Source organism: Pseudorasbora parva, chromosome 6, assembly GCF_024679245.1.
Source record: "Pseudorasbora parva isolate DD20220531a chromosome 6, ASM2467924v1, whole genome shotgun sequence".
In the NCBI taxonomy this organism is placed as follows: Eukaryota; Metazoa; Chordata; class Actinopteri; order Cypriniformes; family Gobionidae; genus Pseudorasbora; species Pseudorasbora parva.
Window position 1 is genome coordinate 5,739,564 of NC_090177.1, and position 125,699 is coordinate 5,865,262.

The 125,699-nt window shown below is 41.1% G+C and overlaps 4 protein-coding genes across 8 annotated transcripts; 1 reads left to right on the top strand and 3 right to left on the bottom strand.

The window, feature by feature from the left end:
• Positions 1-7,495: 7,495 nt before the first annotated feature.
• Positions 7,496-61,391, bottom strand: LOC137078316 (E3 ubiquitin-protein ligase TRIM39-like). Of its 2 annotated transcripts, none has more exons than XM_067445499.1 (7): positions 61,283-61,391; positions 27,128-27,684; positions 23,346-23,441; positions 22,991-23,224; positions 9,430-9,580; positions 8,954-8,980; positions 7,496-8,836 (listed from the first exon to the last, which is right to left on the bottom strand). In XM_067445499.1, exons 2-7 carry the CDS (start codon positions 27,680-27,682, stop codon positions 8,292-8,294), a joined length of 1,608 nt encoding a protein of 535 aa, XP_067301600.1. In that variant the 5' UTR covers positions 27,683-27,684; positions 61,283-61,391; the 3' UTR covers positions 7,496-8,291. The 2 variants fall into 2 exon arrangements, with proteins under 2 accessions (XP_067301600.1, XP_067301601.1); XM_067445500.1 differs by lacking the exon at positions 61,283-61,391 and adding an exon at positions 29,319-29,405.
• LOC137078317 (E3 ubiquitin-protein ligase TRIM39-like) lies at positions 50,046-73,957 on the bottom strand. Of its 4 annotated transcripts, none has more exons than XM_067445502.1 (8): positions 73,819-73,957; positions 61,283-61,323; positions 58,722-59,278; positions 54,261-54,356; positions 53,903-54,136; positions 52,606-52,753; positions 51,327-51,353; positions 50,046-51,214 (listed from the first exon to the last, which is right to left on the bottom strand). In XM_067445502.1, exons 3-8 carry the CDS (start codon positions 59,274-59,276, stop codon positions 50,685-50,687), a joined length of 1,590 nt encoding a protein of 529 aa, XP_067301603.1. In that variant the 5' UTR covers positions 59,277-59,278; positions 61,283-61,323; positions 73,819-73,957; the 3' UTR covers positions 50,046-50,684. The 4 variants fall into 4 exon arrangements, with proteins under 4 accessions (XP_067301603.1, XP_067301605.1, XP_067301602.1 ...); XM_067445504.1 differs by lacking the exons at positions 61,283-61,323; positions 73,819-73,957 and adding exons at positions 59,496-59,679; positions 59,925-60,144; XM_067445501.1 differs by lacking the exon at positions 73,819-73,957 and having other exon boundaries at positions 61,283-61,416.
• A 9,651-nt stretch (positions 73,958-83,608) lies between these two features.
• anapc10 (anaphase promoting complex subunit 10) lies at positions 83,609-91,450 on the bottom strand. Its single transcript, XM_067445493.1, has 5 exons — positions 91,295-91,450; positions 90,233-90,352; positions 90,061-90,151; positions 85,742-85,862; positions 83,609-84,039 (listed from the first exon to the last, which is right to left on the bottom strand). The coding sequence occupies exons 2-5, from the start codon at positions 90,345-90,347 to the stop codon at positions 83,809-83,811; spliced, it is 558 nt and encodes a 185-aa protein (XP_067301594.1). The 5' UTR covers positions 90,348-90,352; positions 91,295-91,450; the 3' UTR covers positions 83,609-83,808.
• A 24-nt stretch (positions 91,451-91,474) lies between these two features.
• On the top strand, positions 91,475-117,949 carry abce1 (ATP-binding cassette, sub-family E (OABP), member 1). The gene is made up of 18 exons (XM_067445492.1): positions 91,475-91,625; positions 97,527-97,695; positions 97,780-97,865; positions 100,179-100,276; positions 100,351-100,468; positions 100,541-100,678; positions 104,087-104,156; positions 104,602-104,698; positions 107,378-107,467; positions 107,551-107,672; positions 108,548-108,769; positions 108,940-108,999; positions 109,431-109,489; positions 109,603-109,713; positions 111,450-111,592; positions 111,675-111,797; positions 113,898-114,009; positions 117,344-117,949. The coding sequence occupies exons 2-18, from the start codon at positions 97,593-97,595 to the stop codon at positions 117,389-117,391; spliced, it is 1,800 nt and encodes a 599-aa protein (XP_067301593.1). The 5' UTR covers positions 91,475-91,625; positions 97,527-97,592; the 3' UTR covers positions 117,392-117,949.
• Positions 117,950-125,699: the final 7,750 nt, after the last annotated feature.

The window sequence follows — 125,699 nt, forward strand, 5'->3', positions numbered from 1 at the left end:
GGTAGATCCGGGCAGAACCAAATGGCTTAAATTCTGTTTCAACCAGACCTCTAATTTCTGTTGCACCAGGATGCTGCTGGAGCGGACCACGTTTGGAAGTCCCCACACCACGGGTAAACTTAAACTCAAAATAGAAATAAATGTAAATAACAAATACAACGTAACTAATTTGTGTGCACTACAAATCAGTAACAATGTATGTCAATGTGTTGTAAAATATAAACAAATGCAAACTTAATAAAAAGATTAATGACTATTGTCTGTCTTGTGTGATTATTTTTATACTGAAATAAATGATTGCAAAAGATTAATCTTAAATGAATAAATGTGGTTTGTATTGTGTGTGTTTGTGAGGTTGTGTGTGTGTGTGTTACCACTCTTTTGTGGCCACCACTCAGGCCCTCACATTTTCCCCCTCTTCAAGAATCTCGCCCGTAGAGCGAGATAGATAGTCAGCAGTAACGTTGACTTTACCAGGCACATGTTGAATCTTGAATCGGAATGGCTGCATAGCAAGATACCATCTCGTAATTCTTCCATTAGTATCCTTCATCCTCTCCAACCACTGCAATGCTTTATGGTCAGTCTCCAAAGTAAACTCACGGCCCAGTAGATAATATCGCAAGGAATCCAAGGTCCACTTTATGGCTAGACACTCCTTTTCTACTGTTGAATAACGTACCTCTCTCGGAAACAGTTTACGGCTGATGTAAGCAACTGGTCTTCTGTTCTCTGATGGTCCTTGCAATAGGACAGCTCCTAGTCCCCTCTCAGAGGCATCAGTCTGTACTATGAAAGGTCTACTGAAGTCAGGATTGTGAAGCACACTGTCAGCTGTCAAAGCTCCCTGGATGTCCTTGAAGGCTCTCAGTCTCTCCTCAGTCCACTGCAGTTTATTTGGACAACGTGCCCCCACCATGTCAGTTAGTGGCGCAGCCCTGCTGGAAAAGTTAGGGACAAAGCGATGGTAAAATCCAGCCATACCCAAAAAAGATCGCAAGTCCTTACGTGTCTGAGGCAACACACAGTTTTCCAAGGCTTGGACTTTCTTCACCTGTGGTCGCACAACACCCTGGCCAATGACATAACCCAGGTAGTCAGTCTCTTGTTTTGCCACAGCACACTTTTTGGGGTTGATGGTGAGGCCAGCCTTCTGAAGACGGTGCAAGACTTCCTGAAGATGCTGGACATGTTCCTGCCAGGTATTACTGTAAACAACAATATCGTCAAGATAGGCTGCAGCAAAGGGTAAACCATGTAATACTTGGTCTATTAACCTCTGGAAAGTTGCCACGGCCCCATGCAGGCCAAACGGTAACACCTTAAAATGGAACAGCCCTCTTTGAGTTCTGAACGCAGTCAAGGGTCGTGACGACTGAGTCAACGGAATTTGCCAGTACCCTTTAGATAGGTCCATTGTTGTCAGGTATTTGGATTGGCCCAACCGATCAATTAAGTCACTTATGCGAGGAGTTGGGTAGGAGTCAAATTGAGATACTGAGTTCAGGTATCGAAAATCAATGCAGAACCTAATAGTCCCATCTTTCTTTGGCACAAGGACTATGGGATGACACCACTCACTATTTGAAGGCTCAATAATGCCCAAACGGAGCATAAGGTCTACCTCTTCCTGCAAAATCACCTGGAATCGCTCAGGTATCCTATAGCTCTGTCTTTTCACAACAGCATCTGGTTTCAGGATAACATCATGCTCAATCAAGTTGGTAAATCCAGGATATTCGGAAAATACTTTTGATGTAAAAAGAGATTGTACCTCTGACCGCTGGGACTCCATTAGATGGTCAAGCCCGATGTTTCCTGGAACTGGCTGTGGCAGATACTGCTCGTCCGATTCATCCTCTTCAACGCAGCGTACCATCAGTGCTTGTGCCCTTTCAGGACGGGGTACCCACTCCTTCAATAGGTTAACATGCAAGACTCGACTTGAATGATCTTGACCAGGCATACAGACTTCATAGGTTGTAGGACCCAGGCGTTTCTTGATTTCATAAGGACCCTGCCATTTAGCTAACAGTTTACTCTCCTGACTGGGCAACATGACAAGTACCTTTTTCCCAACCTCTAGATTTCTCTCTCGAGCCCGAGGGTCATACCAGTTCTTCTGCTGTTCCCTGGCTTCTGCCAAATGATTCTGAGCCAATGTGGTCATCTTCTGCAACCGCTCCCTCATTTCTAAAACATAGGAGACAACACTCGTAGGCTCTTTCCTCTCAGGACTTCCTTCCCAGACCTCCCGGAGCAGACCCAATGGGCCCCTGACATCACGGCCATACAATAGCTCGAAAGGTGAGAAACCTGTGGAAGCCTGAGGGACCTCCCGATATGCAAACAGGAGATAGGGCAACCACTGATCCCAGTCTCGACCCGTCTCAGCTACAAACTTTCTTAACATCTGCTTCAAAGTCTGGTTGAATCGCTCAGTCAGGCCATCAGTTTGAGGATGGTAGGGGGTAGTACGGAGACTCTTAATTCCTAAGAGCTGGTAGACCTGTTTCAACAAGGTAGACATGAAGTTAGTGCCCTGGTCGGTAAGAATTTCTGCAGGAAACCCAACCCTGGAGAATAACTGAATCAAGGAAGTAGCTACAGGTTTCGCTTTCACAGATCGTAATGGAAATACCTCTGGGTATCTGGTGGCATAGTCTGTTATCACCAGCATGAAGCGGTTCCCAGAGCGACTCCTTTCCACAGGACCAACGACGTCCATTCCAAGCCTCTCAAATGGAGTACCAATAATAGGAAGTGGTTGTAGCGGTGCTTTTAATGGACGCTGCAGGGAAACCTTTTGACAAACAGGACAACTTTTACAAAATTGGGCCACTTCTACTTTCAAACCAGGCCAGAAAAAATACTTTTTGATTCTTGCAGTGGTCTTGTTTTTCCCTAGGTGGCCAGCCCACGGAATTGAGTGACTCAGATGTAACACCATCTCCCGAACACACTGCGGAACCACCAGTTGTTTCTGAGCCCCAATTTCTCGATAGAGTAGACCATTCATAATCACATATCTGGCTGTATTGTCGTCTTGAGGCTTCTCTTTCACCTCTGCAGCTTTAGCAAAGCACTCCGCGAGACTGGAATCTTCCTGCTGCCTCTGCCTAATGTTGGTGGGCATCTGCAAGTTCACAGGTAAGTTAGAGGTCATTTTCAGACACCGTATGAGAAGCATACTTTACCCTCTCTCGTCTCTTTTCACTTCTAGACTTTTTCCTCTTCGGCACCCTGGCCTCAATCTCCGCTTCGAAGAAAGGTAAGGTACTTAATGTGTGTTCAATCTCCTTTGACTGATTTGCCTTTGCTCTGGTTGTCACCATGTGACATGGTCGCATTGGGTGCAACAACTCCAGCAGCACTGGTATATCTCGACCCAGAATCACAGGAAAAGACAGGTTATCAGCCACCCCCACCTCCACCAGGTAAGTCTGATCTTCTATTTTAACATACACCTTGGCGGTAGGTAGCATCCTCTCATCTCCATGTACACAGCAAATAGGTAGTTTGTTCACTGTACTGATCAAAGAGGGTGATATAAACTCTCTTCTTACCAGAGTCTGGTCACTTCCAGTGTCAATCAAAGCAGTCAATTTCTCACCATTTACCTCCACATTTGCAATTCTCAAAGAGCTTGGTGACTTTGTTACATGCCTACTAGGTATAAAGCATAGCTGTGTCAGCTGCGTGGATATCTTTGGACAATTTGGTTTAGTGTGTCCTTCTTGACCACACAGATAACATATGGGAGGTTGTTTAGGAGCAAAATTGAATTTGGCTGAAGTGGGTTTTCCCATGTAGGGCTTACCAGACCCCTCCACCTTCCTTTGTTGAAAGTGCACCACGTCAGGAGAACGGAAGTCTTTAACAGGTTTCCAAGCCCACGGCTTATTCTTTCCTCTGGCTGCAACAAACACATCTGCCAAATTCGCTGCTTCTGCTGCTGTTTTGGGATCCCTTTCCCGAATCCACACCTGGAGTTCAGGGGACAGCATTTTAAGATATTGCTCCAAAATGATGATTTCACTCACCTCCTCGACTGTTTTCGTCCTAGGCTGGATCCACTTGCCAAAGAGTTCTTTGAGACGGTTGTAGAGCTCCTTTGGACTCTCAGTTGGATCTACTGTTGAGGAACGGAACTTTTGTCGATAAGTTTCAGCATTAACATCATATTTCTTTAAAATGGCATACTTCACTTGGTCATAATCAGTAGACTCGTTCAGATCCATATTGACATAAGCTGCTCTTGCTTTACCAGTCAGCAAAGGGATTAAATGCCAAACCCAATCAGTTTTAGTCCACCTACAAGCCACAGCAATCCTTTCAAAAGTAACAATGAAGTGCTCTATATCATCAGTGTCACTCAACTTCTCCAATCGAGGTACCTGAGATAATGGTGGGCCACTATTGTCCTGATTAAAACTTTGCTGATGAGCTGAAGCCACGGAGTGTCCATCAGAATCTGAAGGATCCCTATCAGGCCTTTCCTGGGCCTCCCGGCCACCATCAGATATGCGAACATTAGGAGAGGTGCGTGCTTGAACCTCCATTTGCAAAAGACTGAACTGGTGCTGGAGAGCCTTAAAACGTTGTTCTTGATCCACCTGCTCCTGCTGTCTTGCAGTCTCCCGGCCTTCCGTCCTGGCCATATGGGCTCGGAGCAGACTGGCTAACTCAGTCACTGAAACTTCTCCTGTTGCCTTGCCTCCTTCAGCTCCTTCTGCCACATCCTGGTCCTCCTCACCTCTTTCTTCCTCTTGCTGGAAGGGTGGAGCCTTGGGCATACTTTTCTTTAAGGCACGACTCATAATAACAGGAGAAAAAAAACACAGCCACGAGGGGCAAAAAGAAAACAAACCAGCTTAGTGTCCTTGACTGACTGGAAACATCCCACCGCTGCCACCATATGTAAGGGACCAAGCAAGCCAAAGCACAAGGAACACCAGCTTTTGAATGAAAAAGCGGGTCTTTATTTTAACCCAAAAAGCATAACTTTACAAACTCATAATTTCCATATAACAAAACAACAACCAAAAAGAAAAGACAAACCAAACAGATGAGAAAGAAACAAACTAAAACAACAACCCCTCAACTGAACAAAGAAACTGCTTATAAAGGAAAAGATGGGCCCATTACAAATTAAGAGGAAAACCAATAAACTTTACATTTAACATTAAACATCAAATGAATCAAAATTTAACTCAAAGAAAGAAATGTATTCAATCAAGATCAAGGAAAGCAAAATTCAATCAAATATCATAAATATACAACTACATAAATCAATACATAAAGAAATCAAATTTTCTTTCTCCCCCGGGCAACCTCGGCAAATGGTAGATCCGGGCAGAACCAAATGGCTTAAATTCTGTTTCAACCAGACCTCTAATTTCTGTTGCACCAGGATGCTGCTGGAGCGGACCACGTTTGGAAGTCCCCACACCACGGGTAAACTTAAACTCAAAATAGAAATAAATGTAAATAACAAATACAACGTAACTAATTTGTGTGCACTACAAATCAGTAACAATGTATGTCAATGTGTTGTAAAATATAAACAAATGCAAACTTAATAAAAAGATTAATGACTATTGTCTGTCTTGTGTGATTATTTTTATACTGAAATAAATGATTGCAAAAGATTAATCTTAAATGAATAAATGTGGTTTGTATTGTGTGTGTTTGTGAGGTTGTGTGTGTGTGTGTTACCACTCTTTTGTGGCCACCACTCAGGCCCTCACACTGCTGTTGTCCTGTCCTGTCTTCTGTCCGTGCTCTCTGGAGAGTTGTTCCACCTGCCTTTGACTCTCATCACTATTGTTATCACTGCTATCATGGATTAAAAAGGAGAACTATAATGTATGGCGAAATAGCACTTCTGAGAGTACTTCGACTCGGCGCAGTAAAAAGTCCCGGCTGAAAAATCCTCCCACCCATCTCCCTATTGACAGAAATGAGAGAGTGAGGGGGAGATGTGAGGAGGATTTTTCAGCCGGGACTTTTTACAGCGCCGAGTCGAAGTACTCTCAGAAGTGCCAATCCACCGTACATTAAAGTTCTCCCTTTTAATCCGTTTAGAAAAGCGCCACTTTTTTTGTTGTGTCACCATACATGATTGTTCAACTATTGGTGTAACTGTATTTAAATAGAGGAAACGTGGAGGTGTTTGGTCGTTTCTAAAGCCTAGTTCACACTGCCCGATTTTTGCCCCGATTTTGAGTCGCCGACAGGTTTTGTGAAATCGCCGACAAATGCCCGAGATCACAGGCAAATCGGTGCTCGTGCACGCGAGTGACAATCACGCAGTATGAATGATCAAAGACGCGATCAGAGAGAATCGCCGACGAGTCGCCGACGCCGGTGAGATATTTGGCATGCTAAATATCTGGACCTGTCGGCGATTCAAACTCCTGCTGTGTGAACAGCGTTCTGACTGAAAATTACACCGACAGCCAATGAGAGCGTGAGATACAGGGCAGCAAGAGGTTCAGGGAGGAGTTATAAAGCAGAATTTCAGTATTTTAATAGATATATTTACAATTCTATGAAACAGAAACAAAGGCCAAACATTTGCACATCCAGCCACAGCAGCAGCACATTAAATAATTATTTATTTACCTCAAACTGTCTTTGCAGAACAAAATCCTGGCTCCCAGCTCTGTCTCTCCAACAATTTCTTCCGCCATAATCTTTTTTCTTTTTCTCCACAAATCAGCACACATACAATTTGAAGCAAACTTTGTGCAGTTTATCATTTTTAATAACAATTCCAAGTCTCGCGCGAGAACTCCGGTCTGACGCACGTGTGATCTCGCGTTGTTTACTTGTCACATCGCACGTGTTTGGGAAACGTAGTTTGCGCACGGGAGAGAGAGAGAGTTGTCGGCGATTCTTCCTTGTTCAGTCATGCAGTGTGAACTCCTCTGTCGTCAAACCATCGTGCAGTGTGAACACAGCAGTGACTGAATGATACCCCAGATAGTCATGCAGTGTGAATAGAGCTGTGACCCGACGAGTTTGAAAATCGTGCAGTCTGAACTAGGCTTAACTTGATCTCTGTTTGGTACCATGGCATACTGAATGAACTGGGTTTAGTGGGCTAAGCTAAATGCTATCAGATCATCACCGCGCGTCAGAGAGATTAAGTGCACGCACTGAGATGAGAGAGGTGTGTATCAACTCGTCTTAGTTTAGGGAATAACAGTTAAATATAAAAAAGCGCTGAAGTATCCCTTTGAGTCTTTGTATTTTTATAGAATATAAGACATTCTTATGAGAAAATTATTACATTCTCTTTTTACATTACATATAGTCCAAAAAGACATTAAAATGCAAATTAGAAAGGAAATGGCATTTATTGCCATGTTTACACATTTTGCATCAAGTAAAATGGTAGCCTACACCCAAAGTTTGTGTAAAAAAAATGGATTGGTGAATGAAAAAAAACCAAACAATCCCATTGTTTGTCTATTCATGGTTTTTTTTATTTCCTCAATAAAGGGGTTCTGGTTTTCTTTGTATAGTAGAATATATTGCATATAACAGGAATAAAAATTATACTCCAAACAATGACCGGAGGAAAAAAAAATCTAAATTCACAAAACCTTTTTCTGCTTCTCAGGAAGATGACATGAAAATACTAGTAACGCATCAAAGCAATGCAAAGGCAGACTAATAGATTAATGAAACATTTGTAGCAAAATATTTTTGAAATATCAATTACGGGTAAATGAGCTGCTTATCTACGTTACTCATTGAAAAGAGCTGTTATTTGTATAGTAACAATGTTTAGATCACGGACAAGAGTCATCGACACTGTAAACCGATTCTAGTCAGCAATAAAGATCCTGCATGATTTATTCATATCTCGTCTGTTTGTGCTAAAGTTTATGTAAGCAACGATTAGCAGTCTGTTTAGTTTACCTGCAATATCAGAATTGATGTCTTTATTGAAATGCTGCAGTTATTACAGTATAAACCTAAAATCCTACAAGTAATTCAGAGTGAACAGCTGGAGAGGAGAGAGAAAATGGCTTCAGAGATTTCCTTATAAAGTAACACGTAGAAACACTTTTATGTAAAAAAAAAAAAAAAGCATGTAAATATCAGTAGATTTTAAAAGCAATAGCAAAATATTAATACAAGTTAGCAGCAAACTAATGTTTGTGTTGATTAGAAATTATAGACTTATAAACTGGCCATTCAAATGTAGCCATGGTTTAAACAAATCACACGACATAACTTGTTGTGTTTTTGGTTTTTATCTAAAAACAGCAATCTTTTCAGATATGATTATATCTGACAGGTGTGATGATCATTGGGTTTAAGTTTTTACCTTTATCATCATCGCCTGGGTCAAACAATGGATAGAGTTTCTCAGTAAAAGTCTGACCAGTGATAGAGTGGAGATGAGATCTGGACATCACGTCATAAAAAGAGACCAGACCCTTCTCATAATCCACAAACACACCCACCTTCTCAGGTGTCACTCTCAGAGATAGAGAGACAGGTGGATCATCACTAACTATATATTTATCCCCATTAACCAGAGCCAGAATCCAGAGTCCATCCTCAGGACTGACATCCTCCTTCCTGTAAATGGATTCTCTGATCACTCCTAAACCCCACTCAGTCTTTCCCTTCACCTGCACCTCATAGTAAAATCTCCCTGAACTGAATCCCTGCTTTGCCAGAACACAAGTACCCTCATCAAATCTTGTTGGTTTTTTTGGGACGTTCCGCTTAATGCCTCCATGACGGACTTGTTTTTCATCATCAGACAGGATGAGAGATGGATTCGCTGTATCAGGATCCAGAGTCACATTCACTGAGAGAGATCAGACATTATCAATCAACTTCAGAACAAACATTTACAGATGTACAGTATATAATACAGATTATAAACAGAAGTATTGTGAGTGGTTGGGTGGCAACCACACTGTACCTGCAAACGTCTGTACACACTTCAACCCTGTGAACACAGATGACAATATAATGATGAATTGTGTAAATGTTACAGTGGTGTGTAAATGTTGCTCGTCCCTTAGGTTATAAAACAATGCAGATTGTGTTCATAGTAATATACTTATATTGGAGGTCTATGGACAAACATTGAGGATTTAAGAGAATGTGAAGCTTGTAGTTAATTAAAGCTCAAATAATTCTTAATACATTTCATGTATTTTTATAGTTTGCACACAGTTACATTCTTTCCATTACAGTAAGACTGCTTTAACATGAGTTTACATGGATACAACTTTACATAGAAACGGTTCGTTGTTGATAAATATAGATTACATTTTTAAAACAGTGTGATCCTTTACAAACTGAGCTTAAATTGGATTAAGCCATTTTTTCCCTTGAAAAAAATAAAAAATGTTTTCTTAGTTACTGACAAATATCTATTTGATATTCACATACATGTTTGATTGCGTTTTTCCTTTAGTGTCTCTTGAGTTTTCTTCAGTTGAGTCACAGCTCTAATCAGAGAGTTCACATCGGGCACACCAGAGTCAATCCTGATCTCAGTCCAGTTCTTTGTGTGTGGAAGACTGTACAGGGATGAGCACTTCTACAGGAGGAGAAAAATAACTGTTAAATGTGATATTTATATTTAAAGTTAATGTTTTACACAGTACATTGTAAAACCCTAACGCTAAAAATGTTAAGTGTGAGACTTAGTAGTGTTTAATGTTTTATGTTATGTTAATTTAGAATAGTTTCTGTTATGTTGGTTTTTGTAGGGTTGTTATCAATGCATGAGCTTAGTTTGAGAATGGATATGTGTTAAATGTATTTGTGGCAGGAGGGGCGTGGTTTCGCGAGGTCTGTAGCGGGAGAGAGGAGGCGGAGCCGAGCGGTGAGTAAGTAGGTCAAGTGCAGATCACTAACACCTGTGTCTGTTTGCAGTAATTGGCGTGGAGAGACAGCATTTAAACCCCAGCAGTACAGAGAGAGAGAGAAAGAGAGACCTGGACTGGGACTTCGCGTGCACAGCAGAGAAACTGAGAGAAACTGAGAAAGAAAGTTAAATAGAGAAGGAGCGATCCATATCGTGGAGAAACTGAGTTTTGCACACACACACACATATGTGTGACTGTTATTTGTTTTTGAACAAGACTGAATAAAGAGAGCGAGTCCCAGTCAAAGCCGACCCCGTCTTCTTCCTTCACACCCCCACGAACATTCATTACACTGGTGCCGAAACCCGAGAAGGAAGAAGATCGCCGCCGCCATGCAGACCCCGCCGAAGACGCCATTTGCGGACATCGTCCAGTCGCTCGCCGGTCTTCACCAGAAGCAACATCAAAGCCTGCTGGCCGTGAGGGAGGACCACGAAAAGTGCTTTGAAGTCCTCCTTCGCGCTCTGCATGAAGACCGGGAGCTGTTCCGGAGCTGGATCGACCGAGCCCTGCTCGGACTGGCCTATGCGGCTCCTGCCATTACTGTCCGGGGAGGCGCAGGTAGCCGCCCACCAACTGCCAGTCCGGAATCTCCTGGTCTATGAAGACCTAAAACGCGCCATTCTACAGCGGGTCGGCCGGAGTCCGGAACAACATCGACAGTGGTTCCGGACCCTGACCCTCGACGACTCCGGCCGGCCCTTCGCCTTCGCGCACCAGCTCCGGGACTCCTGCCGCAAGTGGCTGATGGCAGGTGGAAGCGACGTCGATGGCATCATATATCGAGTGGTACTGGAGCAGTTTGTCGCGCGGCTTCCCAAACAGACCGCGCAATGGGTCCAGTGCCACCGCCCGACGTCGCTGAACCAGGCCATCCAATTGGCGGAGGATCAGCTGGTGGCGTGCCTCGGGGTCGGCGAACACTTATCATCTGCTTCTCTCTCTCTCTCTCCTGCTAACAATCCCCCTCTCTCTCGCCCTATCCCTTTTCCCAGGTCTCGCGGGGGAGTGCCGCCCAAACCGGCCCCAAGATGGCGGACGGGTGGATCTGGGGAGCCTCGGCCACCTCCCCGCCCGGCACTGAGGGGAGGGGCGACAGCGGCGGACACTGTCTCTTCTCCCTCCAATCCCGCTCTCTCTCCATGCCAATCTGTCGACCTGCTTCCGGCCACTAGGGCTGCGGTGAGGCCTGGGCCAGCTTGTTGGCGCTGCGGGGATCCTGGAAATTTCATCTGGTCCGGGTCCCCGACGCGCCGCAAGCTGCCCTCGATCAAGCTGGATTGTACCTAATACCTGTGAGTATCAAGGGGGGTACTTATCAGGCTTTGGTGGATTCAGGTTGTAACCAGACCTCCATCCACCAAAGCCTGATACAGCCCAAGGCATTGGGTAACAGCCGCACGGTTACGGTGAGGTGTGTACACGGGGAAGTGGTGAAGTATCCTTTAGTGCCGGTTGTTATTCAATTTCGGGGACAAAAGCATAGTGTGGAGGCTGCAGTTAACCCGCATCTCCAGCATCCGTTGATTCTGGGAACCAATTGGCCAGCATTCCATAAATTATTAGGGCAGTTATGTGCGGATGCCTCTTGGGGGAAGGATATGCAGCGGAGGGAGGCGGTTGCTCAGTTGGGAGAGGTGGATTCGGGACCTCGGGAAACTGTTTCAGGGGAACCGAGTGGTCTGGAGATGGCTCCTCTCACAGATCGCGATGACTTTCCCCTGGAACAGTCCCAAGATGAATCGCTTAAAAATGCATTTGAGCAGGTCCGTTCCATCGACGGCCACCTCCTCCAACCAGGACAACCGCTCACCTATCCGTATTTTGCAGTTTTGAAAGACAGGTTGTATCGGGTGACCCAAGATACCCAGACAAAAATGGATACAACCCAGTTGTTAATACCTAAAAGCCGTCGGGAAATGCTATTCCAGGCGGCTCATTGTAATCCGATGGCAGGGCATTTAGGACAAAAAGCAACACTTAACCGTCTAATGGCCCGCTTCTTTTGGCCGGGCATTCACGAGAACGTGCGCAGGTGGTGCGCGTCTTGTCGTGAATGTCAGTTGGTGAATCCACCGGCCACCCCAAAAGCACCATTGTGCCCCCTTCCACTAGTGCCGGCCCCCCTCGAAAGAATTGGTATGGACCTCATCGGGCCATTAGAGCGATCTGCACGAGGGCATCGCTTTGCATTGGTCCTAGTGGACTATGCAACGCGATACTCGGAAGCAGTGCCCCTCCGCACTATTTCGGCGAAGAGTGTGGCGGCCGCACTGTTTTCTTTAATCTCCCGGGTGGGAATCCCGAAAGAGATTCTCACCGACCAAGGCATGAGGCAGAGATTCTCACCGGCAAGTTCATGTCACGGATGGTCCGCGAACTATACGAATTATTTGGCATTAAATCGATTCGCACCAGTGTCTACCACCCACAAACAGATGGTCTGGTGGAACGTTTTAATCGCACGTTGAAGACCATGATTCGTAAGTTCGTTCACGAGGACGCAAAAAATTGGGATAAGTGGCTAGAACCTCTGTTGTTTGCTGTACGCGAGGTCCCGCAAGCCTCCATGGGGTTTTCCCCCTTCGAGCTTCTCTATGAGCGCCAGCCTCGGGGGGTGCTGGATGTCCGTAGAGAGGCTTGGGAGGACGGACCTTCCGCGGCGAAAAATGAAATTCAGTATGTCCTGGACCTGAGAACAAAACTCCACACGTTAGGGCGGCTATCAATGGAGAATTTGTTACAGGCCCAGGACAGACAGCTGTACAACAGGGGAGCTAGGTTACGTCAATTCGCACCGGGAGATAAAGTGTTGGTATTACTCCCCACTTCCAGTTCAAAATTACTCGCGAAGTGGCAAGGGCCTTTTGAGGTTACACGGCGAGTGGGAGACCTCAACTATGAGGTGGTACGATCCGATAGGGACGGGGCACGTCAAATTTACCACCTCAACTTGTTAAAAAAGTGGTCAGAGGCGGAGTCGGTGATGTTAGCGACGATAGTGAGCGGAGAGGAGGATCTCGGGCCAGAAGCGGTTCAAACACCTCAATCTTTCGTTCTGGCCCCGGGGGGGGGGGGGGGGGGGGGAGAGATCACCTCTCACCCTCGCAGCTCACCAACATACGAACGTTACAGGCAGCTTTTGCGGACGTGTTCTCGCCCCTACCGGGTCGCACCGACCTCATTCAGCACCACGTTGAGACGGAGCCGGGCGTGGTCATTCGCAGCCGGCAGTATCGTTTGCCAGAGCACAAAAAAAAGTAGTTCAGGCAGAATTAGAGGCTATGTTGGATATGGGCGTAATTGAAGAGTCTAGCAGTGATTGGGCGAGCCCAATAGTTTTGGTTCCAAAGCCTGACGGCTCGGTCCGGTTCTGTGTAGACTACAGAAAGGTGAACGCAGTGTCAAAATTTGATGCGTACCCAATGCCAAGGATTGACGAACTGCTTGATCGGCTAGGAACCGCTCGCTTTTATTCGACACTGGACTTAACAAAGGGCTATTGGCAGATCCCCTTGTCTCCAATGTCTAAAGAAAAAAACGCTTTCACCACGCCCTTCGGATTACACCAATTCGTCACCCTTCCTTTCGGCTTGTTCGGGGCGCCCGCAACCTTCCAGCGTCTGATGGACAGAATTCTCCGGCCGCATGCTGCATATGCCGCTGCGTACTTGGATGATATCATCATCTACAGTACAGACTGGCAGCGACATATGCAGCATTTGCGGGTTGTCCTAAAGTCGCTGAGAAGGGCGGGGCTCACGGCAAACCCTAAGAAATGTGCGATTGGGCGAGTGGAAGTAAGATATCTGGGCTTCCACTTGGGTCATGGACAGGTGCGTCCCCAAATTGATAAGACGGCAGCGATTGCAACCTGTCCAAGGCCCAAGACCAAAAAGGAGGTTAGACAGTTCCTGGGGCTAGCGGGATATTAAAAAAGGTTTGTGCCTAACTATTCGGACCTCGCTAGCCCGCTGACTGATTTAACTAAAAAGGAAGTACCAGATACGGTCCAGTGGACGGAGCGGTGCCAGCAGGCTTTCACACAGATTAAGGCTGCTCTGTGTGGTGGGCCGCTCTTACAAGCTTCTAATTTTTCTCTCCCTTTTTCCCTACAGACTGACGCCTCGGACAGGGGCGTGGGCGCAGTCCTGTCTCAGGAGGTGGAGGGGGAGGAGCGGCCGGTGCTGTACATCAGTCGTAAGCTCTCTAAGAGAGAGACGATGTACAGCACCATAGAGAAGGAGTGTTTGGCCATCAGATGGGCCGTCCTCACCCTTCGCTATTACCTCCTGGGGCGGGAGTTCACCCTCTGCTCGGATCACGCCCCCTTGCAGTGGCTCCACCGCATAAAAGATACCAACTCGCGGATCACCCGTTGGTATCTCGCTTTACAGCCGTTTAAGTTCAAGGTGGTCCACAGGCCGGGTGTTCAGATGGTTGTGGCTGACTTCCTCTCCAGGAGGAGGGGGGGGGAGGCTGCAGGCCGGATGGCTCCCCGGCCTGATGAGTCGGGCGGTGGGGGTATGTGGCAGGAGGGGCGTGGTTTCGCGAAGTCTGTAGAGGGAGAGAGGAGGCGGAGCCGAGCGGTGAGTAAGTAGGTCAATTGCAGATCACTAACACCTGTGTCTGTTTGCAGTAATTGGCGTGGAGAGACAGCATTTAAACCCCAGCAGTACAGAGAGAGAGAGAGAGAGTCCTGGACTGGGACTTCGCGTGCACAGCAGAGAAACTGAGAGAAACTGAGAGAAACTGAGAAAGAAAGTTAAATTGAAAGTGGAAAAACTGAGTTTTGCACACACACACACATATGTGTGACTGTTATTTGTTTTTGAACAAGACTGAATAAAGAGAGCGAGTCCCAGTCAAAGCCGACCCCGTCTTCTTCCTTCACACCCCCACGAACATTCATTACAGTATTATATTTCTGTCCTCATTCAGCAGGTGCTATACTAATGCTACCAAAGCATTGGGTTATCAATTAGCAAGGCAACATTTATTTAATTAGTTAAAGCTAGTCAAGTTACCACTACTAAAAAAAAGGTGTGATTATGTGATATTTTTAAGTTAAATATATGAATTAGCTTACTCACATATTTCAATTTCAGAGCAATTTAAATATATGATTACAAAATTTAAAAAAAGTTGTTCTTACTTAAACTTTACATATCTTTAAAAAATCGAGTAAAATTATTTGGGTTTCAAAATGGCTTTCAAACAGTTTTTTTAATTAATTTTTTTACCATATATTTATTACATTTTTTGTTTGAATATATACATGAGATTACACAATGAATAACCATCACATAAAACACAGCAAACATTTTTGCCCTTTCCCATCATCCCATCCCCAGACAGAAAAAAAGACCCAGGGGTTACTTTTAGGCCCACTCAAGTCAGGTAAAGATTGTTTCACACACTGATCGATATATACTCAGGATAAACAGCTTAGGATCCAGTGGCAGTTTCTTTGATAGAATTTTCTCAATCATGTCAATAACACCCTGCCAAATGGGTTTCACTTTCACACATTCCCATATACAGTGGTACAATGCACCTCTTTCCTCATTACACTTTATGCAGGCATCAGGAATGTTATCATTAAATTTGTGCATCTTGACAAGAGTTATGTAGAGTATGTACGCATCAGCCATTTGAACTGTATGAGTTTCAAGCTACTGTTGACTGTCTGCATCTGAGCCTTCTTACATGCCTCATTCCAATCTTCCCGAGATATTTCCTCATCTATGTCTTATTTCCATAATCTTAGCTTGAATTCTGAGAATTTCTTTAGAGCCAGACAGAAACAAGTCATACAAAGATGAAATTGAACCTGTAATAATGTCCTGTAACTACTGCCTCTAATTAGCCTAGAAATCTAGATGCACCCTAGCGGCAGCAAATTTAATCTGCCCGCAAGTGTCGTCTAGGAGCTCTCAATACACGTCTGAGCTGTATTCCTCAGAATCTGGACGGGCCAATCACATCGTGTATAGAGTCGGTGGGCGGGGCCATAATGACGATGGCCGAGTTGAGTTTGCGTGCTTCTAGTAAACACAGAAACTGGCGAACGGCGGCGGTCTTTCGAATCAACTTTGACCGCGACTCTGGAAGACTTGGAGTTAAGCTTTTCTCTGAGAAAAGAACAAAGAACGGCACTGAAGTCATTCTTAAGAAGGGAAGATGTGTTCAGAGTTTAGCCGACCGGATACAGCGAATGTTTAATCTGTCAGCGAGCTCTTCGTTGCTCTGGTTGGTTGTAGCGCTATTCTATCGCGTGCAGAGGGAGTTTGAAAGACAACCATTTATCCGCCCCTCGGATTGAGCTGTCAAAGGTGAGTTTCCAGACCAAACATCTTGATGTGGCTCTGGCTTGTCAGGCTAGCCTCTAATGGGAAAATGACAGGAATACAGGGAGTGCAGGATTATTAGGCAAGTTGTATTTTTGAGGATTCATTTTATTATTGAACAACAACCATGTTCTCAATGAACACAAAAAACTCATTAATATCAAAGCTGAATATTTTTGGTTTTTAGTTTTAGCTATTTTAGGGGGATATCTGTGTGTGCAGGTGACTATTACTGTGCATAATTATTAGGCAACTTAACAAAAAACAAATTTATACCCATTTCAATTATTTATTTTTACCAGTGAAACCAATATAACATCTCAACATTCACAAATATACATTTCTGACATTCAAAAACCAAACAAAAACAAATCAGTGACCAATATAGCCACCTTTCTTTGCAAGGACACTCAAAAGCCTGCCATCCATGGATTCTGTCAGTGTTTTGATCTGTTCACCATCAACAGCCTCCCAGACACTGTTCAAAGAGGTGTACTGTTCTCCCTCCTTGTAAATCGCACATTTGATGATGGACCACAGGTTCTCAATGGGGTTCAGATCAGGTGAACAAGGAGGCCATATCATTAGATTTTCTTCTTTTATACCCTTTCTTGCCAGCCACGCTGTGGAGTACTTGGACGCGTGTGATGGAGCATTGTCCTGCATGAAAATCATGTTTTTCTTGAAGGATGCAGACTTCTTCCTGTACCACTGCTTGAAGAAGGTGTCTTCCAGAAACTGGCAGTAGGACTGGGAGTTGAGCTTGACTCCATCCTCAACCCGAAAAGGCCCCACAAGCTCATCTTTGATGATACCAGCCCAAACCAGTACTCCACCTCCACCTTGCTGGCGTCTGAGTCGGACTGGAGCTCTCTGCCCTTTACCAATCCAGCCACGGGCCCATCCATCTGGCCCATCAAGACTCACTCTCATTTCATCAGCCCATAAAACCTTAGAAAAATCAGTCTTGAGATATTTCTTGGCCCAGTCCTGACGTTTCAGCTTGTGTGTCTTGTTCAGTGGGGGTCGACTTTCTGCCTTTCTTACCTTGGCCATGTCTCTGAGTATTGCACACCTTGTGCTTTAGGGCACTCCAGTGATGTTGCAGCTCTGAAATATGGCCAAACTGGTGGCAAGTGGCATCTTGGCAGCTGCACGCTTGACTTTTCTCAGTTCATGGGCAGTTATTTTGCGCCTTGGTTTTTCCACACGCTTCTTGCGACCATGTTGACTATTTTGAATGAAACGCTTGATTGTTCGATGATCACGCTTCAGAAGCTTGGCTATTTTAAGACTGCTGCATCCCTCTGCAATATAGCTTACTATTTTTGACTTTTCTGAGCCTGTCAAGTCCTTCTTTTGACCCATTTTGCCAAAGGAAAGGAAGTTGCCTAATAATTATGCACACCTGATATAGGGTGTTGATGTCATTAGACCACACCCCTTCTCATTACAGAGATGCACATCACCTAATATGCTTAATTGGTAGTAGACTTTCCAGCCTATACAGCTTGGAGTAAGACAACATGCATAACGAGGATGATGTGGTCAAAATACTCATTTGCCTAATAATTCTGAACTCCCTGTATCTAATAAATGGTTTTGAGATGAGGATATAAAGCTTCTAAGCTGAAGATATAAAAAAGGGGGTATTTGGTATGTCATATTTAGTTGATATTACTGCAAAGAACATAAAAACTTCATCTTTACTGTACATATCTTGCACTTTCCTTAACCCCTTTTCAGCCCACATGCAAAATCCAGCATCACATTTCCCTGGTTTAAAACGGACATTACCCCAAATAGGACTGAAACGTGACCAGGAGGGGCTTAAATTTAAATATTTACACAAATTAAACCAAATATTGATCATGTTTAATACAATAGGGTTATCTGTATTTTTTCTCAGGTATCTGTTGTCTGCTGAATACAGGTACAAGTGCAATGGTAATCTTGGTGTAACAGAACAGAATTCCAAATCCATCCATGCAGGAGGGCTTTCAGATGAAAAGTAAAACATAATTGTTCGCAGCTGAGCTGCCCAATAATACCATTGGATGTTTGGACATTTAAGGCCTCCCCTGTCTGTCCAATGGTAGGTATAATAAAGATAGACGTAGTCTGGGAGGTTTATTTTGCAAAATAAAGTTGGTAAACAATTTCCTAATTCTAGTAGCAAGTATGATGGAGAGGGTAAGGGGATATTCTGGAACAAGTAGAGAAACTTATGGAGTATGTTCATTTTTAGAATATTTATCTTGCCAATCATTGAGAGGTAAATATGTCCAACACTCTACTAGTGAGGTAGTACAATTTATCTGAGCGATCTTATTCACCTCAGGTACAATTTTTATACCCAGATATGTAAAATGATCTGTTGATTTGAAGGTCGAAGCATACCCCTGGCTATTTTCCCTTTCTGATTCGTTAAGTAACATTATAGATGGTTAACTTTATATCTAGATATTTTTCCAAAAGTTTCAGTTAGGCCTAGACAGGGGCGTCAGACTGGGGGGGTAAAGGGCCCAAGGCGGGGGGGGGGGGGGGGGGGCATTGGAAGTCAGTTTTCTATACATACATATATATTAATCAGAGTGTGGCTTATTTTGTTTACGGTTTAAGTGCTTTTTATGATAAAAATGCAATACCTCACCCATTGGTATCACTATGGTATTTGGTACGGGGGCCCAGCAAGATGGTTTGTACCCAGGGCCCAAAATTTGGTGCTACGCCGCTGGACCTAGAAGTGCAGGGACAGAGCTGCACAGGCTTTTCAGGAGTAAAATTACATCCTCAGCAAATAGTGCTATTTTATGTTCCAGGTGACCTTCTCAGATTCCCTAAATGTTACTATTCATCCTCACTGCTATGGCAAAATGTTCTATTGCAAGGATAAATAACAAAGGTGATGGAGGACCTCCTTGTAGACAACTCCTAGAGATGTTAAAATGTTTAGAGACCATATTATTGTTCAAAACTTTAGCAGTGAGCCCAGTACAAAGCAATCTAACCCATTTACAAAATGAATCGCCAAAGCGGGTGAGCACCTCAAATAGGTAGCACCATTCAACGCGGTCAAAGGCCTTCTCCGTATCAAGAGAGAGTAAAGCCGTGTCTTTCGCCCCTCTTTGGCTATGTAAAATATTGAGTACTCTTCTGACATTATGGAAGCCCTGTCTACCTTTAATAAATCCATTTTGGTCCTCTCCCACCACCTGAGGAAGCAAGCCCTCCAATCTTATTGCAAGAACTTTGCTTAGTATGTTTGTATCTGAGTTTAAAAGGCTGATTGGACACATGTTTTCGCATCTTGTGTTTAGTTTTCCCAGTTTTGGAAGTAAAGTTATTAGGGCATTCCTCACGGATGTGGGGAGAAGACCATTCCTGAAAGACTCCTGGAACATCTCCAAAAGGGTTGAAATCAGTTTAGACTGAATTTTTTTATAAATGTCTATAGGTATATCATCTGGGCCGGCTGCTTTTCCATCCTGCATACAACTAATTGCATCTGCGATTTCAAGAGGTGGACAGTAACTAAGTACATTTACTTGAGTACTGTACTTTAGCACACTTTTTGAGTATCTGTACTTTACTTGAGTATTATTTTTTCTGGAAACTTATGACTTTAACTTCACTACATTTGAAAGACAAATATCATACTTTTTACTCCACTACATTTCTATCAAGGTCGAAAGTCGTTTCTGTAGCAGCTCTGAAAGTCGGTGGATGATTTATTTTCCTTCTTTAAAAGTTTTTTTGGTGTTGTTGTTTCAGACAGTCTATCAGTAATCTCTCTTATAGGGTCATATACATTTCCCCAACTTTTTTTGAACACTGATCAATTCATAGCAAAATGGAAGAAGTCTGTTCTTAGGCACAAGTGTGTGTACCCTAGCCTGACAAGCCAGACCCACATCAAGATGTTTGGTCTGGAAACTCACCATAGACAGGGCTCAATCCGAGGGGCGGATAAACGGTTGTCTTTCAAACTCCCGCTGCACGCGATAGGATAGCGCTACAACCAACCAGAGCTACGACGGTGAAGGATAGCTCGCTGACTGATTAAACATTCGCCGTATCCGGTCGGCTAAACTCCGAACACATCTTCCCTTTTTAAGAATGACTTCAGTGCCGCTCTTTGTTCTTTTCTCAGAGGAAAGCTTAACTCCAAGTCTTCCGGAGGCGCGGGCAGAGCTGATTCGAAAGACCGCCGCCGTTCGCCAGTTTCTGTGTTTACTAGAAGACTGTGTTACTAGAAGCACGCAAACGCAACTCTGCCGTCGCCATTATGGCCCCGCCCGCCGACTCTAAACACGATGTGATTGGGCCGTCCAGATTCTGAGGAATACAGCTCAGATAGGAATTGAGAGTTGCTAGACCACACTTGCGGGCAAATTAAATTTGCTGCCGCTAGGGTGCGTCTAGATTTCTAGGCTATGTGTACCCAAGTGTGAAAGTATGTTTCAATTTTTAAAAAAAATCAAGATTAGTTTAGTTGGCATACACTTGGTGCATGTCTTATAAAATATTAAAAATATAAACGTCTGGGAGAAAGACAAGAGTAAAGTTGTGAGAATATCATATGTGTATCAGTGTATTGGATCCGTGCATTCAGCCTTAAAGTGACAGCAGCTTTGTAACTTTTCTACAAGTATTTAAATGAGTTTAAGTTAGTCGTATGCTAGTATGTCAGATGGAGCGTCACTGATTGGCTTAAACCATGATGGCATAATGTGCATTTATACAACAATAATAAAATAATGCACTGACATAAAAAAGGAAATTTACTTTTGATACTTAAGTGCTTTTGAAAACAAATACTTCTGTACTTTTACTTGAGGAAAAATCTGTTTTTACAACTTTCACTTGTAACGGAGTAATATTTGACCAGTAGTACTTTTACTCGAGTAATAGAGTTGTGTACTTTGTCCACCTCTGGCGATTTCTGCTTTTGTTAATTCTCCATCTAAATCTCTGCTTTCGTTTTTTGAAATTCTAGCAATATTAAGGTTGTTTAGGAATTGAGTCTGCTTATCGAGACTGAACGTACCCTCAGAACTATACAGATTCTCATATAATACCCTAAAGGCCTCATTCATTTCTGTAGGGTCGACTATAGTTCTACCATTTGGAACTTGAATGCAGTTAATAGACCTTTCTGTTTGTTGTTGTTTAATGCGCCATGCTAAACGTTTCCCAGGTTTTTCTCCCTGGTCGTAATAGGATGGTTTAAGTCTCATCAAATTAATTGCTACTTTGTTAGCTGACAATTAATTGTGCTTTGATCTAAGTAGGAGTAATTGTCATCTACAGAGTTAGGTTTGTTATCGTAGAGATCGGTTTCCAGTTTTTCAATTTCAATTGTTCACTCTTTTTTTTGAGCTGGTAAAGCAAATTATTTGACCCCTTATAAAGGCCTTAAATGCCTCACAGCTTATGCTAGCAGATGTTTGAGAAGTGTTACATACAAAATACATGTCAATTTGTTTGTCCAAAAAAAACTATAATTGGGTCTGTTTGACATGCGGGTTGAAGGCACCATTTTGGGGGATCACACACAAGTTTATTATCTGTATAAAGAAGTGATAGAGCTGCATGGTCAGATATTACTATACTACTATACTGACATTCATCAATTTTTGAAACGAGTTGTGCTGAAATCAAAAAAATATGCAAGTGAGTTTTATAAGGGCTAGAATAACATGAGTATTCTACTGCATTGGGTTTACTCTGTCTCCATATATCCAACAGATTTAATTCTTTAATAAATTGGTTTATTGTCTTCCTCGATCTAGTGTAAGTATTATCTAAGCCTGATGATCTATTTTTTACTGGATCTAATGTACAATTCAAGTCACCAGCTATTATATATTGCCCAGGAAGATCTGAGACAGTCAAAAACAGATTATTATAGAATTTGGGGTCATCTTCATTTGGGCCATACACGTTTATCAAATTAATATTTTCAAATAATAGCATACCCTGAATTGATATATCTACCTAGCCTGACAAGTCAGACCCACATCAAGATGTTTGGTCTGGAAACTCACCATTGACAGCTCAATCTGAGGGGCGGATAAACGGTTGTCTTTCAAACTCCCTCTGCACGTGATAGGATAGCGCTACACCAACCAGAGCAACGAATGTAAAGCAGAGCTCGCTGACAGATTAAACATTCACCGTATCCGGTCGGCTAAACTCAGAACACATCTTCCCTTTTTAAGAATGACTTCAGTGCCGTTTTTTGTTCTTTTCTCAGAGAAAAGCTTAACTCCAAGTCTTCCAGAGTCGCGGTCAAAGTGATCCGAAAGACCGCCGCCGTTCGCCAGTTTCTGTGTTTACTAGAAGCACGCAAACGCAACTCGGCCGTCATTATGTTAAGCCCTGCTCACCGACTCTATACACGATGTGATTGGCCCGACCAGAGTTTGGTTTTTACAGCTCAGAAGGGTATTGAGAGTTGCTAGACGACACTCATGGCAGATTATATTTGCTGCCGCTAGGGTGCGTCTAGATTTCTAGGCTAGTGTTTTCACCTTTTATTACATAATGAAAAGGCTTATGGGTAATGTAGTATGAAATACATCCTGACAAAACTTTGTTACTTTTTCATTCTTTTGTACAATTTTCTAAAAGACTGGTGCAAACAAAAAGGTTAATCAGCTCATGGTTTGAGAATAATGAGTTTGCCCTGTAATATAATGACTGATGAGACCGATGTTGACAGACCTGTATGAGGTGGAGATGATCGTCAGTGTGTGAGAGCTGCTCTATCTCAGTGTTTTTCCTCTTCAGCTCAGTGATTTCCTGCTCCAGCTCTTCAATGAGATATTCGGCCTGTTTCTCTGCTGCTTTCTGCTGTTCCTCCATCATCTTCAGCTCCTCAGACTGACATCTCTCAATGGAGCGGATCAGATCAGTGAAGAGCTCGACACTGGAGGATTTCTCTTCCTCTGTGTTTCTCTGATGAATGAGAACAGTTAGCAGATTAATCTATTTTATCCGTTTAACTGCGAACCTTTATTAAACAGAATAAAATATTATAACGCATTATTCATTTTACGATGTTTTAACTTTTACTCACCTTTCTCAGCTCTACTGTGTGCTGGATCTCTTGAATCTTCTTCATTCTTTCCTGGATCATCTGATGAACATCAGTCTGTCTCTTGGCCAGATCATTCTACATACAGAGGAAACAGATAACTTCAACCTCTGAAAAAAATAATCTTAGTAAAAGACCAAATGATTTACAATTTTTTTTAAATGTCTCTGAGGATAACATTTTTATTCTTAGAAGTTGACGAAAACAGCTTTTAGCAGATATACATATATATAAAAACAATTGGCAGTTTAAAGGTAGGGTAGGCAATTTCAGAGAGGCTAGCAAACGAGTTTTGAAAGCATAAGATCCCAGCCTCACTTCAGAGCATCCCTAAAGCGTCACGAGAGACACCGTTAAATGACCTCATGTCTCAAAGCACATAACATTGATTAATAAATATAAACAGCTTACAGAGCTCTAAAAGTAGGGACACACCAAACTGATGCCAAAGAACTGATGAAGCACTGATGAAAGGCCACTGTGTCGCCTGCGTCAGGGAAAAATATCTGTGCTTGAACACACTGAAAGGACTACAGCTGACCGTCAGCTACCACGCACATTCTGCATCTGGGTGTAAAGGAGATAACCTTTCTGTCTATTTCTGCAGATATATTTGTTATTATTTAAAAAGGGAAACTGACACTGCAGGCTGCAGATACACAAACTGTAAACAAAGCTGAGTGTGCTTACTGTTTTAAATATCAATAATGCTGATCGCTTTCTTTATTCCACTTGGTTTGAGTTATTATTAAAACACTCAGGTAAAGTGATGTATAATTATAACAGCCTTCTGTCTGTACTGCTTTGCCTTCTTTGCACACTGTGTTACTATTATTCTCATGCACTGACTAACTAAGCAGAACAACCAATCAGATATCTCTCTCCCTGATGACCCCCGGAAAAAAACCTACACCATCCAAATAGAGCCAGCTGTGGAACACAACAAAAAACTAAACTGAGTGATGCACAAAACCAGCCTGACATTGGGTTGCCATCTATAAAATTACGGTTATGACCGTCACATCCGCCAGCTGGAGTGCCCTTAAAGGAGAACCCCAGGAAATGTTTTAGTTAATCTTGATCGTTAGGTAATAACACTGAGTTATTACAGTTAATCAAAAATCTTGAATTATATGCTGTAACTCCAACAGTTCACTGAACTGAGACATGTTTTGCTGAGAGAACTGAACTGATACTGCATGCTCGTGAAACCGAACATACAGCGGTTCTCGGATCAGCAGTACAGAATTGAAAACCGTTTCTTTCGGACACGTCCAATGCTGAGAACCGACGAGCAGAGCAATGAGATCACTCTTCACACACACAACGCTCACCCCAACTGGACTATTTACCTTTTCCCGGATACAACTGAGTTCCCATGGGATTTCAGCACGAGACTAGATCTAGCCTTCAAAACACTATATAGGTGAATTTAACAAATGGCTAAGTGGCTAAACGCACTCGTTGTCATATAAGGGCCCTGTTCATGTTGGACGGACATTTGAATTGCATTTTGTGTCTGTTAAGAGGCATAAAGACACCCTTTACGTCTATGCCCCCAAATCTGCCATTTTAGCTGAGGGGGGGCTCTGGGCATTAAATGTTACAGCTCCGTGTTGCAAGCACCAATCCGGTTCGTTTTTTTTCTTCTATAAACTGTACTCACAAAGGTATAACAATCAAGATTAACTTGAAAATTTCCCTGGAGTTCTCCATCAATCTCCACCAGAGCCACATAACACTCCACGGTTTCCAGCAATTCCAAGTCTGATGATCCCAAGTCCAGTGCTCACAGCGCTTTTAATTCCAGTGGCCCCAAATCCAGAGTCTACAGCCATCATGGCAGCCACTCCAGAGTCTACAGCTATCATGGCCACCACTCCAGAGTCTACAGCCATCATGGCCGCCTCTCCAGAGTCTACAGCTATCATGGTCACCACTCCAGAGTCTACAGCTAGCATGGCCACCACTCCAGAGTCTCCAGCCATCATGGCCGCCTCTCCAGAGTCTCCAGCCTTCATGGCCGCCTCTCCAGAGTCTCCAGCCATCCTGACCGCCACTCCAGAGTCTCCAGCCATCATGACCACCACTCCAGAGTCTCCAGCCATCATGGCCGCCTCTCCAGAGTCTACAGCCATCATGGCCGCCTCTCCAGAGTCTACAGCCATCATGACCACCTCTCCAGAGTCTCCAGCCATCATGACCGCCTCTCCAGAGTCTCCAGCCATCATTACCGCCACTCCAGAGTCTCCAGCCATCATAGCCGCCACTCCAGAGTCTCCAGCCATCATGACCGCCACTCCAGAGTCTCCAGCCATCATGGCCGCCTCTCCAGAGTCTCCAGCCTTCATGGCCGCCTCTCCAGAGTCTCCAGCTATCATGGCCGCCTCTCCAGAGTCTACAGCCATCATGGCCACCACTCCAGAGATCATGGCCACCACTCCAGAGTCTCCAGCCATCATGACCGCCACTTCAGAGTCTCCAGCCATCATAACCGCCACTTCAGAGTCTCCAGCCATCATGACCGCCACTCCAGAGTCTCCAGCTATCATGGCCGCCACTCCAGAGTCTCCACCCATCATGACCACCACTCCAGAGTCTCCAGCCATCATGACAGCCACTTCAGAGTCTCCAGCCATCATAACCGCCACTTCAGAGTCTCCAGCCATCATTACCGCCTCTCCAGAGTCTCCAGCCATCATGACCGCCACTCCATAGTCTCCAGCCATCATGACCGCCACTCCAGAGTCTACAGCCATCATGACCGCCTCTCCAGAGTCTCCAACCATCATGACCGCCACTCCAGAGTCTCCAGCCATCATGGCCGCCTCTCCAGAGTCTCCAGCCATCATGACCGCCAATCCATCCCTCCCCCGGGTCCACCTCTAACCTGAACTGAATTTCCCAGTATCCATGGTCTGTTCTCATGATTGTGTGATTGTGTTCATGTTTGTGTAATTTTAAATGTTAAAGCCTGCCCATTTAAGCACTGTGTTTTCATTCTTAGTGTGTATAGTCTTGTTTTGTGTTACACTTCTATTCTGAACGCGTGTATTTTGGTTTCCCTTGTGTCTGTGTCTTGTTCTTCTGCCCATTGTCCTGAATATCCTTGTTTGCCTGTGTTTTTGCACATGTGTGTGATCTATGGTTTTGAACCTCATATATGGATCGCAATTCTGGATTGTCCCAATAAAGCTGCATTTGGATCTTTTTGCAGTTCATCTAAATAAATATCCAAATTGTTAAGTATAAAATCTAGAATTCTTCAAATCTTCAGCCATCAAAACAAAAACAAAACACTTCAGGCATCCACTGGCCATTATTGACCATCATTTTGACTTAACACACAAGTTTTGTTGTTCTGAAATAGAGACATTTACATACAATCTAAGAACTAAATTACATAAAATCCCCCCAAAAGTGCATCGTTTTTTGTTACTACACTGTAAACATTGCTGTAAATTCCAATTGCTGCTTTAAAATTGATAGTGTATTCAAATCGCTGTACTAGTCACTTCAACTTAAATTATATTAAACTGACTTCAAATTTAAGTTGAAATTGCTTAAATTATTTTGTTGAGTTAACACAATGAAAAAACATAACTTGCCATGACTTTTTGATTATATCATTTTTTAGAGTGTGCTTCAGGGAATAAAAAAAAAGTTACAGTCGTACTGTAAAAAAATAACCAAGAACAGCCAATGTGTCGTCCTTAGGTTAAGAAGCTTATAAGGGTTAAAGTGTTTAGTTATTAACTCTTTACCTTCTTCTCTCGACTCTCCTCCTCTATGGGAACAGTGTTGTGAGTCTTATGTTCTCCTTCCGTGCAGGACAGACACACACACGTCTGATCATCTCTGCAGAACAGCTCCAGAGGTCTCTCGTGTTTCTGGCATATATAATCCTCCAGATTTTCCACAGCATTGATGAGTTTGTGTTTCTTTAGACGTGGGACTCTGAGATGAGGCTCCAGATGAGAGTCACAGTAAGAGCTTTGACACATCAGGCAGGTCTTCACAGCTTTCTGCTTTCTTTCACCACAGACGTCACAGAACACCTCAGGTTCTCCAAGATTGAGCTTCTCCTTAAAGTGTTGTGCCACCTCTCTGAGTATTGTATTAATCTTGAGATCAGGTCTTTTGATGAATTTGTCTTTACAGAGTGGACAGAAGCAGGTCTGTGTGTTCGTCCAGCACTTGCTCAGGCAGGATCTGCAGAAGTTGTGTCCACATGGAGTGGTGACTGGATCAGTGAACACTTCCAGACAGATGGAGCACTGGAGCTCCTCATTTAGTGCTGGACCACTGGAGGATGCCATGACTGAAAAGATAAGCAATGACAATATATCATCTACATTGCTGAAGAGAACAATTTTCATAATATTAGTTATGTGAACGGAGTAATTTAGTTTGTGTTCTAAAATGGATGTTGCGTGGTTAAAAAAAAATAGAAAAAATTTTTATTATATCTAAAAACTATTATTACAACTTAAACTATTAAAAACTATTAAGCAGTCAAAGAAGCCATACTGTAACGAACTGCTCTGAGACAGAAGGTTGGGTTGAAGATTCAAATGCAGTATTTATTGAAGGGTAATTCAAGATCGTAGTCCATTAAACACGCAAAAGGTCATACACAGGCAAGCAGTCCGAAAAGGCAAACAAAACAGAAGGAACAGGCAAAAGGGTAATCCACGGAGAAGGCAAAAATTCAAAGACCAAGATACATGAAACCAGGGAAACGCTCAGAAATGCAGTTGTGACACTAAACAAGACTTCGCACTAAATGACTGAGTGAACAAGGTATATATAGGCAGAGGTAATGACGTGATGAGACACAGGTGTAAACAGTGAGTGCTAAAGAGTCCTAGGCAAAGGATTATGGGTAATGTAGTTTGTGATGGAGTGACAGTCCGGGGTGGAGTGCCCTCTGGTGGTGATCATGGGCACTCACACTGGTGAATTATGACACATAAGTGCCTTAAAGTGGGGGTGAAATGCTGTTTTATGCATACTGAGCTTTTTACACTGTTAAAGACTTGGATTCCCATCCTAAACATAGACAAAGTTTCAAAAACTAATGTTGGACGTTTGATGGAGTATTTCTGTGTCAAAAATTCTCCTTCCGGTTTCTCACAAGTTTCGGAGAGTTTTTTTCGAGTATGGGCCGGCTTGACATCGATAGAGCGGAAGGTCCTTGTATGGGCCGTACGGGCTCTTCTCCCGGTAGGGTGCACACGCGAGTGACTAGAGCTGAGCTCGATAGCCATGGGTTTCTCCATGCTTGAGGACGTCACCACTTTGCGCGCTCGTCATTCTTTAGCTCCGCCCACACGATACGCCTCCAGGCGCTCGTTTTTTTCCGGAAAGACTCGGTACAGCCTATATTTCTTTTATAAATATAATAAAACTAAAGACTTTTCGGAGATATGAAGGATGCAATACTACTCTATAGGTACTCAAGATTGACTGAAACTGAGTGTTTCACCCCCCCCCCCCCCCTTTTAGCAGGCATACGTGATTTCAGTTTCTGACAGGAAGTCCCTCCACCACAAAACCTAATCTCACTGAGCCTATAAACTCCACCGCTAACTTCCAGTCTGAGACTGCTGGCTAAATGTGAGACATTTAGAAACTAAATGTGGGAACCACAGTACAGCAAATGTAACTAATGTAACTTTTAATGTTTTGAAAGTGTAATTTTTCAAACAAATAACCGACTAAATAAACATCTGAACACCAGGTGTCATTTTTGTTAAATGTACTTTTTCTAGAAAAATCATGCTGATTTTTCATTTGTTCATTTTGTCACCAGTTCAAGTACTTCCTGTTTCTAAAATCTCTAAAGTGTAACATGTCCACAAATAATCAAACTGACAAAAATTACATACAGTAGGCTACTTTTACCAACAATCTGATCCTACCATGCTGAGCTCTTACATTTCCATCACTTACCTGCAGATGAATATCAGATCTGTTCGTCAATTTCAGAGTTTCTGAAAAGAAATGCTGTTGTTTGATGAAGCTTCTTGGTCATCTGTTTAGTTTCACTTTCACTTAAGACTTTACTGAGCTGCAGTGATGTCACAGAGCTCCGCCCATAATCATAAATATGGAACAGTTCATAATTGACCCCTGCTGAGTGAGTCAACGGTGTAAGAAACTTATAGAATATGTAATAACTTGTAGAATATAGAAATCACAGCTGCAGCTCGATAGAATCGACACACTAAACATGTTTCACAGTGAAATCCTGTGATTTCCTGTGCCTTGTACAAAGATAAAATAATACAAATTTATAAAATTTTAGTAAAAATAATAATATTTCATACATTTACATGGCAGTTATCCTTATTTTTAACATTATTCAAGTTTCTTTATTGTTGTTTTATCTTTTCATGACATTTGTCAGTATGTTACATGAGAGATGGTTTCAAATCATTCGAGAGTTACTTTTAAAGGGTCATGAGATTGCTGACTGATCTCCGACTGATTGATTGTTCCTGATCGATTGCTCCTGTCTGTCTGCCTGCTGCTGCTGCTGCCACCACAGTGTTTGTAGCTCTGTATAGCAGTGTTTGAATCTCTATTTGATATATTTTCTTTGTAATTTACACTGCTAAATATAACTTACTCATCACCATATAGTGTTTAATATAGCCTATCAATTTAAATTTGACATTACTAGCTTTTAATCTAAATCACTACCACACGTTAGCTTTTCGCTAGCCTGGTAGCTTTCCATCCCAGCATCCGGGTCTCCTGTTTTCTGAGTTCTTTAGACAACTGTGGTGAGTTGGATTATTAAAAAGACTCCATCAGACAACAGTGGTAAGTTTTGGATACGGTAAGCCATGTCTTCTTCTCCTGTCATTGTCACTTGCACTGCATGCTACATGTTTAGCATATCTATCTCCGTTGGCGAACAGGGCTTCACATGTGATAAATGTAAGGAATTAATCAGGCTGACGGAGAAGATTTCAGATTTAGAGACACGCATCCAAGCTTTATGTGAGAGTAGTGAGAATGTAACAGCTTTAGATACTGCTTTGGATGCGACTAGCTTAGTGAACACTCATTGTTTGGTTCCGGCTGAGCCCGCACAGCAGGGCTGGGTGACGATGAGAAAGCATAGTCGCGGATCAAAAAACCGCTCTTCCGTTCCGATTAGAACATCAAACAGGTTCTCCCCACTCAGTGACGCACCCACTGAGGATCCTGTTGAAAGTGCCCTAATTATTGGCGATTCTATTACACGGAATGTGAAAATAGAGACACCAGCCACCATAGTCACATGTTTACCGGGAGCCAGAGCGCCTGACATCAAAGCAAATTTGTAAAGCCAAGTGCTGGCTAAAGCTAATCGTAAATTCTCTAAGATTATTATTCACGTTGGCACTAATGATGTTCGACTTCGCCAGTCGGAGATCACCAAAATTAACATTAAAGAGGTGTGTAAACTCGCAAGTACGATGTCAAAAGCCGTATTTTTCTCTGGTCCTCTCCCTGCGAAAAGGAGTGATAAAATAGTTAGCAGATTATAATCACTCAATGGCTGGTTGTCTAAGTGGTGTCTGCAAAATAACATAGGTTTCATAGACAATTGGAAAAGTTTTTGGGGCAGACCTGACCTGTTGAAGATAGACGGCATTCATCCCTCCTGGGCTGGTGCTGCTCTTCTCTCTAGTAATTTGGCACATAGTCTTAGAGCTAAACCTTGACTCACTGGGGCCCAGGTCAGGAAGCAGACAAACTGGCTAAACCAACCGTCTGCTAGCTGTCTCACGTCACCAAAGTCAGCTAAATCCCAGCACATAGAGACTCTTTCACCTAGATATTATCATATAGAGACTGTGTCTGTTCCCCGAATTAGTAAATACAAAAAACCATCAAAACCATTCAACAGTAAAAATGTAATTGATGTCCAACAAATAAACAACAGATATAATACGGATGAACAATTGATAAAGCTTGGGTTGCTGAATATTCAATCCCTTTTGCCAAAAACGCTTGTTGTCAATGATATGATTATAGATCATAACTTAGATGTGCTGTGCTTGACAGAAACCTGGCTAAAACCTGACGATTACATTACTTTAAATGAGTGCACCCCCCGAGATTATTGTTATAAACATGAGCCACGTCTGAAAGGTAAAGGGGGAGGTGTTGCTGTAATTTATAATAATACCTTCAGTATTACTCAGAAGTCTAGTTTCAAATATAATTCCTTCAAAGTTTTGGTGCTTTATGTAACGCTGTGTAGTGTAAATGATAAATCCCGTCTGACATTTGTGTTGCTACTATATACAGGCCACCAGGGCACAATACAGACTTTATCAAAGAATTTGCTGGTTTTGTATCGGAGTTAGTATTAGCTGTAGATAAAGTACTAATTGTTGGGGATTTTAATATCCACGTAGACAATGAAAAAGACGCATTGGGATTGGCATTTAGAGACATTCTAAACTCTATTGGAGTTAGACAACACGTATCGGGACCCACTCATCGCCTTAATCATACTTTAGATCTAATAATGTCACATGGAATAAATGTTGATACTGTTAAAATTCTGCAGCAGAGCGATGACATCTCAGATCATTACTGTAACAAGTTCGATAGAGTAAGGAAGGAAGAGGACACGGGGGTCGGCAGGACTGTTGATGCTTTTTATTTTCAAACTCAATCTCAACGTGCACACTTCAGTGTGTGTCTGTTTTCTCATATGCTCAGTCTCAGTTTCACTTCCGGGTCACGCACTTCCGGGTTCCGGATAACTCAGGGTCTCGCATCAACAGTCCGACTCTCTCTCTCTCTGGTCTCCGGTTCCGCTGGTGTTTTATCCCGTCTCCGCGCTCATTACTAGAACAAGAGACAGGTGTTATTAATCTGCGTCCAACCCACTCACTTACCGCTCGTCCCGCGGCCCTCTCTCCCGCCGCAGACCTCGCTGAACCACGCCCCCCTTGCCACATACCCCCACCGCCCGACTCAGGCCGGGGAGCCGTCCGGCCTGCAGCCCCCCCCCCCCCCATTTCTGGAGAGGAAATCGGCCACAGCCATCTGAGCACCCGGCCTGTGGACCACCTTGAACTTAAACGGCTGAAGAGCCAGATACCAACGGGTGATCCGCGCGTTGGTATCCTTCATGCGGTGGAGCCATTGGAGAGGAGCGTGGTCCGAACAGAGAGTGAACTCCCGCCCCAGGAGGTAATAGCAGAGAGTGAGAACGGCCCATCTGATGGCCAAACACTCCTTCTCTATGGTGCTGTACTTAGCTTCCCTCTTGGAGAGCTTACGGCTAATGTACAGCACCGGCCGCTCTCCCCCCTCCACCTCCTGGGCCAGGACTGCGCCCAGCCCCCTGTCCGACGCGTCAGTCTGCAACAAGAAAGGGAGAGAAAAGTCAGGGGAGTGTAACAGCGGCCCGCCACATAGAGCAGCCTTTACTTGGGTAAAAGCCTGTTGACACAGCTCCGTCCACTGGACCGTATCTGGTAGCCCCTTTCTAGTAAGATCAGTCAAAGGGCTGGTGAGGTCCGAATAATTTGGTATAAACCGTCTATAATATCCCGCCAGCCCCAAGAACTGTCTTACCTCCTTTTTGGTCTTGGGCCTCGGACAGGTTGCAATTGCGGCAGTCTTATCAATTTGGGGACGCACCTGTCCATGACCCAAGTGGAAGCCCAGATACCTTACTTCCACCCGCCCAATCGCACACTTCTTCGGATTGGCCGTGAGCCCCGCTCTCCTCAGCGACCTCAGGACCGCTCTCACATGCTGCATATGCCGCTGCCAATCGTGACTATAAATCACTATGTCATCTAGGTACGCAGCAGCATATGCAGCATGGGGACGCAAAATCCTATCCATGAGCCGCTGGAAGGTTGCGGGCGCCCCGAACAAGCCGAAAGGAAGCGTGACAAATTGGTGTAATCCAAACGGCGTGGTGAAAGCTGTTTTTTCTTTGGACAATGGAGACAAGGGGATCTGCCAATAGCCCTTTGTTAAGTCCAGTGTCGAATAAAATCGAGCCGTGCCTTGATCAGTGAGGATTTCTTTTGGAATCCCCACCCGGGAGATTAAACGAAACAGTGCGTCCGCAACACTCTTGGCCGAGATGTTGCGGAGAGCCACTGCTTCCGGATATCGTGTTGCGTAGTCCACGATAACTAGCGCAAAACGATGTCCGCGTGCGGATCGCTCTAATGGCCCGATGAGGTCCATCGCAATTCTCTCGAAGGGGACCTGCATTAATGGTAGGGGGCGCAATGGCGCTTTTGGGGCGGCCAGTGGGTTCACCAACTGACATTCAGGACAAGACGCGCACCACCTGCGCACATTGTCATGAATGCCTGGCCAAAAAAATCGGGTCATTAAACGATTCAGCGTGGCCGCCTGTCCCAGGTGGCCCGCCATCGGGTTAGAGTGAGCCGCCTGGAAAAGCATTTCCCGGCGGCTCTTTGGTACTAACAACTGGGTTGTATCCATTTTTGTCTGAGCGTCTTGGGTCACTCGATACAACCTATCCTTAATTATGGCAAAATAAGGATACGTGACAGGCAATGCGGGTTGGAGAGACTGACCGTCGATAGTGCGGACCTGTTGAAAAGCATGTTTTAGAGTCTCATCTTGAGACTGCTCCAGAGGGAAGTCATCGCGGTCCGAGAGAATCAGTCTCTCGACCCCGCTCGGTTCCTCTGAAGCAGTTCCCAAGGGTCCCGTATCAGTCTCGCCAACCTGCACTCGCACCGTCCCGTTCCTAGCCTTGTTTCCCCAAGCGGCATCCGCGCATAACGACCCCAATAACGCCGAAAAGGCGGGCCAATTCGTCCCCAGAATTAGCGGATGCCGGAGGTGGGGACTAACCGCCACCTCAACACTATGCTTTTTCCCCCTAAACTGTATCGTGACTGGGACAACCGGATATTCCACCACATCCCCGTGCACACACCGCACCTTAACCATGCGGCTTGTATCCAATGCCCCAGGCTGCATCAGGCTTTGATGGATCGAGGTTTGGTTACATCCTGAATCCACCAAGGCCTGATATGTACCCCCCTTGATACTTACAGGAATTTGGTACTCTCCTGCTTGATCGGGGGTGGTCCGCTGGACGTCCGGGATCCGGATCATTGTTCCGATGTCCATCATCGGACACCGGTCCACAAAATGATCCGGATCGCCGCACCTCCAGCAGGCCAGCGGGGAGTGGGTTGGAGGCTGAGCGCGGAAAGGGGGCGGAACCGGATCCATTGTCACTACCCATCCCCAGCGGCCCCGCCCCCCTGGGCGGGACCCGCGAACTCCCAGACGGTCCAAGGCCCATCCCACCCCGGCCTCTGGGGGGGACGCGAGGAGGGCCTGGAGGGCGGGACCTGGGGAGAGGGACAGGTCGAGAGAGAGAGAGAGAAGGGGGAGAGAGAGAGAGAGAAGTTAGTGGGGGTTCGCCGACCCCCGGGCACGCCACCAGGTGGTCCTCCGCCAAGTTGATGGCCGTCTCCAGCGACGTGGGCCGGTGGCACTGGACCCACTCGGCGGTCTTCCTGGGGAGCCGAGTGATGAACTGCTCCAGCACCACCAGATCGACAACATGGTCCACGTCGCTGCCGCCGGCCAGAAGCCATCTGCGGCACTCGTCCCGGAGCTGTTGGGCCAAGGCGAAGGGTCGACCGGACTCACCCCACTCCAGGGAACGGAAACGCTGGCGGTGTTGCTCTGGGGTCCGGCCGACCCGCTGAAGTATGGCCCTCTTCAGATCGTCGTAGTCCAGGAGGTTCGCGACCGGTAGCTGTTGTGCGGCCGCCTGGGCTTCGCCGGATAGAAGGGGGATGAGGCGCACCGGCCACTGTGCCCGGGGCCACCCGCAGGCCTCCGCGGCCTTCTGGAACAAATCGACGAAGGCCTCCGGGTCGTCTTCCGGCCCCATTTTCTGCAGGGGCACGTGCACCGGTGCGCTGGCCCGCCCAGCGGCCTCGGCGCGAACCTCCCGGTCCATCCAGCTCCGGAACCGCTCGCGGTCCTCTTGCTGGCCTTGGACGATCGCCTCGAAGCGGCGCTCCTGTTCAGTCCGAAGGTCCAGCAATGCCTGATGGTGTTCCTGGTGGAGGACCGCGAGGGAGTTGATGATATCCGCAAATGGCGAGGCGGAGGGCGTTGTCATGGCGGCGGCGCTGTCCTGCTTCCTTCCCAGGTTTCGGCACCAGTGTAACAAGTTCGATAGAGTAAGGAAGGAAGAGGACACGGGGGTCGGCAGGACTGTTGATGCTTTTTATTTTCAAACTCAATCTCAACGTGCACACTTCAGTGTGTGTCTGTTTTCTCATATGCTCAGTCTCAGTTTCACTTCCGGGTCACGCACTTCCGGGTTCCGGATAACTCAGGGTCTCGCATCAACAGTCCGACTCTCTCTCTCTCTGGTCTCCGGTTCCGCTGGTGTTTTATCCCGTCTCCGCGCTCATTACTAGAACAAGAGACAGGTGTTATTAATCTGCGTCCAACCCACTCACTTACCGCTCGTCCCGCGGCCCTCTCTCCCGCCGCAGACCTCGCTGAACCACGCCCCCCTTGCCACAATTACCTAATATCATGTATACTTAATTTACCTAAGGCTGCAAAGCCATCCCCTCGCTTCAAATATGGCAGGACGATAACCGCTGCGACTAAAGATTGCTTTGTACATAATCTTTCTCATCAGTTCCATCTCCTCAGTATTACAGATAGCCAAAATGAACTTGATGCTGCAACAGAAACTATTGACTCTCTCTTTACTAGCACTTTAGACATAGTTGCTCCCCGGCGCATAAAGAAGATTAAAGCAAATAATCCAACGCCGTGGTACAACGAGCACACTCGGGCCCTTAAAACAGCAGCCAGAAAAATGGAGCGCAGCTGGAAGAAAACAAAACTGGAGGTTTTTCGCAATTTGTGGAAAGAGAGCATGATTGCATACAGAAAGGCCATAAAAACTGCTAGATCTGCTTATTTCTCAACTCTTTTAGAAGAAAACAAACACAACCCTAAGTATTTATTCGATACAGTGGCTAAATTATCAAAAAATAAAGCTTCAGCTTCTGATGTTTGTAAACAACACAGCAGTAATGACTTTATGAACTTCTTTACTAGTAAGATTGATAATATTAGGAATAAAATTATAACCATGCAGCCATCTATTACAGTATCACTTCAGACAGAGCGCTGTAGTGTCACTGAGGAAAAATTACACTCATTCACTACTATAGGAGGAGAAGAATTGGCTAAACTTGTAAAATCATCAAAATCAACAACATGTATGCTTGACCCTATACCGACTAGGGTATTAAAAGAGATACTTCCAGAGGTCATAGTTCCTCTGCTTAATATCATTAATTCATCTTTGACATTAGGATATGTACCGAAAACTTTTAAGTTGGCTATAATTAAACCACTTATTAAAAAAAACGCAACTTGATCCTAAAGAATTAGTCAATTACAGGCCAATCTCGAATCTACCGTTTCTATCAAAAATACTACAAAAGGCCGTGTCTTCACAATTATGTTCCTATTTAGAAAGAAATGGTATATGTGAGGATTTCCAGTCAGGATTTAGACCGGATCATAGTACTGAGACTGCTCTAATTAGAGTTACAAATGATTTACTCTTATCATCTGATCGTGGTTGTATCTCTCTATTAGTGTTACTCGATCTTAGCGCTGCATTTGATACTATCGATCACAATATTCTTCTGAATAGAATCGAAAATTATGTTGGCATTATTGGAACTGCTTTGGCATGGTTTAAATCGTCCTTATCTGACCGTTATCAGTTTGTAGCAGTAAATGAAGAGATGTCACACCGATCACAAGTTCAGTATGGGGTATCGCAAGGCTCAGTGTTAGGACCGTTGCTTTTCACCCTGTATATGCTACCACTGGGAGATATCATTAGGAAGCATGGCGTTAGTTTTCATTGTTATGAACACAATGAAAATTGTTTTCATTGTGTTTTCTAACAGTTGATGACTGCTCTGTCAAGTCCTCGTCGTCAGTGAGGAACCTGGGTGTGTTCTTTGATACCAATCTTTCATTTTAAAGCCACGTTTCTAGCATCTGTAAAACCGCATTCTATCATCTTAAAAATATATCTAAATTACGGCACATGCTTTCAATGCAAAATGCTGAACAGTTAGTACATGCGTTCATGAGCTCAAGGTTAGATTATTGTAATGCTCTACTGGGTGGTTGCCCTGCTCGCTTAAAGGGGTACTTCAGCGCTGGGAAGATGAATCTGTATTTGAACTGGGTCATCAATGCAGTAGAAATGTGAAATTATTTTTGAATTTGGTGCTTTCTAGACTGAGAAAAGACAGAAAATGTATTTTTGTCCCATGGGGATGAAAGACTACAATTCCCAGAATGCTTCGCTGCCCTGTGCCATTCCCCAACACCACCAACTTGATTACAGTGACTGAGTTAGAGAAGACACTACAATTAAAAACTGAACGTGTCTGTTCAATATAAGGAGTGAGTCACCACGCGAGTATCACAGCACTGAGCACTAACTGCAGGAGTGATGAGAGCTGAGGTAATCGCGACTACACTCGCGGCATACATTCACAACGCAAGTTCAGTCTGGCGCGTTTCAGTTCATGCCTTTACAAGCTTAACTTTCATAGAAATTAATTTGAGAAGTTAAAAGACTTACATTGCACACCATAGCTCCGTTTAAATGAGTGCCTGCCAGCTGAGCTCTCCCTGCAAGCTGAGTGTTATCTCCCATCCCCCATGTGCGAGTTCAAAACATGCGGAAATTGCTCCCTCTGCTGGCTGTAGTCTTTAGCCTTTGGCCAAACATTCCTCCTATGATGCAAAAATCGTCAATTTGCATCATAGGAGGAATTTTTCTAGAAATAAAATGCATAAATCTCTTGTCTCAGTGAGATATGAGGGGGGAAAGCACAATAATTTGAATATACTCCAGGGTTTCTACTGATACAAAGCCATATGCTAATTGCTGAAGTAACCCTTTAATAAACAAACTCCAGCTAGTCCAAAATGCAGCAGCTAGAGTTCTTACTAGAACCAGGAAGTATGATCATATTAGTCCAGTTCTGTCAACACTGCACTGGCTCCCTATTAAACATCGCATACATTTTAAAATCTTGCTTATTACTTACAAAGCACTAAATAGTTTAGCTCCCCGGTGCTTAAGCGAGCTCTTAACGCATTATACTCCATCACGTCTATTGCGGTCTCAAAACTCTGGCGAGTTGATAATACCTAGAATATCTAAATCAACTGCAGGCGGTCGATCATTTTCCTATTTAGCTCCTAAACTCTGGAATAGTCTTCCTAGCATTGTTCGGGAAGTAGACACACTCTGTCAGTTTAAATCTAGACTAAAAACACATCTCTTTACTATGGCATACACATAGAACATTTTTAACTTTCATTATTCAGATCAATTGACTGATTGTTAGGCTGCATTAACTAGATCAGCCGGAACCGGGAACACTTCCCGTAACACCTGATGTACTCGTTACATCATAAAAAGAGTGGCATCTACGCTAATGTTAGTCTCTCTGTTTATCCCGAGGTTTATCCCGGATCTGGGCCCTGTCCGGATCGGATGGTGGACCTGCCTGGACATGACCAACGCATCCTGGAGTGTCTGCTGAGCCGTGTCAAATGGTGTCTCCTCCGAATTTGCCTCACCGGCACGACATGCTCAAAACCCGTCTTCGGCGCAATAATTCCGATCTTTCATGTATTCAAACTCTTATGTAATCGACGCCCCATCCTAAATAAATCCGTCTCTTCCGTGATACCCTGAAATTTTGAATAATCCGATCTAATATGATTTCTGACCTGTAAGGTTGCCAGAATAATAATCTTACACGGTGTGTTAATAGGCCAGAGGAGAACTGGCACCCCGACTGAGTCTGGTTTCTCCCAAGGTTTATTTTTCTCCATCATGCCCTGATGGAGTTTTGGTTCCTTGCCACTGTCGCCTTTGGCTTGGCTTGCCCAGTTGGGGACACTAAAAATATGATTAAAGTTATTCAACTTATTATACAAATAAAATGTATGAATTAGGTCTTATTTAATTCTATAAACTATAATTTATAACTATAACTGATCTGCCAACATTGTCGCTATATGATAAATTAAAATAAGCTGATAACATCACTGTTTTCTGCAGTACGACTGTACAGCCAAATCTAATTTTGTCGCAATATTATCCTGTTTGACACTCTGAAGCTGCTTTGACACAATCGTGATTGTAAAAGCGCTATATAAATAAAGTTGATTGATTGATCTGACAATGGAGACCCAGGCATGACGACTCTCTAAAGTGAGAGGAGGCTTAAGGCGGGCGTACACGGTGCGATTTTTGCTGTCGTACGAACTCGCAGACGATTTTTTTTTCTCGGGAGAAATCGCGTGGACATCGTGGATGCTCGTATGGTCGCGGCTCGCACCGTGTGAGAGGAAATACGAGACGAGCCGAGCACGTTAAGAGCACCTCCCGACCTTACGATAATTTTTAAACATGTTTAAAAAGTTCGGGGAGTCGGCCCGATTTTTACCTGCATATGGCTGTCCCCTATTGCCAAATCATGCACAAGCACGTCACATACGCTCAATCTATGACTATTATTAGCTCAGTGGCTGCCACATACTGCGTTCACACACACACACACACACACACACACACACACACACACACACACTTTCTCTCTCTCACGTGCACTCTTCTCTCTCCCTCTGGTTGTTTCCGTTAAAAGGAATGGCTGTTCTCTGCTTTTCAACAAATCATTTTCACACCTTTTTTCTTTATTTTTTGTATCTGAAGCTCTAGCAGCAACATTGAAAGCTCCGGTGTCTGTGTTACACGAAAACTCGTGTGATCGCGGCCGGCTCACGGTGCAAACAGTCGTGCCGTGTACCAGCTGATTTGATGCGATGATCAAATTAAATGACTCGTAGCGTCTGCAATATCTCACGACCTTCCGAGTGTCCGAATTCGCACAGTGTACGCCCGCCTTTAACTACGCTCCACACTCAGGACAGATTTCAAGGAGTCTCACAGAGAGCCAACAACTTGAAATTGCTATTCAGACAGAGCTCTGAGGATTGGAGGCCTGGCAATCTCTAATCACCGTATTTTCTGGACTATAAATGGCTCCGGAGTATAAGTCGCATCAGTCAAAAATGCGTCATGAAGAGGGAAAAAAAATTCACACCGTCTATGATTCACACACCGGCAGCGTTTGTCTCGCGCAGCTTAGCCTGAGCCGAGCCTGAGCCTGTTGTTCAAGCACATCTGTGGACTCGTTCCTTCAGCTCTGGCCATCTTGCTTTCAGTCCGCGATTAGCTTTCTTTGTTTTCTTCATTACAGTTAAAGTAGCCTCTGCTTTTCGCCAGTCCTTCACAAGTTTTTCACTCACTTCAAACTTTCTTTCTGATGCTCGATTATCGTTCTCGGCTGCATATTTTATTACCTGCAGTTTGTAATTCGCAGAATAGGATTTTCTTTATGGGGATGGCATTTTGTTTGTGTTAAGTCTCTCTCAGTTGTTGTCTTTAAGTTAACATTTCAGTTAACAGTTTTTTTCAGTTTCCAGTTGTTTTCTTCAGGGGTAGGCTAAAGGAGAAGCATAGAGCTTCCTCTCGTGGCTGTAGATGTAGCTAAATGTTTATTCTTGTTAGTCAGTATGAATTAAATTTGATATATAAGTCGTACCTGACTATAAGTCGCAGGACCAGCCAAACTATGAAAAAAGTGCGACTTACAGTCCGGAAAATACGGTAAAGGCAGTACCGAAACAATTTAGCACTAATACCTAGTCAAGCTCTGAAGACAGAGGCCTCGGCATGACAACTGTCTATAGCAAGAGGAGACCTACTATACCCAACACTAAGAATAACCATCCAGAAGACAGACAGAGCACCTAGCAACTTGATACTGCTGTCAATGACGAGCTCTGAAGAGTGAAGGCCTCAGTAAACGCAGTAGCCAAAGAGGATCACAGAGAGCCTTACACTGCCTGCCTGCCCGAGGTCCAAAATAAGTCAACTTTATTTATTTAGCACTTTTACAATGACAATTTTTTCAAGGCAGCTTCACGGTGTTAAATAGGAAAATATTGCAACAAAATTTGATGTCATCAACTTGTTATGGGAAAATTGTAATCACTGATGAAGAATATTGATTATTTAGAGTGTGTTTGTAGTCATACAGGAGCTAATATGTGTGTCTGCCATACAGGACACTTCTGTGCTGTGTTTAACACTCTTACCATGTGTGGAAAACTACTGAGATGATTGTTTTGACAATGGGAGTCAAAAGAGATTGTGACTTCTGTTATGTCTTCAGTTCACACTCGATGCAGGCACTGATGACTGTGTTGACTGTGGCTCTTTCTTGCAAGAAATAAACCTTTATAATTATAATTGGCTAATGTTTGTCTCTTATTCAGTGAAGCGGCTGAGTTAATTATTTTGCCATTACAAGCTCATTTCAATTTATCATATAGTGTTATGAGATCCCAATTATATTTAAATCAAAGTTATATAAGACAGTTATATATCTGATTTTGGGTGGATTTCAAACAAATAAGGCAGCCACACAACTTCTGGTTGTTTGTTCCTTTTACCTGAATTTCTTTCAATTACATTTACATTTAATCATTTAGCAGACGCTTTTATCCAAAGCGACTTACAAAAAAGGGGAGAGCAATAGAAGCAACGAAACAAACAAGGCCAACAACCTGCAAGAGCTGTAAGAAGTCTCAGTTAATCGAGAACAGTACACAAACTATTATTATTATTATTATTTTATTTTTTTATTTTTTGGACAAACAAAGAAAATTTAATTGGATAGTTAAGTGCTAGTCTTTATCGGTCAGGTGAAATTGGAAAAGATGTGTCTTAAGATGTTGTTTAAAAATGGCTACAGACTCGGCAGCACGAATTGAGATCGGCAGGTCATTCCACCAGGTGGGAACGGTCCAAAAAAAAGTCAGTGAGAGCGATTTCATGCCTCTTTGGGATGGAACCACGAGGCGTCGCTCACTCGCAGAACGCAAGCTTCTGGAGGGTGTGTAAGTCTGAATAAGCGAGTTTAGGTATATTGGTGCAGAGCCAGTGGTTGCTTTGTAGGCGAGAACTAGTGCCTTGAATTTGATGCGAGCAGCCATTGGCAACCAGTGCAGTCTGATGAAGAGAGGCGTAACATGCGCTCTCTTCGGCTCATTAAAGACCACTCTCGCCGCTGCATTCTGGATCAGCTGCAAGGGTTTGACAGTGCATGCTGGAAGCCCAGCCAGAAGAGCATTACAATAGTCCAGTCTGGAGAGAACAAGAGCTTGAACCAGGAGTTGTGCAGCCTGTTCTGATAGGAAGGGTCTAATCTTTCTAATGTTATATAAGGCAAATCTGCAGGACTGGGCTGTTGCAGTAATGTGATCAGTGAAGTTTAACTGGTCATCAATCACAACTCCAAGGTTCCTGGCTGTCCTGGGCAGAGTTATGGTCGATGAACCGAGCTGAATGGAGAAATGTTGATGAAGTGCTGGGTTGGTTGAGACAACAAGTAATTCTGTCTTTGCAAGATTGAGTTGAAGATGATGCTCTTTCATCCAGTCAGAAATGTCTGTCAGACAGGCAGCGATACGAACACTGACTCTCATCCGGATCATCTGGTTGAAATGAGAAGTAGAGTTGAGTGTCATCAGCATAGCAGTGATAGGAGAAGCCGTGTTTCTGAATGACAGAGCCTAATGATGACATGTAGATGGAGAAGAGAAGTGGTCCAAGCACTGAGCCCTGGGGAACCCCAGTAGCTAGATGATGTGACTTAGACACTTCCCCTCTCCATGACATGACCTACCAGAGAGGTAAGACCTGAACCACTGGAGAGCAGTTCCTGAGATCCCCATCTTCTTTAGAGTTGACAGGAGGATCTGGTGGTTAACTGTGTCAAAAGCAGCAGACAGATCCAGCAGAATGAGCACTGAGGATTTGGAGGCTGCTTTTGCCAGTCTCAGTGCCTCAGTTACCGAGAGCAAGGCAGTCTCGGTCGAATGGCCGCTTTTGAAGCCGGATTGGTTGTTGTCCAGAAGGTTGTTCTGTTCAAGAAACATAGAGAGTTGATTGAACACAACTCGCTCAAGTGCCTTTGCAATGAAAGGCAAGAAGGGAAACCGGTCTGTAGTTTTCTAAAAGTGCTGGATTCAGAGAGGGTTTCTTAAGCAGTGGGGTTACCCGAGCCTGCTTAAATGCTGTGGGAAAGGTTCCCGTGTGAAGAGAAGTGTTGACAATGTGAGTGAGTGCAGGAGTGATTGAAGAAGAAATGGCCTGAAGGAGGTGAGAGGGTATAGGATCAAGTGGACAGGTAGTAGGGTGATTGGAAAGGATGAGTTTAGAGATATCTCTGTCTCGGAGAGCGGAGAGAAGGATGGAAGCGTGTTCGTGTTAGTTGTTGAGATGTCTGTGTCAGTTTGTGGTGAGGAGAACTGGTTGATGATGAGAGATGTTTTGTTTGTGAAAAATGATGCAAAGTCATCAGCTGTAAGAGATGATGAAGAAGGGGGAGGAGGACAAAGGAGAGAGGAGAATGTTTTGAAGAGTGTGCGAGAGTCAGAGCAATTGTTGATTTTGTTGTGGTACTATGTTGTTTTAGCAGTGGAGACATTTGTAGAGAAAGAAGAGAGAAAAGACTGATACAAGGTAAGGTCAGGAGAGTTTTGTGCTGAGAACCGAGCAGGTGGAGGGAGTGAAGAGGAAACCATAGTGGATTGGCGAGAGGGAGAGAGTGAGCGTAGATTACGCCGAAAGCTAATCTGTGGTTAAGAGTGATGAGAAAGTGGTCTGAGGTGTGTAATGGAGTAACTAAAGTGTTGTCCGTGGAGCAGTTGCGTGTGTAGAAGAGGTCTAATTGGTTACCTGATCTGTGAGTAGCCGTAGTAGATACTAACTTAAGGTCAAATGAAGTCAGTAGAGTGCTGAAGTCTGTGGCTAGGTGTTTATCAAGATGGATGTTGAAGTCACCAAGCAGAATCAGCGGAGTGCCATCCTCAGGGAAGCTAGAAAGTAACACATCCAACTCCTCCACAAAGTTACCAAGATGACCTGGAGGACGATAGACCACTACAACATGGATTTTAACAGGGTGAGCAATAGTGATTGAGTGTGATTCAAATGAACTGGCCGATAGGGATCAAATTTCCAATCATTTGAGATTAGCAAACCAGTACCCATTTCATAGATAAAATAAAGTCTGCTTTGTTTACAGCAGACTGGCAATTCCAGAGACCAATTGGAATAAAGAGTAAAGTAGTATAGGATTTCTGTAGACTGTGTAAATTATTAGGATTGCAGCGTCACGCGCGTACAGAGCGTGATTTTGCGAGTGCTAGTTATGGTAGAGATTTGAAAGCACATGGTGAATTCAGATCAGAAAAAAAGGCCAGATAGAAAAAAGAAAACTGAACACAAATAATGAAAAGGAAAATGATACTCAAGTACCTTGTCGGGGAGTTGCACAGGGAAGAGATGAAGTCTTTACACTCGTCGGGCTTCACACGAGGGCTGCCGCAGACTATCACTCTATTTATACCCACCGTATCGTTATTGAAAGCAGCTGGGAACACCCCCAACAAACGCGCTCACACACGTGGCCAAACAAAGGCTAACTCCTCCACACACACCGTGAGAATACACCAGAACTACTAATACTCACCACTGCACTACACAGACACTTATCTAACATCAAATGAACAAACAATCAAATGAGAAAAGTTACAAACAGTTACAGAGTAGTTGTCAGTCAATCGATGCTTCACCTCTAGCAATGTCACGTGATTTCAGCATTGACACGCGATCTGAATCATGATTCATGACCGTTTGAATCTTTATTTGAGGAACACGGAAGAGAAGACAATGCTGAATAGTCGTATTTTTTGTTATTTTTGGACCAAAATGTATTTTCGACAATTCAAAAGTGTCTAACTAACCAACTGATGTCACATATGGACTACTTTGATGATGTTTTCATTACCTTCTGGACGTGGACAGCAAGTGGGCATACGCTTACATTCAAAGGACAGATAAAGCCCTCAGACTAGATCTAAAATATCTTAAACTGTGTTCCGATGATGAACAGAGGTATTACGGGTGTGGAACGATATTAGGGTGAGTCATTAATGAAAGAAATAAAATTTTTGGGTGAACTAACCCTTTAAGTCTGACCGGAGTCAAGTCATGTGACTCGAGTACCCCACCTCTGCTATTCAGGGAGCCAAGGTTACATACGTAACCGAGATGTTCCCTTTCATAGTTTCACTCAATGCTGCGATACCTTCGCCATGGGAACAATATAACATAATGCCTTCACATTACTTAGAGTAGCTGCACTGTAAAACATTTTTTTGGTTTTTGTTGGTTTAACTTAAAAAAGTAAGTAACCTGGTTGCCTTAAAATTTTGAGTTTATTGAAATTAAAAATTTGAGTTGATACCATGAAGGAATTTTGTTTAATAAATAGAAACTCAAAATATTATTGTATCTGAACCACATAAAAAATGTGATAAATCATGAAAATAGCACAATTTGGCATGTTTCTCTGCATCATCAGAAATAAAACACACACCCACACAGAAATAAAATTACAAAATATGCTTACAAAATCTTTTAATAATCTTTTAATAAAGGTTGTCGAATCTAAAAAAAAAAACTGTATTAACTCAAAATTTTAAGTTCAATGAACGGTTTGACAGACAGGGTTACGTATGTAACCTTAGTTCCCTGAGAACAGGGAACGAGAAGCTGCGTCAGCTGACGCTACGGGGAACGCCTTCAGCGTGACAGGTGTCTGAAATCGCTATCAAATCACAATCCTACTGACCGTCGGCAGCTGGTGATGTCATCACCGTGCGACCAGGAAGTATAAAAGGGCACCGTGCCAACATGACGCTATCCGCTTCGTCTGAAGGGACTGTGGGCAGGCACACCTTGAAGCATGGCCATGTGACGCGGCGTCTCGTTCCCTGTTCTCAGGGAACTAAGGTTACATACGTAACCAGGGACGTTCCCTTTCGAAAGGGAACTCGCGCTGCGTCAGCTGACGCTACGGGGAACGATATACCCACACCACCATGCTGAGGGGAGTGCACGCCCCTTACTGGCAGGAAGAACTGCCTGGACGAGAGTTCACAGAAAGTCTGAACCACTCCTCTAGCCACACAGGCTGCCAGTGACATCATTCCCTACGGTCATAGCCCAAGCTATATGCCTAAGAGAGAACCTTATCAAGTTTTATCTGAGGTTTCCTACTCTTGGCTTGCTCGAGGGCCTGGGACCTACTACTTCGAAGGAAGGAGTCCCTTAAGGGAATGTGGCTAGGGGACCCGAGGGCGCCCCAGCCCGTCACTTTATTCGGGAAAACCTTCACCAAATGCCACCAGGGAAGCCTCATCTGGCAGCACTTCTGTGGGACACCCCAGCTTGGCCAACCCTGTCTGTCAAAACAGAGCCTCCGGACATCGCTCTTACTCATGAGCATCCAGACTGAGGGACTGCAAACTGGCAATGTCCTCCTCAGACTGGAACTCGGAGACGGGAATCCTGGAGAGCAGTACTCAGCTTTGTGCTTCTTACCCTTGCCTTCGAGGGGAGTCTCTTCTGCTCGAGCCTAGGATCTACTGAACACATTTATTACAGGGGTGCTCAGGAGGCCGGAAAAGGCCTATGGACTGATCTAACTGGGAGGCCCCGAGGGGGGCCTACCTGTCTGACCAGACTCAAGCGGCCGTAAGCTCGCAGACGACCCTCAATGAGGGGAGCTCTTAAGCCAGCCTGGTAGGTAAACCATGCTGTAGGCTAGCCAGTTCCTGTCCTGAAGGGACTGCGCAGCAGAAACGGAGTCTCATCGTGGTAGGGCATGAGCCCGCCCTTGAGTTATACTGGCCAAGGCCGGGACCCACCGGCGGGCAGCCGCTAGCTCTCAGCACAAAGCCAGTTATACGTTCCCGCTCAAGGGAACCGTTTCCCCCCCAGGGAGGCCAGGAGGCGCCTCTACCTGGCACCGTTAGTGCTAGCTGTTAAGAGCCGCAGGAAGGTGGCTTTACTGGTTCCTCAGGGGGCCCATGAGGCCATAACCCCAGAAGCCACCCATGCTAATGGCTAGCTTGTCACCGAGACCTGGTCTGGGAATCCCTTCCCAAAGAGGCCCAGAAAGGCCTGACAGCATAATACACTGGCCTACCGAGCTTCCCGGCTCGGGGGCTCACCCTCAGGCGGCCTGGAGAGGCCTGCTTCCTGCCAGCCAACGTGTAAACTGTCGGAAGTTGCTGTGTTCCCGGGGCTCGCCTCCAGAGAGGCCTGTTTGATGCCTACGTATCGTCCGGTCTTCTAGGGCGGCCTGGAGAGGCCTATTGTCGAATGGCAGTTCCCTATTAGATTGGTGACAGACAGTGCTTATCCGATGGCAAATCCCACCGGAAACCCAGCAGGGCCGGGAAATGACCTTAGGACGGCCTGAAGCGGCCTGCCCCTGATAGCAGACCATGCTAGCCGCCTGGCTAGCACCCACGCACACTGTTGCAAGACCTGGGAACCGGGGCTCACCCTACAGGAGGCCTAAAGCGGCCTAGATCCTGTCACCCAATGGTCAGAACCCTAGGTCACCCCCTCAGGGGGCGCCATCTGAGGTGTGCTGAAACTCACCGAGCCCTCATAATTTGGGCTGACAGTGGCTTGTCTGCTGGCTGATGAAGACTGGATATCCAGTCACTACCTGGGGACTCATCCCCAGGGAGGCCGTAAGGGGCCTACTTATGACGAGGTTTCTGCTGCAGCCGACATCGTGGCCCATGTGAGCCGGGGAGGGTTCTCCCCAACGATGCCATCGGATAAGCACCGTCTGTCACCAATCTAATAGGGAACTGCCATTCGGCAATAGGCCTCTCCAGGCCGCCCTAGAAGACTGGACGATACGTAGGAACTCACCCGCAGGGAGGCCTACTGAGGCCTATCACCTGACCCAGAGTTAACTGCCCGGAGTGCCTCGGCTGGCGTCTCCCCGCCAGCCGGCCTTCTGTAGATGGTCCGTCCCAGCGGCCCGTAGAAGCCTTCTGTGACGGCGCAGTCTCCCAGGCAGCGCCTACCAGCGTGGACCTAAATTACAATGCCCACAGCAGTGCACTCAGCACAAAACGCTTTGGACCCTCTAAAGCGAGAGGAGTACAACTTACGCCACCTGCCTCCAGGGCGGCTGTCTGGTCATCCAGCGGTCCGCCGTCTGTGCAAGGGCGTCAGCCGTGACAGTGTATTATATACATATAATAAATATAATAAAACGAAAGACTTTTTCAGAGATATGAAGGATGCAATACTACTCTATAGGTACTCAAGATTGACATGAGATTGACTGAAACTGAGTGTTTCACTACCCCTTTAAAGAGGGCTTGAAAAGACGTCATCCCTCTGGTTGAATCTTACTCCTAGAGGTGAGGTGAGACCACGCGCCTCATAGGCCGCTGAAATAGTGTCAATAACCCAATGAGACATTCTCTGCTTAGTGACAGCTGTGCCTTTATTCAAAGCATATGAACAAGTGATCCGATTTACGCCACTGGGAAGTACGGTTGACGTAAACGTTTAGCGCCCTAACTGGGCAGAGACCAAGAGGTCACACACCATCTCCTACTTCTGACTCAGGAGGAGAAAAATCTTCCAGAACCTGCTAGAGAAGCAAAAGCACATTTTCCCAAAATAAGTGTTTGTAGTTTAACCAGCAGGACAGCAGTGATGTGTGAACTGAGTTTGGTGACAGTACAGTGAAGTTATTGACTGTTTTTGTAGTAACGCTTGCAGTTTTGCACTTTGCAGACGGTCCCTTCGCATCTGTCTCTCAGATCCGATCTGAAAGTTTGTTTTGAGGAAAATTAAACTGTAGCTGCTTTTCTACGTTACTAAGATTGAAAAGAGCTGTTATTTGTGTAGTCACAACGTTTAGATCACAAGCTATTGATCCGGGAAACTCGGATCTGTGAACATGCAGGAAGAGTCATCGACACTGTAATAATTCAGTCATATGAAACCGATTCAAGTCAACAATAAACATCCTGCATGATTTATTCATATCTCGTCTGTCTGTTCTAAAGTTTATGTAAGAAACAATTAGATTTAATATAATCTGTTTAGTTTAAAAGCAATATCAGAATTGATGTCTTTATTGAGATGCAGTTATTACAGTGTAAACCAAAAATCACAAGTAATTCAGAGTTAACAGCTGGAGAGGAGAGAGAAAATGGCTTCAGAGAGATTTCCTTATAAAATGAAAATATAGGCTCACAATAAACTGGCCGCTCAAATACATTACACATTACACAACATAACTCTCAAATATTTCATTAATTTTAATTAAAATTTTTAATTTTAATTTTAAACTCACTTGTTCAGACTTACACACCCTCCAGAAGCTTGCGTTCTGCGAGCGAGCGGCGCCTCGTGGTTCCTTCCCAAAGAGGCATGAAATCGCTCTCACGGACATTTTCCTGGACCGTTCCCACCTGGTGGAATGAACTGCCAATCTCAATTCGTGCTGCCGAGTCTGTAGCCATTTTTAAAAAACATCTTAAGACACATCTTTTCCATTTGCACTTAACCAATACAGAATAGCACTAACTGATCACCACAGCAACGACCAAAAAGCGCACACTCCTGGATCATATCTATGTCTCTCATCCAGATTTGTGCCTTCAGGCGGGTATGTTACATAGTTATCATAACTATCAAAATCCAGTGTTCTGTATTTTGCGTACGTGAGTTTTTGTTGTAGATGGCTATTGCTGCGCGTTTAGCTAGAATGCCATACAAAACCAACCCATTGGGCCACTGAATCTGCATTAACGACAACAGCTGGGGAAACAGCCTTAGTCCTAATGGGTTATCATAGCTATCAAAATCCAGTGTTCGGCATTTTGCGTACGTGAGTTTTTGTTGTAGATGTCTATTTAAAAAAATATATATATATATAAAAAAAAAATTGTGTACTGTGCTAATTAATTGTGATTTCTTACAGCTCTTACAGGTTGTTGGCCTTGTCTGTTTCATTGCTTCTATTACTCTCCCCTTTTTTGTAAGTCGCTTTGGATAAAAGCGTCTTCTAAATGATTAAATGTAAATGTAAATGTAATTACAGTTGATGTTTTGTTTTTTGAGAGCCTCCAAATACATTTTTATTTTATTTTAATAAAGTAAAAGTAAAAACCTCTTGATTGTGGTTTTGTTTTTGATCTAAACACAGCAATCTTTTCAGATATGATTATTTTGCTTCATCAGACAGGTGTGATGATCATTGGGTTTGAGTTTTTACCTTCATCATCATCGCCTGGGCAGAAATATGGATAGAGTTTCTCAGTGAAAGTCTGACCAGTGAAAGAGTAGAGATGAGATCTGGACATCACATCATAAAAAGAGACCAGACCCTCCTCATAATCCACAAACACACCCACCTTCTCAGGATTCACTCTCAGAGATAACATAACCATTGGATCATCACAAACTATATATTGATCCTCATTAACCAGAGCCAGAATCCAGACTCCATCCTCAGGACTAAAATCCTCCTTCCTGTTAATGGATTCTCTGGCCACTCCTAACCACCACCCAGTCTTTCCCTTCACCTGCACCTCATAGTAAAATCTCCCTGAACTGAATCCCTGCTTTGCCAGAACAAAAGTACCATCATCAAATCTCTTTGAGTTTTCTGGGACGTCCTGCTCAATGTCTCCATGACTGACTTGTTTTCCATCATCAGACAGGATGAGATACGGATTCGCTGTATCAGGATCCAGAGTCACATCCACTGAGAGAGATCAGACATTATCAATCGACTTCAGAACAAACATTTACAGATGTACAGTATATAATACAGATTATCAAGCATATAGAAGAAAATACTGTCAACCACACTGTACCTGCAAACTTCTGTACACACTTCAACTCTGTGGACACAGATGACAATATAATGATGAATTATTCATAGGAATAATTTCAGTGAGTTTCTCTCTACAGCATCAGTGGTGTGTAAATGTTGCTCGTAAACACAGTAAATATACTAACAGTGGAGGTCCATCATGGGACAAACAGTGAGGATATAAGAGAATGTGAAGCTTGTTATTATCACAACTCAAATAATTCATTTAAAATTAGTTTTATTTAATTAAAATTAGGGAAACCTCTTTAGACAGTTTGTGTATTTTTCCCAATACTGATTTAACATGAGCGTACATGTAAAAGGGATGTTTGTTGTTAAATGTTGATGGGGCGGTGATCAGTATACAGATGTTCAGGCAAACACCAACACCTGCCCACACAACTCCGCCGTCTTTTTCATTTTTTATAGTAATAAACACTTTTTTTTCAGTTAGAGAACAGACATAATTAAAAACTGAGTGTGTCTGCTCAATTCAGCACGAGCTGAGCGAGAGAGAGTCGCAGCAGATGTCAGATTTCATTATTCAGGGGACAATGACCGACTGATGATCGCAAAAGATTTTGTTTCAAAGCGAAATGTACAAGCGCCTATTTAAGGGAGTGTGTCATTGTTTTCTTGCTGTGTTTTTAATTAAAAATAATAGGCTAATGAACCCAAAATTCAAGCAACCTGCCCCTAAACTGGCACTGATTCTAAACCGAAAGTAGCCTATATGCGCACGGCCACTCTGTCAGATCTGTTGGCTTTTACTAAATATTTTAATGTTGCAGATCAGAGGGCTTGCGTTAGTTAAATATAATCGTATGCAATACTATGTGGAGGACGCAAGATAATTTAATAATTATAATATGACTGCGTGCTGAACCTTACTCATATTTAAACAACTAACGCGTTGTGTTGTTGGTCAGAGAAAATGACAGAGAAAAGAAAAACAGATATTAGAGAATTTTTCAGTGCACCAAAACGCCAAATAAGTAAAAAAAAAAAAATGCCAAAAAAGTACAAATGTTTTTTGTGTGTGTGTGTGTTTTTGTTGTTGTAGTACACATATCCTTACAAGTACTATTTTGCCTGTATTATTTGTGTCCCCTTCAAAAATTGCTCTTTAGAAATTTTATGATTATTGTCCTCCCCACCTGTTAGATACAATTTACACCCCTGGAAAAGTGTGATTATTTACAAATTGAGCTTATATTGGATTAACCCATTATCTTCCTTGAAAAAAATGTTTTCTTACTTACTATTTGCTATTCACATACCCGTTTGACTGAGTTTTTCCTTTAGTGTCTCATGAGTTTTCTTCAGTTGAGTCAGAGCTCTATACAGAGAGTTCACATTCACATCAGAGTCAATCCTGATCTCAGTCCAGTTCTTGGTGTGTGGACGACTGTACAGGGAGGAGCACTTCTACAGGAGAGAGGACTGTTAAATATGATATTTATATTTAAAGTTAATGTTTTACACAGTACACTGTAAACCCTAACGCTCAAAATAATAAATTGGTTTGAGTAGAGCCAACTCAAATTAAACAAATTAGTTCAATTAAAATAAATTTTATGAGTATTTAGAACTTTTATTTTCTTTTGAGTTCTCAAAACGGACACATCTGAGCTGTTTTATTGTTTTGAGTTTTATGAACTTGTTTACTTTAATTTAGACTAACTTAAATTTAACCGAAACTGGGCTGGGATTTCCATTTCCCAGCATGCTTTGCCATGACACTCAAAATGACACTACCAAAATTAATAGTAATGTTTTTTTGTGCAAGATTAATGTTAAGTGTGAGAGTTAATAGTGTTTAATGTTTTGTTATGCTAGTTTAGAAGAGTTTGTGTTTATTTTTGTAGGGTTACCATTGATGCATGAGCTTAGTTTGAGAACAGATATATGTTACATTTTTTATATTTCTGTCCTCATTCAGCAAGTACTATGCTAATGCTACCAAAGTTACCAATTAGCAAGGTGACATTTATTGAATTAGTTAAAGCTAGTCAAGTTTCCACTACTAAAATGTGCGATTATGTGATATTTTTAATGTTAAATGTATGAATTAGCTTACTCACATATTTAAATTTCAGCGCAATTAAACTGTATGATTACAAAATAAAAATATGCAAGTTGTTCTTACTTAAACTTTATATTTCTTAACTTAAAAAATTTGAGGCAACTGAGTTTGAGTTTTACCAACTTATTCTGGTTTACAGTGTCGCTTTCAAACAGTGTTAATTCATTTTCCAAATGTTACTTTTGTCACATATACTCTCACGCCAGGTATGTGTTCTTTAGGATTTATTGAGAGCGTCAGCTCATTCAACACTCACATGCAATACGGCGTTGTCACCTTTATTACATAATCATAAAAAGCCTTATGGGTAATGTAGTATGAAACACATCCTGACAAAACTTTGTTACTGTTTCAGTCTCTTTTTGTACCATTTTCTGGTGCAAATAAATTGGTCTATTAAGTTATCAAATAAAAAGGTTAATCAGCTCATGGTTTGAGAATAATGAGTTTGCCCTGTAATATAATGACTGATGAGACCGATGTTGACAGACCTGTATGAGGTGGAGATGATCGTCAGTGTTTGAGATCTGCTCTATCTCAGTGTTTCTCCTCTTCAGCTCAGTGATTTCCTGCTCCAGCTCTTTAATGAGATCTTCAGCCCGTTTCTCTGCTGCTTTCTGCTGTTCCTCCATCATCTTCATCAGCTCAGCCTGACATCTCTCAATGGAGCGGATCAGATCAGTGAAGAGCTCAACATTGGAGGATTTCTCTTCCTCTGTGTTTCTCTGAAGAATGAGGACAATTAGCAGATCAGTCTATTAAGTTATCAATTTAACTGAGAACCTTTATTAAGCAGACTAAAATAATTTAACACTTTATACATTTTACAATGATTTAATTTCCACTCACCTTTCTGAGCTCTAATGAGCGCCGGATCTCTTGAATCTTCTTCATTCTGTCCTGGATCATCTGATGAACATCAGTCTGTCTCTTAGCCAGATCATTCTACAAGCAGAGAAAAAACAAATCTCACCCTATAAAAAAAATCTAATTAAAAGATCAAATTACCACATTTTGTGGCTTTTAGTAAATGTCTTTGAGAATAACAGTTTTAGTCTCAAAAGTTGACAAAATCAGCTTAATTAATTAATTAAGTGTCACAACCGCACAGCCACCACCTTTGGATACAGACACTCACGCCACGCCCACTCGTTCCCAATCACCCGAATTCTGAACACCTGTGCACCCTCACCAGTGCCCCACATAAGCACTCCTCATCCCTTCACTTCTCATCTGGTCTTGCACCGATCAACACTGCTACTACCGTCTATTTACCCGAAGATTACCTGCCCGTCTTCCTTGTCATCATCGTCTTCGTCCTCCCCACCATCATCCTTGTGGTCACTGTCCTCGTCATCTGTCTGTTGTCAGGAAAGTCTGTTTTAATTGTGTTACCTGTCTTCATGTCAAGATTCACCTTTACGTTCAACCTGTGTCCGTTACCTCTGTTTAATAAACACTGCATGCTGCACTAACCATCTGTGTCCTCATCTGTGTCTGACAGAAGATCAGACCGAATGCCGAGCTCTCCGGTCCTCAGTGAGTCAAGACACCGCCACCGTCACCCCAGCAACTAATCCAGCTAGCTCACCCGCACCTGCATCTACGCGAGTCCCATGGTACGACCAGCAACATACAGCGGCACGGCGGTGGATTGCAGCGGGTTTATGCTCCAATGCTCTCTCTACGTGGAAGCGAATTCCCACCTATTCCATCACGAAAGAGGCCGGGTGGCGTTCATCATCTACATTTTACATTTACATTTATGCATTTAGCAGACGCTTTTATCCAAAGCGACTTACAACTCAGGAGTACAGGAAGCGATCCATCAAGAAGAGGCAAAGAAAATGCAAAACGTGCCCTAAATACCAAGATTTGTCTACCACTCAGAGTAGCAAAAACCAGAAAATGGAGAAAGAGAAATAGAGGAGGAAGAGGGTTTTTTTTATGATAAGATTAGGTGCTCATGGAAGAGATGAGTTTTTACCTGTCTTTTGAATGAAGCGAGTGATTCTGACGTGCGTATGGAGGACGGAAGATCCTTCCACTGGGAACCAGGAACCAGGAACAATGCAAGAAAAAGTCCTGGAGAGGGATTTCATGCCTCTCTGTAATGGTACCACAAGCCTCCGCTCGTTAGCTGAGTGAAGGCTTCTGGTGGGGATGTAGGCTCGTTGGAGTGAGTCGAAGTATGCGGGTGCTGAGCTTGTGGAAGATCCATAAGCAAGAGTCAGAGCTTTGAATTTGATCCAGGCAGCGAGTGGTAGCCAATGAAGAGAGGTGCGACATGAGCCATTTTGGGCTCATTGAATACAAGCCGTGCCGCAGCGTTCTGGATCATTTGCAGCAGTTTGATTGCACAAGATGGAAGTCCAGCCAGAAGCGCATTGCAATAGTCAAGTCTAGAAATTACCAGGGCTTGGACAAGAAGCTGTGTTGCATGCTCTGTAAGGAACGGTCTGATTTTCCTGATGTTGTGCAATGCAAACCTGCATGACCGAGCTGTCTTTGAGATGTGGTCTTTGAAGGACAGTTGGTCATCACAGATTACTCCAAGATTTCTGACCGACCCTGAAGGGGTAATCAAAGATGAACCTAGCTGGATGGTAAAATCGTGTTGTATGGTCGGATTAGCAGAGAAAACAAGCAGCTCAGTCTTTGCTAGATTGAGCTGCAGGACTCAATCATCTCCCTTCTCTCAGGTAGAGCACTACAATCGGCACAATCGTTGTGGGAGTCTAATGCCCCCGTCACCAGCTCAGTCTCTGCTTTCTGTACTTATCTTAAAGAGGTCTTCAGTCAACAAGCTGCTAAATTATCCGTACATGACCAACTCTTCACGATTCGCCAGGGTAAGAGAGAAAACACAAGCTCGTATGCAGTTTGATTCCATACGCTGGCCTGCATGAGTGGATGGAATGAATCTGCCCTCATCACTGCATTTCGCCACGGCCTCCTCAGTGAAGTCACACAATTGATTATAGTTTATGAGGACGCCATAGGCTTGGAAGCCCTCATTTAGAAAACTATCAGAGTTTCTCAACGGCTGTCTGCCTGTGGTATCACCGCACCCGCTGTTAATCTTCTGCCCGTCCAACCACCTGTCGGCCCTCCAGCACCTGAACCCATGCAGATCGATACGCACCATCTCTCCGCCAACTAACGTCAGTTGCGCAACAACTGTGTTTGTATTGTGGGGGAGATGGACATGGCATAACGACCTGCTCTGTGCGACCTTCTCAGCCAGAGGTGAGTACCATCCAGTTGCCCCCTCTTACTGCCAATCTTACCAAAACTACAGTATCTGTTAGTAATTGTCACTCCTCTGTTTCAGCACAAGCCCTCATCGACTCCGGGTCGGCTGGGAACTTCATCAGTCAGCAAACTCTCCAAAACTGAAATTCTCAACATCAACATTGCCCAGTCGACCTTCGTATCACCACCATTCAGGGAAAACCGTTGGGCCGAGGTCGTGTCCGCCATTTCTCCCCCACACTTACTCTACGGGTTGGAAATCTGCATGAGGAGACCATCACGTTCAGGTCCACTAGAGATATCCTGCAATGGGGTGAGAACTGCTTAGTTCGTTGTATTCATCATCCTCTCCAAAGGAAACCATCTTCTTCATCAGTGCATCCATCACTCCCTGTACAATCCACTTCTGTAGAGAGTCCCAAAACCCAGATAAGTGTGACCATCCCTCCAGCTTACCGGGAAATCCAGAACGTCTTCAGTAAGCGGTTGGCAACCAAACTTCCACCTCATCTGCCATGGGACTGCACCATAGGCCTCCTGCCTGGGGCAACTCTACCGAAGGGCAGCATCTATTCCCTGTCCATCCCGGAACAGAAGGCCATGGAGGAGTACGTGCACGAAGCACTCCAGCAAGGGTTCATTCGACTATCCACATCCTCTGCTACTTCGAGCTTCTTCTTCGTGGCCAAGAAGGACGGAGGCTTGCGGCCGTGTATTGACTACCGTCATCTCAATTCCCAAACCGTAAAGTTCAGCTATCCCCTTCCTCTGGTCCCGGCTGCTCTAGAACAGCTTCGTGGGGCTGTCATTTTCTCCAAGCTTTATTTACGAAGTGCCTACAACCTCATTTGCATCCGAAAGGGAGACGAGTGGAAGACAGCCTTCATCACCCCCTCAGGTCACTACGAGTACCGGGTGATGCCGTATGGGCTGTCCAACTCACCCTCGGCCTTCCAGAACTTCATGAATGAGGTATTTTGGAATTCTTGAATAAATTTGTCATCGTCTATATCGATGATATCCTCATTTACTCGAGTGACCTGAGGGAGCACGAAGGATATGTCTGTCAAGTCCTCCAAAAACTCAGAGACCATCAGCTCTATCTCAAGTTGGAGAAGTGAGTTCCCAATCATCCGAATTCTGAACACCTGTGCACCATCACCAGTGCCCCACATCAGCACTCCTCATCCCTTCAATTCTCATCTGGTCTTGCGCCGATCAACACTGCTACTACTGTTTACTTACCCGAAGCTTACCAGCTCATCTTCCTCGTCATCTTCATCGTCATCTTCATCGTCGTCTTCATCGTCGTCTTCGTCCTCCCCACCATCATCCTTGTGGTCACGTCCTCGTCATCTGTCTGTTTATTATTTATTTCTCATTCACCCACGATTAATTGGAATATTACTTTTTTATTACTTGGCCCGCCCGATCAGTGGATATAAGTGCGAACCGCATGCGCACACACACACACACACACACACGTGCATGCACGGCCTTCAAATGTCAAGTCAAGAGAGTGAACAGCGCAGATCAAGAAAGGAAAATTATTTCACTATTTAAGATTCGCCGGCCTGCCGACGGGCTTACATTTTGGTAGCCCTTCTGGAAAACACACAGCCCCGGGACGTTGGGCTTTGCGAGTCCTGGGAGTCTGATCTCACAATGAACCAACAAATAAGGGATTCATAAGTATTTTAAATTCAACACGTTTCTGTATTGGAAGACAATGCAAGTTGTAAAGTACTAGAGAAATATGTTGAGGATCAGGTGTATGTGTCAGTACCCATGTTGCTGAATTCTGTATATATTGTAATTTCTTGATAGACCTATAAGGGAGACCAATGTAAAGTGCATTGCAATAATCGAGCCTTGATGTAATAAAACCATGTATTAGAATTTGACCAGTGATAGGGAATGACGAATTCTGGCGATATTTCTTAGATGGAAAACTGCATTTGAGACCATAATTTAAAAAAAGTTACACTCTTACTGTTCAAAAATAACCAGAAACAGCTGTCTAAAGGTTAAAGTATTTCGTTTTTAACTCTTTACCTTCTTCTTTCGACTCTCCTCCTCTATAGGAACAGTGTTGTGAGTCTTGTGTTCTCCTTCAGTGCAGAACAGACACACACACGTCTGATCATCTCTGCAGAACAGCTCCAGAGGTCTCTCGTGTTTCTGGCAAATATAATCCTCCAGATTTTCCACAGCGGTGATGAGTTTGTGTTTCTTTAGACGTGGGACTCTGAGATGAGGCTCCAGATGAGAGTCACAGTAAGAGCTTTGACACATCAGGCAGGTCTTCACAGCTTTCTGCTTGCTTTCATCACAGATGTCACAGAACACCTCAGGTTCTCCAAGATTGAGGTTCTCTTTAAAGTGTTGTGCAACCTCTCTGAGTATTGTATTAATCTTGAGATCAGGTCTTTTGATGAATTTGTCTTTACAGAGTGGACAGAAGCAGGTCTGTGTGTTCGTCCAGCACTTGCTCAGGCAGGATCTGCAGAAGTTGTGTCCACATGGAGTGGTGACTGGATCAGTGAACACTTCCAGACAGATGGAGCACTGGAGCTCCTCATTTAGTGGTGGACTACTGGAGCATGCCATGGCTGTCAAAACAATGAGAATATATCAGCTGCATTGCTAAATAGAGCAACTTCTGTAATGCATAGTTAAAAATTATTAAGCCACTGATATACTTCAAGTGAAATTGAAGAACGAACAATGTGACACCAAAATCAGGACAAAAGGAACTTTGTTTGAAGTTTGTTTTGATAGTTCAAACAGCTTTTCTAAAGAGGTTACGGCTGATAAACACTGTACTACCATTGATTCATGGCGATTACATAATAGGTAGGTGTGCGCTGTGGTTCCACCATCTTTCACATGGAAAACTTTCCTGGTTAATTTCTCCTCACGAGGCCATTGAAGGAATAGTTCACCCAAAAATAAAAAAATGATGTTTATCTGCTCACCCCCAGGGCATCCAACATGTAGGTGTTGTTTGTTTCTTCAGGAGAACACAAATTAAGATTTTTAACTCAACCGTTGCTCGTATTATGCATGTCAATGGGGTCAACTAACATGCTATGGTCATTAAATGGCTTCGCTGGGGTAAATGTAACATTCTCTAGCTGTTTTATTGACTGAAAAACACTTATAGATCGATAACATATAAGGCATATATCTGTATCTTTCAATATACCATCTAATATTCATTCATTTTATTTACTATTATGCCTAAAATATACATACAGAGACAACTGGAGTAGCCAGAGCAAACTAACTGACGCTATCAAGAGCACTGATCTAGCTCATTTGCAGAATCACCAGACTTGTGTCTTCCCGTGTCCGTCCTGCTGAGTTGAACTTGGTGAGTACGAACTAGCCAGGACGCAAGTCCAAAGTTTGTGTACTTGGTATTGAGAAACGGCTAAGGACTATGGCAAGCCATTTTGACCTTTATTAATTCAGAGGATATGAATTCTTGACATCAACAATTACATTTAAATTATCATTTCGGATATCAAGAATTCAATTGTTGATTTCAATATAATTTCAGATATTTAAAATGACTTTCTTAGTAACGATCACATCAGAAATTAACATTTCCACTAGTGGCAATCAAATTATTTATATCAAAAATGAAAATTTTAACTATAGCAATTGAACTGTTGATATCAAGAATTAATTTCCTAGGAAATAATAAAAGTAAAAACGGCTTGCAATAGTACTGGTCAGATGTGAACTTTGAATTAGCAGTGACTGCGGACGTTTCACAAGTCCAAAAGTACAGACACAAACACATATTGGCTGGATCCCAAATGGCACACTAAACCCTCACGGTCTTCCTCACGGAGTTCTCACTTTCGCAACGTAATGCCGCTTTGATTGCCGGGTAAAGTCCTCTGTGTAGCTCGCAAACCTCCAGGCTCAGTTGAAGTGCGCATCGAGGGCGCATTACAGCTGCAAAGGGGGCGCGCGCGAGCACCCTTCCGAAACCTAAAATGATGAAAGGGACACCCTACGGTCTTGTGGACTTATCTGGCAGCCACTGTAAGTCCACAAGACCGAAAGTGCATATGAAGTGTGCCCTTTGGGATTCAGCCATTCAGAAATGGCCCGCCCCTGCGTCACTCTCGGCAGCGTGTGGGTGGCTAGCGGTATATCGCAGCTCACGTATTTCGACCTTCATTTTACCCCTAAATGAAGAACGAAAAAGAACTTTGCCGTGAGTATTTTGGGGCCTTAATGGTTAAGATGACTGCAGTTTGATCTATTGGACAGCAGTAGATTCAAAACTGTGTCTCAGTACAGCAAATGCAATGTTTTTAACAACACCATGATAACACAGAAAGGGGTGAAAGTGTAATTTCATCAAACAAATAACCCACTAAATCTGTAAGCACCAGGTGTCATTTTTTTATGAACTACAGACTTCTACAATAAAAATCACCATAATGATTTTTCATTTGTTCATTCTGTCATCAATTCAAGTATTTCCTGTTTGTAAAGTCTCTAAAGTGTGACTTACAGCCAACAAATCAATGACACAATACTTCTGATGCTGCTTCCTGCTACCAAACTATAGCCCTCACATTTCCACCACTTACCTGTGAGTGAATGTCAGATCTGGTCGATGATTTCAGAGTTTCTGAAAAGAAATGTAGTTTGAAGAAGCTTTCAGTCCATCAGTTTCACTGAAGTTCACGTTCACTTAACTCGCCTGCAGTGATATCACAGAGCTCTGCCCATAAGCATAAATATGGAAGTTAATTATTTATCTCTGCTGAGTAACAGTATAATAAACCTTTAGAACATCAAGTTATCACAGTTTGCACAATCACATCTTGATACAAATTGCACACACTAAACATGTTTCACAGTGAAATCTGTGATTTTTAGGTCTTGTACAAAGATAAAATATTACAATATATAAAGTTATTTGAAAAGTAGCAAAAAAATAAGTGAAGGCATGTTAAAGGGGCATGTCCTTTTAAGCTTAAATTTAGTGATGTATTGTTATTATTATTATTTTTTTAATTATTTTTTTTAAATTCTCTTTTATTGTTGTGTTTATATTTATTTATTATTCCTATTTTTATTACTGTTCTTTGTACAGCACAGTGGTCAACTTTTGTTGTGTTTATTTGTGCTTATAAATAAATAAATGAAAAATGAATGAAAGGGGGGGTGAAATGCTGTTTCATGCATACTGAGCTTTTTACACCTTTAAAGACTTGGGTTCCCATCCTAAACATAGACAAAGTTTCAAAAACTAATGTTGGACGTTTGATGGAGTATTTCTGTGTCAAAAATACTCCTTCCGGTTTCTCACAAGTTTCAGAGAGTTTTTTTCGAGTATGGGTCGACTTGACGTTAATAGAGCGGAAGGTCCTTGTATGGGCTGTACGGGCTCTTCTCCCGGTAGGACGCGCGCGCGTGACTAGAGCGAGAGAGGAAATGCACGCCCATACACACTCTGCGCCGCGCTCCACTTTATTCCTATGGGTGACGTCGAGCGACTTCAACGCTTCAGCACAGCATTCTGGGAAGGCAGCGCTGCATTTGACCCGATTTGAACGCAGAAATGACGGGAAGCTTCACAACATCGCTTCAGTCGCGTCGCAAAGTGGATTTCCACGGTCACTGCTGTCACAGGACTTCACCAAATCATACCAAAGAATAAGGCTGGGTATCGATTCAGATGTTCCAATTCGATTCGATTTCGATTCACAAGTCCTCAATTCGATTCGATTTCGATTCACACGTCCTCAATTCGATTCGATTTCGATTCACACGTCCTCAATTCGATTCGATTTCGATTCACAAGTCCTCAAATCGATTCGATTTCGATTTCTCGATTCGATTTTCGATTTGATTTTGGATTCTCGATTCAACTCAAATGAATATAGATTTAATACAAATACTATAGGTATTTATAAAAAAGAACAGTGAACATAAATGGGTAATTAAAAAGAATTGAAGAGCCACAATCATGTATGTTAAACTTTTAGGTACACCTGACTACATTAAAACAGAACGCATCTCTATATTTCAAATCCATACAATTGTTAAATACAATTTTGATGGCACTTTATTTTAAAAAAAAAATATCTGAGAAGTATTTTATGGATGTTTTGATATATTTATTCTAAAACATAAAAAGCTACATTGGATGATTTTTTTATAGCAATTTTCAGTACACGACAAGCTTTTCTTGCGATTTTGCCGCTCGTGTGCATTTACTTTTCATACATGAGAAATGCGTTCATTATTTTTTTAGGGCTGGTCGATTCCGAAATTTTGGGAATCGATTACGATTCCAATTCCTGTTTTCGGAATCGATTCCAAGAATAGATTCCGCACTGTTGTTTTCGATTCTTCTTTTTTTAACAAAATCGATGGTGAACCTAGCTCCGGAGTGACCGCAGGATACAAGGATGTAGAAAGTACCCTTCTCCGAAACTTTATTTGTAAAATGATGATACATTTCCATAACTCTGATGAGTTTTAAATGATGGATTCTCCTGAAATGGCCCATATAGCCCAGAAGTAAATGCGATTTAGCCTAATAAATAAAAAGGATAGCACATTATTCATGGATGTGCATTTATTGCATGTTTAAAACTACATGACACGTCTAAAATGCATGTGCACAGTTAAGTTAAATGACTACGTTCAAATAAGTGCTTTTGCACAGAATGTACGAGGCAAAATAACCACAATATTAACAAAAACAATATTATAAGAGTGCGCAGTTTATTTGTCAATCAGATGCGTGAGCAAGTTAGGTTCATTACTATAGCAACATTACACTCGGTCATTAAGCTGTACTACTCTAGTCTAGGCGCATTTTCTTTCAGTATCAATGGATTAAAGAAAATAGAAAATTAAAATAAGACCCTCACATCTGCCTCTGTAAGCAGCACTCAAAACCGACCGTTGTGGACAACAGAACCATTTCACAATTTAAAATTATGGAGTTTTTGTGTGCAAAATGTAGCAACTTGTCCACGACGCAGGATCACAGAAGGAAACAATGACAATAAACACTATTAAACTAAGTGAATGAAAGGTATAGTAATAATCAGACATATGGCTTGATTTGAACGTTTCATACCATAAAAATTTGTTAGAATTACGTTCTAGTGACGTCATCACGCAATGACGCAAAACCCCCCAGCTGAATTGCTTTATTTTTAACTCGTTATTTGAAACTAACTGTTGTGTTCAAAAGAACCTTTTGCAAAAAATAAATAGACTTCCAATCATTATTAGTAAGCGAGAGACAAGTGAAAAAAGAGGAGTCGATTCCCCGCGATGGAATCGATTCCAACGTTCGAGTCCCAACGCCGTGGAATTGAGGAATCGATTCTTTTTGGAATCGATTCCCAGCACTATATTTTTTTAGTCTATGGTTGAGTAGTTGTCGTGGTAACAGACAACAATACCTGTGCTGACTTGAGTTGACTGTGGACTATTATTTGAGGAAATCTGTTTATAATATAAGCTATTAGGGTTTGAATTATTGATCCTGCGCTGTATATGGAAGATAATTTGAATATGTCTATAATGGCTATAAACGTACATGCTTAAGTGAACGCTCAAGTTTGATCCTAATGCAAGGCACGCATTCGTGTGTGTGATTATTTTTAGCAGTTGTGTGCTCGGCTGTGTGTGTGTTGTCACATCAAATGGTTCTGCAGATTTTTAGTATTACTACAGCATTTCACCTCAGCATTATAAAAGGCGACAGCACACCGGAAGCTGCCATTTAAACACTGAATGGATAAATGATGTGTGCCTCTTGCTCCTTTGTAAGATCACGCAAGGCGAATGGGTGACATCTAGTGGAGAAGACTAGTAATTAGATTTATGTTAAGCTTATGTTCAATGTTAGTGGAAATAAATATTGAAAAAAATCGATTCGTGGCCTTTGAGAATCGATTCTGAATCGACCACATTTAAAAAAAAATGATTAATCGAAAGTATTTTGCCCAGCCCTACCAAAGAAGTGTGTTTTTGAGGGAGCGGTCCCAGCGATAAAGATTCGGTCCTGCTTTGGAAGCAGCCGGTGAGTAAAACTGCTTCAAATGTCTGTGCTGTTGGCTATTGTCGCGTGAGTAAACATCAGTAAACGACACGATCGCATGCCTCGTCATTCAAATACGCTAACGGACTCCATTGTTGTTCTATGTATAACGTTACACTAGTCTGACGTGCAAAACCGTTTTGCTGGCTAATGCTAAGGTTTGGTCGCATAAAATAGTCCATAAACTGAAACTGAGTGTTTCACCCCCCCCCCCCCCCCCCCCCCCCCTTAAAAAAAAAGCATGCACACAAAGTCCAATATTTCATAAGTTTATATGGTTATTTTTTTCTTGGCTTTACTTGCTATTCTAACCATTATATCCAAAATCAGCATGTTTTTCATTACTGTAAAGTGACTTTACCTACAAGGATCTGAGGATCTGAATAGTCTGGATGTCCTTCAAGCTTGCTTAACTGACATATACATTCAGATGGCCTTACATTTTCTGCAGATAAATATCGAAAAAACTGAAGTTGTGATAATTAGCCAGAGCTGAAGTAAAAATCTGATTTAGCTTGCTCTAAGTTAGGTTTTTCCAAATATTACACTCTAAAAAATGCTGGGTTGTTTCAACCCAAATTTGGGTCAAATACTTTGTTAAAGCACCTTTAAAACCAATTACAGCCTCAAGTCTTTTTGAGTATTATGCTACAAGCTTGGCACATCTAATTTTGGTCAGTTTTTCCTCCCACTATTCTTTGTAGGACCTCTCCAGCTCCATCAGGTTGGGTGTGGAGCATCAGTACACAGCTATTTTCAGATCTCTCCAGAGATGTTCAATCAGGTTCAAGCCTGGGCTCTGGCTGGGCCACTCAAAGACATTCACAGAGTTCTCCTGTAGCCAGTCTTTTGTAATTGTGGCTGTGTGCTTAAGGTTGTCGTCTTGTTGGAAGATTAACCTTCACCCCAGTCTGAGGTCCAGAGCACTCTGAAGCAGGTTTTCATCAAGGATGTCTCTGTACATTGCTGCATTCATCTTTTACCTAGATCCTGACTAGTCTCTCAGTTCCTGCAGCTGAAAAACAACCCCACAGCATTATGCTGCCACCACCATGCTTTACTGTAGGGATGGTATTGGCCAGGTGATGAGCAGTCCCCGGTTTCCAGACATGGAGCTTGCCATTCAGGCCAAAGAGGTCAATCTTTGTTTCATCAGACCAGAGAATTTTGTTTCTCATGGTCTAAGAGTCCTTCAAGTGCCTTTTGGCAAACTCCAGGCGGGACCAAGACCAAGGTCAGGTGGGGATTTTTTTTAGCTGTCCGAATCCACATTTCTGAGTTTTCAAGAAGAGATTGCTTCGAAATTAACTGTTTATTTTGTTTTTGACTACTGTGGAGCTCCGTATTGTTGCGCTTCCCTGTAATTTGGATGCATTTTAAAGATCGATAACCTACACTTTATTACTAAAATGCTGTAAAGTATTCAAGAATACAGAAACAGAGCCGATGGTGAACAGAAACAGAGCCGATGGTGAACAGAAAACAGAGCCGATGGTGAACAGAAACAGAGCCGATGGTGAACAGAAACAGAGCCGATGGTGAACAGAAACAGAGCCGATGGTGAACAGAAACAGAGCTGATGGTGAACAGAAACAGAGCTGATGGTGAACAGAAACAGAGCTGATGGTGAACAGAAACAGAGCTGATGGTGAACAGAAACAGAGCTGATGGTGAACAGAAAACAGAGCTGATGATGAACAGAAAACAGAGCTGATGATGAACAGAAACAGAGCCGATGGTGAACAGAAACAGAGCTGATGGTGAACAGAAAACAGAGCTGATGGTGAACAGAAACAGAGCTGATGGTGAACAGAAACAGAGCTGATGATGAACAGAAACAGAGCTGATGATGAACAGAAAACAGAGCTGATGATGAACAGAAAACAGAGCTGATGATGAACAGAAACAGAGCCGATGGTGAACAGAAACAGAGCCGATGGTGAACAGAAACAGAGCCGATGGTGAACAGAAAACAGAGCCGATGGTGAACAGAAACAGAGCTGATGGTGAACAGAAACAGAGCTGATGGTGAACAGAAACAGAGCTGATGGTGAACAGAAACAGAGCTGATGGTGAACAGAAACAGAGCTGATGGTGAACAGAAACAGAGCTGATGGTGAACAGAAACAGAGCTGATGGTGAACAGAAACAGAGCTGATGGTGAACAGAAACAGAGCCGATTATGAACAGAAACAGAGCCGATGGTGAACAGAAACAGAGCTGATGGTGAACAGAAACAGAGCTGATGGTGAACAGAAACAGAGCTGATGGTGAACAGAAACAGAGCTGATGGTGAACAGAAAACAGAGCTGATGGTGAACAGAAACAGAGCTGATGGTGAACAGAAACAGAGCCGATGGTGAACAGAAACAGAGCCGATGGTGAACAGAAACAGAGCCGATGGTGAACAGAAACAGAGCCGATGGTGAACAGAAACAGAGCCGATGGTGAACAGAAACAGAGCCGATGGTGAACAGAAACAGAGCTGATGGTGAACAGAAAACAGAGCTGATGGTGAACAGAAACAGAGCTGATGGTGAACAGAAAACAGAGCCGATGATGAACAGAAAACAGAGCCGATGGTGAACAGAAAACAGAGCCGATGGTGAACAGAAAACAGAGCCGATGGTGAACAGAAACAGAGCCGATGGTGAACAGAAACAGAGCTGATGGTGAACTGAAATAGAGCCGATGGTGAACAGAAACAGAGCCGATGGTGAACAGAAACAGAGCTGATGGTGAACAGAAAACAGAGCTGATGGTGAACAGAAACAGAGCTGATGGTGAACAGAAAACAGAGCTGATGGTGAACAGAAACAGAGCTGATGGTGAACAGAAAACAGAGCTGATGGTGAACAGAAAACAGAGCTGATGGTGAACAGAAAACAGAGCTGATGGTGAACAGAAACAGAGCTGATGGTGAACAGAAAACAGAGCTGATGGTGAACAGAAAACAGAGCTGATGGTGAACAGAAACAGAGCTGATGGTGAACAGAAACAGAGCTGATGGTGAACAGAAACAGAGCTGATGGTGGAAGTCTCTGTTAGCTCCGCAGCACACTGTGGTCCACTCCTTGTTTTAAATTTCTCCCAGCGGCAGTGTCCTGATGATGTCGTTGAGGCATGATAGCTGAAGACCAGATGATGGGTTTTCATTACGATTCAGACGGTGGGGATCGCCGCAGCACCATGCAGGAGGCAGACAAAGCTCTACGGGCACTTCTGTGGACACACTGGGGTCGGCGCAGAAGTCCAAGCCGCTCCACGGCCGCAATGCAAGACGGAACAGCGGCGCAGCCGAGAAGCGAAACATCCCAACATCATGCCGGACGCCGATGGCGCTGGCCCGGATGACGCTAGCCCGGTGCAAACTTCAGCCACCATGCAGCTCAAGCCCAAGGGAGACCACCAGTGAGCAGTCGCGGCGAGAAACATCAAATGTCCCTCAAACCAGAACCAACCGCAGCAATTCAAACATAAACATTAGAGAAGCGGTTGAAAACGGCGAACGGTGAACAACGTCCTCTCAGTGGCTGCCAGCAATCAGCATATGTCCCTATTGTAGCTCTGACTGTTAGACTAGTCACAAACATAATAAAATAAAATAAAATCTAAATCTAATAGTACAGTAACATGATTTGTGGGTGGAGAAGCGGCGAACAGACAACGCCAGCGTCCTCTCCCCCACGTTGCCTAGCAACCTCTATATATATATATATATATATATATATATATATATATATATATATATATATATATATATATATATATATATATATATATATATATATATATATATATATATAGCACCTTTATCCTATTCCTATTTTATAACTTATTGTGCTTTTTTTGTTAATTGCTATTTGCTGTCCATGGAGCGGACCTGTTTACATTTCACTGCCGTTTGTATTCTATAACTGTGTATGTGACAAATAAAACTCTTGAACTTAAACTTGATTACCGTTATAATATATAATGTTTGACAGATATAATATACAATGTTTTGAAGTCGTTAATAATAAGAATATATGATGTTTTTATCCTTTGAAGTGGGTATAATATATGATGTTTTGAAGTCGTTAATAATATATGATGTTTTTATCCTTTGAAGTGGGTATAATATATGATGTTTTGAACAATGGCACCACTAATAATGAACTGAACGTACGAAGCATTTATTTATCTTTGTTGATTTTAATTTCAACATTAACCAATACTTTATTAAAAGCTTGTTAACATTAGTTAATGCACTGTGAACTAACGTGAACAAACCATCAACAACAGCTGGATTTATATTAACAAATAAAGTAACAAATGTACTGCTCATGGTTAGTTCATGTAAGTCAATAAAATAACTAATAACTAATGAAACCTTATTGTAAAGTGTAACTGTTTTTTTTTGGTAACACTTTACAATGTTTCATTAGTTAACATGAACTAACCATTAAAACACCTCTGTTCAGCATTAGTTTATCTTTGTTAACATTAGTTAATACAAACCCAGCTGTTCACGGTTTGTTCATGTTAGTTCACAGTGCATAAACTAATGTTAACAAGATTTTAATAATGCATTAGTAAATGGTCAAATTAATATTAACAAAGATAAATAAATGCTTTATAAGTGCAGTTCATTATTAGTTCATGGTAACTAATGAACCTTATTTTAAAGTGTTACTGGGTGTATTGCCCACTCTCTGATCTCTGAAGCCCGTAAATTCATGTATTCATGTATTTAATGTAATTCACACCCTGACTAAGACACATTAGGGGAAGTAATTTAATAATCCTATAAATGCATATGAGAAAATGCTTAATCGAATCAAATTAATCCAATAGTATTACATTTCGGTTAGACTTTATTTCGATTGTCCACTTTAAACATTCTACTACCTATGTACGTTTTCAACAGCATGTCAACTAACACTAATTAGAGTATTTTAGTAGACTGGTTATGGTTATGTGTTGGAGTTCGGGTTAGTAGAATAAGTTGAATTGTAGTTGCAAAGTTACTTATAGTCAGTAGAATGTCTGTTGGGGACCAACAAAAAGTTTTCGTCGTCGTCGGTGCTCCGCACTTTCTTTGGAAATGCATGTGGATCCAAAACTTTAAAAGTTCCGATTTTGTCTCTATAGCGGTCCCTGCCTTCCCTATTTAACGTATCCCGGTAAATTCCACATCCCTTTCGGGATTTTAACATGTTTTTTCTTTCTCCCAACTCTGCTTCTCCTCATTCGACTTGCTGTATGTTTACTTTCGCGAGGCCATCAACGTCCCAGAATGCAATGTGGCGCCCAAGCCCTATTGGCAAAAATCGCTCTTGAATCGAATCGAAACCTATGAACCGTGAATCGAATCGATTCGCTGCCTACCCAAAGATTCACAGCCCTATTACACTGTAAAAAATTATTTAGAAAAAAAGTTACCTGGTTGCCTTAAAATTTTGAGTTCATTGAAATTAAAATTTTGAGTTAATACAATGAACATTTTTTGAGATTCGACAGCCTTTATTAAAATATTATTAAAAGATTTTTTAAGCATATTGGGTAATTGTGTGTGTTTTATTTCTGATGACGCAGTGAAACATGCCAAATTGTGCTATTTTCATGATTTATCAAATTTTTTATGTGGTTCAGATACAAAAATATGTTGAGTTTCTATTTATTAAACTAATTTCCTTCATTGTATCAACTCAAATTTTTTATTTCTATAAACTCAAATTTTTAAGGCATCCAGGTTACTTACTTTAAGTTAAACCAACAAAAAACACAAATTTTTTCGGTGTAGAAATAACTCTTGCTATTTTGTGTTTAGACTGTAATGTGACGTAGGTGCTATTTTTGTATAGTTTAACTTTCATCAGCCTTTAAATTGTTGTACGTATATATATATATGTTTCTCCAGCTCTCCCTAGGTTGGCAAAAAAGCATCTCAAAATGCATCGGATTAATGCTTTTAAATATGGAATATTTTAAAAATTCCCCCCGGGGGACCATGCCCCCCGATCCCCCCAGAGGGGTAATATCCTTCTCACCTTTTTCACCCCTGACCCGTTTTCATGCCTGGTTATTAGTCTATACACATTATATTATTAGTAACATTAAATATAACACAATAAACCAAAGTATATCAGTAGGAGTTTCCTTAAGTCTTTCTGATAGTTTTCTACAGGCCGGTTTACTACACCAGTAGAATAAAATGATTTTTTTGGTGTGCCACCCCAAGATTTTAAGTGGCCCCATCTGGCCGCCCCTATGAAACATTTCTGGAGGCGCCACTGGTTTTGAAGTCGTTAATAATAAGAATATATGATGTTTTATCCTTTGAAGACGGTGCAATAATAATACTTCATGTTGTAACAAAGTTTTTTTCTTTTGGAGTAGGGCTGGGCGATAAAACGATAACGATAATTATCACGATATAATTTTGCTCGATAAAACGATAACAACAGGTCGATAAATTCTCGATATAATGCTTATGCGCTATCCGTAATGCTGCGCATGCGTATTGCAGACCGGGCGTCTGGGTGCTGCACGCGGTAATGTTTACAGTCTGTGGCTGACAGGCTTGGAGGATCGGAGATAAGTGGAGCGTTAAAAATGAGCAATAGTGAAGACAATGCAGCGCTTACGGCCAGCTCGGAGGACACAGATATCGTTGACAAGTTAGTTCGCTCAACTTCAGTGGTTTGGAGATATTTTAGCGATCCCATCCGACATAAAACAGAGCGACGTGCGTGGACTGCTTATCATAGGTTCACGTTCACCACACAGAATTTAATTATTAAATTATCGTGTTTCTTCAAAGTCCTTCCATATAACATGCAGCCCAACACAGCGGTGAATCTACATTAACTACATTCACACACCGGCTTATTACCTTGTTAGCTGTAGTGGGTGACTTATTTACAACAGGCTAACGTTACCAAACTATAATCACTAAAACATCGGACTTGTACATCGCTATCATAATTGTTTGTCTTTGGTGATGTATTAATGACTCCGCATCGCCTGTATCAAAAGAGAAATAATGTCATCTGGTGTTTAAAATGAATAAAATAGACTAGACAGCCCTTACTGGAGATCCACAAATACTGAACTTTTCTCTCTCCCGACCAGCCCACTGTCGGTGAGGTGTGTGTGTTTGTGTGTGTGTGTCGGTGAGATGCACGGTGGACCAATCCACTGTGAGGCAAGAGAAGGGGCCTCAAAATGTTTCTTAAAACGCTTTTTTTTTGACCGATTGCGTTCTTAGTGTTTTATTAGACAATTAAATATATAAACGCTCAATATTGCATTATTTGTTCTGTTTCAGCTGCGAAAATCGTTCACAGCAGAACCGCAACGCGTCTCACAACAACGTGTGTAAATGAACGATTCATTGTTTGAATGAATCGTTTGAATGAACGACTCAATGACTCGCTCATTAAGACGGCCACCTGCTGCCACCTACTGGTGGTTTAATTTGATCTTTAAACATACTTTCCAACATGTCTTATTTGTCTATTCAAAACTACAAATCTCAAAACATTATTTAATGCTGTTGTAATTTTTCAGTGTAAATTATTTAATTTGATTGCTAACAGCCCTTATAGTGTTTTATTTTAATTAAATGTATTGATCAAAATTACAAATATAAAATGAAACATGAAGCTTAGCCTATAGTTAATAAGATTAAGGGAAAATGCCCTTTATAAAAGGTGAAAATATCACAAATTTCAAATGATTCAATAAAAATAAAAACCACAAATATGCAGATTTAAATATGTCAAAGCTGATTGAACACTGGTGAGAATATTGCTTCAGAATAAATTATATTTACAACACACACACACACACACACACACACACACACACACACACTTTTCCGGACAAGCTAATTTTTTACTTGGACAAGCTTGAACGATTTACTTGTTCGAAGGAAAAGCACATGAACATGCTTAAGCCCTGTCAAGCCCTGTATAATGATATATTATTGATATATAGTGTTGAGTAAAAAAATGCTGACCACAGTTAAGATTTAAATAAATAAATCTACCTCAGTTTAAATAAATTGTTCACTTGTTTGGGAAGTGTTTGTCATGTTTTGACAATAAAGGATAGTTTAAAACTACAGCTAACTGTCTGTTTTCTACATATTTCACTCATGAGCAAAAATATGCCTTTAAACTTTAAAGAAATAAAGATTTTACATTTATCGTGATATTTATCGATATCGACTGCTATGCTAAATCATATCGTGATAATTTTTTTGGGCCATATCGCCCAGCCCTATTTTGGAGTGAGTGTTATCAGGACCCTCCTCCTCCTCATTCCATATTATCATCTGTACTGTGAAGTGTATCTCACACAAGCCTTCTGTTCTTTTCAAATAATATAAACGAAAATCTACCCCACAAAAGTTTAATGTTTATAAAATAGTTTAATAAAAAACAATAATGATAAAAAAAAAACCTGAACCAATCATTTCAGTTTTAAATAAAATTTGTTTTAAAACAAACAAATACACAATAATTAGACATCTGTGCAAATTGTATAAATGTCCATAAACCTATACACTAAAAATACACATTTGCAATCTAGATGGCCTACACAATAGAGCATGTGACAAAGCATATTTTAACATACAGGCTCATATAATAACCTTGCATTACTGTTCTGTAGTAAGCCTGAATAACAAATTATTTTAACATTGACAGTAGCTTTAATGCACATAAAGCACTTAGCAGAATTAGTTTTAAAACAATTAACAAACTTCTTTGAAGTGTTTGAATGACCTATATGGATTTATGAATTGTTTTAATTACAACAATTAATCTCCCTTTAAAGTGCAATATGAACTAAATGAAACACCGGAGCTGACAATTAATTAATTTTAGTACAACTTACAATCTCAATTTAGAGAGAAAAACATAATGACCGAATAAAGACTAGATTTGCTGTAAACAATCCACTTAAAGTGCAAACCAAGAGAAACTCACAACTAAATGTTTTAGATAGAAAATATGAACACTAAGTCTCTCAAAGTTTATACATTGAAAACAATTCAAACAATACCTTGTGCCCTTCATCAGCCAGGAGCTAAGCGGTAGAAAGAAACCTTTTAAACGTAATACACGGAGAGTACCCAAAAATAACCTTTCTTCTCTAGTAGCGTTAATCAGAAATGTGCGCCAACATACACACAGCGCGCCGCAGCTCTTCCTTATCGACACTTCAAAATAAAGGTATGTGAGGTTCTTCTTCTTCTTCTTCTTTTGATTTAATGGCGGATTGCAACCATATATTATTAGGTGCATACGGCCACCTACTGTACCAGAGTATGAAGCATGGATTCAATGAAACTACCTTACATCATGGTATTAAAAAAAAAAAAAAAAAAAAAAAAAACACATCATATTCTATAATATACCCCTATATTTTTCAGGTATTCCACAACTGCTTTCTGTGTGTCCTCTATACCTTCTCCTGTCGTTCCCAGTATACCTTCAAGGTTCCATGTTCTTCCTGCCTGCCTTATTTTTTGCTTTAGACTATTCCTTTGTTCTACATATTTCCTACAATGCAACATTATGTGTTCCACACATTCTGTAATTTTACATTCCAAGCATTCATTTGATTGATTTTTACCTAACATAAACATTGTTTTATTTAACCCCGTGTGGTCAAACCTCATTCTGGTTAAAACTACCTCCTCCCTTCTGTTTCTTCTGATTACACCCTGTGCATTGACAGATTTGGTATGTGAGGTGAGAAACAAACGCTCTTTTAAAAAACAAGAACGTGTAGAATGTCAAAATTAAGTATTTCTTAAGTATCATTTCACTACCAAAACATAAAAAATAAAGGGTTATTTTGAAACATTTGGCTAAAGTTTAATATTAAAGTCCCTTTTAGTGAAAGGCTTCTTCCTGCATTCAATGCAACAACAATGTAAAGGTGACAGCCCACTTCAGTGATTGGGGGATTTAATGGTCATTTACATGCTCTTTTATATTTTCTACATATATACTCTATGATATAGTGATATTTCAGGTATGCTTTTTTAAAAATATTTTCTACATATACTCTATGATTGTGTGATATTTCATGTATGCATTTTTATATTTTCAACATATACTCTATGATATTTCATGTATGCTTTTTATATTTTTCTACATATACTCTTTGATTTTGTGATATTTCACTTGTTTTTTCATATTTTCTACACATGCTCTATGATATTTCATAGCATTCCACATATAATCAAAAAGCTTTTGCGCAGATGACACAGAACTGTCACCAGACGAGATTGAAATGCTAAGTATGTTACCAGATGATCTTTTAATGCCTCCAGATTCTTTAGAACAATATTTGTTTAATCAACACTGTAAAAAATTTGTGGTGTTTTTTGTTGGTTTAACTTAAAAAAGTAAGTAACCTGGTTGCCTTAAAATTTTAAATTTATTGAGATTAAAAATTTGAGTTGATACAATGAAGGAAATTAGTTTAATAAATAGAAACTCAAAATATTTTTGTATCTGAAACACATAAAAAATGTGATAAATCATGAAAATAGCACTATTTGGCATGTTTCACTGCGTCATCAGAAATAAAACACACACAATTACCCAATATGCTCACGAAATCTTTTAATAATATTTTAATAAAGGCTGTCGAATCTCAAAAAATGTTCATTGTATTAACTCAAAATGTTAATTTCAATGAACTCAAAATTTTAAGGCAACCAGGTAACTTTTTTTCTAAATATTTTTTTACAGTGTAGAATTTGCGTCATCCCCGACTAATTTGGATCTTTTTGAATTAGCTGTAAATTCAAATAACAATTTGTACGATCATGCGCTAAGCGTAGACAATAATTTTACCGCGACCTCAGTTCAAAAGCGTGTCGTTGAGAAGGAGCATTAATCTGAGAGAGATTAACTCTACAGATTTGGCCTCTTATCACACTCGCTTACACGACTTGCTGAGCAAGATCACACCCCTTGTCGGGAGTAGCCTACACTGTAAAAAATTATTTAGAAAAAAAGTTACCTGGTTGCCTTAAAATTTTGAGTTCATTGAAATTAAAATTTTGAGTTAATACAATGAACATTTTTTGAGATTCGACAGCCTTTATTAAAATATTATTAAAAGATTTTGTAAGCATATTGGGTAATTGTGTGCGTTTTATTTCTGATGATGCAGTGAAACATGCCAAATAGTGCTATCTTCATGATTTATAAAAAAAATTATGTGGTTTAGATACAAAAATATTTTGAGTTTCTATTTATTAAACAAATTTCCTTCATTGTATCAACTCAAATTTTTTATTTCAATGAACTCACAATTTTAAGGCAACCAGGTTACTGACTTTTTTAAGTTAAACCAACAAAAAACAACAATAATTTTTTACAGTGTATGGGGTTCTCAGGAGACAGTTTGACGATAAGGTTGAATTTCTGCAGAACACGTACGGTTTGCAAATCTAGGTTCTTTGGGAATGCGAATGGAACGCAATGAAAAAGACAGATCCCTCTGTGATAGAATTTATTGCTAATTATTCTGCTCCAGAGAGACTGAGCCCTCGAGACGCACTGTTTGGTGGGCGCACTAACGCTTATAAGTTCTATCACAAAGTGAGTGGGGACGAGAAAATATGATACCTTGATTTCACTTGGTTATATCCTTACTGTCAGGCTACGAAAAGCTACCCGATCGAACACCCGCAAATCATTTTTAATGATTTTGAACCGATTGAAAATTATTACGGTCGTATCAAAGCAACCATGTACCAACCCCGCAAATTGCTGCACCCGGTCCTCCCTTACAGATGCCAAGGAAAACTGATGTTTCCGTTGTGCAGAACCTGCGCTCACGATCAAAACCAGACCACGAGCTGTACCCACATGGATGAGGAAAGAGCACTGTCGGGTGTTGGGTATCTATAGAGCTTTTAAAAGCCGTCAAGAAGGGTTATTCGGTAGCCAAGATTGACGAGGTTTGGCATTTTCCACAGCGGTCAGACACGTTGTTTGACGGATATGTAAAAATGTTTTTACGTTTGAAACAACAAGCGTCAGGGTACCCGTGAGAAAGATACTTACATCCATGAGTATTTTGAAAAAGATGGGATTCAACTCGACCCAGAAAAGATCAAGTACAACGCAGCCCAAAAAAGGCTGTTGTGCTATCACTAAATTAATCCTGAATAGTTTGTGGGGACGATTCTCTTTAAGACCGAACTTACCACAAACGACTCCGAAGTTTTCACCAGAATCGTTTTCGGTAATACTGACATGGTCGTATTTCTCATTCGTCTCAGACGACGTGGCTTCTGTCCAGCATAAACCACTCAAAAAGGATGTTTGTAAGGGTCGCGATGTTAACGTGTTTATAGGTGCATTCACCACAGCACACGCGCGACTGGAATTGTACGAATTGATGGACAGACTCGGCGACCGTCTACTCTACTCGGACACCAACAGCGTTGTAATCGTGTCTAGGCCCGGTGACTGGGAGCAGCCTCTGGGGGATCATTGACTAGCGAAATCGAATATGGGGATTTTATCACTGAGTTTTGACACTTTTTTTTTGCCTCATTTACTTTGTCGACGTCCACGGGTCTCAATCTGATACTTCAATGATAACTTGTGTTGTACCCCTGAATAATGTCTTGTAAAACATCTACGTATCGCCGGGAATTTGTAGCCGTTAAAAATCTCCACATGCGACTTTTTAACGTTCTATTAAACCGTTCCACGACGCTGGCTTTCAAATCGGTAGCGGTAGCAAAGTGGTTGATGTCGTGCTTTTTCATATCTTGAAAATGCTTGTTAAAAAACTCCTTTCCCATCCTTAAAAGGATACACTCTTCTTCAATTAATTCTAGAGATAGACTTATTCAGTTCAAGGTAGTGCATCGTATTCACTGGTCTAGGGTGCAAATTAGTAAGATATTTCCTGACGTAGACCCCACCTGTCCACGTTGTGTTGTGGAGCCAGCCACTTTGTTTCACTCTTTTTGGTCCTGTCCTAAGCTATTAAGGTTTTGGGGACAAATATTTAGTTGTTTCTCAGACATTTTTACTACAGCAATTGACCCCAACCCGTTGATAGCTTTATTTGGGGTTCTTCCGGAGGGTATCAAACTGACAGCCTTAGAGATGGATAATATTGCACTTTGCACAATGCTAGCTAGACGACTTATTCTAATCAACTGGAAACTGCCATCTCCTCCAACCTACCGTCAGTGGGTTTTTGACCTACTTTTTGCCCTCAAACTTGAACAAATTAAATTCGGAGTTAGAATGAAGCCCAATCTTTTCTTAAGATCTTGGAGCCCATTTTTAGATTACTTTAAGGAGAAAGAATCTGGGTAAAGGTTGTTTTGTTGTTGTTGTTTTTAGATGTCTATATACATACAGTATATCATAGTGATTATACTTTCATTTATATGTGAGCCTTTATTATGCATGTTTTATGTAGTAATTTTACACACAATTCTGCAACAATTCGATGTATATACTCTGCCTTGAGTTGTATGTGCTTTTCTTTAATAAAAAATAAAAAACACTCCTTTCCCTGATCCGTCTGCAGTTTCTGAGGTACACGACCCTCGTCGAGTATAGACTTGAAAGCTTTAGTTACCTAAATTCCACTCTTATTTTTCAACGCTTGAACCCACGAGTACTTACTAAATACGTCTATACATGTCAGCAGATATATTACCGTCATTATCCTTGGCGTAGGCGGTCATATCGACAAGATCTGCCTAGAACTGTGTATCGACCCCATACACAACCACTCTATTTCGTTTGTGTTTTATAGGAGGTGTTTTGTGTAATGTGTAAGCATCCTCAGCAGTCAACCATTCTGAAACCTCTTTATCGCTTAGACGAACCCCGCTATCTTTTAAGACGGCGTCTTTTAATCACTCTTTACCCCCTAAAGAACCGGGGTTGGCTGGTGTATAATAAGTCTTTTTCATGAGCTCCGACATGCTGTCGTTTCAACCGCTGCAAAAGAATAATGCGTACAATGATTAGAATAAATCTTTTATTAAAAAAAGTTACAGAATACAAAAGTAAGTAAAAGTAATGTAATTCAAGTACATAAAAAACGGATATAATGATGTTAATATAACACAAAAAAGTGAGTAAAATGGATATAATGATGTAAATATAGCAACATCTTAGTAATAACTTACAGGATAACTTACTTACAAAGTAAGTTAAAAAATGAATATAATATTGTTACAGGATAGAAAACACTAAGCAACATGAATATAATGGCTAGTAAAAAATAATGATGGTAAGAATGATATCAATGAAAGTCTAACCAGAAAAGAAAATCTCTGCATGCCATCATGTTTTGGGCGAGGATGTAATCGATAAACATTATGACAATTTTCTCGACAATGTTTTCCATTTCGTCAATTTTGCCTAAGTAATTTTCATCATTTTCTTTATAGCTGCATGTACTCAATATCAGTGTCGAACATACGTCCGCCACAAAGGCACAGGAACACAACTGGTCTGTGATTCCAATCTCAGGCTGCGATTCAAACAGCATATCTAAACCGCTTTCATCATTACATCGGGTGGTTTGGTACCATCAGCACATTTGTCCATCAAATCGTCCCATGAATAAGGCATTCTTCTAATTAACACCATATTTTTCTTGAGATTCACTTCACGCCTTGTGTCGGTGTCAATTGGAAAACCGGGGTTGGATGCATCCGCAATAATCTTATGCATCAGATTACTCATCTGTTTTCTGTAATGTTCTTTAAAGATGAATTCCACACAACTCTTTAGACTGCAGTCCGCACCCATGCTGGAGGGGTCTTGATCTCTAGCCATTCACAATCGAAAGACCTTCCCAGAGATCAACGACGTCGTAGACTATATCCTTGCAGGGTGCGTCCAGAAGTTTCCCCTTAATTTCTTCTAGCTTGACAGCAATGAACGGTTCGTCTTTCAATTCGTGCAGAATAGTACCGACTGTTTCTAAATACGCTGAGGGTTAGATATTAGCTCACAGCGGTTCAGAAGAATAGTGATGATGCTATGAAAGAAGGGTTGAAACAGCTTGCCTGACAGCTCGTCAAAGTGTGTGTCCAAGAAAAAGTTGGGAGGGTCAAGCAGGCAGGAATGCTGCAGCTGGCCAGGATGGTTAATCGCACAACCCTCGCATTCGTCCTTAAGCTTGTCGGCGATGAGATGTTACAGCAGCACCACGGTCGCGGCTTTTATGATTTTTGAATCCAAAGACACTGAAACATCCGTCTGTAGCGTCTCAACTGCCTTTATCAGTGGGGAGGCAAGTCAGGTTGTGTGATCCAATGTCCGAAGCGAATTTATCCAGCCAGTCTTTGTGGAGGTCAAGTGGTTCGGGGGAGAAAGTTAGACTATGGTCGCATGCGTTGTCATCAGGAGGGTCGAGAATGCTGCCGAAAGAGATACCGCAGCTACAGACATGAGCGGGGTCTGATGATGCTTCTTCAGTCATGACTTATAAATGATGCTTGTATGGGAGGGTCTGTCCGGCGAGGTTTTTGATGCGCGTAGTGAATGGGCGTGGATCTCTCGGGGTGGAACAGCTGCACTTTAATTTTGCTGTATCCGTCATGCATGTCACACCATTTGAACATTTTGTTTATGGTCAGGAAAATACCTAGCCTGACATGGTCATACTCAATTCTAGTCAGAATATGAGTCTGATGCTCCATTGGGCTGTGATTATGGGGCGTGTTTCAACCGAACCAGGAAAGACATCAATTGGACAGACCTACAACCAATCAGAGCAACGAAGCGACGCATTGTCAAATTTAAAGAGTTCAAATTTGGATAAAAAAGATAATTACTCCTCTATGGATCGTGGCCAGACCGACTCTCAAATTGCAGAGTTCAACTGCATTGTGTTGCCAAGTCCACATTTTTTATGCGGGTTTAAGCGACCGTTATGTGATATATAGACCCATGAGTGTGAATTTTAGCAGACAACCTTGTCAAAATAACACACATTTTCCCCCCAAACGGCATTTTTCCCCCGGAGAACCCCCCGAGAAGCTATTGTTTAGGGCTAGTAGTTGGCGGGTTTTGTTGTAAAAACTTGGCAACCCTGTCTGCACTTTCGCTGGAATAAACGATTTTTGCTGGTGTTGTAAAAAAATAAAAGAATTTAATGATACACAGACTTACTTACCCAACATGATCATCATTTCTGAGAGAAATAGTGAAGGTGAATGCAGATACAAACAAGCTCTCCGTTTAGGATTCGAGTAAATATAGCCCAAGCCCCTTTGATGACGTGATGATTACGTTACTGTTGATCATCTGTCCATCATCGTCTAAAGCCCGCCCTGCTGATTTCATTGGTCCGAACAGTTTCTGTTTGGAGATAATTACTCCTCTATGGATCGTGGCCAGACCGAACTGCCCGACCTAAAAAAATTGTGGGCGGGGCTAAGTTCGGCTGACATCCAGGCTAGAAAATACCATTTAGCATATCCATATCACCCCACTTGAACAATAATTGCATTTCAAACAGATCTTGCCAAATTCCTGTCCTGGCCAAATTCCCTTGATTGGCCCTTACCAATCATGGCCTCCTAATAATCCCCATCCACTGAATTGGCGCTATCACCCTCTCTCCTCTCCACCTTTCGCTGGTGTGTGGTGAGCGCACTGGCGCCGTTGTAATGTGGCTGCCGTCGCATCATCCAAGTGGATGCTGCACACTGGTGGTGGTTGAGGAGAGACCCCTGACATGAGTGTGAAGCGCTTTGGGTGTACAGTAGTACATTTGAAAGCGCTATATAAATGCCTCATTCATTCATCTTATGCTCGTTAGGTATGACAGCCCTCGCCCGATCATTGTTGAGTTTCGTCTTCTCTTTACAGCAGAATATGTAAACAGAATCATTCAGCCTCTTTTTAGCATGGTAACCCACCACACGGTACCGGACATTCGGGGTTACCCCGTCCCACTCTGCAACGTACAAAGGCTCTTCACCGCAGTCTTTCAGATCCTTCCAGACAAAATTGTAAAATAGATTCCAGTCTTTTTCAGGAAATACAACACAGGCATGAAACTGTCCAGGGGTGTCGGTAGTGTAGAGCGTAACAACTCGAGTTGGTTTATGAAATCTGTACCCGAATACACGGCCACCAAACATGCTAAATTCAGCTGTTTTCCATTCCGTAATTTCATGGAGAAAATTTGTCAGACGGACGTAACTGAACGGTTTTCTCTGTGCCATAGGCAGACTCTCTGGGGATTTAGGGGGGGATAAACCATCCATGCTCATGTAGCTCATGATTCTCTTTTGTAGAACACACAACACATTGACCAGTTTACGAAGCTATGGCATGAGGAGGAGGGTCCTAATACCCCGAACTTCAAAAGAAAACATTTCTGTCATAAACATGAATTATTATTAATATTAACGACTTCAAAACATCATATATTATACCCACTTCAAAGGATAAAACCATCTGTCAAACATTATATATTATCCACAACTTTCCCGAACTCTGACCTTTCCCATGATCGCTATCATGGCAACGTAGAACAAGCCGGTAACGAACTTCCGGTTTACGTTAGTCTGTACTGCTCTCAGCTTACCGTTGGTTGTATTATCAGGACTCAGGAGTAAACTTTTACAACAACGCTTCAGGCAAAATGATCACGTCCCAGATGGTCGCATGGATCTGACTATCTTACAAGAACTTACTAATATCTGTAGCACTAAGCGGTTCACTTGAGTTATGCGGTGCACACATTTTGCCACGGTGTGTAGGCTTGGCTGTTCCTATGATCCACGCGAGAGTTACCTTCCGTCCATGCGCCTGTAAATCGATTTTATTTTATTATAAATAAAGGCTTATTTGTTTCTAGTTATTTATTTTGTTCACCCGCATCCGCATTCACTCATCAAATATGATCCCGCGCCGCACTCGGTTGGGCTGGGTTCCGCGGGAGTGCAGGTCTCTATTTGGACAGTAACGTTAGGCTGTTAGAGTGGTCTTACTACACATTAAATCTGTAAATTATTGAAAACAATAAACATACCCCTAGCAAAAAATTATACAGTTTTACTGCAGTATTTTAAATAGGTTAAACTAATATATAAACTCAATAATTACATTTACAGCAATGAAATGTTAATTTTTATTACAATGCACTTAAATTCATTGAAGTTCATTCATCTATTTTCATGTTGATAAAAAAAAGAGTCTACTGACAATGTCTGACATGAACATTTCAACAATTACAAATAAATACAAATATTACTTCCACATCACATTTCTTGAGTTTATTTGAAGCTCGTTGGGCATTGAATGGAGTGCGTAGGGCGCTAGCAGCATGTCAAATGGGTCCGTGGTTTATGGAAGCAAGGTTTCTGAGGTGAGAGACCGCGGCGCTCAGCGCTCATTAACCCCGGCGAGAGCAGCCTTAACTCGGCTCGTCCTTCTGACGACTGCCGCTGCCTGGCAGAAGCCCCTCCCATGACGCAAATTCGCGTCTGTTGTGTAGTGAATGAAGCGAATGGAGTCAAAATGTTCCCGCGTCCAACTTCGCGCGAATAGCACTATTTATTCGCATCACTCGCGTCTGGTGTGAACGCAGCATAACTGTTATGTGTGCTAAACCGGAACTGAGATACCGTCAACCGGAAGTATCGAGTGTCATGGCGACGCCCACTAAGACTTGCAGGAAAGTTGTGGATACCGGTAATCCCCCATGACCCCGGAAGGTCAAAAGGTCACATCATAAATCATACCGGAAATCCCTCCATGACCGCAACCGCAGAAGTTCAACCGGTCAAAAGGTCAAAGCCATAAATCAGTTTGTCATAAGGTGTATTATATTTACTCAGCATTGAGAAATACAAGCTTTTATCATTTCAAACATTTATTTCTTGTACATTTATATAAATTGAACTTAGAACTTTTTTGTTATTTTTCTTTTTTTTAACTAAACACACCTTCGCACGTTTTAAAACATCTGACTCTAGAACCGAGTCTTGTGAGAAGGCACCTCAGTCCGTCCGCTTTCAAGTCATCTGATGGTGCGGTACATCATGAAGTCTACAGTGGTGCATCGTGGGAACTTGCCGATGGAGCTCTCCTCCACAGGAGTGTAGACTTTGATCTGCCGCATGTGTGTGTCTCGGCCGTTCTGGTGGTTTGCCAAAACGGCGATCTGGATCATGAAGGTCCTGATGGGATTGTTCACCAGATCCAACAGAGGAATGTGAATCCACCCGCTGGGCTCCACCATCTCCAGCTGCTGCTCTCACACACACACACAAACACACACACACACACACACACACACACACACACACACACACACACACACACACACACACACACACACACACACACACACACACACACACGTTTAAACAGAATCAATTATGCAAATTTAATTAAATAGAAGACAAATTAAATTCCAGCAGTATATCAACTCTAAAAAAAAGGCAATAGTGTTATTATTCAGCTCAAGTCAGTTCAGTGTTGGTCAGTTCAATAACTGTGAAAAGTTCAGCTGGAGAGTCATTAGTGCTCACCTATTTTTTCTGTTGGTTCCGGGTGTATTTTTTCCAATAAGTTCTCCCAAAGGGTTTTCAAAAAAGGCTTTGGGAGAAGTCAAATATGTTATGTAAGGGATAATGTACACCCAGCCGGTTGTTATGCTCCACACGACTCCGATGGGTTAATAGAGCCTTCTGATTCAAATCGATGCGTTTGTGTAAGAAAAATATCCATATTTAAAACTTTATAAAGGAAACCCGCCTTGAAGTCTTCCATTGTAGCCATGGCTGTTTAAGTATTTAACAGCCACAAGATGGCGCCAGCGTTAAGCATAGAAGTAGTACCGGTCAAAATAACTCGTAGTACCTGGATGAGCGTTGTTATCTGGAAATAACGCTGGAATGCGCGATTGACCAATCAGAATCAAGTATTTCACAGAGCCGTGTAATAAGCTTTGTTAAAGCTACACTGTGTAACTTTTTTAGTTTATTCTTAGCTAAAAACACTTAGTTCTTTAAAAAATATATGTGCTCATTAATGTATATTTACTTCTTTCAAGTATTAAAGTATTCTCGTAAGTTTATAATATGCCATTGAAAATACATACGGGTGAGGGGTTCGAATGCCGGTCGCCATGTTGCTCCTCCATCTTGAAAGTACATTAGCCAAAGAGGGACATACCCATAAATTCAAGCTTCGCCTTTTGCGTTTTAACACTCGATGGCACTGTGTCGAATGTGAAGAGAGGGATTGCCATGTTAATCTTGGACTAAATCGGCCACCGTAGGAGTTAAAATGAAATCAGAATTGAGAGGAACAGAAACTAATATTCACTGGATGGTCATATACCTTTACACCGCTGGATGGGGGAAAATATCACACAGTGGAGCTTTAAAGCATAACATATTTGGAAATCTGACAAAAGTTCAAGACTATGAACTCAATGGCTTCAGTGAAGGAAAGAACCACAATCTCACAAATTGCAAACAGCATGACCGACTAGGTGAGTACAGTTTTATGATAAACTTTAATATAACTTTGAACAGCTTGAAGTTTGAAGGTTTTACTCCGAGAAAGTCAACAAATAAGTAGCATGTTTTAGCATTTATTGCTAACATGATTTAATATTTTGTTAACACAATATTATATGATTTAACTAATGATGAACTGCACTTATAAAGCATTTATTTATCTTTGTTAATGTTAATTTCAACATTTACTAATGCATCATTAAAATCTTGTTAACATTAGTTATCGCAATGCGAACTAAGATGAAAAAACCATTACACAGCTGGATTTATAACTAACATTAGCAAAGATGAACTAATGCTGAACAAAGAGGTTGTTCATGGTTTAATCATGTTAACTAATAAAACCTTATTGTAAAGTGTTATGAGAACACTAGTGTGGTTATTCATCTGGAGTCGGTTGTGTTTGGGACCAGTCTCTCTTACCCGGATCTCCTGCAGGTTGTGGAAGTTGTTTCCCACTCGGACCGAGATCTTGCTGGGAGTGTAGCTTTCATCAGATTTATAATCGGCATAAATACACAACATCTTCACGGTGGTCTTCCTCCTATCAGAGACACATTCACAGCCTTTATAAACATTTAAGCAGTTACAAACCCATACTTTAAAGCAGTTAAACATTACAGTTTATTGGTTTCTAAACATCACACAGTAAGCACTGATCCTAGATCAGAATCATTTTTAATATTATAGTGTCTAAGTGTCAGTTTCCGAACTATAGACTTGTTTTAAATTATCTTTAATCAGCAGAGCATTGACAACTCAATCCAAGATGAGACATAATTTGAGCAGAGAACTTAAGTTACTAAGAACGTAAAGATTGTGATTTTTTGTGTGTGTGCATTTTCCAGGTTTCAGACGCAGCCAATGACTTGTTTAGACATTTACCGCCACCTACTGGCAGTTATAGTTTCTTATTTAGAGCATCACTCCAGCATAGAAAATATCAAATTTTCCATATTAAAGGTGCCCTATGAAAAATGTAATTAACCTTGCCATAGTGAAATAATAAGAGTTTAGTACATGGAGTCTCAAACATCATTGCCTCCTACTTCTTATGTAAATCTCCTGAATCCAAAGCACCACAGAAAAAAAGTGATTCTCAACACAAGGCCAACCGTGACGCAAGCGTTGGGGATCATTTATATGCACCCAACATTTGCATCTGTCCAAAAACTGACGTCACGGAGCCGAATCATTGAGACTGCAGGTAAACACACTCGAGGATAGCAAAAACGGCAACTCTCATGACACATATGTCATGTTTAGGCTGTGCAGGGGACTGCTGTCATATGTCAACAGTCATGGTTGAGGTTTATTCGGATACCACAACAAATCATTCGTTTGTTCGGCCCATTTCAAGCAAGCTTCACTCAGCGTCTTAAACTGAAGAAAGGGGACACTATATTCCTGCTAGCAATAAGTAGCGATTTATCCACTTATTGACGGTTTAAACAATTTCTGATTAAATTGAAAGTTTCTTAGAGAGACCGCATTGTCTAGATGATGCAAGATGCTACAGTAACAATAGGAAACACCAAGTTAATATTTTGTATTACAAAATACAACCGTAGATACTTTGCTTAGATCGTTCACTCGATCCTTCTAGCAAACGTCACCTTTTCCACCATTTAAGTTAAAACGACTGTCATTTGACAAGGCTATTCATTTAGTAAAATTATAAGGATGTAATTAAACACAGGCCGACTGAATGACACTTTAAGCAGAACATCTCAAATGGAGATTGCTGAAATGCAGCTTACTTGTTTATTTGCGCTTTCAGATCATCCGTGCGCGAGAGAGCTCGCATGCATATGGTTGCCAGCAGGGCCGGCTCTAGCTCTTTGGTTGCCCTAGGCGAGATGGTGTTTTGCGCCCGCCCCAACCCACTCACCTTTATCGTCTCTAATTCAGCACGTCTGTTTACCTAGGCCCTAACCGAGAAGCACTTATTATTAAACAAATTAGATGCTTTATTTCCACTCTTCTAATATTTTCTCACTTTTTATTGAAAATAAATGCCTTTCCGATCTGATATGTGATAGAAAAAGGGAGTAGAGCGAGTGTGGCAAAAGGCGGATTCGAACCTCTGATCGATATGCGTCAAAACTTGATGACATGCGTCTTACCCCTACTCTACAGCTAAAGAATACGGTGATTTACGTAATTTTGTCTGGTCCAATCAATCTTTAAGTAGCCTTAAACATATCACATTTGTGTTTAATGTAAATAATATGGCATCTATCATTACTCCACAAAAAAAAAAAATACAAGAGGCCCCACTTTTTATTTGCTCCCGACGCCGATGTAGATGGTGTACTTTTCATAACTGTGGTGTGACAGGCAGCGGGGCGAGGGGCCGCTAGAGCGGGCCGGTGATTAATGTTCACGAGTGCCAGCTGCATGGCACACCGGTCTCGTCTCGCGGCCATGTGACGGGAGCATAAAAGGAGGAGCAAGGACAGCGGAAGACGAGAGAGGACCAGGCCTGGATTTTATGTTATGTTTTGTTTATTTGTTTGTGGGCAGTCGTCCCGCTGCCTGTCACACCACAAAAACTAAAGTGCATACTTTATCCATATTTATGACGAACTGGACATTTGATATTTAAATTACATCCATGTAGGTTATTGTAGATTATTGTCAGTGAAGTTATGTTTGTAATATGTAGTAATACGTAGAAAACTATCAAGTTATAGCTATAGTGACAATATTAATAATATTTATAAAATAAATATTAGTTGATAATATTGATAATACTAAGTAATTTTATTTTGTTTGACAACTTATTGGCTGAGATAAGAAAACTAACCTCTATATTGGGCTTTCTTTAGATTTTCTTCCTTCCTTCCTTTCTTTCTTTCTTTCTTTCTTTCTCTTTTTCCGTCCCTGTGCATACAGGGTTTAGACGCCTCATTTTTGATGAACGCGCAAGATGAGCACTTGCCTGACCTGACGCCTGAACTAATAATCAATAATCACCATCAATTCAATCTAATAATCAGGTTGATAAGTAATTTAACGTGTGGCTGAGGGGGCGCCCTATGATGATCATGTTTAATAAACATTGTTGTATTTCACTTGTTCCGATTCTATGCTTAATTGGAAATAATGGGCGGCACTAGAACGCGCTCGCACCCCTAACACAATTGTCGCCCTAGGCAACCGCCTAGCTCGCCTATACACTCTAAAAAATGCTGGGTTAAAAACAACCCAAGTTGGGTTGAAAATGCACCAACCCAACAATTGGGTTGTCTTAAGCAACATTTAACCCAACCACTGGGTTAAAACAACTCAACCATTGGGTTAAAACAACCCAATTGTTGGGTTGGTGCATTTTCAAACCAACTTGGGTTGTTTTTAACCCAGCATTTTTTAGAGTGTAGCAAACGCCGGCCCTGGTTGCCAGATTGGACATGTTTAGGTGAACACCAGATGTGTTCTTTTCACAGAAAAGCTCAGTTTGGGAGATTTAATTACTGAAATCTGGCAACCGCACGAACGCGAGCTCTTTCTCGTGCGCGGATGATCTGAAAACACCAATAAACAAGTAAGCTGCATTTTATCAATCTCCATTTGAGATTTTCTGCTTAAAGTGTCATTCAATCGGTCTGTGTTCTGTCAGGATGGTCAGGACTCACGAATCGCTTTACTGAACTGCTGTGAGCTGCTGAAATAAGCCAATCAGAGCAGAGCTCAACATTAATATTCATGACCCTTCCAAATAAGGCAAAAACAGAGCATTACATCCTAGGGACAATTTATGGGGTGGTAATGGACCTGTAAAACTGGATCTGGACAATTTTTGCCCTTAAATAAGCCACATACCCTCTATGTAGATATCAGAGAACAATTTAACATATTGTTTCAAATCATTCTAGGGCACCTTTAATAAACCCATCAAAGATAATAGTTCACCCAAAGATTTTAATTCTCTCCTTTACTCACCCTCATGGCTGTAAGAGCCTAAAGTTTGTGTAATAAATTCTATGTTGAATCAAATATAATATTTATTTCTAAAGTTACTTATTGTAATGTCTATTTGATGCTTTTGTCATTTATCACAATAATGAATTTAAATGATCTTTTGGGGGTAATTTCTCAGATAAATTTGATGTGCAGTTAATTTGATTAATGCATCGCCACATTGTGTAATGAAAAATGTTAATTAAAAATAACAATTTTGAATTACTTGAGATTCATAACTGATCCAAAAGGGAACCAGCATTTATGCCAACCTATCAATCACACATTTATTAGCTGCAAACGATAGTATCAACATGTGACCCTGCTGGACCACAAAACCCTTTTTTTTTTAAAAATTCTGAATAAATAATCTTTCCGTTGACATTTGGTTTGTTAGGATAGGACAACATTTGGCTGAGATAAAACTATTTGAAAATCTGGAATCTAAGGGTGCAAAAAAAATCTAAATACCGAGAAAATCTCCTTTTATAGTTGTCCAAATGAAGTTGTGAGAAATTCGGTAGTCAGTAGGAAATTTACATAATATCTTTGTGGAAGATGATCTTTACTTAATATCCTAATGATTTTTGGATTAAATGAAAAATGTATAATTTTATACTGATTGTATGTATTGTTGGCTATTGCCACACATATACCCATGAGACTTATGACCAGACTTATGGGTCAGTTGTCTCAATAATGGCAGATTAATTGACCCTGCTGAAGCCGTGGATCAATCCGGTCATACAGCGGCGGTCTGAGACTCATTCTGGCTCTACCTGAACTGAATGTTCACTAGATGTGGCTGAGAGCCATCGGACTGCCAGTACGTCTCCAGGTTATCATCCCTCAACTGGTCGACTCCAAAGCCTTCACACAGAAAGAGAATGACTCAATGAAAAACTAAACACAGGCATCAATCAATCAGGTGAATAAATAACACACACACACCTGGCTTGCATGAGGACAGCGACCACACGGCCTGCGATCCGATCTCTCGGACGGTCCCCGTGCGCTCCAGCTGCTTGGGGTCGGCCCCTGGGGGGGTTTTAGTGGCGGTTGCCATGGTTACTGAGGAGTGAAAAGAGGAAAAACAAAAGGGATGGAATTAAGAAACACCCACAGACAGCATAAAAACACTTATTAAAGAAAGTATACTTTAATGCAATGTGCAATTGCTTTACTTTTGCATTTTAATACTAATATTGACAGTAATGTGTAGTTTTTACTCAAAGCATAAAGATGCAGCTACGTGACCAAAACACTAAAACTATGGCAAATTTATACAATGGTGTTCTTTAAAAAAAAGTTACGATAGATAGATGGATAGAGACAGATGGATAGATAGATAGATGATGGGTAGATGGATGGATAGATGGATGGATTGATAGATGGATGATAGACAGATGGATAGATAGTAGATGGGTAGATAGATGGATAGATAGAATGATGGTGGATAGACGGATGGATAGATAGATGATGGGATGGATGGATGATCAGTAGATCAATGATGGATAGATCGATGGATGATGGATAGATGATGGATAGATGGACGATACACATATGAATAGATAGATGATGGTGGATAGACAGATGGATAGACAGATGATGGATGGATATAGATGGATGGTGGATAGACAGATTGATAAATAGATAGATGATGGGTAGATGGATGGTGGATAGACAGATGGATTGTGGATAAAGAGATGGATAGCTGGATTGATAGATAGATGATGGTAGATGGATGCTAAATAGACAAATGTATGGATGAATGGATGGTTGGATGGATGGACAGATGGATGATAGTCAAATGGATTATACATTAATATGTTACATAAATACATGAATTAGTTAAGAATATTTAACTGTACGGTGCATAATGATCATACCTAAAAACTTGATAAACACACTTGTAAAATAAAAAGTATATTTTAATTTTACTTCAACATACGGTAGTTTATTTAAACATATCTACCTTTAATCTTTACAGCAAAAAAAGCCACAGTTACTCACCGGCACTCAAAAACACTCCAGCAGCGGTGTCCTCTTACATCTGCTCACACAGCTAGCGAACGCTTAGAGAGATTTTCTTTAAAGACGGTAAAATATAATAATCATAAACATTCAAACACTGTTCGCATTTGCCCGGCATTGGCGCTTACTGATCACGTCATAGTTCTTCGGTCGCGTGCCTTTAGCGTCCGCGCTCTCTGGCGCCATCTTTGCTACCGGTGCTGTCTCGTGCGCGCCGCAGTAGCAGCACGCGCTGGTCGTCTCTTCACACCGTCAGAAGAAACTCTGCGCTTATAAACGCGTTATACTGCGTTGTTCCCATCAGCGGGAGGTGAGCAGCGTTTTATTGGCATTTTGTGATGATTAAACGGAGATTCATAGGTAGTTTGACAGACGAAACGCGCACCAGCTGCGTGCCGCCCTGCGCGCGAGGCCTTTTCCTTTTCTCCCCCATTTAGACATCACTGGTTTCAACGAATATTTAATGGAAGTCATTCTGAACAAAATGTATAACATCCAAGCAGACGTCTTAGAGAGGGCAGGTCGTGTAATGTAGCGTTTTGCGGGTAAATTAAAGGAGGGCTCTCTCTCTGAGAGGTAACGTTAAATGTTTGCGTCATCGTTATTCCCACAAGTGCGCGCGATGGAGTCACGTGTTCCGTTCTCCACGTGTTCCGTATGATTGAATCTGTCAAATGTTTTGTGTTTTATAAACGGAGCTCTGAATGTAATGTTCGTCCATAACGTAAAAACATCGGTTAGGGAGTGTGCTTGTGCCGTCGGTTGCGATTCAAAGGGTGCTGTGGTTTATTAATCAATGATCTGGTCTGGTAGTTAATCGAAAGATCGCAGGTTCTAGTCCCATCAAGAGGTCTAACTATGATTATAAACTAGTCACTGCATCTGATAAATTACTAATTGGTTGTTAAACATGTGTTCAATAGGATGACTGTGCAGTCTAATGTATGTTTAAAGGGATAGCTCACCTAAAAATGAAAATTAACCAATTTTTTTACTCACCCTCAAGTCATCCTAGGTGTATATGACATTCTTCTTTCAGACGAATACAATCAGAGTTATATTTAAAAAGTCCAGGCTAATCCAAGCTTTATAATGGCATTGTCGTTTATGAAGTCAATTAAAAGTGCATCCATCCATCATATAACCGCTCCACACGGCTCTGGGGGTTAATAAACGTCTTCTAGAACGAATTGATGGGTTTGTGTAAGAAAAATATCCATATTTAACACGTTATAAAGTTAAATATCTAGCTTCTGCCAAAGCATGACTGGCGTAAGTGTTTTGAACTGATTAAGGTGTTAAGTTGAATACGGAAGGCTAGCTATTTAACTTTATAATGTGTTAAATATGGATATTTTTTATACACGAACCTCTTCACTTCTGAAGGCAAGGTGTGGAGCAGTTATATGATGGATAGATGCACTTTTTGGGGCTTCCACTATAAAGATTAGCCAGGACATTTTTAAATATAACTCCGATTGTATGTTGCAAACACCTAGGATGACTTGAGGGTAAATAAATCATGGGGTAATTTTCATTTTTGGGTGGACTGTCCTTTTAAACGAGCTGTCACGTGATACTAGCACTGCACTGTCAAAAAATGGCAACTCAGCAGCCTCATTCATCCCGACGGTGAGCCGCCCGTCTGTCTCTGAGTCATGAAACCGGCACACCAGACCTGGGTTTGCTTGCCAGACTTACTCAGAGTTACACGGCTACCCTCAGGAAAGCGTTTTGTGAGGGTGTAACAGCTGGGGTCCCTCATATCTGATCGTTTGTGTGTGTTAACAAGTGATAAACTGGTTTTAATTGTCACTGTGGTGGGTTGCTAGGGTGTTATAGGCAGTGTTGGGCAAGCTACTTGGAAAATGTAGTGAGCTAAGCTACCAGTTACTCTACATTAAATTAAGCTTCACTACACTGAAGCTAACCCCCTGGGAAATGTAGCAAGCTAAGCTACAGCAACTTGACAAAAGTAGTTTACTACATCTAAGCTACTTTTTATTTATTTATTTTTATATTGAAACCACTTCACTCCAATCAATGCTATTTCAGTGATCAATAAAAGTCAAGCATATAGACACACATTTCTTTAAGTTATTCAAAAGCTGTCCGAAATCAATTCGGCAACAAAAACATGTGATCCATAATATTAACAAAACCAGGGGCCTATTGCACAAAACTAGGATAAGAGATTAAGCCGGGATATCTTGGTGATGTTGTCATTTTTATGCAAAATTTAGTACACAGCTGTCATGTAAACATACCCTGAAGGCAAACTCACACCAAGAACGATAACGATAATGAAAGATAACTGTATATTAGCGGATAAATTGAGCCAGGATCACCAAAATATCCCAGCTTAATCCAGTATTGTGCAATAGGCCTGTGTGTGTGTGTGTGTGTGTGTTCATCTGTATGTGTATGATATGCATACACAACTGTGTGTTTGCATTTATGCTCAATTTAGACTTGGGCACTTTTGCAGGACAAACTGTAAGTTAATTTACAACTCATACAAAAAAAGTCCAGTCCAGAAAGTACAGTACCAAAAAAAAAACATGTAGCGTGTGTGTGTGTGTTATCGCCCCGACGCCCACACACATGAAACAAGTTTCATTCATTCATTAATATCAAGAGGTGGCCAGGCTGGACCCCGATACTTTCAACAAGAGGTGTTTATTCAAGAGACACAAAACTTTGCAGTTTCTCTTTTGCTACCGCGCGGATGATGCGCGTGCTACAGCGAATTGAGCGCTAGGGAAAAAACGTCAACTAATGTCAACGTGCGAATGTGCACGCGCCTATCCTGTCTTTACGCGCTCACTGCCAAATGAGTACTTTGAAAGGGTCGCACGCGCATGTGTGTGAGTCTGCGCGAGGCAGAAAGGATTGTAGAAAGTGAAGTATAGCCGCGTTCTTATCAGCTGTGTTTCCAATTTGAGCTTGATCCTCAGAAATGCTTGGGAAAATGTAACGTTAGCTTGTGTGGATGCTACCGCACTACTTGATCAACAAAAGAGCTTCGCTACTGAAAAGCTATTTCATTGAGAAAACAGCGACGCTACCACCACACTACTGGAAAATGTAGTTAAGCTAGTAGCGTCACTACTTGTAGCGACGCTACTGCCCAACACTGGTTATAGGTGGTTGCTAGGTGGTTTCATACTGGTTCAAATGGGAAAAGTCCACTGTCAACAGTGATTATTGAATTATTAGTAGGGCTGCTTGATATTAGTTTGATCATTTTTGATTATATAGAGCAGTCCTTATTGTCCCCTGGTGAAAAGTGCTACGTTTGGCTGCTTCCGAAATTGCATAATTACTTTGCAACCACTGAAAAAGTGTGTTCTGTGTATGAGTGTGTGTGTGTTATGAATGTAATCTACATTCTCCATGTTGTTGTTATTGACATTGACTTACCAGCATCACTTCACAAATCCTCTCCCGTGGCCTCATGGGATGGTTAAGTGTCCATCATATGCACACGTAACTTCGCCGGAAGAAGTCGGACTTTTCGGCTGTGAATTCAGACACACTTATTTTGTCCTACAGTTTTTGGCCTGTCATATAGTAGGGCAGAGCAATATCTAAAATCTAAAAATGTCTATCTCGATATTGTCAATTTTTACGATATTTGATAAGTATCCATGTTTGCAATTTCTTTTAAATAATAATAAACTGGATTTTGTTTTGCTCCTATTAAAAACAACAAAAACTATTTAGATAGAACTAAACTAAATACAAAATGTTTAAGTTTAGTGAACAGGTTGGGATGGCAAATCTTATTTCATGATACGACTAATTTAATATTTTTGAAATGTACTTTTATAATCAAAATATATAATTTTAATGTTATCTTTGTTTTTAAAAATAAGCAAAACATGCGAATTACAAACAATATGACAACAAACTGTGCTTTATCTTTCAGCTATGTATATTTAACACTAGCAAGTCAAGAAAGAAATTAATCAAATATATATAAAAATGCTGCTCAGTCCTCCTCACTCTATAAATGAACTATATAGGCGACACTGATTCTTAATAAATATATTAAAGCTATTTAGCCAAACATGGGCTGGTTTTCTATTTTTCATTGTTGTTTGATTAACATTAATCACACAGAACATTAGGTCCGGTTTAAGACCTGCACGGATCCAGATACCTCAGCCTAGGGCAGGCCATATGACGAAATATATCGTCTGGACGACAGAAAATGTCTATCGTTTTATATTAGGCTCTATCGCTTACGCCACGATAAGGCGTTTACGGCAGAATTTTACGTCAAGATGCACCTCACGCCAGGGCATGCCCATGCACGCTGCAATACATAAACAAACATGGAGGAAGACGGTAGTAGACGCGGTTCAGACCAGGGTAATTCTCAGAGTAATTATGCTCATAAGTAATTATGAGTGGTGGCATAAGCGCTCAAAACAAACTTCAGACACGGACGCTGCAATGGGCTTTTACGCGTGGCACACCGTATAACGTTAGCCATATATTGAAATATTTAATGGCAGGTGTAGGGATGGCGAAAACTAAACATTTTCTTGACCGACCACCGAGCCTCATTAGCCGGTTGAAACCGGTTAACCGTTTAGTTTAAAATATGCTGCGCTATTTGAAATAAGTCTCTCTCTCTCTCTCACTCTCACTCTCACTCTCACTCTTTCTCTCACTCTCTCACTCTCTCTCTCTCTCACACACACACACACACACACACACTGTCCTAGCGCTGCCGCCTCCCTTCCACTCACGTCACTTTTTTTAAAATCCCCCACAGCGCGAAATACGAGTCCCGCAAACGCGCCGCCGAGGAGCTTGTATGTAATCTGAGGACAATGGCTCCTTAGTTTCGAAATGGTTTGGGTACAAGGTGATCGCTTTGAAGATAAAGGCATTTTTCTTGCGTTATGAGCTCATTTGAAACATTGCCGCGGCTCATTTAAGAAAATGACAGCTCCGAAGAGACGCCGCTTTAGTTCGAGGTAGTGCTAACAATAATAAACAAAGATGATCAACACCTTATGTGTTACCACTGAAATGTAGATGTAATATATTTCCAAATGTAAACCCATCTTAAGCGAAATGACGCTTCATACTGTCGTCTGCCCTGGCTCTAACCTCCAGTGTTTTAGTCTGTTTACTTTTTGCAAACCTTGTGAGCGCGCAAACCCAAACGCTGCCTGTGACCTCGCGCCAAATGTTTTTATTGGTTTATTAAGTACAAACAGATTGAGAAAAATTGAGTGCGAGGGATTTGTTCACTTCACACAAAAAGATTTTGGAATGAGACGGCCAACTGTAGTAGCGTTTAGTCCACTGTCTATAATAGCCTAATTTAGAGATCACTTTTTTTTTTTTAACCGACAACTTTGATCAGTTAACGTTGATACGGGCAACCATCGGTCAAACGGTCATCGGTTAACATCCCTACGCAGGTGTTGACTTAACCAACAGTCTTGCTTGAAAAAAGGGTTCTAAATAAAATAAAAATGTAGTCCAAACTACCTTTTTTTTAATATATATATAATTTCAAACTGCATTTACACATTGCAATTTTGTATAGACTATTCATAAACTGAATTAACAGAAAAATTGCTATATCGTTATCGGGATATCAAATGAGCTATATCGGGATATGAAATTTTGGCCATATCGCCCAGCCCTACCTCAACCATACACTAAAGACATCCCGCCTGTTTTACGTGAGTACTCGCCAGGACGTGCATTTTTGCATATTTTGGACCATTCAAAACCTGAAGCACATATGCTTCAGTCCGTAAAAAACCAAACCCAATAATCCACGAAAGAACTGAATTGCGATCGTATGTTGTCTGCAAGGCATATGTGCTTCAGGTTAAAGTCCGGCAGCACGAGGATATTCGATATATCACCCAATCAATCAATCAGCTTTATTTATCTAGCGCTTTTACAATGACGATTGTGTCAAAACAGCTTCACAGTGTTTAACAGGACAATATTGCAACAAAATTAGATTTGGCCATAAAGTCGTTCTGGAGAAAACAGTGATGTTATCAGCTTATTTTAATTTATCATATAGCGACAATGTTGACAGGTCAGAACTATAGTTTATAGAATTAAATAAGACCTAATTAATAAGACCTAATCAAGCACAGCCCTACTATATAGTAGAAAAATATATGATTACTGACTCAGCTCATATCTCTCTCCTTCTCTCTTCTAGTGAGGTCTAGACCTCCTCTATTCCTGTAGATCTGCGTCGCCGGCGTGCGACACCAAACCAAGCCAAATGGCCGACAAGAACACCAGAATCGCTATTGTAAACCACGACAAGTGCAAGCCCAAGAAATGCCGTCAAGAGTGCAAGAAGAGCTGTCCGGTGGTGCGCATGGGTAAGAGTCGCGCGGTGAATTCGCTTGATTTCAAGATTTGCACGTTATTGATGTGTAACCGTGTGTGTGTGTGTGTTTTCTCAGGTAAGCTGTGTATTGAGGTCACGCCTCAGAGTAAAATCGTCTGGATCTCAGAGTCTCTGTGCATCGGATGTGGAATCTGCATTAAGGTATTTGAAGGACCCAATCGCAGCTCATGAACATTTCACTAAAACTGAATCATCCCACGATATACTCCCCCTCAAGTCATCCTAAGTGTATATGACTTTCTCCTTTCAGCCAAACACAATCCGAGTTATATTAAAATGTCCTGGCTCTTTCCAAGCTTTATAATGGGAGTGAATGGGGGTGGAGATTTTGATGTCCCAAAAAGCACATTCATCCATCATAAAACTGCTCCAGAGTTTGATAAAGGCCTTCTGAAGCGAAGCCATGCATTTGTGTAAGAAAAATATCCATATTTATAACTTTATAAACTAAAATCACTGGCTTCCGGGCTATGCAAGTCAACTTGCGGCAAAAGAGTAACCCCTGACATGATGTAGAAGTGGCGTAAGCTTAGACACCTCTCAAAATTCAAACAAACTCAAGCTCCTCCCATATTTCTCTTTAATAACTCTCGTTTTAGACTTCTAAATCAGGTCTGCATAGATCAGTCGTCACTATATCTGTCAATAATATGTCTTAGTAAGATGTGTAAATGCTTAGTGTTATGATCAAAGTATGTAATGTAATGCAATACTATGATGATTGACAGGTGAACAAATATGGGTAATCAAGTAAACCTAAGTTGCTTCAGTCCATTAGGTGTTCATCTTGAAATATTACTAACAATATAAAAGCTATGTTTTCTTGATCAAAATCAGTGAAGATTTCACCGCAAAAAGATAAATGAACGTTTGTAGATTTACACTAAAAGATTTTACTTGGTAAAAAAAAGTCTGAACTATCAATCAGACGACAGGGGCTGTAGTAGATTGTGTGTGACAGGTTTTGCAGCAAGGGTTTGATCATATTAATAATTTTAAGGCTTTAGAAATGTATCATATCTGTGACCTCAAAACCAGGTATACGGGTCAATTTTTGATCATTGAGATGTATAGGTCATCTGAAAGCTGAATAAATAAGCTTTTACTGATGTATGGTTTGTTAGGATTAGACAATATTTGGCTGAGATGCAACTATTTGAAAATCTGTAATCTGAGGCTTAAAAAAAATCTAGATATTGAGAAAATCACCCTAAAGTTGTCGAAATTAAGTCCTTAGCCATGCATATTACTAATAATAATACATTTTATATATATTTACTGTAGGAAATATCTTCATGGAACATAATCTTTACTTAATACTAGGGCTGACCCCTAATAGTCGAATATTCGATGCATCAATATGCCGGACCGGATTCGATCACTGATCTCATGGTCGAATCTTCGCGGGTGTTATGAAACGAGGATCATACCATTTTGGCAATATGGGGGTGCTCAATATTAGTGTTATAAAGACGTGTCGCGGGGCTGAGCGATCGCCCCTTTAAGGGCACTGAGCTTCGCACCGGACGCACCGCGGCTTTAAAACTCGAACACATATACACCGGCGGCGGCATTCGACGCCTGTCCGCGGCGATTAAATGTATATTTCCCTCAAATCGTGAATGTACTGATTTCACCCTGTACTACAAGATACACTCATCGTGCAGCTCTTCTGTCAGAAGCCGATTTAAAATTGAGCTCGCACGTAACGTTATATAATGTTCACGTCTGCCTGGTGTGAGATCCTGAGACACGGCGCTGAGCTTCAGTCCGGTGTGCGATCCCCTTTAGGCACAATCGGCTCAAGGACGAGCATATAAACGCACTCAACGTGTTCTTTTCCTCCCTAGGCAGGTAGTTTCTTAGGTTTATTTATCAAAATGTTCTTTTATATATTTGTGTGATGTTCTGTGTTTCGATCGCGGCCTTTAAATGTTATGAGAGAATGGTTAATTTACGAATGTGTAGTGTATAGTTTTGATCACTTTATTAAAAGTAGTGGCTGTGTGTCGTGTGGAAAGTAAAATAAAAATAGTCTTAGCCTCCTGCTGACTAGTGTCCTGCCCTTCCCAACCCGTTTACACCGTTTTTTTTTCCCGGTCTATGGTTTACACACAGATGATTCGACTATCGGTCGACCATAGAGAAATTCTGATTCGAATGTGTAAATCCTTAGTCGGGGACACCCCTACTTAATATACTAATGATTTTTGGCATAAATGGATCATTTTGACCAATACAACGTATTGTTGGCTATTGCCACAAATATCCTTGTGTGATTTATGACTGGTTTTGTGCTCCAGGTTCACGTGTTACAACAGGCTTTATAGGGTTAAATATGCAAAACAAGTTTTGTCAAATGTTCAACAATTACCACATACTTTAATAATTTCCATAACTCTTAAGTCAGAGTTTATCATGTATTTAATCTGATTTTAATTATGTGTCTTTAAGAAATGTCCGTTTGGTGCTCTGTCTATCGTGAACCTGCCAAGCAACCTGGAGAAGGAAACCACACACAGATACTGTGCCAATTCCTTCAAACTGCACAGGTATGAACATGAATCAGTACCTTAATTATGATTCAGTTTGTTGTGTGTTTAATCCGAGTGTTCGTGTTTGTCAGGCTGCCCACCCCTCGTCCAGGTGAGGTGCTGGGGCTTGTGGGTACTAACGGTATCGGGAAATCCACCGCTCTCAAAATCCTGGCGGGAAAACAGAAGCCAAACCTGGGGAGATTTGATGTGAGTGTCCTGACACAATCCAGATCTGATCCTAGTATCTTCATGCTTTAATTTTTACATGTATGTTTTTAGGCTCCCCCTGACTGGCAGGAGATCCTGGCGTATTTCCGTGGCTCAGAGCTGCAGAATTACTTTACTAAGATCCTGGAAGATGACCTGAAGGCCATCGTGAAGCCGCAGTATGTTGATCAGATCCCCAAAACCGTTAAGGTCAGTATCAGTGGGATTTTTAGTAATATTTTCAATTTGCTTTTAGTTAGGCGACCCCCCAATAGTCGACTAGAAGAGGCTTAGATGACAAAAAATGTATTAGTCTGTTAGTTAAAGGAGTGAAAACTCAACAGGAAGTGGTGAAATCATACAGGCTGTGATGGATAGATTGTTAATGGCAGGAAACCATTCATCAACCTCAAATATGGCTTATCACTTGAAACATCCAAATAGTAGTAACTTTAAAAGTCTGCTCACACTAATGTTAACTTTAAATGTGCGCTATTATTAGACGCATATCCAAGTGTTTGTGTGGAGATCGAGTGCGCTTGCTGCATGACATAAAGGGGCCAATGCGATCACTTGCATTTAAACTTAAAATATTCCATTATATCTGGTCACACAGATAAATATAATGTAATTAGGGCTGCACGTTTTCAAGTTTTTCATTAACCGTTAACCGAGGCCCTTAGCGGTTAATACTCGGTTAACCATAGTGTGCGTCAGGGTTATTATTTTTAGTTTATTAATTTGACGACCTTCGCGCGTTCACATCTCCGTAGTGAACGCGCCTATAGAGAGAAATGCACATCATGGATTACATAATCAGAGAGTAGCCTATTTCTTTTCGTTTTAAATTGTTAAAAGACATTTCAAACTTTCTTAAGATATATTTCATGTCTGTGAGGCGTACCCTGAGTTTCGTTAAATTAGGATGAGATGCGCTCCAGTTCACGAGCAATGCAAGTTTCTCACATCAAACTTTCTTTCTTCTGCTCCGTTATGCACAGCGCGTTATGCACTCCTGCTCTGCTTCTGCCCTAGTGCGACTTATAGTCCAGTGCGACTTATGTTATTTTCCTCTTCATGATGCATTTTTTGACTGATGCGACTTATAGCCTGAAAAATACGGTAAGCACTGCATTGCAATACTTGCATTTTGCCCCGTCACTCTCAATTTTAAAGTGCTCCCACGCTGTACTTTTCTTTGCCAGCTTCATTGCCCGCTTAGAAAGCTGGTCATGACTTCTTCTTGTGGATATTACAAATGTCTGGGAGCGCTCTGGCGGTCTCTAGGGGTGCAAAAATATATTACAACTAAATTCAAAGCACGTCATTGAAGCCACTTAACCGAGCAAAATGTTTCACTTGGTTACGCAATTTTTAACGGTTAATCAGTTAATCGGTTAACTATGGACACCCCTAAATGTAATGCATATGATAATGTAATGATTTTTATTTCTGTAAACTCACAATAACAACAGAATGTTGTGCTTTTTGGGGGGGTAAAATAATGAAAACCATCGAGATGAGCTTTCTGCCGTCTCAGTGAACCTAAGCGTCACAAAAATTAACCGAAACTCGGCGTATACTTGTCTCACAGACATGAGAAATACATCTATAGAAAGCCTGAAGTGTCTGCATTTAAATTAACCAATTCCAGTGGAAAACAAATATTCTCAGATTGTGTAATCCATATGAAATGTGCATATAGATGACATGCTGACTCGCCCACTTTTAAGGAGATGACGAGTCAGCATCTCCATCTTAAGCTCTGCGGCCGATAACATTATCAATAAATTTTTAAAATGTTTAAACAACCTCCTGTTTTTTCATGACACACTTATATTGCTTGCCGGGCAGGCTTTATGCATGTGCTTGAGTGCTGATTAGGCTATGTATTCTATTTAGACAATTAAAGCCTTATTATTTTGATTTATGGCTTATTATTATAAACATGTGATTAGCCGATTAATTGCTTAAATGAACGACGACTAGTCAACTAGAAAAATCTTCAGTCGAGAGTTGCCCTAGCTTTTTCATGTTCATTTTGGAAGAAAAATAAATAAATAAATATATATATATATATAATATACCGAGTGATATATTTTTCTAGGCCACCATATCAGTATCAGGTGATACAAGTTAATTTTTAATGTTGGACGATATATTAAAGCCGATAAATAATTATTTCCTTCAGCTGAGACACTTCAGATGCACACTGTTCACAATGATGGTTTTTAATTCTTATTGGGCCGATAACGATACTATTAAAAATGAATATATATCAGCCGATATCGATGGTATAGAGGTTAGATCAGGCTCAAAAAATCAAGCCCGACCCTACCCGAGCCCGTGCACGTTGTGTCCGAGCCCGGCCCGGCCCGACACATTAACTGTAATTATGAGTCCGAGCCCGATTTAAACCCGACCATTGTTCAATACGTGGGCGTTTAGACGAGAACGAGCCTGTAATGAGCAAAGCGCAGCGAAGCGGACTGGTGAGGTCATGATAAAACTACATTTTGTTGCAATATTTTCATGTTTAACACTTTGAAGCTGCTTTGAAACAATCATCATTGTAAACGCGCTATAGGCTATAAATAAAGCTGACTTGACTCCGCTCAATAATCCGCAGGCGCGCGCTCATGATCCGCTCACCGGTAAACTGATGTTTGCTCAAATCCAGCTCAGACATTTATCTGTAGCTTACTTTGTTGTAGCCATTAAACAATGTGTTTTTTCCTTCATATTTATGTTTAAATATTATAATATTATTTTTACATTTCATCTGATTATGATGAGTGAAAAGATGCGACTGGGTCAGAAATGATTTTGGTGGTTATATTTAGTTTAATATTAAGTTTTGTTTTGTAGAAAGCATTTATTTCGTTTTGTTTAAATTGTATCTTAATTTTAAAAAATGTTTCTTGGGCTAGTTGCCTGGATTTAATAAATAAAAAGCAAATAGCAGACTACAATCGTGAGGTGAAGTCGTGGGAGTGATTGCTTTCATTTCATCTCATGAACTGGAGCGCGTGTCTCATAAATAAACCGAAACTCAGCAGGCTACTCGCCTCACAGACATGACAAATATGCATATAGAAAGCTTGAAATGTCCACTTTTAAACGAAACGATTCGAAGATATTTAATTAAGCAAAGTGCAGTGTTCACGCGAGCAGCTCTTGACTCAGAGCGTTTCTGTTTATAATGCTGCGCTCCATCACTGCTCGAGCTGTGAGTTTAACACGCATTTTTACACTAATCCTGACTTGTGCAACTTTGTAGCCTACACATTTGTTTCTTAGTTGTTGTATTAGTTCTTACTTTGCTAAATATATATAATTTCTGATTATAGCATAGCTTTCTGCCCACCCAATTAGACTAGTAAAGTAGGCTAATGATTAAAAAAAACAAACGTTTGATCACGGGCCCGGCCCAACCCGACCCGAGGATAGTGCAGGGAAATCTCAGCCCGACCCGGCCCGCGGGTCGGTTCGGGTCAGGTTCGGGCTCGGGCTCGGGTAGAGAATCTAAACTCTACGATGGTGGCCATTATATTGTGCATTCCTAGAAGCTCATGTAAATATAGTCATTTTTGTGTTAATCTTTTGTTTGTCCTGTAGGGGTCAGTAGGCGCCATCCTAAGCAGGAAGGACGACACCAAGACAGAGGAGCTGGTGTGTGAACAGCTGGGTATGTACACATGGCAGTTTTTTTTTTTCTTTTTTTTTGCGTATCATCAAAGAAATGCCTCTCGGGCAGCTGTTTCAATCATCCAAGATCAGCTCTTAAATTCTTAAATTCTCCCAAGCTTCAACTTTAAAGTCACATGAAATGACCAACAGCTGTCTCATGAATTGTTTCTAAACACTCAAATCATTTAAAAACACAGCAGCCAATGAGCATAAGCGCACGTCTCAAAACACTGACTGTTTTATAGCAAATGGAGCTTCTAACTTTTATTTAGAAGTCGGGACTTATTCCGCTACATTGTGCATTGCACTTTCTCCCATTCGTAGTGATTTGAGCACACCGTTGTTGTTTATCTTAAGTATTGTTTGTATATTTAGAAATGTGACTGAGTCATATAATTTTTGTTGCATCATGTGACTGATTGTTCTGTTCCCCGATTGGCCAGATCTGTTGCACTTGCGTGAGCGTAATGTTGAGGACCTATCAGGAGGAGAGCTGCAGAGATTCGCCTGCGCTGTCGTCTGCATTCAGAGAGCTGATATGTGAGTCCCTCTGTGCTGCAGTCATTATCGTTAACTACAGCGATTAAGGACATTTTTGTTGACTGAAATTAGATGTTAGATATTAGATGATGAGATTAAAATTGGAAGTGCTGTCTTGGCAGCTAAATGAAATAAGTTTAAGTTTAAACACTAAAATGACTTATTAGAAATAAACTAAAACTGAAATGTAAATAAAATAAGCCTAAATAGTACAATAAAAAAAAAACTTAAAACTGATGAAAATATAAATCAAAACCTAAATTAAAGTAATAAAATGCATACTACATATTTTACTATTAGGGGTGTAACGATACGCGTATTCGTATTGAACCGTTCGGTACGAGGCTTTCGGTTTGGTACGCATTATGTACTGAACGGTTCTTGGACTAATTAATTAGATTTGTAAAATAAAAAAGTGTGTGAAATATAATATGCGTTCAACAAGGTAGCCCAATAACCAAAACGACATGACAGGCAATGCCCCTGACACCGCCGAAGTGAAAGAAAAAAAAAAACCACCAAATATGTTTTAGGCTGCTCAGTCAGGTGCTCGCTTACTCAGTAGGCTACGCGCTGAATGCTCGTGGCAAAATGGCTATTGTGTTTAACAAACCAGAAATAGAAGATCCTCCAATAACCAACAGGTCTGGTGTTTGGGTGAACTTTGGATTCTTTGTAAGCTATGATGGTGTTGTCCATCATGAGTGATGGATTAAAAAACAACGGTCTGTCGCATTTGCTTAAGGTAGGCTACAGCAGCGGGAATAATTCATGTCATGTCAATCAACTCATTTACGCCGACAACAAGATGATAAAAAGGAGAAACAGCCACAAACTATCCCCGCAGCATTTAGACAGACATTTCCAACTTATTCAAATGGCAAAAGACATCACCGCGGCGAGTGGTTCATTTATAGCCGCGGATATGAGACCTAACGCCCGTTTCACACATACTCCCTCTGCAGTGCGTGTGCGGTGCGTATTTTTTTCCGTACCCATGTTAACGGATGACGGCTTTCACACTGCACGCGGATGCTGTCCGTCAGTCCGTTCCAGGAGCGTTGCGTCTGCAGCAGTGCACGGATCGTTTTCATACCGAGTCTATTTTTTGCTGCGCTGCATTGCTGCATTAAAGCGACAGAACATTGTTCGCATTAAAATAAACATGTAATGACGCGAAAATCTAGTAATTTCACCACAGATGAATATCATTTAAAATATACTCTAGTTTCAAAGACAACACATGGCTTTTTTTCTCAAGTAAAGCAACAAAACGACACCTTACCTGGCATTTAGGTTAAAAAAAAAAAAAAAAGAGTGCCATAATGGATAGCACTCGTCCTTTCTTGGAGGTGAAAAGCAAAGTTCTTTTTGACCTGCAGGATTTCTTTTAAAAGGGTGTAAAAACGAAAGAAAAGACGAGAGTCGGCTGTTTTTTAATAGACTATTGTAAGTTTCTAATTTAAAATGTTTGTGATTTAAGGCTATAACCTATGCTTAAATGTTTTGCCACTTGTGTGAGCTAAATCTAAAGTATATAAATATGAATAAATGAATTTAATAAACTGTTGTTTAAATGTAGTAGCCTAGGCTACGTAACCTGACTTCTATTAAAGAGTAAACAAAGAGAATTGGAATTCTGACTCGGCATGTTCAGTAAAAACTTTTGGATTTTAAATAAAAAATAATGAATCAATGCTGTGTTTGTGGTATGCAACAGCGGATCAGTTGCGGACTGCAAACGCAGCATATGTGAAAGCACTACAGGGTGTGGGGCTCCTGCAACGCACAATCAACGCAACACGGCACACGCTAATGTAAAGAGCTAATGTCTTATTCCTGTAACTACATAAAGACTATCATTGTTCAATGTAAAAACAAAAAATCATACTTTGTTAGTTTTAATTAAAAAAAAATAAAAAAAGGTAATTTATCTGCCATTTTTTTCTTTTTGCTGTATCTAAAACATACCGAACCGAACCGAACCGTGACACCAGTGTATCGTATCGAACCGAACCGTGACACCAGTGTATCGTATCGAACCGAACCGTGACACCAGTGTATCGTATCGAACCGAACCGTGAATTTTGTGAACCGTTACACTCCTATTTACTATATATTACTATAACACTGCTGTGCCATACATTTAAAGAGAAGAGTTTAATGATGAAATACATTTTTAATATACTTTTTTGTCGTTGTGATATGCCATTTTTATTGTTTTTTATAATTAATTTAACCAATTTTAATACTTTTTGCAGTTTTACCTAAATCAAAATAATAATTAACTAATTGTATATAAATAATATTAAAATAACATTGCTGTGCTATACACTTAAAGAGACAAGTTCAATAATGAAATATATATTGTAATGTTTCGAAAGCGCTGTTTTGCCGTTTTAGTCACTTTGTTTTGTGATGCCATTTCTATTACTTTTTTTATATTGACTATTTATTTTTTGCAAAGGCAACGTTTACATTTTTTTTAATGTCAGGTTTTTATATATATATATATATATATATATATATATATATATATATATATATATATATATATATATATATATATATATATATATATATATAAAATATCTTTGGCTTAAATCAATAAAAAACTAAATAAATTAATACTTTTAGTTAACAATAACACTGATAGCAGTGTCGTTTTTCTCTCTTTAGTTTCATGTTTGACGAGCCGTCCAGTTATCTCGATGTGAAACAGAGGCTCAGGGCTGCCATCACCATCCGCTCCCTCATTTCTCCAGACAGGTGAGTCTCCTGTAATGTTGAGGGCCGCTGTTTTACTGTCCTCTTATCTAGACCCTAAACCTCCTCTTGCTCTGGCTGTGCAGGTACATTATTGTGGTGGAGCACGACTTGAGTGTGTTGGATTACCTGTCGGACTTCATCTGCTGTCTGTATGGCGTTCCCAGCGCTTACGGTGTGGTGACCATGCCCTTCAGTGTCCGAGAAGGTACGAGCCTCGCGAGAACATGCATGTCTGCGTTTAGATGCAGAGTCCCTGCGGTTCCTTAAAGGGATAGTTCACACACACACACACACACACAAAAATGTTCCCATGATTTACACGCCCTCAAGTCATACTAGGTGTTATGACAGTTGTTATATCAAAAAAGTCCTGGCTCTTCCAAGCTTTATAATGGCAGGGATTGTCGCTTTGTTTTTGACGTCTATAAAAATGCATCTGTCCGTCATATATCTGCTCCACACGGCTCCGAAAGGTTAATAAATGCCTTCTGAATCGTTGCGTTTGTGTAAGAAAAATATCTATATTTAAACCTTTTTTTAATTAAAGTTCCAGCTGATCGCCATCCGTGGAAAAGTGTTGAAAGTGCCTTCTCTGAGTTCAAGATGCGTACGCGACGAGCATAACTGGTAACGTAAGCCTTTGAACTGCACAGGCACTTTCAACACTTTTTCCATAAACTGAATATGGAAGGCGATCTGGATTAAATATGGATATTTTTCTTAGACAAACGCATCAGCTTGCTTTTAAAGGCATTTATTAACCTCCCCCAGAGCCGTGTGGAGCAGTTAATTGACGGACAGATGTATTTTTATACACTTTAAAAACAGCAACAATCGCTGTCATTATAAAGCATGGATTAGCCAGGACTTTTTTTATATAACTCAACTTTTAATCGTCTGAAAGAAGAATGTCATATACACCTAGAATAACTTGAGGGTGAGTAAATTTTTGGGTGAACACCTTTTAGAGTCTGAGGGTGTGCTCACATTTGGCATGTTTGGTTCGATTAAGACGAACCCTGGTGCGATTTGTACTGTTAGTGCGGTTAATTTGAATAAGTGTGAATTTCTTTATTTCAGGAATCAATATTTTCCTGGACGGCTACGTGCCGACAGAGAACCTGCGCTTTAGAGAGACGTCTCTGGTGTTTAAGGTGGCCGAGACGGCCGCTGAAGAGGAAGTGAAGAAGATGTGTCGTTACCAGTATCCCAACATGAAGAAGTGCATGGGAGAGTTCTCGCTCAGCATCACGGAAGGAGAGTTCACCGACTCCGAGATCATGGTCATGCTCGGAGAGAACGGTGAGAGGAGTACCGTATTATCCGGACTATAAGTCACACCTTTTTTCATAGAGACATCATTTTTGTACAATAATTCCTTCTTCTTTTTTACATCCTACATAGTGCACCTTTAAAAGAAGTGATTATTTTGATTTGCATTATTTTCCACTAAATAAGTTTTCCTGTTTCAGGAACTGGGAAAACCACATTTATCCGAATGCTGGCAGGAGGCCTCAAACCAGACGGAGGAGGTGATAATCACCACACATCAATATTCAACACATTTCAGCATTTATTTCGATTTGTAATATTACTACTAGATTATATTAGATTTTTATTTATGAAGTTTTAACAAATTTAGTTTTGTAGTTATTTAAGGAAAAATGTATCACATTTTATCAAATTGTGCTGGTTTTTGCAATTTTATTTCGCAATAGTTTTTTTTTTGTATATAATTTAAAATAATAATTTTAGAGCTAATTGTAAAAGCCTTATATATTCCTTAAAGTGCTCTTTTATATTATTTCTTGTTGCTTGCAATGAAAATAGCCAACGCATCTGTCATGGCATTAAAACTGTTTTTTCTTTATTCTGATATTTATGCAAATAATAATTACTGGTGTCTAATGTAGTTAAAATACACATGTATTTATGATTTATGATTGTCTGTTGTGTTTCTCAGGTGAGGTGCCCATCCTGAACGTCAGCTACAAACCACAGAAGATCAGCCCCAAATTTAAAGTGAGTTTGATCTTTTTTTGTGAGTGTTCAGCTGTGAACTAAAGGGTCAAACTGCAGGAATCCTCACTTTCTCTCTCTCTCTGTGTGTGTGTGTGTGTGTGTGTGTGTTTCAGGGAAGTGTACGAGCTCTGCTGCACGATAAGATCAGAGACGCGTACACACACCCTCAGTTCGTCACTGACGTCATGAAGCCCATGCAGATCGAAAGCATCATCGACCAGGACGTGAGTACACCGGGTTATTTATAGTTATTCACGTTCATGTGTCTTGTTCAGCTCTAAAATATAATATCAGGATTCTGCAGTCTTTGATATATTTAAATTCTTTGTTGTAATGGTCTAATCCTATAATTGTTCTAAAATCTATGAATTTTGAATCTAAAGATCCACACCCCATTATAAAATAATTTTTATTCCTTTGTATACATCATATATAAAATTAATAAAAACTTTATTAAAAAAATTCTAAAACTTAAAATAAAATTTAAATGACTGAAAATGTAATAATTAATAAAATGTATTATAAAATGTGTATTTATTTATTTATTTATTTTAGGGGTGTCCCCGACTAAGGATTTACACATTCGAATCAGAATTTTCGAATCTCTCTATAGTCGACCGATTGTCGAATCATCTGTGTGTGCGTTAACTACAGACCGGAAAAAAAAACGGTGTAAACGGGTTGGGAAGGGCAGGACACTAGTCAGCAGGAGGCTAAGACTATTTTTATTTTACTTTACACACGGCACACAGCCACCACTTTTAATAAAGTGCTCAAAACTAGACTACACTACACACTCGTAAATTAACCGTTCTCTCATAACATTTAAAAGCCGCGATCGAAACAAAGAACATCACACAAATATATATTTTGATAAATAAACCTAAAAAAAATACCTGCCTAGAGAGGAAAAGAACACGTTGAGTGCGTTTATATGCACGTCCTTAAACCGATTGTCCCTAAAGGGGGTCGCACACCGAACTCTCATCCCTAATTTATTTATAAACATTTTTTTAATGCTTTTATATTTTCAGTCATTTACAAATCCATTGTTTATTTACATTTTCCATATAATCCAATTTAGATTTTTATTCAAATCTAATTTTAAAAGCCTCATATAGTTTTTAAAGTACTCTTTTATAGCATATAATACAGTTACTAAGCTTTAAAAAGTTACTAAAACTTGAAATAAAATTGAAAAATAAAAAAAGAATAAAAAAACAAACTGAAAATGTGAAGGAAAAAAATATACAAACGCAACAAAAATACATATTACAGAAAATCTATATTTATATTTTTAGGCTTTTTATAATAAAGGGTTAATTCATCTTCACACACAGTTTAAGATATTTTATATTAAGTCCCAGAGCATAATGCAGTCAATGCCCACTTTACTGTCCATGTCCAGAAAGGGAATAAAAACATCATCACAGTAGTCCATATGAGACATCAGTGGGTTGATTACAGTCTCTTGAAGCATCCAAAATACATTTTGGTCCAAAAATATCAAAAACTACGACTTTATTCAGCATTGTCTTCTCCTCCATGTGCCTCCAGAAAGAATCAAACGGTTCATGAATCAGTGAATCGATCAATGATTCGGGTCGCCGATGTCACGTGATTTCAGCAGTTTGACGCGAAACGAACCGCAGAAATCACGTGACATTGACATCAATTTCATTTTTGGGTGAACTAACCCTTTAAGTTTCAGTAATTAGATTTATTTCAGTTGTAATTTTATTTTTGTGTGCGTTTACCACTTATTTATTCTATACATTTTTTTGTACTTTTAACCTTTTTGAATTTTATTTATTTTCAAGTTGAAATTTTTAATCGAGTATTTTTATTGTATTTCCGCAATGACTGAAAGCAATGTTTAATAGTTAAACCGTTTTAGTCAATCCCACAGGCGAGTGGATTCGGGGTCACAGTTTACAGTGGTTTTGCTCTCTGTCTGCAGGTCCAGAATCTGTCTGGTGGTGAGCTGCAGCGCGTGGCTCTGGCTCTGTGCTTAGGAAAGCCTGCGGATGTGTATCTGATCGACGAGCCCTCGGCCTATCTGGACTCTGAGCAGCGTCTGATGGCTGCCAGGGTCATCAAACGGTAACATCAACCACTCTCACGGCTGTTTTTGCCTTTTAATGTGGTTTGTGCTTATTCGTTAATTTCTTTCATTGCCTGGCAGATTCATCCTTCATGCCAAAAAGACGGCATTCGTGGTGGAGCACGACTTCATCATGGCCACTTATCTGGCGGACCGAGTCATCGTCTTCGACGGAATTCCCTCCAGAAACACTAACGCTAATGCGTACGTACTTCACTTGCATTGATGACGTGTCTGTAATTGGTAATGCATGCCATAAATTGAAACATTTATGTATAATAAATTCTAAAAGTATTCAGTTAGGGGGGGTGGTTCCTTGGTTTTTTTCTAGGCTTGGTTGTGTTTATGGGGCACAGCATAACATGTCTTAATACTTCTTCTTTTTTATATATGCTGTATTTTCGTTAGTGCTGCAACGACGCGTCGACGTCATCGATGACGTCGACTACGGAAATACGTCGACGTTCGTAAAATGCGTCGACGCGTCGTGTCAGACGTTCATCTCGCGTAATGTTGGCTTCTGCTCCTGGTTCTATCACAAAAACCTAGACCGCGAATATCAAAAGTATGGGAATACTTTAAACAGAATGTGGCGGACTGCCACATTCGTCATTCATTCATTTTTACGCTATTTAAAAGACGCACGAATATTCGTTTAGCTGTATTTCCTTAAGTTCTCTCTCCGCCCTTTTGCGCGTCTCTTACTCACTCACACACATGCGTTGCATTCGACCGTAAAACAAGTTTTATTGCATTTTGGCTCATTTAGTATGACATAGCTTTTAAAACCAGAGCAGTTGAATAACAGAGTTGCGACAAGCCTTCATCACGCGGCAGCGCGCGGTCACGGCGCTCATATAATTCTAAACAAACCAGCGCGGTGTCAATCAATACAGACCAGTGTTTCCCAACCGGGATCCCGAGCAAAAGTTGCGGGGACGCACTTACACCGCGGTTTATCTCGCATCTGATGACGCATCTTTAACATGGGTTGTAACTTGAAAATAATGCTGTATGTATGTTTCTGTCGATGGATACACGTGCTGACTCCTCAGGTATACACTACAACAACAGCAATAATAAAAGAAAAACGTGGGCAAAACGGTCTCTCTTTGTAAACTTTATAAAACGCATGCGAGTGCTGCCGTACGTCCGAATATGAGCAGTCATTTTCACCGTCATCACCCCCGTGTAACGTTAGCCAGGAGACTCGAATGAGAAGATCTGTCTTTGTGCACTCGTCCCAAAGCGTGCAAATATTGAGTTATCTTTCAAATCCTGTGCTTAAACGGACAAACTCACAAAAAGTATGTCAAAATGTCATAGCCTACTCTATGCCTTAAGTGAACTTTATACAGAAAATACGACGACTATCCGTGGGTCTTAAAGGGGCAGTAGCCTTCACTGCTGTCTGTTTAATGTCAAACAAAAGATAAAGACATCACTCACTGCTCCTGACTGAATAGCTTTTGTAAGTTTAATAAGGATTATTTTTTTTTAATTTTAAACAGTTAAATGTGTGGTTATTTTACTTTTGATTACTTCATTCCATTTCTCTACCTAAAAACTAATGTTAGACCTACCTGAAAAACCAGAAAAGCATTGTTTATTTTATTCTCATCTTTGCTCAATAGTATTTATTTGTGCTGCTGCTTCTATTTAAGTTATCTGTTCTTATTTTCTTTATTTTCATTTGACAGTAGTCCTTTTTCCCCTGAACATAGCAAATACTGAACTGTACTGAAACGTGAACCTAAAACCGCGATACAAAGCGAACTGTGAGCAGTCTGTACTGTTACACCTCTAGCGTAACTTATGTGAGGGGGTGCCACAGAATTTTTACAAATTTCAAAGGGTAAAAAAATAAATCGTTAGATTAGTCGACTAATCGAAAAAATAATGGTTAGATTAGTCGACAGAAAAAATAATCGTTAGTTGCAGCTCTAATTTTCGTATATTCTCCCTTTATTCCACACCGCTGTCTCCACTGTCCTTTGAACGGCTCTTTTGCTTCCTGCTTCTATGAAGCCCATCCCTCCGAATCACACCGAATCACACGAACGCAATGGTCTTAGATTGGTCAGATGGCCAAATTGTTTTTGTGATGTGATTAGATTAGATAAGGTGTCATAACTATATATAGGTGCATTACAAAGTATAAATAATGCACATTGAATGCTTTTTAAGTAAAGTGTTACCAAAACATTTTCTGCAGGTAGACCTTTCTCAAAGGAGTCACGTATTGCCTGCTCTTTGAACATGCGAGTGATTCTGAAGCTAATGTTGAGATGTGTTTCCCATCAGTCCACAGAACCTGTTGGCCGGCATGAATAAGTTCTTATCGCAGCTGGAGATCACATTCAGGAGAGACCCAAACAACTTCAGACCAAGAATCAACAAACTCAATTCCATTAAGGTAAACATGAGACACTCTATCAGTTAAACTGGCAGATCGCTTTCTTCACGATTTACATTTAACACAAAATGATCTCGCTTTCAGACTTGATTTCTATCACCTCTTGATAATGAAGTTACAGTCAAGTCAGCTTTATTTCTATAGTGCTTTTATACAATATAAATAGTTTCAGCAGCTTCACAGTGATTAACAGGAAAACATGATGCAAACTTTCAGATATTTCTTTAGCTCAGTTCAATCATGAAACAAAGTTAATTCAGCTCAATTCAGTTTTAGTCGGTCTTAGTAGACGATGTAACAACAGAGGAGTCAATTTTTAAAAGGGAAAAATATCTCTTTGGTCATTTGAGCGAGATGCTAACGCTCTAATCAGATTTAATGATCTATTTAATGATTTCTCATCTGATAGTGACACTGCACTCAAATCGATAATATTACTGATAATATTACTATAAACTATAATATTACTGATGGGCCCTATTTTACTGAAACCGCCAATATCCTGGTAATATCCATGATAATAAGCAACTAGTTAAGAGTGAGAGTTGGACCACTTAATTACAAAAAAAGACACTGGTTCCTGGGTTCACAGATATCATTGCCCTTTAGCGGTGAACCACTTTAAAAGAGTAACAAACGATGTAACAAACCCTTGTTTACTAAAACCAGATGACTGGCAGTTTGATTTACACTCTGAATCACTGATTAAAACGTGATTTGTAGCTTCACAAGGTCTTTATTCTTGATGTGTAGCTAGTAGGGCTGCACAATTAATCGAATTTGTAATCGTGATTACAATTACGGATGTCTCAATTATGTAATTGTTCAATAAAATGTAATCGCGATTACAAAAAAAAAGTCCACATCTGTGCTTAATTTTTTTTTTTTTACTTGTTTTTTTAAAAGTTTTTTCTAGGGCCGGGACTTTAACGCGTTAATTTAGATTTATTACGCAAAAAAATAAATAACAAATTTAACCACACTTATTTTTGCACCACGGAACGTTTTTCAATGAATGAGTTTCGACGGACCGATTATACTGGAACACCAACTAGCGTTCACGTGTCACGACAACAACAAACCATAGTGAACATGAACGAAGAAGTGGATGAGACCGCTCTGCTTGGCCCCGTGGATGGGACATTTAGTTTTAAAAAAACGAAAGGATGGAAGCGTCGACAAGAGCATGGTTGTGTGCAAGCTATACAACAAGAAATTTGCGTATCACCGCAGCACATTGAGCCTCAAATATCACAAATATGCTTTTGCTACACTTAACGGCAAACATTGCACTGGACTGCTGGACTGAAATAAATAAACAATATTTTGTTGATTAAGCTTATGTATTCAGTCATTATTCAATGGGATACTAAAAATACATGTGAAAAATTACTTCTCACTGTTCTCAGGTCAAATATTTATATGCAATTAAAATGCGATTAATTTAGATTAATTAATTACAAAGCCTCTAATTAATTAGATTAATTTTTTTTAATCGAGTCTTGGCCCTAGTTTTTTCCCATTGTTTAATTTTTATTTTAATTTTAACATAATATACCATTCATATTTTACGTTTTTATTTTATTTAAAGAAACCAAACCAATTGACTGTTTTCAGCTTGTTTCTTTTGATACAATAATATAGCATGCAGTCGCTTCAAACTATGCTATAAAGCTATTCAAAACTTCATTCAGTGTAAATTGTGATAATGGTAATTAATAATTGCAATTATAATTTCAGGGGAATAATCGACAATTATTATTGTCATAATCCTGCAGCTCTAGTAGCAAGTATCTTTCTACCCGTTCATTTAAAGGGGGGGTGAAACACTCAGTTTCAGTCAGTATCATGTCAATCTTGAGTACCTATAGAGTAGCATTGCATCCTGCATATCTCCGAAAAGTCTTTATTTTTTTATAATTATATAAGAAAGATGCGCTGTTCCGAGTCTTTCCGAAAAAAGCCGAGCGGGTGGGGGCGTGTCGTGTGAGCGGAGCTAAATAATGACGTGTGCGCGCCGCTGTTGTGTTGAGTGCGTCGTAAAGCTGTGTCATCCCTAACAGCGGGAAAAAACTTTATTCAAAATAAAAAATATGGCTTTTAATCAGATACAGCCATACATCTATGATCCGGAATCAGACCCAGAGGCTGCAGTTGAACAGGAGCAGCAGCAAAAACGACTAGAGCAGGACGTCTCTATGTGGTACAAGTTATACACTAACTATATAATATGCTTAGTGGCTTGTGTTATTTACATATTTATACTTGAATTATATCGTCGTATTTTTGTCTTTGAAGGTGTACATGTGGGAAGTGCAGTTGTGCACGTGTGTGTGTTTGTGTGTTTACGCGTGGTTTGTGTAGACAGTAAGCGGACTGGTTTTGCACGGCAGGCTAAGTTAGTGTTTACATAGATAGACACGGAATAGTAGCGCATTTGAATGAAGAAGCGCGCTTTAGTTCAACATATTTCCCCCCTCTTTGTGTATTATTGTTTGGAGTGCTTTTACAATACACAAACATAAAGTTACACATATAGTGGCCAGCTAAACAAATGTACACGCACTACACATCGCATGATCCATTGATCAATTAACTATACGTGATCATGTTTGGGCTACTTGATGAGCATAGGCAAAAACACAGACATTTGAAGCAGTCTAACTCACCGCCTGCGGTTTTAACGTTGGGACCTTTATCGTTGGGACTGCTCCATCATTCATCATTAGGCGATTGGAAAATCCGGCGTCGAGCTGGGCCTTGTTTATAAAACAGTCGGCACCGAAATGCAGCGAACAGATATAAACATTCGCGCAACTCAGTTGCTGATCCGGAAAAGCAAATTACATCCACTGTTGCCTTACCGCGGGGTTTTTGGGGAATCTGTGCAGGACTGTCTTGGTCTGGCAACCAAAAACGCACTTTTTTGATGTCATTGTTAATTGTGCACATCACCTGTGCAGCGCATCTTACAAGCCAGCGCTTTGATGGGCGTAGCCTGTTACTTTCGCTCTCTCCCTCTCTCCCTCTCTCTCTCTCTCTCTCTCTCACGCGCTTCCGGTAGAATTGTCCGTAAGGCCCATACAAGGAAATTCCGCCCCCATTAACGTCAAAGGGGACGCATGATCGCAAAAAAACTTGCCGAAACTTATGACTAACCGGAAGTAGTATTTTTGACAAAGAAATACTCCCATCAAACGTCCACCTTAACTTTTGAAACTTTGTCCATGTTTAGTATGGGATTCCAAGTCTTTAACAGTGTAAAAAGATCAGTATGCATGAAACAGCATTTCACCCCCCCTTTAATAACCCTTTTTCTGTTTTTGTTTTTTAGGACGTGGAACAAAAGAAGAGTGGAAACTACTTCTTCTTGGACGACTGAAGATCCCATTTCACACATTTCCAGAAATTTAGCCGCTCGATATAACATCAAACCAGCGGACTCATGTTTGACTGAAATTACTACCACCGTCACACTGCGCAGCGGGTCCATTTCAAACACACACTTGTGCTCTCTCCTCTCTGCCATCGGTGCGATTCAACAAACACACCAGATGGATCCTGCGGACCGAAAGCCAAGCTTATGAAATCTTGCCAAAGAGAGGAGAGGACATGATTTGAGGATGTAACCTGGAAAATATTTACGCTTCCGGGTGAATTACTGTCATTGTTAACATAACTGGTCACAAGGACGGCAAACATGCAACTGTATATTTTGAATAAAATATTTTAATCATGTTACACAATGTGTTGCATCATATTAACCCGATTTCTCCAGATTTGGCTTTCGAGTTGAGCAGTCATGTGAAGATGCAACTGAAGCTGAGGTTAAAACCAGTTACACAAAATCTGATGTCTCAGTAATATTGGGTGACGTGTCTGTGCAGTGAGATTGTTTACAAATAAACTGACTTTAAATGGAAAGACCACAACTAAGAAAGATGTTCTTTGGTTTGTATTTGTTTACTTGGTGTCAAAACTTGTCTGGCTCCTGTCTAAGCTCAATTTAAGATTGACCGTCTGCTCTGGGGAGTCTGCTCTGTATTTTCTGCTGCACAAGAGGAGTGATCAACCAGCATTATTCAAATGACCCGGTACGTAATTGGATAGTTCTTCAACCAATCAGACCACAAGAGGCGTGATCAACGAGTATTATTCAAATAACCTTGCACATAATTGGATAATCATTCAACCAATCAGTCCACAAGAGGCTAGCCTAGAAATCTAGACGCACCCTAGCGGTAGCAAATTTAATCTGCCCGCATGTGTCGTCTAGCAACTCTCAATACACTTCTGAGCTGTAAACGCTGAACTCTTGCTGGACCAATCACATTGTGTATAGTTGGTGGGCGGGGCCATAATGACGGCCGAGTTGCGTTTGCGTGCTTCTAGTAAACACAGAAACTGGCGAACGGCGGCGGTCTTTCGAATCAGCTTTGACCGCGACTCTGGAAGACTTGGAGTTAAGCTTTTCTCTGAGAAAAGAACAAAGAACGGCACTGAAGTCATTCTTAAAAAGGGAAGATGTGTTCAGAGTTTAGCCGACCGGATACGGCGAATGTTTAATCAACAAGCTTTGTGTTACCTTCGTTGCTCTGGTTGATGTAGCGCTATCCTATCGCGTGCAGAGGGAGTTTGAAAGACAACCGTTTATCCGCCCCTCGGATTGAGCTGTCAATGGTGAGTTTCCAGACCAAACATCTTGATGTGGGTCTGGCTTGTCAGGCTAACAAGAGGCGTGATCAATGAGCATAATTCAAATGACTACGCAATTGGACAATCTTTCAACTAAGACCACAAGAAGCGTGATAAACGAGCATCAATCCATCCCTTATTCCAGTGTTTCCCAACCACGATCCTGTGCTGCGTTCCACTCCACTTTTAGACACACACTTAGGGTGTACTCACACTAGGCACGGTTGCCATGAACTGGGCCCGAGTACGAATGTCCCCCCTCCCCACTCCCCCGCTGACCTGCACTCACATAGGGTTTCAGCATTCGTGCCGGAGCACGCTTACGTCATTATGGTGCGACGGTTTCGGGTTTCAGCATTCGTGTCGGAGCTTACGTCATTATGGTGCGACGGTTTTGGGATAAACAGAAAGAGCGGCGCTCTCTGAACACAATGGAATCCATCGCTCTGTTTTCTTTGTGGATCATTTTGTGTCGTTTGGTCCACGGTGGTCCACAGCCCTCTCACAGCCTGTTGTTAAACAGATGTGTCGCCTTAGTGGCGCGAAAATGTTCACGTAATCGTGCTGCTCGTATTATGAGGAGGTTTGCAAGGTACCAGCTGAAGTGCAGCTAGGACTTTGCAGCTTTGAATACGGACTCCAGCACGGTTAGCGCTCACACTGCATGCGATCCGCGCTCGAGTCCAACTGAACCGTGCTCTGGCCCACCTCTTCCAAGCGGGCCAGGGCCGGCTAATCGAGCCGCGCCCGGGCACGGTTCGGAGCACTCACACTAGTCAAACGAACCGCGCTTTGGTAGTCAAACGCACTCGGGCACGGTTCAAACTGGCTAGTGTGAGTACACCCTTAAGAACTTCCCTAAGCACTTCCCCTCGGGGGAATCCGCGCCGCCATTTAGTAGATTGTTCCACTTCATGAAGTGAACAAGGGAAGATTATATGGACACCCTCGCTCTCTCGATTTAGACAGAGGGTGCGAGTCTACTTCATACTTACACTTCAGGCAGCTACATATACCACAATGCAACACGATTGTGACGTCACCGCATATTGCGTTTAATTTACCACACCACAAACAACTGATATTTTAATTATTTTTTAAAACATTTAAAACAACCCAAACACACCTATTATATATATATATATATATATATATATATATATATATATATATATATATATATATATATATATATATATATATATATATATATATATATACAGTCTTGTTCAAAATAATAGCAGTACAATGTGACTAACCAGAATAATCAAGGTTTTCATATTTTTTTTATTGCTACGTGACAAGTTACCAGTAGGTTCAGTAGATTCTCAGAAAACAAACAAGACCCAGCATTCATGATATGCACGCTCTTAAGGCTGTGCAATTGGGCAATTAGTTGAAAGGGGTGTGTTCAAAAAAATAGCAGTGTCTACCTTTGACTGTACAAACTCAAAACTATTTTGTACAAACATTTTTTTTTTCTGGGATTTAGCAATCCTGTGAATCACTAAACTAATATTTAGTTGTATGACCCCAGTTTTTTAAAACTGCTTGACATCTGTGTGGCATGCAGTCAACCAACTTGTGGCACCTCTCAGCTGTTATTCCACTCCATGATTCTTTAACAACATTCCACAATTCATTCACATTTCTTGGTTTTGCTTCAGAAACAGCATTTTTGATATCACCCCACAAGTTCTCAATTGGATTAAGGTCTGGAGATTGGGCTGGCCACTCCATAACATTAATTTTGTTGGTTTGGAACCAAGACTTTGCCCGTTTACTAGTGTGTTTTGGGTCATTGTCTTGTTGAAACCAAGGTTATTATAGTTTTGCTTTTTGAAATTAGTTTTTATTTTATTATCGTTTTCAATTTTGCTACAAATTTCAGTTTAGTTTTAGTTAGTTTTACAAATGGTTTTGCTAGTTTTAGTTTAGTTTTTATTTTGCAAATACATTTCTATTTAGTTTTTATTTATTTAGTTTCAGTTTTAGTTTTAGTAATTATAGTTTAGCAGAGTTAGCATAATGAAGTGTAGAGACCAAATCAAGGTTTTTAATTTCAGCAAAGTTTAATGTTTGCACAGATTAGAGTTTAATCTTACTAAACATCCTTAAGTGAAATCACTTGATAAACAAGCATTATTGTTTAAACCCAGGACGGTCTTACAAAACATGCATAAAGCTGGGTCTTCACCTTTGAGCAAAAAAGCTTGAGTCAAACTATGACCTATACAAACAACGATCTGGAGATTAAAAATGAAATAAATTATATTTTGATATTAAAAAATTATATTTGATATTTTTGACATAGGCTAATACTCAGAGGATCTATCTTAAAGAACAAAATAAATACAAAGCAAAATATAAAAGTAAAAATGATAAATTCCAGACAAACTCATTCATAACAAAGATGAAATATTGTTAAACAATTAAAAGCTTATTTTAATTTCTTCAGTAGTACAAAGTCATCTGAATACAGCCAACACACACTGTTGTGTGTGTGTGTGTGTTGTGCTATAATTGTAAAGGGGGCCAATGTCTTCACTTATCTAGTAAAAATATTATGATAACTGACTAATAAGGACATTTGACTGGTCCTCACTAGTTAAAAAGGCTTATAAATCGGCCAAAACATGTTTTTATTTAAATCTATTGTTTTGCACGTTCTTGGGATGGGGAGGTTTAGGGATAGGGATTGGGTTAGGGGATATAAAATATCATTAACCTGATATAAAATCAATGGAAGTCTATGCAATGTCCTCACTTATATAGTGAAACAAACGTGTGTGTGTGTATCCTGGTATTCCCTACTTTGTGGGGAAATGTCTCCACACAGATAATAATATAATATAATGTAAATGATTATGATAACACCTTTGAGCCTGTCAATATTATGCAAACATGAAATCTCAAACGTACAGTTGGCTAGTACTTGCTACTAGTTGCTGACTTTTGCGCCTGCGTCTCTCGTCGCGTAAGAAACGGCATTCTAAAACAGTGAGCTTAAGTTAAAAGAAGTTCAACGTGCATCTCATTACCTTGTGTTATTTCCCATTTCACTGCCACGGACGCATTTGATTCTTTGTGAACTGCCTGTCTGCACGTGTCCGTCACTCAGATCACTTCACGCGCAGTTGCGCAATACAGACACTCCCTCAACCGCCACAGTCAGATTTTCCACCACATTAAAGAGAGCTTATTAATAACGAAAACGAATATTTATTTTTGGTAATTATTATTTTATTTCAGTTAGTTTTTTAGTAAGAGTAGTTAGTTTCGTTTAGTTTTAGTTTTTTATTTATTCAGATTTTTTAATTTTATTTCAGTTTACGAAAATGTTTTTTGACCAATAGTTTTAGTCTTAGTTTCAGTTTTCGTTTACGAAAATAACCTTGGTTGAAACAACTGTTTCAAGGGCATGTCCTCTTCAGCATAGGGCAACATGACCTCTTCAAGTATTTTAACATATGCAAACTGATCCATGATCCCTGGTATGCGATAAATAGGCCCAACATCATAGTAGGAGAAACATGCCCATATCATGATGCTTGCACCTCCATGCTTCACTGTCTTCACTGTGTACTGTGGCTTGAATTCAGAGTTTGGGGGTCGTCTCACAAACTGCCTGTGGCCCTTGGACCCAAAAAGAATAATTTTACTCTCATCAGTCCACAAAATGTTCCTCCATTTCTCTTTAGGCCAGTTGATGTGTTCTTTGGCAAATTGTAACCTCTTCTGCACATGCCTTTTTTTTAACAGAGGGACTTTGCGGGGGATTCTTGAAAATAGATTAGCTTCACACAGACGTCTTCTAACTGTCACAGTACTTACAGGTAACTCCAGACTGTCTTTGATCATCCTGGAGGTGATCATTGGCTGAGCCTTTGCCATTCTGGTTATTCTTCTATCCATTTTGATGGTTGTCTTCCGTTTTCTTCCACGTCTCTCTGGTTTTGCTCTCCATTTTAAGGCATTGGAGATCATTTTAGCTGAACAGCCTATCATTTTTTGCACCTCTTTATAGGTTTTCCCCTCTCTAATCAACTTTTTAATCAAAGTACGCTGTTCTTCTGAACAATGTCTTGAACGACCCATTTTCCTCAGCTTTCAAATGCATGTTCAACAAGTGTTGGCTTCATCCTTAAATAGGGGCCACCTGATTCACACCTGTTTCTTCACAAAATTGATGACCTCAGTGATTGAATGCCACACTGCTATTTTTTTGAACACACCCCTTTCAACTAATTCAACTAATTGCCCAATTGCACAGCCTTAAGAGCGTGCATATCATGAATGCTGGGTCTTGTTTGTTTTCTGAGAACCTACTGAACCTACTGGTAACTTGTTTGCCACGTAGCAATAAAAAAAATACTAAAAACCTTGATTATTCTGGTTAGTCACATTGTACTGCTATTATTTTGAACAAGACTGTATATATAGAGAATGCTGCATTAAACAATTCTGTAAAAAAAAAACAAAAAAAATCTACTCCACAGTGGATTCCAAGTGATCAAGGGCTTAGGGCGTTCCAGTTCAGTCCACTGCAAAGTTTCCGCCAGTATTGGGCACTCATGCAACGTCAGCAATGACACACAGAGTGAACGAGACGGAGGGAAATTAGCAAGTAAACGGCATAATAAAAACCAACTGGAACCAAGGGGGTAATCTAGCACTCTGAAAGCGTTCCACCCCTAGGGGCGGCCATTGCTAACCAAGCCATCACCTGCTGTTAGCATCCCATTGACTCCCATTCATTTTTGAGTCACTTTGACAGTGAATAACTTTACATCTGAGACGTTTAAAGACTCCATTTGTCCATTGTTTATTTCTAAAGAAACACGACAATGCATAAAAGGCTCCGTTACCTTGTATCTTACACTATCGCCCCGCAGAAGCTGTTTTTGTAAAAATAGGCTAACGATTGCGTCATAACCAACGCGACTCTGTCACTTTTCCTGTCTATGAGACAGTCGGGGGGACGTGGAGACATAAAGTCAGATAAAGTCAAGGGAGAAGAATGGGGAGAAGCCCATAGTGAAACAAAAGCAACGGGAGAAAATATTTAAACAATGTGATTCAGATTTCACTTTCCACAACTACTAGAAGACCTACAGCTGTCAGACAGGAGGCTCACGTCCAGTGCTTTAAATTATTATTATATTAAATAATAATAAGTAATAATTATTATTATTATTATTTAATTTTTTTGGCTGACTCCTCTCCTCCCCTGAGGTAACAACAACTATATTGAAAGGGTTTTATACGTAGGGTTGCCAACTTCTGGAAAAGAAAATAAGAGACAATCGTGGTCCTTTAAGAAAATAAGGGACATAATAAGGGACACTCAAAATATGTGTCTAATCTCTGAAATCTGCCTAATTTCTAAAAATATTTCCCAGATTTTGTTAATTTTGTTTCTGAAGCAAGACAGTCATAAATTAAGAAAAAAAGACAAAATATTTAATATGATGGATGTATATTTACGGAGTAATTCAATATTTTGTAGTGGGGGTCAGAATGACAATTTTCACAGGGGTGTAAAAATTACTTTAGAAAGATGGCATCATTTTATTTTCACACAGAGATTGGTAGGTCTTTTAGTGAAATCTGCTGACTTTAGAAATCGTTGTTGCATTATAAGCCAACGGTGACGTTTCAAAAAAAGGGAACAAGCACTTTTTTTTTTTTAGGTTTGCACGCCTGTAATTCATTTTGAAGATACCTTAATAGCCTTTTAGATCCTTTTAGATTCCAATTCTTAAAATACTTTTTACTTTTGGTTCCTTCATTTTAAGTTCCTTTTTTAAGTTCCTTCATTGGTTCCTTAGGTGACGCAATGACTAACAGACAGCAGACAATCCAAGAAGTCTTCGCGGCAGCCTGTAGCACGATAACGTACTGGATCAGATCCAACACACACTGGACGCTCATGCACGGTGGTTTGATTCACAATTCAATGACTTCATTTAACTTACCCTGTAAACTTTAGCTGCAGTTAATCGTGAAGTGTTTCAAACTACACTCACTTCTGAAGATGCAAAGAGCTGGTACAGATCTTTATTCAGGAGCAGCTTCTTAGCAAACCCTGCTTCATAGTAACCCTTGGTTATAAAGCAGTCTGGTGAGAAATGCTTCGCGGTTCGCACAGACATAAAAGCATAATGGCGGATATGACGACGACAGCTTGAGCTCGCTCAGGGCGAGTCTGAGATGAAACGCTGCTTGTCAGTCAACAGCAGTGGTGGAGGAAGTACTGAATCTCAGTACTTAAGTAAAAGTACAAGTAACCAGAAATATATTTACTTTAGTAAAAGTAGAAGTACTACAACGACAACCCTACTTAAGTAAAAAGAACCTGATTTTAAATGTACTTTAAGTATTAAAAGTAAAAGTACTTGCATAAAAATGTATTCTCTTAATGTCTAATTCTAATAATTAAAAAGAAGAAACAGTATGAGCGGTGGCGTTTTAATTGAGTTAGTTTTGGGTTAATGTAATTGTTCTTACCATCTGTTGCCCAGTTTACATTCTGACTTACAATTCTGCTTATCTGCAAAGTTAAATGTCTTTTTTCTGAAGCAACATTCTCATCAGCTTTGATGTATTTAAATCTTCATATTTATGATATTTTTACCTTTTATAAAGGACATTTTTCCCTAATCTTATTAAATATAGGCTTTGCTCCAGCTTTCCCTTTATATTCTTAAATTTGATTAATAAATTAAATTAGAATAAGATACAATAGGGTTGTTACCAATCCAATTAAATAATTAACACTGAAAAAGTACAACTGCACTAAATAATGCTCTGAGATTGTTTTAACTAAAAAAAGTTAACTAAACCACCAGTAGATGGCGGCAGGTGAATCCTTATGAGAGAGTCATTGAGTCGATTCGTTCAAACGGCTGATTCGTTCATAACTGAGGCAGTCGTTTATGAATAGGGCATTGAATCTTTGATTCAGTAACGCACTGTTGCTGTGCAATACGTTA

Bases quoted from the DNA above. Each gene is read 5' to 3' on its own strand.
- LOC137078316 (XM_067445499.1), bottom strand. From the start codon at position 27,682: ATGGCATCCTCCAGTGGTCCAGCACTAAATGAGGAGCTCCAGTGCTCC. The intron at 9,581-22,990 runs GTCTGTCAACAT...CTCCTCCTGTAG, and splicing joins ATCATCTCCACCTCATACAG to AAGTGCTCATCCCTGTACAG. The intron at 8,837-8,953 runs GTACAGTGTGGT...GATCTCTCTCAG, and splicing joins GTGTGTACAGACGTTTGCAG to TGAATGTGACTCTGGATCCT.
- anapc10 (XM_067445493.1), bottom strand. From the start codon at position 90,347: ATGGCAACCGCCACTAAAACCCCCCCAGGGGCCGACCCCAAGCAGCTG. The intron at 85,863-90,060 runs GTAGAGCCAGAA...TGTCTCTGATAG, and splicing joins CTAGTGAACATTCAGTTCAG to GAGGAAGACCACCGTGAAGA. The intron at 84,040-85,741 runs GTAAGAGAGACT...GTGTGAGAGCAG, and splicing joins ACAACCTGCAGGAGATCCGG to CAGCTGGAGATGGTGGAGCC.
- abce1 (XM_067445492.1), top strand. From the start codon at position 97,593: ATGGCCGACAAGAACACCAGAATCGCTATTGTAAACCACGACAAGTGC. The intron at 109,714-111,449 runs GTGAGTACACCG...CTCTGTCTGCAG, and splicing joins AAAGCATCATCGACCAGGAC to GTCCAGAATCTGTCTGGTGG. The intron at 111,798-113,897 runs GTACGTACTTCA...GTTTCCCATCAG, and splicing joins AGAAACACTAACGCTAATGC to TCCACAGAACCTGTTGGCCG.
- LOC137078317 (XM_067445502.1), bottom strand. From the start codon at position 59,276: ATGGCATGCTCCAGTAGTCCACCACTAAATGAGGAGCTCCAGTGCTCC. The intron at 51,354-52,605 runs GTATGTGAATAG...CTGTGTCCACAG, and splicing joins GGAAAAACTCAGTCAAACGG to AGTTGAAGTGTGTACAGAAG. The intron at 51,215-51,326 runs GTACAGTGTGGT...GATCTCTCTCAG, and splicing joins GTGTGTACAGAAGTTTGCAG to TGGATGTGACTCTGGATCCT.